This window comes from Pan paniscus, chromosome X (genome assembly GCF_029289425.2).
Source record: "Pan paniscus chromosome X, NHGRI_mPanPan1-v2.0_pri, whole genome shotgun sequence".
Lineage (NCBI taxonomy): Eukaryota > Metazoa > Chordata > Mammalia > Primates > Hominidae > Pan > Pan paniscus.
In genome coordinates, this window is record NC_073272.2 from 32,578,507 (window position 1) to 32,722,685 (window position 144,179).

General features: G+C 40.5%; 1 protein-coding gene across 8 annotated transcripts; it reads right to left on the reverse strand.

The window, feature by feature from the left end:
• Nucleotides 1–51,157: 51,157 nt before the first annotated feature.
• On the reverse strand, nt 51,158–112,497 carry TAB3 (TGF-beta activated kinase 1 (MAP3K7) binding protein 3). 8 transcript variants are annotated; one of them, XM_003817704.4, is made up of 11 exons: nt 112,298–112,487; nt 95,172–95,274; nt 91,154–91,238; nt 90,804–90,907; nt 83,206–83,397; nt 77,817–79,263; nt 76,479–76,639; nt 70,254–70,347; nt 66,661–66,744; nt 57,753–57,854; nt 51,158–55,290 (listed from the first exon to the last, which is right to left on the reverse strand). In XM_003817704.4, exons 5-11 carry the CDS (start codon nt 83,305–83,307, stop codon nt 55,142–55,144), a joined length of 2,139 nt encoding a protein of 712 aa, XP_003817752.1. In that variant the 5' UTR covers nt 83,308–83,397; nt 90,804–90,907; nt 91,154–91,238; nt 95,172–95,274; nt 112,298–112,487; the 3' UTR covers nt 51,158–55,141. The 8 variants fall into 8 exon arrangements, 5 of the variants coding, with proteins under 5 accessions (XP_003817752.1, XP_008969197.1, XP_008969198.1 ...); XM_008970949.4 differs by lacking the exon at nt 66,661–66,744 and having other exon boundaries at nt 112,298–112,488; XM_008970950.4 differs by lacking the exon at nt 57,753–57,854 and having other exon boundaries at nt 112,298–112,488.
• Between the last annotated feature and the right edge of the window lie 31,682 nt (nt 112,498–144,179).

The window sequence follows — 144,179 nt, forward strand, 5'->3', positions numbered from 1 at the left end:
TTACCTGTTACTTATTATTATTGAGATCATGTGATTTTTGTTCTTTATTAATATGGTATATTACTGATATGGTTTGGATTTGTGTCCTCTTGCAAATCTCATGTTCAATTGCAGCCTCATTGTTGGAGGTGGGGCCTGGTGATTGGATCATGGGTGTGGTTTCCCATGAATGGTTTAGCACCATCCCCTCAGTGGTATTCTTGTGATAGTGAGTGAGTGAGTGATTTATCATGACATCTGGTTGTTTAAAAGTGTATAGCACTTCCCCCATCTCTCTCTTGGTCTTGCTCCTGCCATGTAAGATGAATAAAAACTCCCTGAGGCCTCCCCAGCAGCAGATGCTGGCATTATGCTTTCTGAACAGCCTGTGGAACCATGAGCCAATTAAACCTTTCTTCTTGATAAATTACCCAGTCTCAGGTATTTATTTATAGCAGTGCAAGAATGGACTAATACAATTACATTGCTTTTTTTTTCCCTAGATGTTAAGTCAGTGTTGTATTCTTAGAACAAAACCTACTTGGTCATGGTATATAATCACTCTTATATATGTCTGGATTCAATTTGCTAGTGTTTTGTTGATGGCTTTTGCATAAATATCTGTAAAGGATATTATGATGGTTAATTTTATGTGTCAGCTTGATTGGGTAAGGGATGCCTGGATAGTTAGTGAAACATAATTTTTTGATGTGTCTGTGAGGGTGTTTCTGGAAGAGATAAGCATTTAAATTGGTAGATTGGATAAAGAAGATCCATCCTCACCCATGTGGGTGGACATCATCCAGCCCATCAAGGGCCTGAATAGAACAATAAAGTGGAGGAAGGGAGAATTCACTCTTTGTAGGAAGTTTCTAAATTATTAATTTAATCACCTGTCTCAGGTTTATTAAGATTTTCTATTTCTTTGAGTCAGTTTCAGGAGTTTGTGTTTCTCTAGAAATTTTTCCATTTTATCTGAGTTATCTAATGTGTTGGCATATAGTTGTTCCTAATATTTTCTTAAAGTCACTATTATTTCTGTAATATCAGTAGTGATGTCCTCTCTTTCATTCCTGAGTTGAGTAATTTGTTTCTTCTTTTATTTTCTGTTCAGTCTAGCTAAAGGTTTTCAATTTTGCTGATCTTCTCAACCAATCTTTCATTGACTTTTTTCTATTTTTCTATTCTCTATTTTAATTGTGCTCTAGTCTTATTTCTTCTGTTTGCTTTGCATTTAGTTCACTATTTTTGTAGTGTCTTAAGATGGAAGATTAGGTTGATTTGAGATATTTTTATGTTATAGGCATTTATAGCTATAAATTTCCCTCTAAGCCATGCTTTAGCTATATCCCATAAGTTCCGGTATTTTTTGTCTTTTAATGTGCTGTGTTTGAGTTATCTGTCGAATTTTTAGGTGGAGCAGTCTAAGTAGGAAGTTCAAAATGTACCTAAAATTTGGAAGTTCAAGAATAGACATAAATGAAGATAGGAGTCATTATCATTCTAGTGATATTGATAGCAACAGGAGGCAGCCAAATGCCTAAGCAGACAGGGGTAGGTACCTGGTGAAACCCCACCTCTAAGCTGAAGATAGTTTAAAGCCTGAAAGCCAAGCTACAAGTTAAATCTTCGGACTGGATTGCAAACTTGTGTTCCTGTTTGTCATGCTTTCTTCTGATTGATCCACACCCTTCACCTATTTTACATGTACCTACCCTTTCCTAATTGGTTTTCTACACTGTTGTGCCCATGTTTGAGTGGTGTCTTTGCTTTAACCTTTTTTGCATAGTCACAAACCAGTCGGCACACACTCCCCATCCTGTGCCTATAAAGACCCCAGACTCAGTTGGTAGAGAAGGAGACAGCCTGACTTTGGGGAAGATGACCTGCTCTTCCCATTCCCTCTCCAGCTCCCCTCTCTGCTGAGAGTCGTTTTCATCGCTCAATACAATTCTCCACCTTCACCATCCTTCAACTGTCCATGTGACCTCATTCTACTTGGACATCAGACAAGAGCTTGGGACCCACCAAGTGTGGGTATGCAGAAAGGCTGTCACACTGGCCCTTTGCCCTCGCTGGCAGAGGGAAGCAGCCCCATGTGATGAGGCAAGGGGCTAACTGAGCTGCTAACACACCACCATCGGTGGATGGTGGAATTACAGGAGCACTGTAACAGCTCATCTGGGGCCTCAGGGTCACGGACGCCCTCAACTGGGCACCGCCATGTTCCCCTTCAGGCAGTACGCCTTATGTGGCTGAGGACCCTGCATTGAGCTTGCTTCTGTGTCGGCGCCCAGAGTAGCCGGCTGCATCCCATACTGGCTCGCTTGTGCCTGGTCTGGCCACAGGCCCCACATGGAACTTGTTCCTGTGTTGGCACCCGGGGCAGCTGGCTGGATCCCACACTCGCTCATATGCTCCCTCCCACAAGCGGTCGAGCGCAGTGGGCCAAGTAGAGGGGGCACCCCCGAGTCCAGGGAAAGGGCCGAGAAAACTCCTGCATCAGTATCTGAGGGCAGTGGTTGGGTGACTAAGGAAAGGACACGAGGTGAAAAAAAAAGTTTCAAGAATGAAATGCCATGTCAACAACATGAATATGGTGAGCAGGGGAGGAGGTATCCAAGGAGGAGGCTGGAAAGTCATCAAGGGTAGAGGAAACCTAAAAGGTCCTGAGATCTTAAAGCCCAAGGTGAGAGAGAACAACAAGAAGCAGTTAATATCACAAAGTCAAGTGAGATAAAGCCTGAAACCATGACATTCTCAAGTTAAAAACCACTTTCAGCAGGCAATTTGGCAGAGTCCAATCTATAGCAGAGGAATCAGCAGCAGTAGAGAGAGTATAAAGCTAGGGTAAAATAATAAATGTGTCTGCAAAACAGATTTGGGAGATAACAAAGTAGAATTAGTGTTTGGGGACTTTCAAAGTACATTTTTAACAAATTAAACTCATTTGTGCACATGGTTTAGATGACACAGAAGGACTGCTATTAAAAAGTAACCATCTTCTACATAGAGGTAAATACTGACAGACTCTCTCCCTTAACCTAACTGTAGTCAGGTTCCTCTAAACTCTTCTCAACCAGGCCCGATTTTTGGGCTTCTATATTCATTTCTGCTTATTCCAGTTTTAGCAAGAATCTTATTGGGTCAGTTTAGTGAAAATCCCCCACCATTGATATCTGACCAAATTTCTCATTCCCCACCCTGGATACCTTATCACCTTGGCCTGGCTTCAGCAATGATCCTATCAAGTAGGTTTAGCCAGAGTGCTCCTTATCCTTGATGTTTTCTCTTAGTAAATTTCCATCAACTCACCCCACCCTGCTCCTTGGCTATACATTCCAATTTTTCCTTGTATTTGGAGTTGAGCCAGATCTCTCTCCTCTATCACTGTGGTCCTGAATAAAGACTGCCTTACTGTCTTTCACAATTGTCATGAATACTTTTTTCTTTAACAACATTGATCATTGTTTCCCTGCCAAATGTTGTATCTCTAAATATGCTCATACAAATTCTTGCTTTATCAACTTTAGATAATACAGCTGGGGCTCAGAAAGTGATACCCCAAGGTCTGGCACTTTGACATGTTCAGAGGCCTTAGAAGCTGCCTCAGAATCCGGATACCACTATTGGTCCTCCCCCTCGAGGGCAGGGGTACACCATCTGGAAATTTAAATGACCAACAAAGTTTCTTCTTAAAAGAAACAATTACCTTCCATCCTCTCCCTGACATCTCATTATCTCAGGAAAAAAGACAACTGCACCTGGGAGAACTTTTTCACAAGATAATGCCTGCCTCTTGGGCTCATTCAGTTTCTAAAGAGAATCATTTACAAGTTAATTTTTATCTCCTAGGTCCATTCATTCTCTGTACAATCATTTGCTGCCCCTCAAAAGAATTGTCTGCCTTCCCCATGATGCCTCTCCCCCATGAGAAAGGATATATAAGCTTCTGGACCTCATTAGGTTATTGGGTAATTATTCTCCTGGGATTCTTCTATAATATACACATTAAAATAAAATTTTGTATACCTTTTCTCCTATTAATCTGCCTTTTGTCAGTTGATTTTTCAACAAACTTTCAGAGGGCGAAGGGGAAGTTTTCCTTTGCCCTACAATACCTAGTGGCTTTCTGCTTTCTTTTTTTTCCCCATCAAGTTCTGGGGTACATGTGCATGATGTACAGATTTGTTACATAGGTAAACATGCGCCATGGTTGTTTGCTGCACAGATCAACCCATCACCTAGGTATTAAGCCCAGTACCCAATAGCTATTCTTTCTGATGCTCTTCCTTCCCCGACTCCCCATCCCCTGCAGGCCCCAGTGTGTGTTGTTCCCCACCATGTGTCCATGAATCAACCCAAATGTCCATCAGTGATTTCCATCAATGACTGGCTTTCTGCTTTCATAGAGGATTTGACTCATTCACACCTATGCCTAGCTCCTCTTTTCCTCCCAATATCATCATTACCCTGTTCTATTTTTGGTTGCCTTTGAAACTTTGAATAATGTACTTAAAGTTCAATTTCTTATCTCAAATATGTCTGGGGTCCTTTGTCTCAATGTTATGAGGTTGGGACATCAACACAAGTATTCTGTATTTCTGTGGTCACCATTCCCAACTCCCTGCTTCTGTCATGTGTACTTTCACATTGACCAGATTTATAGCATTTATACTCTATCCTTTAACCACAATTTAGTCATTCTGGTTTTGTCTTCAGGTTGATTCTAAAAGCTAAACGTCAGTAGTATTCCTATTGCTATGACTTGGCTTAGTACCAAATTGAGTATTAATGTGTTATTTCCTAGAGTATCAAAGAAGATAGAACACTTCCCTTCTGGAGCTTTCTGTCCACCTGTTGCAATCTGAACTGATTGCCTCTGTACAGCTGTCATTCAGAGGCTGCTTTTCATTGCTCTCCTAAAATGTACCATCTATTTCCTAAAGTGACCATTTCTCCTCTTCCTCATCCTCCTTACCCTTGGTTACCCCCTCATGTTGCCATAGCCTATCTTCCAGAAATTTATCCAAAAGAATATAGAAAAGGTAAACTGCTGAGTACTTGCTTTGTCTAAAAACTCTTTATTCTGTCCTCATACTTGACTGAAATGTCCTTAAATGTCCTACATAATTTTGAAACCGCCTTTGCAAAAAATCTGTTTTTTTTTTTTTTGTTTTTTGTTGTTGTTGTTGTTTTTTTTTTTGAGATGGAGTCTCACTCTGTCACCCAGGCTGGAGTGCAGTGGCGTGATCTGGCTCAGTGCAAGCTCCACCTTCCGGGTTCACGCCATTCTCCTGCCTCAGCCTCCCAAGTAGCTGGGACTACAGGCGCCTGCCACTGTGCCCAGCTAATTTTTTGTATTTTTAGTAGAGACAGGGTTTCCTCATGGTCTCAATCTCCTGACTTCGTGATCCGCCTGCCTCGGCCTCCCAAAGTGCTGGGATTACAGGTGTGAGCCACCGCGCCCGGCCCACAAAAATCTTAACTGAGGAAATTATGGCAGTGAAAGAGATCAGACCTAACCGACCCCATCTTGTTTCTAACCTGGGAAGAAATTTAGCTTATACTTTAAACTCTGAAACCAAATTGATAATAGCCCTATCCTGAAAAAAACCCTTCTTTCCTGGGCTGCAAAGAGTCTGAACCTCCCCACATTGCTCCTGGGAATAACATTACTGTTGCAAAATCTAAGATCAGTGCTTGAGATATTTTGCAGACTCTGTATTCTGATGCAGCACCCAGACTGATAATCTGGCTCAACCAGTCCTGCAATCCCATCCAGGAACAGAAGTCAGCAAGAAGAACTCACTTCAGTCCTCTATTATTTCATCTCCAACCCGACCAATCAACACTCCCGACTTCCTGAGCACATACCCGCCAAATTATCCTTAAAAACTGATCCGCGAATGCTCCAGGAGACTGATTTGAGTAATAATAAAACTCCCATCTCCTGCATATCTGGCTCTGCATGAATAACTCTTTCGCCATTGCAATTCACTGGTCTTAATAAATTGGCTATGTCTAGGCAGTGGGCAAGGTGAACACATTGGGTGGTTACAATTTCAGTTTGAAAATCACTTTTACTTAATACATAGGATGAAAATACACTATTAATGTTGAGAATTCCAATACCTGGCAGGTTGTTATTCCTATTTATTTTCTTGAGATGGAGTTTCACTCTTGTCGCCCAGTCCTGAGTGCAGTGGTGGCGATCCCGGCTCACTGCAACCTCCGCCTCCCAGGTTCAAGCGATTCTCCTGCCTCAGCCTCCCAGGTAGCTGGGATTACAGGCATGCGCCACCATGCCTGGCTAATTTTATATTTTTAGTAGAGATGGGGTTTCACCATGTTGGTCAGGCTGGTCTAGAACTCCTGACCTCAAGTGATCTGCCCTCCTTGGCCTCCCAAAGTGGGATTATAGGCGTGAGCCACTGCGCCTAGCCTATTCCTTTTTAGATAACATGTCTATTCTTACTGGAAGCTTTTAGGGTCCTTTCTTTCTTAAGTTCACTGTGAGGTATGTGTATTCTTTGCTATTTATCTTTAATATCACATAGTATACCCTAGTATGTTCCTTAATCTCTAGGAATTTTCTTGTGTCGCCTCTTTAGTAAGTTTCTGTTTTTCTCTATTTTCTTTCCAGAATTCAGTGTTTGGAGATTTAACTTCTTGGGTTGAACCTCTATAGCTCTTCATTTTTCTCCTATTTTTCGTGTCCTTGTGTTTTGCTATACGTTTGGGAGATTTCCTCAACTTCCAAGTTTCTATAGCTGTTTACTGTTTTAGTAGTTATATTTTTAAATTCTAAGAGCTTTTTTCTATAATCCAATTACTTCTGTTATGGTGTCATGTTCTAGCTTACTAAATGCAATTTCTCCTCATTTTTTAAAAGAAATAATTAGATTTTTTTTCATTTTTTATTCTTTTGAGACAGGGTCTCAATCTATTGCCCAGGCTAGAGTGATCATGACTCACTGCAGCCTCGACCTCCTGAGCTCAAGTGATCCTCCCACCTCAGCCTCCCAAGTAGCTGGAACCACAGGCACTCTACCCCTCCCAGCTAATTTTTAAATTTTTTTAGAAATGGGGTCTCACCATGTTGCCCAGGCTGGTTTCAAACCCCTGGGCTCAAGCAAACCTCCCTCCTCGGCTTCCCAAAGTGCTGGGATTACAAGCGTGAGCCACAACACCTGGCCTAGATTTCTTAAGTTCACCTCTGATCCCTGAGTTATTTTTATTTTCTCTTGAGTTAATTGAGTGTTTCTCTTAATTGCTTTTAAGTTGCAGGCTTTACTCAATGTCTGGTGATCTTGATTATTGGTTATTTTAAAAGGCTGACTGGGGCACAGGGCTTACCATCTGGCAGAGTGAGTTGGCAGAAAGCTGCCAATATTCTCAGTTTGTTCCATTTCTTTAGAGAAATAGCCTGATTTGTTGTTTTTGTTTTGCTGAATGATTAAACACATGGTTTCACAAGCAGTTTTTTGAGCTGGAGTTTGAAACAGAATGCAGGGATTTGGTGGTTTTCCATCTCACTTCTCTCTCTTGTTCTCCATAGGACCTACAGACTCTGAACCTAAGACCTCTTCAGGACCTTGCAGTAACATTGGCTGCCTCCTCAGCTGTAAGTTCTTTCCTGCATGTTCTAGGTTCCAGAATCCTCCTATCTGCATTCATCAGTCCACTCTTGCTGCCTAATCTGACATGATCTCTTGTCCCTCACTGGCCCCCATTCTGTTCTATTCAAAGTTGTGGGTTTGCACCTTTTTAATTTTTTTATTATTTTAATGAGATCTTGATGGGGAGAAGATAAATATGTATGCTCATTCTACAACTTTGAATGCAAATTCCGGAGGATTTTTTTGGGGGAAGAATTTTTGTATAGATACAATTTCAAACTTCCAAGATCATTTTTGCTTCATTTGTTTTATACACACACACACACACACACACACACACACACACACACACACACACACACGTATGTGTACATGTTTTTCTAAAAATTTGAAAGTTCATTAAAGACATCCATGACCTAGCATTAAAGACTTTATCCTTAAATGCTTAAAGTTTATATTTGCTAAGAATCAGACATTCTCTTACGTAAGACAGTAGAATTTTCTTTTCTTTTTTTGAGACAGGGTCTCTCTCTGTCATGGGACTAAAGTACAGGTGGTGTGATCACAGCTCACTGCAGCCTCGACCTCCTGGGATCAAGTGATTCTCCCACCTCAGCCTTCCGAGTAGCTGGGACTATAGGTGCATGCCACCATGACCGACTCATTGTTTGCATTTTTTGTAGAGATGGAGTTTCGCCATGTTGCCCGGGCTCAAGCGGTCTGCCTACCTCAGCCTCCCAAAGTGTGGGACTACAGGTGTGAGCCACCATGCCCAGCCAAGACAGTACAATTTTCAAGATCACAAAAATTATTTGATATACTATTATCTAACTCATGGTCCGTCCATATTCAGATTTTATTTTCATAATTTGTTTTAGGAAATCTTCCTGGTGTAGAAGCAAATTCAGAATTTCACACATTACATTTAGTTGCCATGTCTCTAAGACAGAAGAGTTCTGCGTCTCTTTGTCTTTCATAACACTAACATTTTTGGCCATTGTTTGTAGAAAGTCCATTGATTTTGGGTTTTTCTAATATGATTCAATTCAGTTGTGCATTTTTGCTAAGAATATTGCAAGCAATGTTGTTTCCGACTCAGGGCGTCCTATCAGGAGCCAGGGGCTGTTAGTTGGTCACATTACTGGTGATGTTAACTTTGATTACTTGTTAAAGTTGGTGTTTGCTGGGTTTCTCCAATATGAAGTTACAGTTTTTTTCCTTTGGAAAAAATAAGCTATTTGTGAAGAGATCGAGGGATTTAAGGACAGGAAAGTTTTGAGCATACTTGAGGAAAAAGGAGCCGGTGGAGAAACAGTTAGAGAAGATAATGGAAAACATGGGATCCTGGGAGTGAGAAAGAAGTGGTGCCATTGTAAGAGTGAATCACTTACATGAAACAGTAGTAATCCCAAGAACAGGCATGCATCAATCTATTCATCAAAGACTGTAGATCTGATTCACAGATGATTCACATTACTTTATTTCAGTGCCTTTGAAATCTAGTGTTCCTTCCAAAGCTGATCATGAGGGTGTCAGTGGGGAGACCTAGACAGAGGAGGAACAGGGGAGGTAGGACAATTTTCCTACTATGTTTTTGTGTAGCATTTGGATGATGAATCTTTTGGTTCCATGACCTAGTATAAACTATAAACTGAAAGTTTTCCTGATTATTCTGAAAAGTACTTGAGAATTTCTTCTCTTCACAAGTTCAGTTTGGCCAATACAATCAATATTAATGATTCAGAGATATCAAATCTTATATCTCTTGCATTATCAATATTTCCTTTGAGCCCAGCAACTATTTTTCCCATTTTTTAAACTTTTTATCTTTACACTTTTTAACTGAATTTTTTATTTGAGACAATTATAGTTGTAAGGAATGATAGATCCTGTATAGCCTTTACCTTGTTTCTTCCCAATGAAACCATCTTGCAAAATTATAGTACAATGATGAAACAGGAGAGTTCCCTGATCCCCCTTGCAGGACATGCAGCAGGGGTGTGGCTCACCTGTTTGGTAGCTGTCGCTGCTCCTCAAACCCCTTGCAGGAGAGGAGAGCATGCAGACGGGCAGGTGCAGAGGACAGGGTGAGCGCTTTGGGCTCCAGCCCCATGGTTGTGTCTAGGGGTAGGTGCCTGCAAGCCCAGTGTTACAATACTCTCTTAGCCTTGCCATCTGCAGACAGCTTTTAAGTGTTAACCAGCTCGATGGACCGTCTGCCTTTTCGCAAGGGCAGAGGGCCAGTGTGACAGCTTTCTGTACCCCGAGCTCTTGCCCAGCATCCCAGAAGAATCGGGTCACACACAGTATTGAAGGATGAATGTGAGGTTTTATTGAGTGGTGGAGGTGGCTCTCAGTGGGATGGATGGGAGCTGAAATGGGGGGATGGAGTGAGAAGATGATCTTCCCCTGCAGTTGGGCCATCCAGTGGCCGAAATCGTCTCTGACCACCCCCAGCCAAACTCCTCTCAGTGTTCAAATGTTCCTCCTCTTCCTCTTTCTCTGCCATGTCATTCCACCGTTCATCTGCTTGTCTCATCTCCTGGCCTCTTCTGGAGCCTGGGGTTTGGGGTTTATATGGGTACAGCATAGGAGGCATGACAGGCAAAAAGGCAACATTTTGGGACAAAAACAGGAATGCCTGTTCTCACTTAGGGCCTCGGATATCCAGGCTTGAGGGTGGGGCCTTTGCTAGGGAACCACCCTCTTCTATCTAGTGTTTCCCTGTCTCCTGTCCATATCAATATGAAAATTGTATCATATTGCTACAGTCAAGCTTTAGAACATTTCCATCACCTCAGGGATCCTTCATGTTGCCCTTTTATAACCATACCAATTTTCCTCCCACCCTCACCTCTCCTTAACTCCTGTGAGCACAGTTATTCAAAATGTATTAATATAAATGTCATGAAGTAATGTTTTTACATGTGAACTGGTTAGTGAGTCCAATTCTGCCTAATAAAGTCATGTAAATGGTAAACATCAATGAACTTCTCCAGCAAAGGCTAGTGGGGCTTACCGTTTTTTTAACTTTTTATTTTGGAAAAATTCTAGATTTACACAAAAGTTTACAGAGAGTTCCCATATATCTTTCACTCAACTTCCCTTAATAGTAATATCTTTATATATACCATGACAATTTCTCAAAACTAAGCCATGACTATTGGTATATTTATGAGATTAGAGACTTTGTTTGGATTACACCAGTTTTTCCACTAAAGTTCTTTTTCTGTTCTAGGATCCAATTCAAGATACCACAGCATATTTAATTGTGGCATTATTTTAATTACTCATGTATTGCATAATGACATTTTGATCAATGATGGAATGCATATACAATGGTGGTCCCATGAGATTACAGTATCATATTTTTACTACACCATGCCTTGCCTTATGCCTTGCTGGGCCTTGCCTTGTGCCTCACCTAGCCTTGCCAAGCCTTTCCTTCCCTTGCCTTGCCATGCCTTGCATTGTGCCTTGCCTTGCCTTTTGCCTTGCCTTGCCTTGACTTGTGCCTTGCCTTGTGCTGCCTTGCCTTGTGCCTTGCACCTTGCCTTACTTTGTGCCTTGTCTTGCGCCTTGCCTTACTTTTGCCTTGTGCCTGGCCTTGCCTTACTTTGCCTTGCCATGCCTTGTGCCTTGCCTTGCCTTGCCTTGTTTTGCCTTGTGCCTTGGCTTGTGTTGCTTGGTGCCTTGCCTTATGCCTTGCCTTGCCTTGTGCCTTGCCTTGCTTTGCCTTGCCATGCCTGGTGCCTTGCCTTATGCCTTGCCTTGCCTTGTGCCTTGCCTTGCTTTGCCATGCCTCGTGCCTTGCCATGCCTCGTGCCTTGCCATGCCTCGTGCCTTGCCTTGCCTTGCCTTGTGCCTTGCCTTGCGCCTTGCCTTGTGTTTTGCCTTGCTTTGTGCTTTGCCTTGCCTTGCTTTGCCTTGCCTTGTGCCTTGCCTTGTCTCGCCTTGACTTGTGCCTTACATTGTCTTGCCTTGTGCCTTGCCTTGCCTTGCCTTGTGCCTTGCCTTGCGCCTTGCCTTGCCTTGCTCTGTGCCTTGCCTTGTCTTGTGCCTTGCCTTGCTTTGTGCCTTGTGCCTTGCCTTGCCTTGCCTTGCCATGCCTTGTGCCTTGCCTTGCTTTGCCTTGTCATGCTTTGTGCCTTGCTTTGCCTTGTGACTTGCGTTGCCTTGCCTTGTGCCTTCCCTTGCCTTGACTTGTGTGTCGATTTGCCTTGCCTTGTTACTTGACTTCCCTTGGGTTGTGCCTTGCCTTGTGCCTTGCGTTGCCTTGCCTTGCATTGTGCCTTGCTTGTGCCTTCCCTTGCCTTGCCTTGTGCCTTGCTTTTTCTTGGCTTGTGTCTTGCCTTGCCTTATGCCTTGCCTTGCCATGCCATGTCTTGCCTTGCCTTTTCTTGCCTTTCCTTACCTTGCCTTGTGCCTTACGTTGCCTTGGCTTGCTTGTGCCTTAACTTGCCTTATGCCTTGCCTTGCCTTGTTCCTTGCCTTGTTCTGTGCCTTACCTTGCCTTGCCTTATGCCTTGCTTTGGCTTGCCTTGACTTGGGCCTTGCCTTGCTGTGCCTCACTTTCTGCCTTGCCTTGCTTTTTGCTTTGCCTTGCCATTCCCTTGTGCCTTGCCTTGACTTGCTTTGCACCTTGCCTTGCCTTTTGCCTTCATTTGCCATGCTTTGTGCCTTGCCTTGCCTTGCTGGTCCCTTGACTTGCCTTGTGCCTTGCTTTCTCTTTGCTTGCCTTTTGCTTGCCTTGCCTTGCCTTGCCTTCTGCCATGCCTTGGCCTTCCTTTGCCTCGCTTACCCTTGCCTTGCCTTGCCTTGTGACTCGCTTTGCCTTGCCTTGTGCCTTGCCTTCGCTTGTAACTTGCCTTATACCTTGCCTTGCGATGCCTTGTCTTGCTTTCCCTTGCCTTGCCTTGTGCCTTGGCTTTCCTTGCCTTGCATTTTACATTGCTTTGCTTTACCTTGTGCCTTGCCTTGTGCCTTGCCTTGCCTTTGTGCCATGCCTTGCCTTCTGCCTTGCCTTCTGCCTTGCCTTGCCTTGCCTTTTGCCTTGCCTTGTGCCTTGCCTTGCCTTCTGCCTTGCGTTTCTTTGCCTTGCCATGCCTTTTGCCTTGCCTTGTCTTGTGCCTTGCCTTGCATTGCATTGGCTTGCCTTGCATTGCATTGGCTTGCCTTGACTTGACTTGTGCATTGATTTGCCTTGCCTTGTTACTTGCCTTCCCTTGACTTGTGCCTTGCTTGTGCCTTGATTTGCCTTGCCTTGTGCCTTGCATTGTGTTGCCTTGTGCCTTGATTTGCCTTGCCTTGCCTTGGCTAGTGCCTTGCCTTGCCTTGCAAATTGCCTTGCCTTGCCTTGCCTCCTAAATTGCCTTCCCTTACCTTGTAAATTGCCTTACCTTATAAATTGCCTTTCCTTGTAAATTGCCTTGCCTTGTAACTTGCCTTCCCTTGTGCGTTGCCTTGCCATGCCTTGTCTTTCCTTGCCTTGTGCCTTGCCTTGCCTTGCTTGTGCCTCGCCTTGCTTTGTGCCTTGCTTTGCCTTGCCTTGTGCCTTGTTTGGTTTGCCTTGACTAGGGCCTTGCCTTGTTGTGCCTTGCTTTCTGCTTTGCTTTGACTTGCCTTGCCTTGTACCTTGCCTTGCCTTGCCTTGCTTTACTTTTTGCTTTGCCCCACTATTCCCTTGTGCCTTGCCTTGACTTGCCTTGCACCTTGCCTTGCCTTGCCTTGCCTTTTGCCTTCACTTCCCTTGCTTTGTGCCTTGCCTTGCCTTGCTTTGCCTGGTGCCTTGACTTGCCTTGTGCCTTGCCTTCCCTTCGCTTGCCTTGTGCCTTGCCTTCCCTTCGCTTTGCCTTGTGCCTTGCCTTGCTTTGTGCCTTGCCTTGCCTTGTGCCTTGCCTTGCCTTGCCTTGCCTTGCCTTGTGCCTTGCCTTGCCTTGGCCTTGCCTTGCCTGGCTTTGCCTTGCCTTGCCTTGTGCCTTGCCTTGCCTTGCCTTGTGCCTTTCCTTGTGCCTTGATTTTCCTTGCCTTGTTCCTTGCCTTGCCTTGATTTGTGCCTTGTCGTGCCTTGCCTTGTGCCTTGGCTTGCCTTGTGTTTGCATTGCCTTGTCTTGCTTTGTCCCTTGCCTTGCGCCTTGCCTTACCTTGCCTTGTGCCTTGGCTTGCCTTGTGTCTTGCCTTGCCTTGTGCCTTGGCTTGCCTTGTGTTTGCATTGCCTTGTCTTGCTTTGTCCCTTGCCTTACCTTGTGCCTTGCCTTACCTTGCCTTGTGCCTTGCCTTGCCTTGTGCCTTGCCTTGCCTTGTGCCTTGCCTTGTGCCTTGCCTTGCTTGTGCCTTGCCTTGCATTGCTTTCCCTTGCTTTGTGCCTTGCCTTACCTTGCCTTGTGCCTTGCCTTGCCTTGTGGCTTGCTTTGCATTGCTTTCCCTTGCCTTGTGCCTTGCATTGACTTGCATTGTGCCTTGCCTTGCCTTGACTTGTGCATTGATTTGCTTTGTCTTATTACTTGCCTTCCTTTGGCTTGTTTCTTGCCTTGTGCCTTGCCTTGCTTTGTGCCTTGTGCCTTGGTTTGCCTTGCCTTGTGCCTTGCCTTGTCTTCCCTTGCCTTGCGCCTTGCACTGCCTTGCCTTGTGGCTTGCCCTATGCCTTCCCTTGCCTTGCTTTTTGCCTTGCCTTGGCTTGGCTTGTGCCTTGCCCTGCCTTGCCTAGCCTTGTAAACAGCCTTGCCTTGTAAATTGCCTTGCCTTATGCCTTGCCTTGCCACGCCTTGTCTTGCCTTGTGCCTTGCCTTGCCTTGTCCCTTGCCTTGCTTTGTTCCTTGCCTTGTTCTGTGCCTTATCTTACCTTGCCTTGTGCCTTGCTTTGGCTTGCCTTGTCTTGGGACTTGCCTGGCTGTGCCTTGCTTTCTGACTTGCCTTGCCTTGCCTTGCCTTGCATTTTGCTTTGCCTTGCCATTCTCCTGTGCCTTGCCTTGCCTTTTGCCTTCGCTTGCCTTGCTTTGTTCCTTGCTTTTTCTTGCACTGCCCGGTGCCTTGACTTGCCTTGTGCCTTGCCTTCCCTTTGCTTGCCTTTTGCTTGCCTTGCCTTGTGCCTTGCCTTTCCTTGGCCTTGCCTGGTCTTGCTTTGCCTTGCCTTGCCTTGCACCTTGCCTTGTGCCTTGGCTTGCCTTGCCTTACCTTGCACCTTGCCTTGTGCCTTGGCTTGCCTTGCCTTACCTTGCACCTTGCCTTGTGCCTTGGCTTGCCTTGCCTTACCTTGCACCTTGCCTTGTGCCTTGGCTTGCCTTGCCTTACCTTGCCTTGCGCTTTGCATTGCCTTACCTTTCGCCTTGCCTTGTGCCTTGTGTTGCCTTGCTTGTGCCTTGTGTTGCCTTGCTTGTGCCTTGTGTTGCCTTGCGTGTGCCTTGCCTTGCCTTGTGCCTTGCCTTGTGCCTTGCATTGCCTTTCTCCTTGCCTTGCGTTGACTTGTGCATTGATGTGCCTTGCCTTCCTTTGGCTTGTGCCTTGCCTTGCCTTGTGCCTTGCCTTGCCTTGCCTCCCTTGTGACTTGCTTGTGCCTTGGTTTGCCTTGCCTTGCATTGCCTTGCCTTGTGCCTTCCCTTGCCTTGCCTTGTGCCTTGATTTGCCTTGGCTTGTGCCCTGTCTTGTCTTGTGCCTTGCCTTGCCTTATAAATTGCCTTGCATTGTGCCTTGCCTTGCCATGGCATGACTTTCCATGCCTTGCCTTGTGCCTTGGCTTGCCTTCCCTTGCGCCTTGGCTTGCCTTCCCTTGCGCCTTGCCTTGCCTTGCCTTGTGCCTTGACTTGCCTTGCCTTGTGCCTTGTGTTGTTCTGTGCCTTACCTTGCCTTGCTGCTTGCCTTGCTTTGCCTTGCCTTGACTAGGGCCTTGCCTTGCCTATTGCCTTGACTTGCCTAGCTTTGTGCCTTGCCTTGCCTGGTGCCTTGACTTGCCTTGTGCCTTGCCTTCCCATCGCTTGCCTTTTGCTTGCCTTGCCTTGCCTTGCCTTGTGCCTTCCCTTGCCTTGCCTTGTGCCTTGATTTGCCTTGCCTCGGCTTGTGCCTTGCCTTGCTTTGCCTTGTACTTGCCTTGCCTTGTGCCTTGCCTTGTCTTGCTTATGCCATGCCTTGCTTATGCCTTGCCTTGCGCCTTGCCTTGCGCCCTCCCTTGCCTTGCGCCCTCCCTTGCCTTGTGCCTTGCGTTTTTCTGTGCCTTACCTTGCCTTGCCTCCTGCCTTGCTTTGGCTTGCCATGACTAGGGCCTTGCCTTGTGCCTTGCCTTGCCTTGCGTCCTCCCTTGCCTTGTGCCTTGCATTGTTCTATGCGTTACCTTGCCTTGCCTCCTGCCTTGCTTTGGCTTGCCATGACTAGGGCCTTGCCTTGTTGTGCCTTGCTTTCTGCCTTGCCTTGACTTGCCTTGCTCTTTGCTTTGCCTTGCCATTCCTTTGTGCCTTGTCTTGACTTGCCTTATGCCTTGCCTTTTGCCTTCACTTGCCTTGCTTTGTGCCTCTCCTTGCCTGGTGCCTTGCCTTGCTCTGCCTTGCCTTGCTTTGCCTTGTGCCTTGCCTTGCATTGCTTTGCCTTGCCTTTTGCCTTGCCTTTCCTTGACTTGTGTGTCAATTTGCCTTGCCTTGTTACTTGCCTTCCCTTGGCTTGTGCCTTGCCTTGCCTTTTGCCTTGCCTTTCCTTGCCTTGAATTGCGTGTCGATTTGCCTTGCCTTGTTACTTGTCTTCCCTTGGCTTGTGCCTTGCCTTGTGCCTTGCCTTACCTTGCCTTGTGCCTTGCCTTGCCTTGTGTTTTTTCTTGCCTTGTTCCATGCTTTACCTTGCCTTGCCTCACCTCGTGCCTTGCTTTGGCTTGCCTTGACTTGGACCTTGCCTTGCTGTGCCTTACTTTCTGCCTAGCCTAGCCTAGCCTTGCTTTTTGCTTTGCCTTGCCATTCCCTTGTGCTTTGCCTTGACTTGCCTTGCACCTTGCCTTGCCTTGCCTTGCCTTTTGCCTTCACTTGTTTTGCTTTGTGCATTGCATTGCCTTGCCTTGCCTTGCCTGGTCTCTTGACTTGCCTTGTGCCTTGCCTTCCCTTTGCTTGCCTTTTGCTTGCCTTGCCTTGCCTTGTGCCTGGCCTTGGCCTTGCCTTGCTTGGCTTTGCCTTGCCTTGTGCCTTGCCTTTTGCCTTGCCTTCTGCCTTGTGCCTTGCACCTTGTCTTGCCTTGCTTGTGCCTTACCTTGCCTTGTGTTTACCTTGCGTTGTCTTGCCTTGGCCTTGTCTTGCCTAGCTGTGCCTTGCCTTGTGCCTTGTTTTGCCTTGTGCCTTGCCTTGTGCCTTGCCTTGTGCCTTGTTTTGCCTTGTGCCTTGCCTTGCTTTGGCCTTGCCTTGTCTGGCTTTGCCTTGATTTGTGCCTTGACTTGTCATGCCTTGCCTTGTACCTTGCCTTGTGCTTTCCCTTGCTTTGCCTTGTGCCTTGATTTGCCTTGCGTTGTGCCTTGCCTTGCCATCCCTTGTGCCTTGCCTTGCTTTGCCTTGCCTTGTAACTTGCCTTGCCTTGCCTTATACCTTGCCTTGCTTTGCCTTGCCATGCTTTCTGCCTTGCCTTGTCTCGTGCCTTGACTTGTATTGCTTATCCTTGGCTTATGCCTTGCATTGCCTTGCCTTGTGACTTACCTTGCCTTGCCCTGTGTGTTGATTTGCCTTGCCTTGTAACTTGCCTTGCCTTGGCCTGTGCCTTGCCTTGCCTTGTAACTTGCCTTGCCTTGCCATGCCTTGCCTTGCCATTCCTTGTCTTTCCTTGTGTTTCCTTGCCTTGTGCCTTGCCTTGTTTTGTGCTTCGCCTTGCCTTGCTTGTGCCTTGACTTGCCTTGCCTTGCCTTGCCTTGTGCCTTGTCTTGACTTCTTCTGTGCCTTACGTTGCCTTACCTTGTGCCTCATTTGGCTTGCCTTGCCTTGGGCTCTGCCTTTCTGTGTCTTGCTCTTTGCTTTGTTTTGACGTGCCTTGCCTTGTGCCTTGCCTTGCCTTGCTCTTTGCTTTGCCTTGCCATTCCCTTGTGCCATGACTTGCCTTTTGCCTTCACTTGCCTTGCTTTGTGCCTTGCTTTGCCTTGTGCCTTGCCTTGCCTTGTGCCTTGCCTTGCCTTGTGCCGTGCCTTGCCTTGTGCTGTGTCTTGCCTTGCTTTCTGCCTTGCCTTGCCTTCTGCCTTTTTTTGCTTTTCCTTGCTTTTCGTTGCCATGCCTTGTGCCTTGCCTTGCCTTGCTTTGCCTTGCCTTGTGCCTTGCCTTGCCTTGACTTGTGCGTTGATTTACTTTGCCTTGTTACTTGCCTTCCCTTGGCTTGTGGCTTGTCTTGCCTTGCCTTGTGCCTTGCTTGTGCCTTGGTCTCCCTTACCTTGTGCCTTATCGTGTCTTGCCTTGCCTTGCCTTGTATCTTGCATTGCCTTGCCTTATGCCTTACCTTGTGCCTTCCCTTCCCTTGCCTTGCCTTGTGCCTTCCCTTGCCTTGCCTTGTAACTTGCCTTGCCTTGCCTTGCCTTGTAACTTGCCTTGCCTTGTGCCTTGCCTTGCCTTATTCCTTGTCTTGCCATGCCTCGCCTTGCTTTGCCTTTTGCCTTGCCTTGCCTTGCATTGTGCCTTGCCTTGCCTTGCCTTGTGCCTTGCCTTGCCTTGCCTTGTTCTGTGCCTTACCTTGCCTTGCCTCGTGCCTTGCTTTGGCTTGCCTTGACTTGGGTCTTGCCTTGCCTTGCCTTGATTTTGGCTTTGCCTTGCCATTTCCTTGCAGCTTGCCCGGACTTGCCTTGTCCCTTGTCCCTTGCCTTGCCTTTTGCCTTCACTTGCCTTGCTTTGTGCTTTGCTTTGCCTGGTGCCTTGACTTGCCTTGTGCCTTGCCTTCCCTTCACTTGCCTTTTGCTTGCGTTGCCTTGTGCCTTGCCTTGCCTTGGCCTTGCCTTGCCTGGCTTTGCCTTGCCTGGCTTTGCCTTGCCTTGTGGCTTGCCTTGCCTTGCCTTGCTCCTTGCCTTGTCTTGCCTTGCCTTGTGCCTTGCCGTGTGCTTTCCCTTGCTTTGCCTTGCCATGTGCCTTGCGTTACCTTTGCTTGTGCCTTGCCTTGCCTTCTGCCTTGCCTTGCCATGCTTTGTCTTGCCTTTTCTAGTCTGGCCTTGTGCCTTGCCTTGCCTTGCTTTGTAGCTTTCCTTGTGCCTTGGCTTGCCTTGTGCTTTGCATTACCTTGCCTTACCCTGTGCCTTGCCTTTTGCCTTGCCTTGCCTTGCCTTGTGTTGCTTTGTGCCTGCCTTGCCTTACCTTGTGCCTTCCCTTGCCTTGCTTTATGCTTTGCCTTGCCTTTTGCCTTGCTTTGTGCCTTGGCTTGCCTTCTGCCTTGCCTTGCGCCTTGCCTTGCTTTGCCTTGTCATGCCTTGTGCCTTGCCTTCCCTTCTGCCTTGTCTTGCATTGCTTTGCCTTGCCTTGTGCTTTGCCTTGTGCCTTGCCTTGCCTTGCCTTGACTTGCACGTTGATTTTCCTTACCTTGTTACTTGGCTTGTGCCTTGCCTTCCCTTGTGCCTTGCCTTGCCATGTTCCTTGGTTTGCTTTGCCTTGTGCCTTGCCTTGGCCTTGTTTTGCTTGGCTTTTCTTTGCCTTGTGCCTTGCCTTGCCTTGCCTTGCACCTTGCCTGTGGCTTGCATTGCCTTGCCTTTTGCCTTGCTTTGCCTTGTTTTGTGCCTTGATTTGCCTTGCCTTGCCTTGGCTTGTGCCTTGCCTTGTAACTTGCCTTGTGCCTTCCCTTGTTATGTGTTGTCTCTCCTTTCCTTTCCTGGCCTTGTTTTGCCTTGTGCCTTGCCTTGCCTTGCTTGTGCCTTGCCTTGTGCCTTGTCTTGCCTTGCCTTGTGCCTTGTGCCTTGTGTCTTGCCATGCCTTGTCCTGCCTTCCCTTGACTTACCTTGCCTTGCTTTGCCTTGCACTTTGCATTGCCTTGCCTTGCCTTGCCTTGTGCCTTGCCTTGCCTTGCCTTGCTTCCTGCCTTGCTTTGTCTTGTGCCTTACCTTGCTTTGTGCCTTGCCTTTCCTTCTGCCTTGCCTTGTGCCTTGCCTTGCTGTGCCTCGCTTTCTGCGTTGCCTTGACTTGCCTTGCCTTGTGCCTTGCCTTGCCTTGCTTTTTGCTTTGCCTTGCCATTCCCTTGTGCTTTGCCTTGACTTGCACCTTGCCTTGCCTTTTGCCTTCACTTGCCTTGCTTTGTGCCTTGCCTTGCCTTGTGTTGCCTGGTGCCTTAACTTGCTTTGTGCCTTGCCTTCCCTTCCCTTCATTTGTCTTTTGCTTGCCTTGTCTTTCCTTTTGCCTAGCCTTGCCTTGCCTGGCTTTGCCTAGCCTTTTGACTTGCCTTGACTTGACTTGTGTCTTGCCTTGTCTTGCCTTGCGCCACGCATTGCCTTGCATTATGCCTTGCCTTGCTTCCTGTCTTGCTTTGCCTTGTGCTTTACCTTGCTTTGTGCCTTGCCTTTTCTTGTGCCTTACCTTGCTTCCTGCCTTGCTTTGCCTTGTGCCTTACCTTGCTTTGTGCCTCGCCTTTCCTTCTGCCTTGCCTTGTGCCTTGCCTTGCTGTGCCTCACTTTCTGCCTTGCCTTGACTTGTGCCTTGCCTTGCCTTGCTTTTTGCTTTGCCTTGCCATTCCCTTGTGCCTTGACTTGACTAGACTTGCACCTTGCCTTGCCTTGCCTTGTGCCTTGCCTTGCCTTTTGCCTTCGCTTGGCTTGCCTTGCCTTGCCTTGCGTTGCCTGGTGCCTTAACTTGCCTTGTGCCTTGCTTTCCCTTCACTTGTCTTTTGCTTGCCTTGCCTTTCCTTGTGCCTAGCCTTGCCTTGGCCTTGCCTTGCCTGGCTTTGCCTTGCCTTGACTTGTGCCTTGCCTTGTCTCGCCTTGCCTTATGCCTTGCGTTGCCTTGCCTTGTGCCTTGCCTTCTGCTTTTCCTTGCCTTGCCCTGTGCCTTCATTTGCCTTGCCTTGTTCTTTGCCTTGGCTTGTGCCTTGCCTTGCCTTATGCCTTGCCTTGTTTTCTGTCTTGGTTTGCCTTGTGCCTTGCCTTGCCTTGCTTTGCCTTGTGTCTTGCCTTGTTTTGCCTTGTGCCTTGCCTTGCCTTGCCTTGCCTTACCTTGCTTGTGCATTGCCTTGCCTTGCTTGTGCGTTGCCTTGCCTTGCCTTTCTTGTGCCTTGCCTTGCCTTGTTCCTTGTCTTGTTCTGTGCCTTACCTTGCTGTGCCTTTTGCCTTGCTTTGGCTTGCCTTGATTTGGGCCTTGCCTTGGTATGCCTTGCTTTCTGCCTTGTCTTGACTTACCTTGCCTTGTGCCTTGCCTTGCCTTGTCTGTGCTTTGCCTTGCCTTGCCTTGCCTTGCCTTCCTTTGTGCCTAGCCTTGCCTTGCCTTGTGCCTTGCCTTGCCTAGCCTTGCCTTGCTCCTTATGTTGCCTTGCATGGAGCCTCACCTTGCCTTGCCTTGTGCCTTACCGTGTTCCTTGCCTTGCCTTGCCTCGGCTTGTCCTTGCCTTGCCTTGCCTTGCCTTGGCTTGTTCCTTGTCTTGACTTGCCTTCTGAATTGTAATGCCTTGTGCCTTGCCTTGCCTTGTGCTTTGCCTTACCTTGCTTTGTGCCTTACCTTGCCTTGCCTTGCCTTGTCCCTTCCCTTGCCTTGTGCTATGCGTTGCCTTTCCTGGCCTTGGCTTGTGCTTTGCCTTGTCTTGTAGTGCTTTGCCTTGTCTTGCCTTGCCTCGTGCCTTGCCTCGTCTGTGCTTGTTTCTTGCCTTGCCTTGCCTTCTGAATTGTGATGCCTTCCTTTGTGCCTTGCCTTGCCTTGCCTTGTACCTTTTCTTGCCTTGCATTGCCTCCTGCCTTGCCTTGTCTTGTTTCTTGCCTTGCCTTGCTCTCTTGCCTTGACTTGCCTTGCCTTGTTTTTCCTTGCTTTGTATATTGCTTTGCATTGGCTTTGCCTTGCCTTTTGCCTCACCTTGCCTTTTGCATTGCCTTGCCTCCCCTTGCCTTGCCCTGCCTCGCCTTGCCTTGCATTTCCTTGCCTTGTGTCTGGTGCCTTGTTTGCCTGGCTTTGTGCCTTGCCTTCCCTTGTGTCTTGCCTTCCCTGGTGTCTTGCCTTGACTTGCCTTGTTTTGCTCTGCCTGGCTTTGTCTTGCCTTGCCTTGTGCCTTGTTTTGCCTTGCTTTGTGCCTTGTTTTGCCTTGCTTTGTGCCTTGTTTTGCCTTGTGCCTTGCCTTGTGCCTTGCCTTGGCCTGACTTTCCTTGTGCCCTGCCTTGACTTGCCTTGCTTTGCCTTGCCATGTTCTGTGCTTGGCCTTGCCCTTTGCCTTGCTTTCCCTTGCCTTGCCGTGCCTTGCACCTTGCCATTCCTTGCAATGCCTTGTCTTAACTTGACCTGCCTTGTGCCTTACCTTGTGCCTTGTCTTGCTGTCCCTTTTTTTTTTTTTTTTTTTTGAGGCAGAGTCTCGCTCTGTCGCCCAGGCTGGAGTGCAGTGGCATGATCTTGGCTCTCTTTAAGCTCCGCCTGCCGGGTTCATACCATTCTCCTGCCTCAGCCTCCCAAGTAGCTGGGACTACAGGTGCCCACCACCACGCCCGGCTAATTTTTTTGCATTTTTTAGTAGAGATGGGGTTTCACTATGTTAGCCAGGATGGCCATGCCTTTTTAGTGTCTTGCCTTTCTTGCCTTGCTTTCTCTTGCCTTATGCCTTGAATTGACTTGCCTTGCCTTGCCTTATGCCTAGCCTTTTCTTGCCCTGTGACTTGCCTTGGCTTGTCTTGCATTGTGCCTTGCTGTGCCTTGCCATGGCTTATGTCTAGACCTGCCTTGCCTTGTGCCTTTCCTTGCCTTGTGTCTTCCCTTGCCTTGCCTTGTGTCTTCCCTTGCCTTGCGCCTTGCCTTGCGCCTTGCCTTGCCATGCCTTGTGCCTTGTTTTGCCTTGTGCCTTGTCTTCTGCCTTGCCTTACCTTGCCTTTTGCCTTCCTTGCAATGCCTTCTGCCTTGTCTTGCCTTGAGTGTTGCCTTGCCTTTCCTTGCCGTTCCTTGCCTTGTGCCTTCCCTAGACTTTCTTTGTGCTTTGACTTGTACCTTGTTTTTCATTGCCATGCCTTGAGCCTTCCCTAGACTTTCTTTGTGCCTTGACTTTTACCTTGTTTTTCATTGCCATGCCTTGCCATACCTTGCCTTGTGCCTTGCCATGACTTGCCTTGTGCCTTGCCATGACTTGTCTTGCCTTTGCTTTGCATTGCCTTGCCTTTGCTTTGCATTGCCTTGCCTTGTGCCTTGCCTTGCCTTTCTTTGTGCCCATTCTTGCCTTGCCTTCCGCCTTGCCTTGTGTTTTGCCTTGCCTTGTGCCTTGCCTTGCTTGTGCCTTACCTTGCTTTGTGCCTAACCTTGCCTTCCCTTTTCTAGTGTCTTGCCTTGTGCCTTGCCTTGTCTCATCTTGCCTTGCCATGCCTCATCTTGCCTTGCCTTGTTCCTTGCCTTGCCTCGTTCCTTGCCTTGCCTTGCATTGCCTTGCTTGGGCGTTGCCTTGCTTTGCCTTTTGCCTTGCCTTTCATTGCCTTATTTTGTGCTTTGCCTTGCCTTGCCTTGCCTTTTGTCTTGTCTTACCTTGCCTTGTGCCTTGCCTGGACTTGCCTTTTGCCTTGCCTTGCCTTGTGCCTTGCCTTGCCTTGGTCTTACCTTGCCTTGCCTTGCCTTGCCTTGTGCCTTGTCTTGCTTTGCCTTGTGCCTTGCCTTGCTTTGACTTGCCTCGTGCCTTACCTTTCCTTTCCTTGCCTTGTTTGTGCCTTGCCTTGCCTTTTGTGTTTGCCTTGCCTTGTCTTGTGCCTTGCCTTGCTTTGTTTTGCCTTTTGCCTTGCCTTGACTTGCCTTGTGCCTTGACTTGCCCTGCCTTGGTTTGTGCTTTTCCTTGCCTTGCCTTGTGCCTTACCTTGCCTTGCAGCTTGCCTCGCCTTGCCTTGTGCCTTGCCTCGCCTTGCCTTGTGCCTTTCCATGCCTTGCCTTGTTTCCCTCCTTGCTTTGCCTTTTGTTTTGCCTTGCCTTATACCTTGCCTAGCCTTCTGCCTCGCCTTGTCTTGTTTGCCTTCCTTGCCTTGCCTTTTCTTATGCCTTTCCTACATTTGCCTTGTGCCTTGGCTTGACTTGCCTTCCCTTCCCTTGTGCCTTGCCTTACCTTGCCTCGCCTTGTGCCTTTTCATACCTTGCCTTGTCTTTCCTTGTGCCTTGCCTTGCCTTGTGCCTAGCCTTGCCTTACCTTGCATTGTGTTGTTCCTTGCGTTGCCTTGTCTTGAGCCTTGCCTTGCCCTGCCTTGCCCGGCCTTGGCTTGTGCCTTGCCTTGGCTTGTGCCTTGCCTTGGCTTGTGCCATGCCTTGCCTTGTGCCTTGCCTTGCTTTGGTTTGTTCCTTGATTTGACTTGCCTTCTGAATTATAATGCTTTGCCTCGTGCCTTGCCTTGCCTTGCTTTATGCCTTGCCTTGCTTTGTGCCTTGCCTTGCCATGTTCCTTGCCTTTCCTTGTCTTGAGCCTTGCTTTGCCTGGCCTTGGCTTGTGCCTTGCCTTGCCTTATGCATTGCCTTGTCTTGGCTTGTGCCTTGCCTTTACTTGCCTTCTGAATTATCATGACTTGCCTTGTGCCTTGTCTTGCATTGCATTGCTTCCTGCCTTGCCTTGCCTTGCATTGCCTTATGTCTTGCCTTGCCTTGCCTTCTGTATTGCCTTGAGTTGGCTTTGCCTTGCCTTGTGCCTTGCCTTGCCTTTTGCCTTGCCTTTCCATGCCTTACCTTGCCTCACCTTGTGTTTTGCCCTACATTGCCTTGTGCCTTGCTTTGTGCCCAGGCTTGCCTTGCCTTTTGCCTTGCCTTGCCTTATGTTTTGCTTTGCCTTGCCTTGTGTTTTGCCTTGCCTTGCCTTGTGCCTTGCCTTGCGTTGCCTTGCTTGGGCATTGCCTTGCTTTGCCTTTTGCCTTGCTTTTCATTCCCTTATTTTGTGCTTTGCCTTGCCTTGCCTTTTGTCTTGTCTTGCCTTGCCTTGTGCCTTGCCTTGACTTGCATTGTGCCTTGCTTTGTGTTGCCTTGCATTGTGCCTTGCCTTGAATTGCCTTGTGCCTTTTCTGACCTTGCCTTGTGCCTTTCCTTGCCTTGTGCCTTGCCTCGCCTTGACTTATGCCTTGGCTTGCCTTGCCTTGCATTCGCTTGTAATTTGCATTTCCTTCCCTTATGCTTTCCTGGCCTTACCTTGTGCCTTGCCTTGCTTTGCCATGCCTTACTCCTTGCCTTGGCTTGTGCCTTGCCGTGCCTTATGCCTTGCCTTGCCTTGTGATTTGCCTTGTGCCTTCCTTGCCTTGCCTTCTGCCTGGCCTTGCCTTGCCTTGTGCCTTCCCTTGTTTTGCCTTGTGCCTTTCCTCACTTTGCCTTGTGCCTTTTGTTTCCCGGCCTTCCACCTTGCCAAGCCTTACCTTGAATTATGCTTTGCCTTGCCTTGCCTTGTGCCTTTCCTTGCTATGACCTTGCCTTACCTGGCCTTGCCTTGCCTCGTGCCTTGCCTTGTCTTGGCTTGCCTTGTGCCTTGCCTTGCCTTGTGCCTTGCCTTGCCTTGCCTTGCCTTGTCTTGTGCCTTGACTTGTCTTGCCTACCCTTGTGACTTCCTTGCCTTGCCTTGTGCCTTGCCTTGTGTTGCCTTGCCTGTGTCTTGACTTGTGTTGGCCTTGCCTTGCCTGACTTTGCCTTGCCTTGTGCCTTCCCTTGCATTGCCTTGTTTTGTGCCTTTCCTTGCCTTGCCTTATGCCTTGGCTTGCCTTGTCTGGCCTTGCCTCTTGACTTGGTTTGCCTTGCCTAGTGCCTTGCCTTGCCTTGCCTTGTACTTTGCCTTGCCTTGCCTTGCCTTGTGACTAGCCTGACCTTGCTTTGTACTTTACCTTGCCTTGTCTTGCCTTGTGACTTGCCTGGCCTTGCTTGTGCCTTGCCATGTGTTGCCTTGCCTTATGCCTGACCTTGCCTTGTGCCTTGCCTTGCCTTTTCTTGCCTTGTGTCTTGCCTTGTGCCTTGCCTTGCCTTGAATTGCCTTGTGTTTTGCCTTGCCTTTTCTTGTCTTGTGCCTTGTCTTACCTTCCCTCATGACTTTTTTGCCTTGCCTTGCCTTCCCTCATGACTTTTTTGCCTTGCCTTGTGCCTTCCCTGCGATACCTTGCTTTGTGTCATCCTTGTGTTCACTTTGCCTCACTTTGCCTTGCTTTGTGTTTTGCCTTTCCTCGACTTTCCTTTTGCCTTTCCTGGCCTTGACTTGTGCCTTGCCTTTCCATGCCTTGTGCCTTGCCTTGCTTTCGCTTGTGCCTTGCCTTGCTTTTGCTTGTGCCTTGCCTTGACTTGCTTTGTGCCTTCTTATGACTTGCCTTGTGCCTTGCCTTGCCTTGCCCTGCCTTGCGCCTTGCCTTGTGCCTTACCTAGCTTTGCCTTGTGCCTTACCTAGCCTTGCCTTGTGCCTTACCTAGCCATGCCTTGTGCCTTGCCTTGCCTTGCTTTGTTCTTGGCCTTGTCTTGCCATGTGTCCTGCCTTGGCTTGATTTTTGCCCTGCCTTGCCTTGCCTTGCCTTTCCTTGTGCCTAGCCTTGCCTTGCCTTCTGTTTTGCCATGCCTTTTTTGCCTTGCCTTGTGCCTTGACATGCCTTGCCTTGTGTCTTACTTGCCTTGCTTTGAGCCTAGCCTTGCCTTGCCTTGCCTTGTGTCTTACTTGCCTTGCTTTGAGCCTAGCCTTGCCTTGCCTTGTGTGTTTCCTTCCCTTGGCTTGCCTTTCGTTTTGCCTTGCCTTGCCTTACCTTGTGCCTTGACATGCCTTGCCTTTTCTTGCCTTTCATTTTGCCTTGCTTTGCATTGCCTTGTGCCTTGCCTTGCCTTCCATTGCCTTGTGCCTCTCCTTGCCTTGGCCTTGCATTGCCTGGCTTTGCCTTGCCTTGTGCCTTGCCTTGCCTATTTCCTTTTTTTGCTTTGCCTTGCCTTGCCTTGTGCTTTGACTTGCTTTGCCTTGTGTATTGCGTTGCATTGCTTTGCCTTGTGGCTTGCCTTGACTTCGGCCTTGCCTTGCCTTGCATTGTCTTGCCTTGTGCCTTGTCTTGCCTTGTCTTGCACGTTTCCTGGAGTTACCCTGCCTTGTGCCTTACATTGCCTTGCCTTGTGCCTTGCCTTTCCTTGCCTTACCTTGTGTCTTGCCTTTGTTTGTCTTGTGCCTTGGCTTGCTTTTTCTTGCCTTGTGCCTTGCCTTGCTTGTGCCTTTTCTTAGGTCGCATTGCCTTGTGCTTTGGCTTGCCTTGCCTTGTCACTTTCCTTGCCTTTTTTTGCTTGTACTTTGCATTGCCTTGCCTTGCACCTTGCCTTGTGTTGCCTTGCATTGTGACTTGCCTTGCCTTGTGCCTTGCTTTGCCTTGCTTTGTGCCTTGCCTCGTCTTGTACTTTGCCTTGCCTTCCCTTGAGTTTTGCCTTGGCTTGCCTTTCCTTGTGCCTTGCCTTGACTTCCCTTGCTTCATTTTGTCATGTGCCTTGCCTTGTTTTTCCCCTTGCCTCACCCTGCCTGGACTTACCTTTATTGCCTTGCCTTGTTCCTTGTTTTGCCTTGTTCCTTGCCTTGCTTTTTACCTTGTCTTCCCTTGTACCTTGCCTTGCCTTGTGATGTCTTGCCTTGTGCCTTGTCTTGCCTTACCTTTCCCTGAGCCTTGCCGTTCTTGCCTTGCCTTGCATTTTACTTTTCATTGCCTTGCCTTGTGGTTAGCCTTTCCTAGCCTTGTAACTTGCCTTGTCTTGCCTTGCATTGTGTTTTGCCTTGCCTTGCCTTGTGCCTTTCCTTGTCTTGTGCCTTTCCTTGCCTTGTGCCTTGACTTGTCTTGTGCCTTTCCTTGCCTTGTGCCTTGCCTTGCCTTGCCTTGCCTTGCCTGGTGCCTCGCCTTGTGCCTTTCCTTGCCTTGTGCCTTTCCTTGCCTTGTGCCTTGCCTTGCCCTGTGCCTTGCCTTGCCATGTGCTTTGCCTTGCGTTGCCTTGTGCCTAGGCTTTCCTTACCTTGTGACTTGCCTTGCCTTATGTTGCACTGTGCCTTGCCTTGCCTTGCCTTCTGCCTTCTCCCTTGCCTTGACTTGCCTTACCTTGTGCCTTGCCTTGTACCTTGCCTTTTTTTGCCTTGTACCTTGCCTTTCCTTGCCTTGTGCCTTGCCTTGCTGTGCCTTGCCTTGTGCCTTGCATTGACTTGCCATGCCTTGTGTCTTGCCTTGCCTTGTGCCTTGCCTTTCTTTTCCTTGTGCCTTATCTTGCCTTGCTTTGTGCCTTGCTTATCTTTCCTCGTGCCTTCCCTTGACTTGCTTGTGCCTTGCCTTCCCTTGCCTTGCCTTGTGCCTCGTCTTGTGTCTTTCCTTGCCTTGTCTTGTGCCTCGTCTTGTGTCTTTCCTTGCCTTGTCTTGTGCCTTGCCTTGCCTTGCGCCTTGTATTGACTCAGCTTGTGCCTTGCTTTGCCTTACCGTTTGTTTTACCTTTCCTTTCCCTGCCTTCTACCTTGCCTTGCCTTGTGCCTTGCCTTGCTTTGTACCTTCCCTTTCCCTGCCTTCTACCTTGCTTTGCCTTGTGCCTTGCCTCGCCTTGCCTTGCCTTGCTTTGTACCTGGCTCTGCCTTGCCTTGTTTTGTCTTGCACCTTGCCTGACTTGCCTTGTGCCTTGGCTTTGTGTTGCCTTGCCTTATCTTGCCTTGGCTTGCCTTGTGCCCTTGAATCTCCTTGCCTTGCCTGGAATTGCCTTGTTTGGAGCCTTGCCTTATGCCTTGCCTTGCCTTGTGTCATGCCTTGTTTTTTGCCTTGCCGTGCCTTCTGCCTTGCCTTGCCTTGCCTTGCCTTGTGCCTTGGCTTGCCTTGCCTTGTCCCTTGCCTTGCATTGCTTTGCCTTGTGCCTTGCCTTGATCTGCCTTGTGCCTTGCCTTGCCTTGCCTCGCCTTGCCTTCCCTTGTGCCTCACCTTGCCTTGCTTTGATTTGCCTAGTGTTTTGTCATGCCTTGCCTTGTGCCTTGCCTTACCATGTGCCTTGCCTTGCCATGTGCCTTGCCTTGCCTTGCCTTGCCATGTGCCTTGCCTTGCCTTGCCATGTGCCTTGCCTTGCCATGTGCCTTGTGTTGCCTTGCACCTTGCCTTGTGTTGCCTTGCCATGTGTTTTGCCTTGCTTTGTTTTGTTCCTTGATTTGCCTGGCCTGCCTTCTGCCTTGACTTGCATTGCCTTGGCCTTGCCTTGCATTGACTTTCCTTCTGCCTTGCCTTTCCTTGCCTTGCCTACCTTGTCCCATTCCTTGCCTTGCCTTGTGCCTTGCCGTCTCTTGCCTTGCTTTGTGCCTTGCCTTGCCTTGCCTTGCCTTGGTGTTTGCCTTGCCTTGCCTTGCCCTGTGTCTTGCCTTACCTTGCCTGGTGTCTTGCCTTGCATTGCCTTGCCTTGTGCTTTGCCTTGCCTTGCCTTGTGTCATGGTTTGCTTGGCCTCGCCTTGTTTTGTACTTTGCCTTGCATTGCCTTTGGACTTGCCTTGCCTTGCCTTTTCTTGTGCTTTGCCTTCTGCCTTGCCTTGCCTTTCCTTGTGCCTTGCATTGCCTTGCCTAGTTTTTCTTTATGCCTTGCCTTGCATTGTGCCTTGCCTTGCCTTGCCTAACCTTGCATTGTGCCTCGCGTTGGGACGTGCCTTGCATTGTTTTCCCTTGCCTAACCTTGCATTGTTTTCCCTTGCCTAACCTTGCATTGTGCCTCGTGTTGGGACGTGCCTTGCATTGCCTTCCCTTGTGCTTTGCCTTGCCTTGCCTTGCCCGGTCTTGCCTTGCCTTGCCTTGCCTTGCCTTGCCTTGCCTTGCCTGGTCTTGCCTTGCCTTGCCTTGTGCCTTGCCTTGTGCCTTGCCTTGCCTTGCCGTGCCTTGTGCCTTGTGCCTTGCATTGCCTTACCTAGCCTTCCTTTGTCCCTTGCCTTGCCTTGTACCTTGCCTTGACTTGCCTTGCCGTGTACCTTGCCTTGCCTAGGCTTCCATTGTGCTTTGCCTTGCCTTGCATTGTGCCTTGCCTTGCCTTGCATTCTGCCTTGCCTTGCCTTCTGCCTTGTCTTGTCATTGCCTTGCCTTGCCTTGCCTTGTCCCTTGGCTTGCCTTGATATCCCTTGTCTCGCCTTGACTTGTGCCTTGCATTGCATTGCCTTGCTTTGTGCCTTGCCTTTGCCTCGTGCCTTGCCTTGCCTCGCCTCGTGCCTTGCCTTGCCTCGCCTCGTGCCTTGCCTTGCCTCGCCTCGTGCCTTGCCTTGCCTTATGCCTTACCTCGCCTCGTGTCTTGCCCTGCCTTGCCTTGCCTCATGCCTTGCCCTGCCTTGCCTTGCCTTGTGCCTTGCATTGCCTGGTTCTGCCTTTGCCCTTGCCCTTGCCTTTGCCCTTGCTCTAGCCTTTGCCCTTACCCTTGCCTTTGCCTTTGCCTTGCCCTTGCCTTGCATCTCATTCTGTCACCCAGGCTGGAGTGCCTGGGTGGTGTCATCATGGCTCACTGCGGCTGAGCCTCTGGAACCCAAGCAATTCCCCCACCTCAGCCTCTTAAGTAGCCGGGGCTACAGTTGCGTGCCACCACACCTACTGAATTTTAAAATTTTTTGTAGAGACAAGGTCCCACTATGTTTCCAAGGCTAGTCTCAAACTCCTAGACTCAAGTGATTCTTGTGCCTTGGCCACCCAAAGTTCTGAGAGTACATGTGTAAGCCACCGCATTTGGCTTCCCTGTTGTTAATTAATTCATGACTGCTAAGAATTTATCTGGTGCTGCTTAGAGAAAAAAAATTGTGGAACAATTCTATTTTTTATCTAAGATGCTTGCGTGTTGAGATGCCGTCCACATTTAGCCATTTAATACATAATATTGGTTTAACATTTTATCGAGGAAAGCCTGCCCTAGCACCAATAGAAAAAAATCAAACAACAAATGGATGGGCTTTTAGATCTTTCAAAACTGTTTATGGGCCAGGTGCGGTGGCTCAGGCCTATAATCCCAGCACTTTGGGAGGCTGAGGCAGGAGGATTGCTTGAGCCAGGAGTTCCAGACCAGCCTGGGCAACATAGCGAGATCTGTCTCTGCAAAAATAAAAAATTAACAACAGAAAACACTAGCTGGCCATGGTGGTGTGCACCTATAATTCTACCTGCTTGGGAGGCTGAGGTGGGAGGATTGTTTGAGCCCAGGAGTTTGAGGCTACAGTGAGCTATGATTGCACAGCTGCATTCCAGCCTGGGCAACAGAGCCAGACCCAGACCCTGTCTCAAAAAAAAAAAATGCTTAGGGAATAGTGCTCATATTGTTTTATCATTATTTGCTTGAGAGAGAATTAAAACTGGGATATTTTTGAAGAGAAATGTTGAAGGTTCACAAAAACAAGTACTATTATTCTTCAATTTATTACTACTTTCTGGGTGGTAGAAAAATAGTCTGATAAATATTTCAGAAATTTTCCTTCAAACTTATTCATTATTCATTTAATTCAACATTCTTTCAGTAGATATTTATTGAATGCTTAGAATATGCCAAGCACTGTTTTAAACTCTTGGGACTCATCAGTGCAGGGTGGACATCCTGATTGTAAAAGGCTCTCAGCCTCCCCTCACACACCGCAGCAACTGTCTTTTAATTACTCTAGATTTTATTGTTCCTTTTGCCTCTGCATAAAGATCCATGTGACACCGAAATGGTAAACATCTACTGTCCCTAATGAGACTCCAATATCCAAGACTAAATCCTCCTTTTTAAAAAAGCAGAGCGTTTTCCTTTAGCTGCTGTGAGAAGGATTTTATAGCTCACCCTGGTGTTTTTGGTAGGAAGAGAGCACTTTCTAGAATGATTATGACTTGGAACGCATCTTCCTTATACTCTATGATTTTTTTTTCCTGAATCCCACCATCAAATATTCTCTGAGCTACGGCAATCTTAGTTAAAATTTTTCCTCTTCACCAAAAAACACAAACTGTATATCAAGTTCAAAGTGAGCAAAACTGATTGGTGATAAAGCAATGGTTACCCTTTCTGGAGAACTAACTCAGATGGGTAACAAAAGAGCCTTCTGAGATGCCTGAAATATCCCATATCTTGATCTGGTTGAGTATATGGGTGTCTATATATGTAAAAATTTTCACGCTGTACATTGAAGATGTGTGTACTTTTATATATCAGTAACTTAAATAAGAAAATAGATTCTTATCCTCTCTCATTAAAATAACTCATCTGTTGCACTCTCTCCAGTTTTTCCATTTAATTTTTTCATTTTAATTTACATGTTTATTTTCAAATATCTCTTGAATATTAAACTCTTTAGTTTTGCAGCATAAATTATTAGTAATTAAAGTCCCTGGCATGAGAAAATGGTAGGGATTCTGGTCTAAGTTGTAATTATGTGGAGAATAAAATAACAGAAACTCACATATAGATCACAAACAGAAGCCATACTCTTATGTTCCATAAACTAGAACTCAGAGGTTTCTAGTACTAAAAGGAAGATATGGAAAATGAATCCTGAAGGACAATTAAGGGCTATACTAGACCAAGTATTTCTGGGAATTCTCAAGATCCTTTACCTGGGTCCACAGTTCTGGTGGATAAAGGGCTACCATGGCCAGATAAGCTGGGATCCCACTGCTGAACCTCTCTGTCCCCCAAGCTGAAGTTCGCAGCTGTGCCTTCATGTCCATCTACGATGATTTCAAAGTTTCTTCACCATTTACACACACCCCTTTAAAAATAAGAGAGCACTAGGCACTCCCTCCGTCTTTCTCAGTAGTATTAATAGAGTGATCCTAGAATGGGGTACTTGGGCCTGGGAAGACTGCAGAATGGGGTTCCTGCATGCAGGCTTCGCCCTGAGGGCATAGCACACTTCCTTAGTGGCCCGGGCCAGGGCTGCTCTGGCACTGTTGGACAACCTGTGTTGTCCTCATACTGGGGTCAGAACCATCACTGCGTCTCAATCCTCCACTGAGACTGGCTGGCTGTATTAAGCTTCTCTTTCCTTTGTGACAAAATATCTCAGTGGCACTACCATTCATTCATGAAATATGACTATTGTCAGCTCCCCATCCCCACCCCCAACAATCTTCTTGACTTATTGACCCAAGTATACCAGACATTCTTTCAATCGAGTCTTTTTTTTTCTTTTCTTTTGAGACAAGGTCTGGCTCTGTCACCCAGGCTGGAATGCAGTGGCACAATCTCGGTTCACTGCAACGTCTGCCTCCTGGGCTCAAGCCATCCTCTCATCTCAGCCTCCCACGTAGCTGAGACCACAGGTGTATACCACCATGCCCGGCTAAATTTTGTAGACATAGGGTTTCGCTATGTTGCCCAGGCTGGTCTCAAATTCGTGAGCTCAAGTTATCTACCTGCCTCGTCCTCCCAAACTGCTGGGATTACAGGTGTGAGCCACTGCACCCAGCCTCAATCAAGTCTTTATGAAGCTCCCATTATTTGCCAGGCAGTATGTACGACTGTATATGTGTATAGAAAAAAACCTCATTTGGAGACATTAGTTTTTCTTTTGTCTTAAATTGCTCCTCAGCAGTGTGTAAAACAAGGGCTAGCATTAGGTAGAAAGATGTGGCTTAAATCTACTTACCAGAATATTCAAGTCCCAGCTCCATGTCAGCAAAAAAAAATGCTCAACCACTTTTTTTTTTTTTTGAGATGGAGTCTCGCTCTTGTTGCCCAGGCTAGAGTGCATTGGTGCAATCTCGGCTCACTGCAACCTCAGCCTCCTGGGTTCAAGCTCAGCCACTTAATTTTTATGAGAGATAAACCTAGAATGTGCCAAGTGGAAAGCCTATCCGTTGACCAAAGGTAATGTGTTTATACTAGTCCAAATAACTGGTTATGAAAAAGCCAGAGTTCTAAAGTTAAGATGGAAAAGTGAGCCTGTGTATGTGAATATGTTTTTTTTTTTTTTTTTTTGAGACAGAGTCTCGCTGTCGCCCAGGCTGGAGTGCATTGGCGCGATCTCGGCTCACTGCAAGCTCCGCCTCTCGAGTTCACGCCATTCTCCTGCCTCAGCCTCCCGAGTAGCTGGGACTACAGGCGCCCGCCACCTCGCCCGGCTAATTTTTTGTATTTTTAGTAGAGACGGGGTTTCACTGTGTTAGCCAGGATGGTCTCGATCTCCTGACCTCGTGATCCGCCTGCCTCGGCCTCCCAGAGTGCTGGGATTACAGGTGTGAGCCACCGCGCCCGGCCGTGAATTTTTTTTCATTTGATCTCTTGTGTCAAAAGCACAAACAGCACAAAAGCTATCAAAATTTAAAGGGTTAATGATGTAAGAGTACTTTAAGCCAAGTATATTTTGATGACCATGTGACTCAACCAAATCTACGACTCACTTTCAATGCAGATACACTTAAAAATCTCAAAAAGAGCCCCACTTTAGCGAAGTCAAATTTTCATGACAATTGCTTCACATCCATAGGCTGTCAGGTATTTCACCAAAGTAGATGGTGTATGGCTGGTCATGGTGGCTCATGCCTGTAATCCCAGCACTTTGGAAGGCCGAGGCAGAGGGATCTTTTGAGCCCAGGAGTTTGAGACCAGCCTGGGCAACATGGCGAAACCCTGTCTCTACCTAAAATACAAAAAATTAGTTAGGTCTGGTGGTGTGTGCCTGTGGTCCCAGCTACTCGGGAGGCTGAGATGGGAGGATCCCTTGAGCCCGGAGGCGGAGGTTTCAGTGAGCCGAGATTGCACCACTGCACTCCAGCCTGGGCGACACAGTGAGACCACCCTATCATAAATAAATAAATAAATAAATAAATAAATAAATAAATAAATAAGTAGGTGGTGTTATCAGGAGGTCAAAATCCTAGTCCTCAGACATTTTAAAGTAAAAACTTTTGCTACTCTAGTCCAGTGGTTCTAATTCCTGGCTGGAGATCAGAATTATTAGGGAGTTTTTAAAACATTGATTCCTGGGTCCCAACAGCTATTAACTTCTGAGTTAGGTGGCCTAGGGTGAGGTCTGAACAAGATCTAGTCATGTAAAGCGTGACTGTACCTTAGATTGGGGAATAAAAATCTGCAGCTCACATTGGCTTAAAGATAATACAGGACATAAAACAACAATCCATCCATCAACTGAAATTGTATAACTCTAGCAATTTTAGGGGGCCCAATCATCAGGCAAACATCCTTCAAGATCAAACTAAAGACAAAGGGCACCTGCTCAAAATGGGTATAAAATCTCAAGTTTCTGTGGCAGAGATAGGCATCTTCCATTCCATTGCTGGAGATATGTGGGGCTCCCTCAGAGAAGACTTAGAGACCAGAAATGAAATCAGTATGTCCTTTTGTTAGAATACCCATTTGTAAGAGTTGCGTAGAGCTCAGGAGCATAAAAAAGCACTACAGGGTGGGCCCAGTGGCTCACACCTGTAATTTCAGCCCCTTGGGAGGCCGAGGCAGGCAGATCACTTGAGCTCAGGAGTTCAAAACCAGCCTGGGCAACATAGTGAGACCTTGTCCTTACAAAAAATTTAAAAATTAGCTGAATGGGGTAGCATGCGCCTGTAGTCCCAGCTACTCAGGAGGCTGAGGTGCCTGACTTCATAGTTATGAAACTCACCTGCTGCCAAAACCTGCCTCATCCTTCTTTTGTAAACAATCATAATCATTTTTAGTGTGGTTTTAAAACCATGGACTTCTTCCATAGTTTAAAATTCTAAACCTATGTTTTTGGTGAAACAGCTCAAAAGACCCTAAAAATCTGACACATTTTAATTAGTATTTCATTACTTCCTTCTGAATCATAAGAGTTTTTCAAAACTGTGGCATTAAAACCGGGGTATGGTGGCTTCTGCCTATAATCCCAGCTACTCAGGAGGCTGGGGTAGGAAGATTGCTTGAGCCCAGGAAGTTGAAGTTGCAGTGAGCTGAGATGGCAGCACTGTACTCCAGCCTGAAGGACAGAGTGAGACCCCATCTCTTAAAAGAAAAAACTAAAAACAAAGTGATGGAGTTCAAGTTTATGGTTAAACTTCACCAGCATGGCCAACATGGTGAAACCCCGTCTCTACTAAAAATACAAAAATTAGCTGGGCATGGTAGCAGGCGCCTGTAATCCCAGCTACTTGTGAGGCTGAGGAACAAGAATCTCTTGAACCTGGGAGGCAGAGGTTGTAATGAGCTGAGACCACACCACTGTACTACAGCCTGTACAACAGAGTAAGATTCCATCTCAAAAAAAAAAAAAATCTGCCCTGTTAACAAATGTTAAGTATATAATACAGCATTGTTAGCACTATGCTCTATAGACCTCCAAAACTTAGTTTGCATAACTGAAACTTTGTACCCTTTAACCATCACTTCCCCGTTTCCTTGTTCCCCTAGCCCCTGGCAACTGCTATTCTACTCTGTGCTCTATGAGTTGACTCTTAGATTCTGCATGTAAATGAAATCATATAGTATTTGTCTTTCTGTGCCTGGCTTATTTCTCTTAATCTAATACCCTCCAGGTTCATCTATATTGTTGCAAATGGCAGGATTTCCTTTGTTTTTAAAGTAGAATAATATTCTGTTGCATGTACATGCCATAATTTCTTTGTAACATTAGAAAGCTACATTTCTTTTTTTTTTTTTTTTTTTTTTTTGAGACAGAGTCTCGCTCTTTCACCCAGGCTGGAGTGCAGTGGCGTGATCTCTGCTCACTGCAAGCTCCGCCTCCCGGGTTCACGCCATTCTCCTGCCTCAGCCTCCCAAGTAGCTGGGATTACAGGTGCCCGCCACCACGCCCGGCTAATTTTTTGTATTTTCAGTAGAGACGGGGTTTCACCGTGTTAGCCAGGATGGTCTCAATCTCCTGACCTCGTGATCCGCCTGCCTCGGCCTCCCAAAGTGCTGGGATTACAGACGTGAGCCACCGCGCCCGGCCAGAAAGCTACATTTCTTAATAGCATTTGCTATATGTGTGTCTATACACACAGTTTTACATCTTCAATATACATTGCTTCATTCATTTGAGCTCCCTGGGAGAGGGTATGTAGAAGAATTAATTTCCAATTGGGGAAGTGAGGCATTGTCTATAAGAATTTTTATCAGGGCACACGTAATTCTGGGAAAAGTGGAAGTCTTAGCAGACAGGGTCCATCTGCCTTGTGCTCTATGTTTCTCTAAGAATGAGCAAAGATTCATATTCCTAACAGCACAAATACATGCAAACTTGAACTCCATCGTTTTATTTTTAGTTTTTTTTTTTTTTAGAGATGGGGTCTCACTCTGTCGCTCAGGCTGGAGTGCAGTGGTGCAATCTCAGCTCACTGCAGGTTCAACCTCCTGGGCTCAAGCAATCCTCCCACCTCAGCCTCCCGCGTAGCTGGGATTCTAGGCAGAAGCCACCACACCCAGGTTTTAATGCCATAGTTTTTAAAAACTCCTATGATTTAGAAAGGAGTAATGAAAGAGTTACTTTTGATATGATGTTGAGGAAATCTCTATAATTGGGTTTAGAAATCAAAGTGGAAATTAGATTATGATTCCATTGTATTAACATAAGTTTCACTTAGGTCTAATTTAGATTGTTGAGAGTCAGCATTACAGAGCGTGTATATATATATATAAAGGTTTGTAGCAGCAACATTGTGAAAACTAGAAGGCCTAGTCTGGATGCAACATTCAACATACCACTTTTGAGAACAGGGTTAATGGTTTGGGCTAAGATAACTTGATGTCCTTACAAACTTTTGATATTTAAACTTTCCTTTTAAAATAATTGTAGATTCACAGAATGTAGCAAACATAGTACATAGAGTCCCATGAACCCTTCTCCCAGTGGTAACATCTTTTATGACTTTAGCATAACACCATGATACTTGATATTAAAAATGGTTTCAGTTCATTCGAGGTTTGTAGCAAAGGAAACAAACAGGCCAAGTAATTTCATCTGAGATGTAATTTTATCTAGCCTCCACTGTGGAAGATTGCATAGAAAAAGAATAGTGGTATGCTCTTTTGAGATAAATAACCCTTAGTCATGTAAAAGGTGGTAATTCGTGTATGCAAGAGAACTATTCATTAGTTAGAATATGGTTTAAGGCTCATCTGCCTGACATTTAACAAAGCGCATAATGGTTAGCTGATCAATCTGGAGTCCCCACAACTTCATATATCCTCAATTTTAATTGAAAGTCTTCTATATTCAGTTGCCTATAATTAATGTGACAATGCTTAAGTCACATAATATATTCAATTCTATAAAATAAATTGCACTATTCTAAGAGACTATGTGGCAGTTTAAAATCTAATGAGACTCTCACGCATTAATATTTCAATATAAATAATCGTTAGATTCACTATTTGATATCTGCTTAATTGAAATGCATATGAATATTTTGACAAAGCAGCTTATCCGTATGCATGGATTTAAAAGAGCTAAGATTTCCAGCATCTTTTTTTTTTGATCACTTTATTAAGGTATGATTGACATCTAAAAAGCTACACATATTTAATCTTGATGAGTTTGGGGATAAATATATACCTGTGAAAGCATCACTGTCAAGGTCATCAATATATCCAAAAGTTTCTTCGTGTGTGTGTGTGTGTGTGTGTGTGTGTGTGTGTATGTATGTATGTATGTTTTATGAGATGCCGCGTAGGCCGGAGTGCAGTGGCGCAAACCATAGTTCACTGCAACCTCAAACTCCCTGGGCTCAAGCAATTCTCCCGCCTCACTCTTCCGAGTCCCTGGGACTACAGGCACACACTACCACACCTAGCTAGTTAAAATTTTTTTTTGTAGAGACAGGATCTTATTATGTTGCCCAGGCTGGTCTTGAACTTCTAGCCTCAAGCTATTCTCCTGCCTCAGCCTCCCAAAGTGCTGGGATTACAGGTGTGAGCCACCATTTCTGGTTGTTTGTTTTGTGGTAAGAACAAAACATAAGATCTGTCTTACAGATCACTTGAAGTCAGGAGTTTGAGACCAGCCTGGCCAAGATGGTGAAACCCCCTCTCTACTAAAAATACAAAAATTAGCTGGGCATGGTGGCAGGCGCCTGTAATCGCAGCTACTTGGGAGGCTGAGGCATGAGCATCTCCTGAACGTGGGAGGCAGAGGTTGTAATGAGCTGAGATGGTGCCACTGTACTCCAGCCTGCGGGACACAGTGAGACTCCATCTCAAAAAGAAAAAAAATAAAAAACTGCCGTTAACAAATGTTAAATATGCAATACAGTAGCACTATGCTCTATAGATTTCCGAAACTTGGTTTTGTATAAGTGAAACTTTGTACCCTTTAACCATCACTTCCTTATTTCCTTGTTCCCCTAGCCCCTGGCAACTACTGATCTACTCTCTGTTTCTATGAGCTTGACTCTTTTAGATTCCACATATAAATGAAATCATATAGTATTTGTCTTTCTGTATCTGGCTTATTTCTCTTAACGTAATACCCTCCAGGTCCATCTACACTGTTGCAAAGAGCAGGGTTTTTGTTTTTGTTTTTGTTTTTTCTTTTTTTCTTGAGACAGAGTTTCACTCTTGTCACCCAGGCTAGAGCAATATGGCAGGATCTCGGCTCGCTGCAACCTCCGCCTCCCAGGTTCAAGTTATCCTCCTGCCTCAGCCTCCTGAGTAGCTGGGATTACAGGCGCCCACCACCATGCCTATTTTTTGTATTTTTAGTAGAGACAGGGTTTCACCATGTTGGCCAGGCAGGTCTCAAAGTCCTGACCTCAGGTGATCCTCCCACCTTGGCCTCCCAAAGTGCTGGGATTACAGGCATGAGCCACTGCGCCTGGCCCCAGATGTGGATATGCTGGTTTCCAATAGTAAACATGAATTGCTTTCAGGATTCACATTTAGGTACAAAGAAAAAATATTTACCTTCTGAATGGGCACAATGAATGAAACATTATATTAACTCCTCCATTTGTGTTAAGCTCATTTTTTAAAAACACCCATATTTCTGCAAGGATAAGCATACACATATGCTACATCTTTTTATGCCATATGAATTCCTATGATGGTGTTTTATTTTTGTTTTAGGGTATAGCCTGGACTATTAATGGTTAAGGATTCTATCTATGAAATCCTTGTTCCACCTACCACCTACTTGCTTTGTCATCTTCTACAAATTGCTTTATTTTTCTCAAATTCAGGCACCTCATTTTAAAAATGTAAATGATAATAGCACTCCGCCTCATTGAGTTGTTGTGAAAATTAAATGAGTTATTACAGTCAAGGCACAAAGAACAGTGCCTAGCATGTTCTAACTGCTAAAAAGCTGTTAGCTATTATTATCATTATGCTATAATTACTATTTTAAAACTATCATTATTACAAAACATATGATGCAAACTGACAGAATTGATGGGCGAAATAGACAGTTACGCAATAATAGTTGGAAGCTTCAGTACAGCACTTTAAATCTTGGATAAAACATCTAGACAAAAGACCAATAAAGAAATAGAGGCCTGAAACATTAAACCATCTAAGCCTAACAGACATATATAGAACATTCCATTCAACAACAGCAGAAGGCACATTCTTATCCATTGCACGTGGAACATTCTTCAGGCTAGACCATATATCAGGCTTTACAAGTCTCAGTAGATTTAAAAAGAGTGAAATCATACAAAGTATCTTCTCTGACCATAATAGAATAAAATTAGAAACCAATAAAATAAGGAAAACTGGAAAATTCCCAAATATGTGGAAATCAAACAACAAGAACCACCAATGGGTCAAAAAAGAAATCAAAAGAAAAATTAGAAAATACTTAGAGATGAATGAAAAGTAAATCACAACATATCAAAACTTATGGGATGCAGTGAAGGCACCCTCAGAGGGAAATTTATAGCTGTAAATGCCACTACTTGGCCTGGTGTAGTTGCTCATGCCTGTAATCCCAGCACTTTGGGAGGCCAAGGTGGGTGGATCACTTGAGGTCAGGAGTTCAAGACCAGCCTGGCCAACATGATGAAACCCCGTCTCTACTAAAAATACAAAACTTAGCCAGATGTGGTGGTGCATGTCTGTAATCCCAGCTGCTCAAGAGGCAGAGGCATGAGAATCGCTTGAACCCAGGAGGCAGAGGTTGCAGTGAGAGCCAACATGGTGCCACTGCACTCTAGCCCAGGAGACAGTGAGATTCTGTCTCAAGAAACAATAACAAAAACAACAACAACAACAACAAAACAAAAAACAAAAGAAAACCACATAAGAAAATCTTAATAGCCTAACTTTACACCTTGAAGAACTAGAAAAAATAGTGAATTAAACCAAAAGCTGGCAGAAGGAAGGAAATAATAATGGTTAGAGCAGAGATAACTAAAATAGAGTTTAGAAAAACAAGAGAGAGACAATGAAAACAAAAGTTGGTTCTTTGATAAGGAAAAGAAAATGGACAAACCTTAAGCTAGACTGACAACGAAAAGAGATAATATCTAAAATCAGAAATGGAGACATTATTACTAATATTACAGAAATAAAAAAGATTGTGAGAGAATACTATGGACAATTGCACACCAAGAAATTAGATAACCTAAATGAAATGGACAAATTCCTAGAAACACACAGGTTACCTAAGGGACTCAAGAAGAAATGTAATTTCTTAGACTTACAACAGATTGAATGAATAATCAAAAACCTTCCAAAAAGGAAACATCCAGGACTACATGGCTTTAGTGGTCAATTCTACCAAACATTTAAAGACGAATTAACACCAACTCTTCTCAAATTCTTCCAAAAAATAGAAGTGAAGGGAACACTTCCTGTCTTATTCTGTTAGGCTAGCATTACCTTGATACCAAGCCAGACAAAGACATCACGAGGAAATTACCAGTATCCTTACGAATATAGATGCAAGAATCCTCAACAAAATACTAGCAAATTGAGTCCAAGAGTATATTTAAAATATTGTACACCATGACCAAGTGGGATTTATCCCAGGAATGTAAGGGTGGTTCGACATAAGAAAAGTCAACAATGTAATACATCACATTAACAGAACAAAAGAAAAAAATCATCTCAATTGATGCAGAAATAACATTTGAGAAAATCTAATACCCTTTCGTGATTTAAAAAAAAAACTCAAAACTATGCATAGAAGGAAACTTCCTCAACATGGTAAAGGGCATTAATAAAAATTTCATAGCTAACATCATATCCAAATCTCATGCTTAGTTGTAATCCCCAATGTTGTGGGTGGGTTTTGGGGGTGGTGGGAGATAATTTGATCATGGGGGCAGATTTCCCCCTTGGTACTTTGGTACTGTTGTCATTATAGTGAGTGAGTGTGTTATCGTGAGATGTGGTTGTTTACAAGTTATGTAGCACCACCTCCCCCTCTCTCTAACTCCTGTTCCAGCCATGTGAAGTGCTGGCTTTCCCCTTTGCCTTCCACCATGAGTAAAAGCTTCCTGAGGCATCCCCAGAAACGGATGCTGCCATGCCTGTACAGCCTACCAAACTGTGAGCCAATTAAACATCTTTTCTTTATGAATTACCCAGTCTCAGGTATTTCTCTTTTTTTTTTCTTTTCCTAAGTTGGGGGACTTATTCACTAGAATCTCTCTCTCTCTCTCTCTCTCTCTCTCTCTCTCTCTCTGTGTGTGTGTGTGTGTGTGTATGTTTTAAATTTTTATTTCAATAGGTTTTGGGGGAACAGGTAGTATTTAGTTACATAGATAAGTTCTTTAGTGGTGATTTCTGAGATTTTGGTGCACCCATCACGTGAGCAGTGTACACTGTACCCAGTGTGTAGTCACCCCTCACAGCCTTTCCCCTGAGTCCCCAAAGTCCATTGTTTCATTCTTATGCGTTTGCATCCTCATAGCTTAGCTCCCACTTATGAGTGAGAACATACGGAGTTTGGTTTTCCATTCCTGAGTTACTTCATTTAGGATAATGGTCTCTCCAATTCCATCCAGGTTGCTGTGAATACCATTATTTTGTTCCTTTTTTTTGGCTGAGTAGTATTCCATGGTGTGTGTGTGTGTGTGTGTGTGTGTGTGTGTGTGTGTGTGTGTGTATCACAGTTTCTTTATCCACTCATTGATTGATGGGCATTTGGGCTGGTTCCATATTTTTGCAATTGCAAATTGTGCTGCTATAAACATGCGTGTGCAAGTATCTTTTTCATATAATGACTTCTTTTCCTCTAGGTAGATACCCGCTAGTTGGATTGCTGAGTCAAATGGTAGATCTATTTTTAGTTCTTTAAGGAATCTACACATTGTTTTCCATCGTGGTTATACTAGTTGAAACTCCCACCGGCAGTGTAAAAGTGTTCCCTTTTCACCACATCCACGCTTACATCTATTATTTGATTTTTAAAATTATGGTCACTCTTGCAGGAGTAGAGTGGTATTGCATTGTGGTTTTGATTTGCATTTCCCTGTTAGTGATGTTGAGCATTTTTTCATGTTTGTTGGCCATTTGCTTGTCTTCTTTTGAGAACTGTCTATTCATGTCCTTATCCCACTTTTTGATGTGATTGTTTTTTTCTTGCTGTTTTGTTTCAGTTCCTTGTAGGTTCTGGATATTAGTCCTTTGTTGGGTGCATAGTTTGTGAAGATTTTCTCCCACTATGTGGGTTGTCTGTTTACTCTGCTGATTATTTCTTCTGCTGTGCAGAAGCTTTTTAGTTTAAGTCTCATCTATTTTTCTTTGTTTTGTTGCATTTGCTTTTGGGTTCTTGGTCATGAAATCTTTGCCTAGGCCAATGTATAGAAGGGTTTTTCTGATGTTATCTTCTAGAATTTTTATGGTTTCAGGTCTTAGATTTAAGTATTTGATCCATCTTGGGTTGATTTTTGTATAAGGTAAGAGATGATGATCCAGTTTCATGCTACTACATGTGACTTGCCAGTTATCCCAGCACCATTTGTTGAATAGCATGTCCTTTCTCAGGTATTTCTTTATAGCAGTGTGAGAACGGGCTAACACTAGGCCAGTTGAACAAAGAGCCCAGAAATAAATCCTCATATTTACAGTCAATTGCTTTTTGACAAAGGTGCCAAGGACATATGGGGAAAGGGCAGTTTCTTCAATAAATGGTGGCGGGAAAACTGAATGTCCACATACAGAAGAATGAAATTAGCTCATTATCTCACTCTATATAAAAATCAACTCAATGAATTAAAGATTTAAACATAAAATCTGAAAATGTGAAACTACCAGAAGAAAATAAAGGGAAAAAGCTCCATGACATTGGTCTGGGCAATGATTTGTTTTGAATATCTTCCCCCAAACACAGGCAACAGAATTGAAAATAGACCAAGGGATTATATCTAATTAAAAACCTTCTGCATAGCCCAGGAGACAATCAGAATGAAGAGATAACCTATGGATGGGAGAAAATATTTTCAAACCATACATCTGATCAGGGGTTAATATTCAAAATACATAAGGAATTCAGGCAACTCAATAGCAAGAAAACAACCCAATTAAAAATGGGCAAAGGAACTGAATAGACCTTTCTTTCTCTTTTTTTTTTCTTTTGAGACAGAGTCTCACTCTGTTGCCCAGGCTGGAGTTGGAGTGCAGTGGCGTGATCTCAGCTCACTGCAACCTCTACCTCCCAGGTTCAAGCGATTCTCCTGCCTCAGCCTCCCAAGTATTTGGGATTACATGCATGTGCCACCACACCCGGCTGATTTTTGTAGTTTTTAGTAGAGACAGGGTTTTGCCATGTTGTCCAGGCTGGTCTCAAGCTCCTGGGCTCAAGTGATCCACCTGCCTCGGCCTCCCAAAGTGCTGGGATTACAGGCATGAGCCACCGCACTCGTCCTCAAAAAGATGAAAGATAAATGTTGGTAAAGATGTGAAGAAAAGGGAACCCTTGTACACCATTTGTGGAAATGTAAATTGGTACAGCCACTATGGAAAACAGCATGAAGGTTCCTTAAAGAATCAAATATAGAACTACCTTGTGATCCAGCAATACTACTATTGGTTATATCTGAAAATATTAAATCAGTATGTCAAAGAGATATCTGCACTCCCATGTTAATTGCAGCACTATTTACAGTAGCCAAGATATGGAATCAACCTAAGTCTCCATCAATGGATAAATGAATAAAGAAAATGTGCTATATATACACAATGGAATACTATTTAACCTTAAAAAATAAGGAAATCCTGTCATTTGTGACGTGGATGAACCTGGAGGATATTATGTTAGGTGAAATAAGCCAGGCACAGAAAGACAAATACCACATAATCTCCCTCATATGTAGAAGCTAAAAAGGCAAATTCACAGAAGCAAAGAGAAGAACGTTGGTTACCAGAAGCTGGGGAGTGGGAAGATTGGGGAGATGTTGGTCAAAGGATGCAAAATTTCAGTTAGGAGAAATAAGTTCAAGAGATGTATTGCGCCACCTGGTGACCATAGTTAACAATATATTGTATTCTTGGCCAGGCCCAGTGGCTCATGGCTGTAATCCCAGCACTTTGGGAGGCAGAGGTGGGAGGATCACTTGAGGCCAAGAGTTCAAGACCAGCCTGGTCAGCATAGTGAGACCCCCCCCCCCAGTCTCAAAACAAAACAAAGCAATATATTGTGTTCTTGAAAAATGCTGGGAGAGTGGATGTAAAGTGTTCTCACCATAAAAATGGTAACTATATGAGGTAATGCATATGTTAATTAGCTCAATTTAGCCATTCCACAATGTATACATATTTCCAGGCATCATGTACATAAGACAATTTTTATCAATTTAATAATAAACTAAGGGAAATAGGATGTGGTATGAGGTGCTTTTACTTCAGTGAATGAAATTTTTACAAGAGATATTTATGTCTACTAACAGATATTTTAGTCATTTCATACTCCTCATAAAGTCAGTATAAGTTGTTGTAAAAAAAAAAAATCATCTCTAGTTCCCAGCTAGTCACAAGAAGGATCTGTTGTAAAAGCCTGATTATTGATAACAGGTCCTTAGTCCCAAGAGGGAGAGTCAGTGTTAAAGCCATTTCAGAAACTTTCAAATCCATAGTTTCTGATCAGGACTTTTCTGTATGGAATCTCATTCACTCCAAGCATGATATGATCCTCTGTACTGAAGTCTAGAGTTTTGTCTGTTCCAGAATGAACTTTTGTTTTGTTTTTTACATTTTTTAATATCTTTGTAAGAATTTTTGCATCATCAATGGTCTGTCTTATTGATGGGATTCAAAGTGTTTGACTTCTGAAGAAATAGAAGTTTTCCCACAAATGCTTTGTATAGTTTTTCACCTGTTTGTTTCAAGTATGCTTGAAAAGAGGATTAGGGGCAGTAAATACCATCTTCTGGGTGTGACACACGTAAGGCTTCCTTTAATATGCATGCAAATCTGACAGGTCAGTTTGCTGCTGGATTAGGCAAATCTCTGTCCACTCCTCTTTCTTAGACATATGGCTTCTCTCCACTAGGTGTCTGTATTAGTCTGTTTTCACACTGCTATGAAGAACTACCTCAGACTGGGTAATTTATGAAGGAAAGGGGTTTAATTGACTCACAGTTCCACAGGCTTAACAGGAAGCATGGCTGGGAGGCCTCAGGAAACTTACAATCATGGAGGAAGGCAAAGGGAAAGCAAGCACCTTCTTGGTGGCAGGAGAGAGAAGAGAGTAAATGGGGAAGTGCTACACACTTTTGAAACTCACATCAGATCTCTAAGAACTCACTATCATGAGAACAGCAAGGGGGAAATCTGCCCTCATGATCTAATCACCTCCCACCAGGCCCCTCCTTCAACACATGGGGATTACAGTTTGACATGAGATTTGGATGGGGATATAGAGCCAAACCACATCAGTGTGCTCGCGTGAGTATTGAGACTGCTAGAAGTTGCAAATTGTAAATCACATATATCACATTTACAGGTTTTTTTCCCTTACCGTGATACATGTGACTATGGGTGATTACCCGGCATGTTTGAGCTAAGCCTTTATCACATAATTCACATTTGTAAGGCTCCTCACCCATATGAGTTCTTACATGAGTTTTCAGCTGGTTACAATGGGTACATACTTTTCCACAGACGTGGCCGATACAGAGTTTGACTCCTGTATGTATACTCACATGCATTTTTAAGCTGCTGGCTTCTAAGAACACTTTCTCACACATGTTACACATCAGCTTCGCCTTGGAATACTTCTGATCCAACTCTTTCCCCAGAGCTCTCCGGCTCATAAGGATTCTTGACACTGGCCATATTAGACAGAGTATTCTCTCAGACTATAGCTGGGCTACAAATTTTGACATTTCCATTTCACTGTTAGAGTTTGCATAGAGACATCTTGTGTTGGAAACGTTATTTCCCACAAGTGACGTCGACTACAGTTCTGAATTATTTCTTTGTGCAACATCTTCTATTATGAGTGTGGACAATTCATTTACATCTAGAAATAATTCAACATTTGCACAGTATAAAACATTACTGGGATATGGCACTATTTTCTCCTGTTCTTTGGGAGCTGAAAATCTTTTTAGTTTGAGATAATGTCTTTGCCACAGGCTCTTGTTGAGGAGTCACCTGAACTAAATCTGACATTGTTTTTTATTCCATTTTTTAATTATTTACAAGAGCTTTTTCTTTTAATTTTCAGGTGGCTTGATTTTAGTTATTTTTAGATTTGATGCCTTACCGTCAGAAAAGTGTGGCCTGTTTAATTCTGTTTTAGAAATTGAGGTTTTCTCGATTTTTTGGGGGGTAAATGTTTGGACATTTGAAAGAACAGTTGGTTATTGGGAGGTATAAAGTTTTATTATAGTAGATTTAACCAAACTGATAATATTCACTATTTGTCTATTTTGCATGTGAAAATCAGACAGTTGTGTTCCTTTATTTGACCTTCATAGGTAAGATTTTTTCAGTCGTCCTGTCCCGTGTTTCTTATATCTTCGTTGCTTCTCTCCTATCTGCTGTGTTTGTTTTTTCTGGTATTCCTTATTGCATCTCCTGAGTCTAGATTCACATTTATTTCTTCTATATGTCAGCTCTTCATCTCAATATCCCTTTCCTCTGAATTCTACAATCTCTGTTGACTCAGTTCTCTGAACTTCACTACCTGTATTTGTATTTTAGAGTTTTAGTAAAAATTAGTTTTCCTTTGAAGGAAACCTTTTTTGATCTGATTGTTCCTTTTTGAGAGATACAACATTGTTATAAATTTTGTTTGGAATTCAATTTAGAAATTAAGGTTTTCTCTTTCCCTTCTGTAGAATGAGATTCTTTTTTCAGAATGCTACATCTTCATGTACATTTGATTTTTAAACAATTTTAAATACCATGTGGGTCACATTGTTTAAATCTTTTAATATCTTAAGCAAAAATTGTTCTACTTCTGTAGTCTTATTTTTCTTGGTTGGAAATTACTAAAAATATTAGAAAGATCGGGAAGTTCAGTGCTTTGCTAAGCATTTCTTTTCAGCCAGTCAGTAACAGGCATCAATGGGTGCTGTTTTAAATATTTATTGTGGGGTTGAAAACTGCTCCCTGGAATTCTCAGCTGGGCCAAGCAAGCTTTTCCTCTGTGTTCATTGTGGCAGCTTGAAGTTACTTGGTGCCTTATGCCGCTTAACTAGGTGGCCAAACCACTCCCATTAAATGCTTTCTGTAGTGAACTGTGGTGCCAAGTGAGCCAGAAGGCAAGTGCTGTCATCTACATGCTTCCTGTCCAGCACATATATCCCTTCCCATTTGCCCACGGCTCAGAGTTTGGGGGTCTTCATGGGTTCTTTTGAGGAGTCCCATAGACTTCGTTTGCAGGTTGACTTTCACTGATGGCTGGAATTGTGTGCTGGCTGACACTGGTTGCTACTGCCCTCCATACATCCCCATCTGCTTCCTGTAATTTCTGACCCTGAGAGCCTATTCTCCAGTCCTTAAAAATGTTTTTGTTAGTTACACCAGTGGAATTTGGGAAGAGAAACTCAAATCGTAATCTTAAAATCAGAGTCTTCCTGCCACATGTGACCATTTGATTCACTGTCAAAGTGTATAGAGAATGCAAGCTATTTCCATATGCTAACCCAATTTTCTCCTCCCCCAACCCCAAATACCTTCCATAAATCTTTTTTTTGAATCTTGCACACCCAAATCAGACCAAATGATTTGAAAGAAAACAGAATTGGGGGATAGCATTTAGAAATCGCTGTAAATGTTAGCAGTTCTTGATCAAGGGAATGGAATTACCTGAAAACTACCTCAGTCCCCAGGAATAAATGCACAAATAAGTCAAAAGAAAACAAATTAATATAGAATGTAGTAACTGGCATTTTGTTCCCACCACAGTGCAAAACTCTAGAAAGCTAGGCGGCACCACTTTTCTTGCACGATATATTATCACTGTGATGTCATGAAAGGGTGGTCAAAAGCACACCCGCCAATGTTCAAGAGGCAGGACAAGTGAGATGGTTTGACTGCTCTAAGAATAAGGAACTTGCAAAACAAAATCTCACTCACATATTCTATTAATATCTTTGAAATCTCCATCATAAAACATTACCTGGTGAACATTCTAGAAAAAAGGTCAAGAGGACAAAGTCAAGTCAGGAAGTCTTTGGAGGAATGCAGGTGGGAGACACACTGTGCATCTCCTACACAACAGTCCTCCAGTCTTCTGTGTGGAAAACTGAGCTGGGTAATACCTGAAATCATTATACTGATAGTGGGATTAAAGACTAATTATGGGCCAGGTGCGGTGACTTATAATCCCAGCACTTTGGGAGGCTGAGGTGAGCAGATGGCTTGAGCTCATGAGTTCGAGACCAGCCTGGGCAATATGGCAAACCCCTCTGTCTACTAAAAATACAAAAGTTAACCGGGCATGGTGCCGCACGTGTGTAATCCCAGCTACTTGGGAGGCTGAGGTGGGAGGATCATTTGAGCTTTGGAGTTTGAGGCTGCAGTGAGCCAAGATCGTGCCACTCACTGCACTCTAGCCTAGGTGACAGAGTAAAACCCTGTCTCAAAAAAAAAAAAAAAAAATTTCAGGTATGTCTCTGAAAATGAGCACCACAGTGAACCATTGTTGTGGTAACCAAACAGATTTTAAAAGGGACAACCCAGGATGTGGGAAACAAGGGGAAGGGAAAAAAATACTGCACATACTATTTAAAAAGTTGTCTTAAAAATTATCTTTGACATTCTATGCATAATTGAACTATAAGATATGGTGGAGGATAACTCAATAGTAGATGAGGGAATTCCCCTATAAAAATATTCCAAGACTGGGCAACATAGCAAGGCCCCATCTCTACAAAAAAAATAAGCTGGGCATGGTGGTGTGTGCCTGTGGTCCCAGCTACTGAGGAGGCTGAGGCAGGAGGATCACTTGAGCCCAGGAGTTGGAGGCTGCAGTGAGCTGTGATCATGCCACTGCACTCCAGCCTGGGTGACACAGTGAGATCTTGTCTCAAAAAATCAGTTAATACATGACTGGGTTTCTGATAGAGACTATGAGAATGCATATAAAGACTTAAGAGACATAATCAATTTCATGTACTCTATTTAGACCCTAATTTGGATAAGCTTGTTAAAAAATCCATGAAACTATTAGAGAAACTTGCCACTGGATATTCAATGTTTAAATTATTGATTTTGATAAGTGTACTTTGCTTATGTTGAAAGTTTATTTACCAGTGAATTGATATGTCTGGGATTTGTTTCCACATAATCTAGGGGGAGGTGGGATGAAAATACGGATGAAAATACAGATGAAATAAGAATGCTTATACATAGATAATTTTGGAAGCTGGGTAATAAATGGGGGATCATTATATCTCTACTTGCATATGCTTGCAATTTTTCATGTATTAAAACAATGTAGTGGAAACGACTTTTTTTTTTTTTTTTGAGACAGTTTCGCTCTGTTGCTCAGGCTGAAGTGCAGTGGCACAACCATGGCTTACTGTGACCTTGACCTCCTGGGCTCAAGGAATCCTCCCACCTCAGCCTTCCGAGTAGCTGGGACTACAGGCCTACGCCACCATGACCAGCTAATTTGTGTATTTTTGAACAGACGAGAGTCTCACTATGTTGCCCAGACTGGTCTTGAACTCTGGGCTTAAGCCTTCCTCCCACCTCGACCTCCCAAAGTGTTGGGATTACAAGCATAAGCCACCGTGCCCAGCCTGGAAATGATTTTGAATTTAAATGTGCTTAATCACTGAAAATGTTACCTACTATAATTCATTTGTGGTAATTTCTGTGTAAAAGCTGTAAAGGTTTACTACAGACCCTAACAAAGTATCAGAACATTATTTGCCTCTGAAATGACAAAGATTTTTTAAAAAAGAAAACTATGTATTCTTTTGTAAATAACATTCTAAAGTGGGATGAAAAGAAGTTCCTAACATATTCCAACAACTTTTATGTAAAACCTGCTTATGTATAATTTTACTAAATTTTCCAATTGGAGTAATGTGCACTTAATACCCCAAATCTAACATTACGTGTTCTAATAAAGGAAGACAAATGTGATGATTACGTTTGAGACAGCATATTTCAGTCCAGAAATATGAGTGCTGACACTAGAACTAATTTGATATTGTAAATTTCTACGCAGAAAAGATGCAGAATGTAGTGTTTGCTTTTAGTTTATTTATTTTGCAGGAATCTTTGACTTTCCGAATATGTACTGTTTGGAGGTACGATACATGCAGAGCCTTTTAAAATGCCTTTGTACAATTTCATCTCAAAATGATTTCATTCACAGCATACACAGAAATCTAAAAGAGACATGGTATTTACAAGATTTAATAAGTTTTTGCTGCTTTAATGAAGAAACTGATCAATTCTTTTACAGTAGGGAAAGAAACATGGACATTGGGTATCATAAATAATTCAGAATTGTTCAGTCTCAAAGTAACTTTTCATGGCTTTAGAATTAAAATTGAGTCATCATTCTATTAATCTCTGAATGCCCAAGCCATGCAGAATCTACTTGTATTAAATATTTGGGGATGCAAATAATACAGGAAAAAAAGTCTGGTGAATGTGAAAACGTCATCAGAATTAACTTTTACAATAGGCAAATACTGTTAATTCTTTCGAAAAGATACAGTAGTGGTGCAACACAGACAGTGCCCGATTTATTCTGATTTTTAAAAGTAACATTTCAGTTGTCATTTTTCTTTCTCTACAGATAGATATACAGACACACACGGTAACATGGACTCATTCAAGGTCTAACAATGGTACAATATTAAAATAATTCAATTTTTAACTATAAAGGGACATCTTCACATTCCAGGATACATCATTGATATTTTTAGAGGACAATTCTTCTATGCCTTATATTCTTTTTGTTTATACTGTCAGAAATACATTACAATTACCTCTTAAAAGACTATATAAAATTGAATTGCCACAGAAGGTTGGATATGAACCCTAGACAACTGTGACAAAGCAATGACAAAATTTAAGGAAACATTGATTTATTTGCATAATTAAAAAGTACTAAAATTGAGACCAGCTCCTTAAAAATTAAACTGCTTATCACACTTCCCATTTCTTCCAGGGAAATAAACAAATTAGCAACACTTTCCCCACCATCATTATTAATTTGCTCTAAAACTACATTTTTACAATGCATTTCTTTGTTTCTTTAAAGCCCCCTGCCTCTACTCTCTTCCAAACAAAGTCAATATCAATTCAAAACATTTTACAATGCTTAAAAAGTTTCTGGCTCCTCTATTACCATTTTAAACTTTTAAAAACTACTCCAAAATTTAAGGGGCAATGTACTTTAACAAAATGGCAAACGTGCTTTCTAAAATCCCAGTTTACAAAATAGCGAAATAATGTAAAATGTATAGTCAGGCCTATATGTTACCAGATACATCAAACTAGTCATTTTAAAGAAACCTCTTACAAGAAACAAGAAGTGCACCAGCTGATCCAGCTGGCACCTCAGCAGCCAGGCATCATCCGATTTATATCCTACCACTTCCATGCCAATTGTCTGTACATACCAACTGACTACAAGATCCTTTTGAAAAGGCATCTTGAAAGTTGGGTGAATTCTTGTTCAAACTGGTCATAGGCAAAAAGCAGTCTACATATGGGACACAGTTAAACATACCAGATTTATCAGTGTCAAGTCATTTTGCCTATTTTAAAACTGAATACAGCCTATGTTGGCATATGAAACTTGTGCACAATTAAAAATTAACATGTACAAAACTTCCTTAAAATCAATCTGATACCGCATACCCCACCCTTTACACCTATCCAATAGACTGTTTTCTCTCTTTTCCTGGCAGGTGAAAACAATGATTGACTAGATATATCACCAAAGGATTGAAACCATGCATCTACTGTATAACAGCTTATTAACCTTGATGTATTTTCATGCAATAGTTTTAAAGTCATCTACATGGTTTTATAAAGCATCAGACTGTTTTCAGACATGCTACTTTCATTCTCAACTGACAACTGCCAAGTTAATTGCCTCCACTTCAGCATATCACTATGAATACTGGTAAACCTTTTAGCTAGGACACCAAGCAGTATATATATATATTTTCCCCTAAATTGTAACTTAAAACCAAGTGGGGTTGACCATCACTAAAGAGATATGAAACCATACAAAGGCAAAGGCATATTACAGAACAGTAGGACGGCTAGACTGTTATTGGAGACAGAGACCAGTGTTACAAAAACCTTTGAAGAACGTTGTTTTGGGGACCATGCTTTTAAGCCCATCTGCTTGCTCACCGTTATTTTCACAGTTTTGCCACAGTTGTTGTGTGAGAGATGTTTTTATCAGTGTTAATTACCATGCTTCCTTTGGGAGACTAGTGGATATATTTTGGGGAATTTTTCACATATGAAAAAAAGTTTTCAAAGCTGTAGGCAGAGTGTGAAATGATTCTGATGGAAAACTATGATGAGTTATTACGCCTTTGGTTTCATTATGCTATTAAGAGCAGCTTGTTTTTCCAGGTCTGCCAGAGATTACTGCTAAATTAGAAGTGGGGGGGGGGTGTAGGGGGGGTTGGGGGAGAAACCTGATGGGAGCGTCTATGGATATTCCTAAGACGATATCCTCAGGTAAAATCCTTTAGGATGGGAGAACCTACTAACTAACTTTATTGCTGTTTATACTCACCAAAATGAGGGGAAGATTCCAAAACTCCAATTCTGAGCTAAGAAGGAACTCCAACAATGGCAGAGACCTTAATGAAATGTGCTATTAAGTTTCCAGCGATGCACCCTAGTGAGTCACATGACTTTATATCTCTTATCCGCACCCTGAAGTTCTATTTCATAAATAAGGAGTGCTTTAAAATGACCTGAACTGCCTGTAGAAACTCAATTGACCTCTAGATACAGTTATGTTAAATTTTAAAAGTTGTTTCAAAGTCCTCTATATTCACCTTTCTCTTAATAATTTTTGACAATCCCTCCTTTCCTAAATAATGCAGTGTGCAACTTTGTCGTTGGCCAACTGTAATTCCCCTCACACTGGTTTATTAACATATGCAAGTAAGTTTTTATTGAACAGTTAATATTGATTTCAGCTAAATTAGGATTATGGCACAAAGTTTTATCTGTGCTGTAAACATCATGAATTTATCACAAAATTGGAAGGAAAAAAAAAAAGGCCCTATGGACTGCAAAAGTTTAAGAACCACAGCTGAGCTCAAGATTTCCAAATGGATTTTGGAATGGACTTGCATTTGGCATACATTCACTGTGCTACTGGCAAAGCGCAGTTTTACGAGAATATCATTTATAAAATCATACTTTGTAAGGACTTGTTATTTTGAAAACCAATGGCCTTAATAAAAACATGCAGTAACTTAAAAAATGCATCTCTTATGTGGCATAAGTAGGTCTTAGTTACCAGTGTTGATAGAGCTCGATGAATCACACTGTACAAGCCAAAGGCATCTTACCACCTCTGATTGTACTTTTAAACAAAGGCATGATATGCCTAGTTCCTGACTGCTACAAATCACATTTTAAAACATTTTGTTTGTGTGCATGTATGTGTGTTGGAAATTACCCCTGAAAAAAGCAGCAATTACAAATACCCTTAATTAATTTGCCCCCCCCCCCAAATATTCTAGGTGCTTTTTCCTGTTGTCCTCTTTAGTAGGAAGCAACGGGAAGAAGCACGGGGAGCCTTGGTTTTCCAGAGAGCGGTGACCAGGTAAGTCTGCTCTGGGAATTCACAGTTTGCATAAACTGTAACATTTCATACTATGATTCAAAGTACTACTTTAAAAAATAAGGGCCACTCAGCAGTAACTTTAACAATTGGGATTCCACCACAGAAGAGCTCTTGACTTCTGTGTGTACATTCTTTCACAGAGTGAATCCTTTCCCAGTTTCAAGTATCCCTTTCTATCTCTCACTCTGTAGTGAGTTAAGAAAGGAGAAAAAAAGACCTCCCCATTTTTCCTTTCGTGAGCACAACGACGACCACAAAGCCATTCCTCCTCCCCGCTGTGCAATCGAAAATGAAAAGGCTGGGTGGATGAATAGAGTCCCGAGGTTTCCTTTTCTTCTGGTAGTGCTCAAAGTTTCACTTTCAACCTGGCGCAGACTTTTCTGAATTCAGGTGTACCGTGGCATCTCGCACTGCTCACAGCGATTTAGTGCTGGGTGGTTAAGAAAGGTGCAGCTATCACAATTCCATGGAGCCCCTTCGTAGTCTTCATCTCGAGGTTGTGTCCGAGGACTTTGTGTGGAGCCAGTTCGATGCTCTGAGGGAGGTTAGGATTAAGGGGGAGGGGGAAGGTAAATAGATTAACCTTTTTCCAAGTATAATCCAAACTGAAAAGAAAAATACCACAAAAATCAAGGGAGGTAATTGCCTACTTTAATATGTAAGCCAATTAGTAAATATATCTACTGGAAATGCATAGTTGAACAGAAAGTTGATCTTTTACTTTGTTCTAATTACTTTTTTTCTGCTATAAGAAGATGGATATATGTCCAGAATAGATTGCCTTCCTAGGTCATTACCTGTAAATAGCGGAGAGTTATGCTTTATTCCAGCCAAATGAAAAAAAAGAGAAATGTTTTATAGCATGTTAAATTCTGTCGCCTCTGTAAGTTTTCCCTGACTTCAGCCCACCTTGACTTTTCCTCTCTATAGTATAATACTATCCACACTATATTAAACATCTGACTAAATGTGTGCCTTCTTCCATGACAACTTAAGCTCTACAATATGCATATGTTTTATATTAATGGTTCATAAATAGCAGTGGCAGTTCATACCAAAGTTTTCCTCAGAATAGTGAAAAGAGAAAGATTCTACAGTTCATTTTTCATAAAGCTAAATTCATTCAGTATAAAAGACTTTTATTCTCATATTCTTTCCTACATTTTTGGCATTAAAAATCCTTCATATATCAGTTTTTAAAAATGCCCATACCTGGCAACCTTATGTTGGTCCCCAGGATTTGAAAAAGATATCCAAACTTACATTCCTCTTAGGTCCTCATTCCCTCTGGCTTTGTGCTCAAAAAAGCTCTTTGCATCTAGAGTTAACCTGTAATTTCTGTCTTTTAGGTCCCTATTGAGACTGAGGTCAATAAACAGGAGACTAAAGATCTCCAGATGGAATTCACCCTGGAATCTGGGGTAACTGGAAATGAGATTAAGATCTGAGGTAAGCAACACCTTTTTAAATAGGTAACAAAAGAAACAGATCTAGGGAAGCTTTGTCAGTTACTATTTTGGGCTAGGCATATCTTCCACTGGAAATGAACAAGCTGACTTCTAGTTTATCAATTTGCCTTATATGACAAATGTTATAACATTCCCCAAGAGGTAAGGAGAACTGAATTTTAGACCCTGAACCTTACCCCAAGGTATGATAATGCTCAGCCTCAAACAGGAAGGTGATCTTAGCCTTAGGATATAACAGAAAATTACTGGGTTCTTCAGCTGCTTCCTATGACTATAAATAGGAGATGGGTTTGTTTCTCTTGCTTGAACTATTGCTTTTTAACTGCCATTATCACCCACCTTGTGTCTTTTGGCTCATGACTCCAAAACATGTAGATTTAATACAGTTTTCTTTTTTGTATCATATGGAGGAATAAAGCCTTCGGTTGGAGGAAAAATGTTTACTATGCCATTTTCTTTCTTTCTTTTTTTTTTTTTTTTGAGACGGAGTCTTGCTCTGTTGCCCAGGCTGGAGTGCAGTGGCGTGATCTCGGCTCACTGCAAGCTCCGCCTCCTGGGTTCACGCCATTCTCCTGCCTCAGCCTCCTGTGTAGCTGGGACTACAGGTGCCCGCCACCGCACCCGGCTAATTTTTTGTGTTTTTAGTAGAGACAGGGTTTCACCGTGTTAGCCAGGATGGTTCGATCTCCTGACCTCGTGATCCGCCTGCCTTGGCCTCCCAAAGTGCTGGGATTACAGGTGTGAGCCACTGCGCCCGGCCTACTATGCCATTTTCAGAAAAGGACCTCTTTTGTCTTTACCTTTTAAAAGAACAATATGCCCAAAAACGTAACACTTAAAAAAAAATTCGTATCTTACTGTTGCTGGTTTTTAATAGACATGCTCTAAAAACTTAATGTTGCTGTAAGTGTAAAATATACATCACATTTCAAAGACTTAGTATAAAAAGGATGTAAAACATCTCACTGATAATTTTATATTGATTTCATATTGAAATAATATTTTGTATATACTGAATTATATAAAAATATATTAAAATTTGGCCAGGCACGGTGGCTCACGCCTGTAATCCCAGCACTTTGGGAGGCCGAGGCGGGTGGATCACGAGGTCAGGAGATCGAGACCATCCTGGCTAACACGGTGAAACCCCTAAAAACACAAAAAATTAGCCGGGCGTGGTGGCAGGCACCTGTAGTCCCAGCTACTTGGGAGGCTGAGGCAGGAGAATGGTGTGAACCCAGGAGGTGGAGCTTGCAGTAAGCCAGGATAGCACCACTGCACTCCAGCCTGGCCTAAAGAGCAAGACTCCGTCTCAAAAAAAAAAAAAAATTAATTAATTTCATCTTTGATACTAGAAAATTTTAAATTGTATATGTGGCTTGCATTATATTTCTACTGGACAGCACAGCCTTAGAAACTCGGTAATGTTTTTAAAGCAAAAAATAAAGGTATGGTTTTACTTATAATTCTACATGGATTAACGTGTCTTTGGACATTCTGCACAAACTCTGGACACACAAGTACAAACCATCTGCAGCTGCTGCCTGGGTGTCATGGATGTCTGCCTGTACTTTGGAGGTCACGCTAATTCTTCGGGCTTTTCTCTCAATTGTGCAGGGGTCTGAGGAGTCTGCATAAAAATAAACAATGCCAGAAAGAAGTGATCCAGTCTTTCAACTGCAAGAGTGAACAGGCTCACAAGATCTTTCAAGCAACCCACACAGCTGAGTGCATTTACCCTACCTATTACTTCATGTTACCTTTAGCAAGGGCAGGCACCATATTTAATACTGCTTTTACAACCTATACAGAGCAGTGGTTCTTACAACTTTTTCCATCTTCTCCAGTTACATCTTCTCCCATTACTTAGAACAAATGCCCTATTTCACTGTTTTCTACTTTTTAATGGATTAGGGGTACAAACTCAGTGATAGCAAATAAATGTCAATGTGAAAGCAAAATTTGGGATATTTTACTTTAGCAATTATCTGATTAAGCAATAATTATTTAAAAATTATTTTAAAATTATGGGCACTATCCATACAGTAAGGCTATTATAATGATGAAATGTGATGAAAATGACAGGATTTTTTTTTGTTTTGTTTTTGTTTTTTTGAGACAGGGTCTTGTTCTGCTGTCCAGGCTGGAGTACAGTGGCACAATAATGGCTCACTGCAGCCTTGATCTCCTGGGCTCAAGTGATCCTCCTGCCTCAGCCTCCCAAGTATCCAAGACTACAGGTGCATGCCACTACCACGCCCAGCTAATTTTTTAAATTTTATTTTTTGTAGAGACAGGGTCTCTTGCTATGTTGCCCAGGCTGGTCTCAAACTCCTGGCCTCAAGTGATCCTCCCACCTCAGCCTCCCAAAGTGTTGGTATTACAGGCAGGAGCCACTGTGTCTGGTGGATTTTTAAAAAATAGCAGTACTTGAAAAATCAGAACCAACTCGATATAATAGTATATACTGACAACCACGTGCTCCCAAATCATTTCCTGAATTCCAATTACCTATGTGTGCAGAAGCCCAGCAGACACTTTGCAACAAAGACAAGAACTGTAGGCATCCTAATATCTTGCTAGAAAATTGTTTCTATAAATTTATAGTTTATTAGTAAGCAACCCTTTGGATTAAAAATGAAAAATGGCAGCCTTTATATTATTTGCCCTTAGGAACCAAAGAAAGATCTTGCATTTTCTAATGAATTCTGAGCCCACAGTACAACTCATCTTTGGAAATCACTGCTCCAGAATCCAAAGCATGGTGCTCAGGTACTTAAATACTCCATTGTCTGAGTAAACAAAAGCAGAGTGAATGTCTCCTTAAGGCTCCAAAGAATAAGGTAAAGTTCTGTTTCTTAGATTTGCAAAGTACTTCTATCGAGTCACATACCTTATCTCACTAACTCTTACAACCTTTGGAGTATTTGGCTGGATTGTCCCTCTATGGTGCTCAGATTGAGTTTGAACAAGGTCAGGTGGCCAAGATGACCAGGACCAGTGCTCAGATCGTGGGACACCAAGGTCAGTGTGCTTGCTTGCTTACTGATGAAGGTTGGGGAAGCTTTCTAAGCCCACTGAAGAGCACACATACACACTGTATTGTTTAACTACAAAGTCCAATCTACCACTGTTATGAGTTACTAATAAGGGTTGGGAGACATTCTAAGCCCGCTGAAGAGCACGTACACACTGTATTGCTTAACTACAAAGTCCAATCCAAAAAGGCTTGTTTCTCTGTCTCTTTCTCTCTCTTTCCTTCTGTCTCCCTCACATTCTTTAATTATCACACTTACAATTCAGATAAACTATATTAATTACACTTGGATTTCTGGTACATATCTGTAATAACTCCAAGACATTTATTTATTCGAACCAATAAACCTATTCTACCAGTAATTTGTGTTTTACTGGTTTATCTTTTTTCTTTTTGTATTTGAGTGGCCTGCAATAGCAGGCCAATCTGTGCTAAACTATATGTACTTTTAGAAAACGCCGATTTAGTTTCAAATACAAAATGAGAATCTGCAAGTGCTTAATGGAAAACAAACTTGATTTTATGGAGAAAACTGAATAGCTTTTATAAATTTGTGATGAAAGGCTTACCAAAAAATTATAGAATTTAATCAAGTTCTACTGTTTCTAAGTTTTAACAGAAGAAGATAAAAAACGGGTTAAAGACAATTTGGCATATAATAGAACCATTTATACTTTCACCAATAATATATATTATTATAGAATTACAACTACTAAATTTCTAAAATAGAAATTCATTTATAGTGAAGATGACTGAGATGGCTTCCTAGTCTATTTTTTATTAGAAGTGTACATATGTAGAATATTAAACTGCTTGGGGTAGGAGTCATGTTTTCCCTGTGTAACATCAAGCATCTATCTACATAATTGAGCTACGCATTGAGCATTCAATACATATTTAAGAAATTTTAACCGAAATCCCATTATAACTAACTCTAAGGGACTATCAGTTTTTGCAAATTGTGTTTGAGTTAAATGAGTCATAGAAAAGAGTCTTTCAGACCAGGAACAGTGACTTATGCCTGTAATCGCAGCACTTTGGGAGGCTGAGGCAGCAGGATCGCTTCAGCCCAGGAGTTTGAGACCAGCCCGGGCAACATGGCGAAACCCTGTCTCCACAAAAAATACAAAAATTAGCCGGGCGTGGTGGTGTGCGTCTGTAGTCCCAGCTACTCAGGTGGCTGAGGCAGGAGGATGGCTTGAGCCTGGGAGGTCGAGGCTGCAATGAGCTATGATCATGCCACTGCACTCCAGCCTGGGCGACAGAGCGGGACCCTGTCTCAAAACAAAAACAAACAAACAAAGTCTTTTTAGTGTAAAGGTACTTGTAGAGCACTAGATGAAGCTTGATATTAATGGGACCACATCATGGAATATTAATGCAAGCCTTATTCAATGCCCAGCCAAGGAGGATACCAAACAGGAACCTCCCACCTCGAATACATGGTGTTGGTCCCAAAGACAGAAGGCAAAATGACATCTTTTTTTTTTTTTTTTTTTGGAGACAGCATCTTGCTCTGTCACCCACGTTGGAGTGCAGTGGTGTGATCTCGGCTCACTGCAACCTCCACGTCCCAGGTTCAAGTGATTCTTCTGCCGCAGCCTCCCAAGTAGCTAGGATTACAGGTGCACGCCACCATGCCCAGCTAATTTTGGTATCTTTAGTAGACACGGAGTTTCACCCTGTTGGACAGGCTGGTCTCAAACTCCAACCTCAAGTGATCCTCCCTCCCTCCCAGGCCTCCCAAAGTGCTGAGATTATAAGCATGAGCCACAAGGCTGGCCTCAGAATGACATATTAACATGAACATCACCATTGCTAGAAAACCACAATCTGACTATACAGGATCCTGGCAGCAGATCCATCTCATTACCCCAGGAAAATTTCTTGATATTTCTTTTTTCATGGTCTTTCATATATATATTCCTTTGTCAAGTGTCTGTTCAAGTGTTTTACCCTTTTTTATTGAGTTGTCTTTTTATTACTGTGTTGTAGAAATTCTTTGGATACCATCCTTCATCAGATACATATTTTACAAATATTTTCTCCTGGTCTGTGGTTTGCCTTTTCATTTTCTTAATAGTGTCACTTGATGAGCAGAAGTGTAAAACTTTAATGAAGACTAATTTATCAATTGTTTTTCTTTTTATTGCTTCCTGTGACCTGTCCAAAAACTTTTATACCTAAATTGCAAAGATATTCTGTTCTGGAAGCTTTATAGTTTAACTTTTATACTTAGGTGTATGAGCTATCTCAAATTTTTGTGTATGATGTGAGGTAGAGATCAGACTGTGTGTTTCTTCCACATGGATATCCAGTTCTTCCAGCTCTGCCTGTTGAAAAAAATGTTCCTTTGTCTATTGGTTGCTTTGGTGCTTTTGTCAAATATCAAATGACAGTGTGACTGGTATAAACCTGGGCTCCCTATTCTGTTCCAGTGATCTATTTGTTTATTCCTATACCAATATCACACTGTGGTTATTGTAGCTTTATAGTAAGTCCTGAAGTTGGTTAGTCTAAGACTTTTTTTTTCTTTTTGGAGACAGCCTGTCACCCAGGCTGGAGTATAGTGCTGCAATCACGGCTCACTGCAGCCTCAACCTCCTGGGCTCCAGCAATCCTACCGCCTCAGCCACCAGAATAGCTGGGACTATAGGTGAGGCTGCAATGAGCTATTTTTAAATTAGCTCTACACTAACACACTTTTCATACACTTTTAATTACACCATGTCTGGCTAATTTTTAAATTTTTTTTTGTAGATGAGGTCTATGTTGCCCAGGCTAGTCTCGAACTCCTGAGCTCAAGTGATCCTCCTGCCTTGGTCTCCCAAAATGCTAGGTTTACAGGTGTGAGCCATTGCACCGAGCCAGTGTAAGACTTCTGGATGCTCTTTTTCAAGATTGTTTTGGATGTTCTAGGACTTTCTGTATTTCCATATGAATTTTATAATCAGTTTGTTAATTAAAAATGCACTACCACCTAATGGGGTTATAATTGGTATTACACTGTATCTGTATATCAACCTTGTAAGAACAGGTATCTCAAAAATATTGATTCAGTCAGTTAATGAACATGGTATATCACTCCATTTACTTACGTCTTCTTAAATATCTTTTGACAATGTTTTATAGTTTTCAATGTATACATCTCTGGATAAATTTATTCCTAAGTGTTACATGGTTTTTGATGGTATTGTAAATGAAATTCTCTTGAATTTTATTTTCCAAGTGTTTACTGATATTGTAAAAACATGTTTATATATTGACTTTGCATCCTGAGGCCTTGTTAAATTCACTTATTAGTTCTAATAGTTGTTTTCCAGTATCCTTAGGATTTTAAAAATAATTATGTCATCTGTAGTATATATAGTTTTATTTCTTCTTTTCCAATATTTATGCTTTTTTTTTTTCTCTTACTGCATGGGCTAGGAACTCCAGGTACAACGTTGAATAAAGGTGGTGAGAATAGACATCCTTGCCTTGTTCCCAATGTTGGTAAGTTCAGAATTGCATTATTCAGTAATAATGGCAGCTAAAGGTTTTTGAAAGATGCCCTTTATGAGACTGAAAGAGTTCTTTTCTATTCTTAATTTGTTAAAAGTTTTTGTCTGTCAGGAATGGCTGTTGAATTTTGTCAAATGTTTTTCCTGTATCTGGTGAAACGATCACATGCTTTTCCTCCCTTTGTTTAATATGGTAAATTACACTGGTTGGTTTTTTAATGCCTATACCAAGATTATATTCCTAAGCTAAACTCAACTTGGTCATAATGTATTATCTTTTTTTATATAGTGACTATAAGTCAATGAGATAGAAAACAGAATTATGGATTTTTTGTTTCTATGTTCATGAAGTTTATTGATCTGAAATTTTGTTTTCTTTTTGTGAGGGGCAGATACATAATGTCTTTACCAGGTTTTAGAATCAGAGTTCTGCTAGCGCCATAAAAAAAGATGGGGTACAACACCAACAGTGAACCCTAATGTAAACTATGGACTCTGAGTGATTATGAGGTCTCAATATAAGTTCATCAATTGTTACAAACGTACCACTCTGGTGTAGGATGCTGATAATGGGGCAGGAGGTATATGGAAAATCTCTGCAACTTCCTCTCAGTAACATGAAAAGGAAATGAAAAAACAAAAAAGAAATACGGGAAGCATTCCCTCCTGTATTTTCTCAAAGAGTTTAAGATTGGTATTTTTACTTTCTTAAATATTTGGTGGAATTTACCCACCAGTGAATCTATCTGGATCTGGAGTTTTCTTTGTGGGGGAAAATTTTGATAGCGGATTCAGTTTCTTTATACATATATATATTATATACATATATATATTAAAAAAACACACACTTACTAATATTTACTGTTTTGTCTTGTTTTCAGTTTGGGTACATTATATTGTTCAGGAAATTTGTCCACTTTATCTAAGGTGTCAAGCTTACTGCATAAAGATGTCCATCACTTTCCCTTATTATCATTATCATTGTAATAGATAACCCATCTTTCACTTTTGATTGTGGTAATTTGTGTTCTCTTTTTTTTTTACAGATCAGTCTACCTTGAAGTTTATTGATTTTGTTTATCTTTTCAAAGATCAAACTTGCTTTGTTAACTTTTTCTGTTTTCTATCTCATTGACTTTCTTCTACTTTGTTTTTACTTTGTTCTTGTCTTGTTTCTTAAGGTAGAATTTTAGATATTCCTGTCTTACATGAGCATTTAAAGCTATAAATTTCCTTCTAAGCACTGCTTTAATTATTGCATGGGAAAGAATTTTGCCTTGCCCAAACAGAGGTCTGGCTTTGTCCCTGGCTCAAAACCTTGAAATTTCCTGAGTAACGGCAGTGTCTTTGTTATTTATGGTGGGTCCCTCAGACCGCATGATATGGTTTGTCTGTGTTCCCACCCAAATCTCATCTTGAATTCCCACATATTGTGGGAGGGGCCTGGTGGGAGGTAATTGAATCATGGGGGCAGGTCTTGTGATAGTAAGTCTCACGAGATCTGATGGTTATTATAAGGGAGAGTTTTCCTGCACAAGCTCTCTTTAAGATGTGACCTGCTCCTCCTTGCCTTCTGTGATGATTGTGAGGCCCGCCCAGTCTTGGGTATGTCTTTATCAGCAGCGTGAAAACAGACTAATAATACACCACACCTATAGGGAGTTTATGCTGAGGGATGGCTCATGATGCACGTGTTTTCCACCATTTCTAATCAACTTGGTCCTGTTTCCAGGGTAAAAACTTTCCAATGCACTCCCTTAGACAGGGCAATTCCTCTAAGACAGCTCTTTGAATCAATGAACTAAAGTTTGTCTGGCGATACTTCTTTAGTAGACGTTCAGGCAAAATCGAGTTTAAAGACTGATTTTATGAACCCAAAAGACTAAATTGATCAATGCTAACTATACACCTCAGTGACTTTCGGCAAGAAACTGCATATAATGCTGCCAAAGTGCCAAATCTGGCACTTGGCAGTCATCCACTAAGATGATTCTTTGTGCCATTTTTAGAAATCAATAGACTATTTTTTGGCCAGGTGCGGTAGCTCATGCCTGTAATCCCAGCACTTTGGGAGGCTGAGTCACTTGAGGTCAAGAGTTCAAGACCAGCCTCGCCACCATGGTGAAACGCCGTCTCTACTAAAAATACAAAAATTAGCCGGGCATGGTGGTGGGTAATCCCAGCTACTTGGGAGGCTGAGACAGGAGAATCACTTGAACCCGGGAGGTGGAGGTTGCAGTGAGCTGAGATAGTGCCACTGCATTCCAGCCTGGGTGACAGAGAGAGTCTCCATCTCAAAAAAAAAAAAAAAAAAAGAAATCAATAGGCTGTTTTTAAATGTAGATCAGATGAAACATCGATGGTAATATTAAACAATAAAAAGAAGAACAGATACTATGTTGCAACTTATAAATAAAAAAAAACACTCTGTAATGAGCTTAATATACGTAGAAAACTATTCAACCAAAATTTAAGTAATTAGGTCAGGTAGTATTATTTAGATAGAATTTATACATTCTTTTAATTAAGTCTGATGAGATGTTAAATGTTATACTCTCTGGTAATTTTTTTCAAAAATAAGGCATTCTCCACTATTCTATGTGTCTTCATGATCAATCTACCTTGAGTTGCTTAAGGCAAAAAGGATTAAAATATTAAGAATGAGGCAGAAAGTTAATCTACATTCAATGACTACTTATTTATGAATGAATGAATAAATGACAGGGTCTCTGTCGCCTAGGCTGGAGTACAGTGGCGCGATCTCGGCTCACTGCAACCTCCACCTCCTGGGTTCAAGTGATTCTCATGCCTTAGCCACCTGAGTAGCTGGGATTACAGGCGCGCGCCATCAGGCCTGGCTAATTTTTGTATTTTTAGTAGAGACGGGGTTTTGCCATGTTGGCCAGGCTAGTCTCGAACTCCTGGCCTCATGTGATCCATCCGTCTCGGCCTCCCAAAGTGCTGGGATTGCAGGCATGAGCCACTGCGTCTGGCTTAAATGACTGCACGTGTAAATTCAATTAAAATTAATTTTTTAAGATACAGAAATGCCAATTAAACATTTGCTACATAAAAATAAGAACATGTTTGATATCTTTAATTTTAAATCATTTTTATGTAACAACTATCCAAAAATGATTCCTTCAAACCTTGGTTATATAGGATTTCTTTTGTTCTTGATGGGAAAATACCTAGTCGCTACTAATTGCTATGCTCCCCTTTTGAGTACACAAGTATTCTTTTGTTGTCTGAAAAATAATCTTAAGTCTATTGCAAATCTAACTTTCTATTCTCACATTAGACCTTTAAAATCCTCATTATTTTATGAGAATTATCTTTTAGGGTTATAGTTTTTACAATGCTAAGTAAATTTATAATGTTAACTATGTAATATAGTGTTTCAGCTTCTGTTTGTAAAAATTATATAGTCCATCAAATTACCTCTGACAGTAATTCTAAGAGTTACTAATTTCAGTACTTTTTAAAAACTAAAGTTTGGGGACATTTCATTATTGCCACATTATAACACCAATATGGTAAATTTGTTGAGACCAGTGAGCAACATGGTGAGATCCCATCTCTACAAAAAATAAAAAAAAATTAGCCGGGCATGGTGGTGTGTGCCTACCATGCCACACACCAGCTACTTGGGAGGCTGAGGCAGAAAGATCGCTGGAGCCCAGAAGGTCGAGGCTGCAATGAGCCATGATCACACCACTGCACTCTAGCTGGGGCAGCAGAATGAGACCCTGTCTCAAAAAAATAAAAATAATAAAAATATGGTAACTTTATGCTGAACAACTTAACCTCTAGTGGAAATTTCTTCAGATAAATGTGAAATCCCAAATTATTTTGATATTTATTTCTATCGTATTTGTGACATTTTTCATACTCACCTTTTTTAGATGGCTTGGGTGGTACAACTGGGCCAGGTTCTATGTTGTCATAAAAATTATTCATGGCTTTTGGATCAAAGTTTCCTATAAAGAAAGTAAATTCATCAGGCATTTAAGAACTCTTTTTTCCTGTTATTTGATTTTTTTTAAAGAAAATATGTAAATAAAACACATAAGAAGGGAAAAAATGTTTTCCAGGATTTCAAAATTCATTACATAATTCTATCCTCCCAATGAAATTGTGTTTTCATCGCTATGAGAAAAGACCCAAGAAAACCACTACACAGATGTATGTCTACAATGTATTACACTTAAAGGAATATTTTTCTAATTGTAAGGCTAGTCTCCTTAGGCAGGATTAGGCATGTGGGGCATTTGGGGAGATAAATGAAGAAGAGAAATGAAAGGATGGTTGAACTGTTTTCTCTTTCTGCTTGTTTTGATTTTTAATGAACAAACTGTGAGAAAGAACACTTAAATAATGAAAGCTTACTTTCATATTTTTCATAATTTACCTTAAAAATTCATTATAAATTGAACTACAGAAAAAGCCAAATATAAACATTTACAAGGATTAATCAAGTTATATTTTGAGACTACTAAGCAACCTCAATAAATGTGAAATAACATCAGCAGTTTATGTATTCTTATTTTCAAGAAAAGGAGAATCTTATACTAAGTGTTAAATGTTTCCTACAGATTTATCAATGATAAAAGGTGCCAATTTCAGAATAGATAGAACAATACCTGAGAATTTTGTCTTGCCACAAAATTTTCACCTGTCTGTCTGTCTTCAAATGTTCATTCCCTGGTCTAGTGCCTGTATTTCAGCCACATCTCCTGCTGTGTCTCCTCCAAGGTTGGTTTTGGGTCCTGCCTTCACTTCTGTGAACCTATCACTGTGCTCTGCTTGTTCTAAACGATTACGGTTAACTGTAGCCATACTTATTTATAGAAGATGCTGTATGGTACTAATACTGATAGTTTAAATATATTAAATCTCTTCATTTCCAGATCTACTTTTTTTTTTCCCAACAAGTTTTCCTTACCAAAAATCACAAAAAAGCTGGTTTTCATCAAATCATGCACTGATTTGCATCTATTCTAAATGCTTATTCCCCTGCCTCCCCCCGTCACCACCGAAAAAGGTTCAGATTCCTTCCCTAGCTTAAAAGTTTAGATTGGAAACTCAGTATAAAAAGTTTTCTGCAGTGTGGAAGAGTAGAATTTAGTATAAAATGGATACATTTAGATTCGTTATGAAAAGAGATTTAGAAATGCCTAAGTATCCCAAAGAGCTCATTGTCCAATGCAGACAAAAAACACAGCTCTTTGCTTATAAAACCTTAATAGTGGTTTCCCTTGCAGGCCCTTTCACAAATGTTTTATCCACTTGAATATGCTGTTTTAAGATAATTTTCTGAAAATAATTGCTGTGATAGCTCATAAAAGCCACCGTGCTATTTGATGTATTAATTAATTGAATCTTTTTATGCTTTAAGAAGCTGCATATGTATTTCTTTAATTACTTGTTACAGCTCATGTTCTGATTTCTAGATCACAAAAGGCTTACTATAAGTATCCTAACCAAATGTTTTACTGTTTGTTTTGCTCCAAAGACCACACAAGTAAAAAAAATTGATGCAATCTTCTAAAATATAGTAGCAATAGTTTATGTAACCCCTACATCATGCATAGTAATTCTTTGATTGCTTCAAGTTAGTGGGCTATAGAGTGACTAGGCTTCTGAAAATAACTTTAAGGGTACCTGACTAGATTGCTCAATTCTCACATTCAAATTTGCTTCTGTCTGTTGTTCAGATAATGCCGTGTCTTTTGGGTTCACCTGCCACTAATCTTTAATCTCTCGCTCTTCGTTTTTTAGACCGAGTCTCTTTCTGTTGCCTAGGCTAGAGTGCAGTGGTGCGATCACGGCTCACTGCAGCCTTGACCTCCTGGGCTCAGGTGATCCTCCTGCCTTAGCCTCCCACGTAGCTGGGATCACAGGCACACACCACCACACCTAGCTAATTTTAAAAAAATTATTTGTAGGGATGGGGTCTCCCTATGTTGCCCAGGCTGGTCTCTAACTCTTAGGCTCAAGTGATCCTCTCACCTTGGCCTCCCAAACTGCTGGGAATACAGGCATGAGCCATTGTGCCCAGCCTACTGATTGTTTAATCTTGCCTAAAAATGGCAGTGAGATATTTTATTATATACTCTTAAGACACTGTAGAAAGTCTTAGCTGCCATAATCAAGAAAAGTTAAGTGTGGGGGATGGGGGGCAGGAAAGCTGATTAATACACAGAATTAAGAAAAATTACACGTCAACTTTAACGTAACAAAACACTTGTATATAGCTATATTTTAAAGTTAGTTAGATAAAGACCTAATTTTTACGTGTCTGTTGGCTGGGGTTCCATATTGTATTTCTTACATAAACCACACCCATGATGACCTACAGCAGAGGTTGGCAAACCTTTTCTGTCAAGGGCCAGATAATATTTTAGACTTTGTGGACCTGTGATAGAGTCTCTGTTGCAAGTAGTCAACTGTGCTGTTGAAGCACAAAGGCAACCATAGGCAATATGTAAACAAATGGGCATGGCTATCGCTCCACTAAAACTTTTATTCACAGAAACAGGCAACAGGCCCTAGTTTGCTGAACCCTCATCTATAATTTTGATTGCTTTAGAATGGAGCAAGAAAGATATTAAGAACACTTATAATGCAATTTGAGTACAGAATCCTTTTAGACTTTTTTCAGTTGTTTTCACCCATATCTAATTCACAATCCCTATTTTTTGAGTGATTTGCCTTTGGCTTTCATAGAAAGAGCAGCTTTCTCCTTCATGTCAGTTTATGAAACATTAAATTGCAGAAATACAATAACTGGCATAAACAGGTTTGGGGACAGAATCAACTCTTGGTAAGCAGACAATTCAACCGATGGGAGCAATATTCATGGGCCTACCAGAATGCAGCCTACTAGTCAAAAGTATGCAGCAGCTGTGGACATCAGTCAGTATATTTTCCACAGAAAATGAAGACCATCTCTAATCTGGTGAGTTGGGTAAATGAAAGTTTAAGAGAGCTTCTGCTGTAGTATACTTCTGTAAAAAAATCCAAAAAACTAAAACTATGATTATAGTTGAATGTTTTCACATAACATAACATGAAAAATAACATATATAGAGTTTATTTTAAAACTGAGAAATCTGATACTCTGATTTGGGATCCCTTTTTACAGATATTTTAGATGTCTATCACATAATATGAACTCTACTAAGTTTTAGAATTAAAACCCATCAATTTATAAAATATTCACAGTAAATGACAAAAAGAGGATAAATGCAAAGTAACAACATAGAACAGTCTAAATGATAAGAACTTGATGAAACTGCCGAAGTAAAACTATTTTTTCATCCCCAAATCTGATCCATGACCATGGGACAGGGGGATCTCTTTACCAGGATTGTAATCTTACGGATAAAAACTGTCTCTTAAATCTACAAAACCAAAGTTATTGCTATTTAAGCAGCTTAAAATACCACACTATTACTTATGGTTTACCAAATAATCAAGTCTATACCTCTAGATTGAAGGAGGTCAACTTCTTTCAGTGTACAGTCAACATTTATCTGGAGTTGTCTGTTCATGCTTCTCAATCTTGTCATTTCCTCAGGCTAGTAAGAAAGGACCCAAAATAGCAATTGTGGGAAAGTCATTATCAAGCCCAACATTTAAGAACTGCGTTTCATGTTAATTGTAATGATTGGGTATTACCAAGAATACGGCCTTAGTCCATAAGAGGGCATGTTTAAGAAGTCCTATGTATATGTTTTTAAAGGAATAGTTGGGTAAAATGGGGACATCAAAATGGCCACATATAAACAAAATCTGCATATAAAGTGGCGAGCTGCAGTAGTGGACTGTGTTCTACCATACAAGATACTACCATTTTAATCATAGAGCACTGAGAATATTTTGTGTCTATGTTTTCATGGTAAGGGAAACTGTAAGAATCAACCTTTTAAACGAGTCATGTCCATGATCTTAGTCTTGTCCAGCCTGGTAAAAATTACAACAGTACGGTGTTTACCAGAATTCTCTCATTCCTTCTTCTTAACAATCCTTTAAGGTAGGTACTAATATTGTGCCCAGTTTATAGATGAGGAAACTGAGGCACAGAGCGGTTATATAATTTTCTTAAAGTTATAAAGCTAGTAATTGGTAGAGCCAGGATTTATATAAAAGACTCCTATATAAATTCATATATAAATATTTTTGTCATATTTTTTCTAGATTGAAGGAGGCAGTTACTCTAGCACATGAAAACTTCAGAAACAAATGAATTCCATTTGTTCCCCAACTTTGTTTTCTTCTGCCTCTACCTCTTCAGGCCAGCCCACTCCTTAGGCCTTTCAGGGGCACATATGAGGCACTGAAATGTGAAGAGAGTCCTAATCTTCCATTCAGTAAAGCTTTTTGGAAGCCTTTACTTCCCATGTCATCCTTAATTTCTTTATTTTTATATATATGTATATATATAAATATACATATATATGTATAGTAAAAAAGTCAAAGTTTAGAATCTAGAGGCTGAAATACTGAAGCTTTCAGCACGGCCCAGGTATTAAATACTAGGGTGATTTTAACTATAACATATAAAGTGAAAAATTAAATATCTGCTACTATAGGAAGACAGAACAAAATCCTATTCTGTTAAAAACATGTACTTTGCTAAACGCTAAATATGTTAATATGCCAGTGAAAGAAAAATGAGCAGAAAGGATATCTTAATTCATATGGTGTTAGGAGGTATTATCAGAGTAACTGAGAATGCCCATTAAATAAGCAGGTATCAAAGTTTAAAATAAGTGATAAAAGGCAGAATAGCTACAATTCCACAGAATGCTAGAGGAACAAAAAAAGTCGTTTAGAAATATTTATTATGGACTGCCTTTTCTAATTCCTATGGGCTAAAACTATGTGACATTAATGTGTAAAATGCTTTGCGCCTTGCCTATCAAGCAATATTCAAATAGTTTAAAATATATACTTGAACATTTAAATTAAAGATAATGTAAGGGCTCCAAACAGTGATGCTATCTTCCTAGGAACACATGGAAGAACCTGTCGGGAAAGTCAAGCACCTGAAAAGGATTATCTATTCCATAGGTTTTAGGGAGTTGGGGGCAAGAGAGATGTTTCAGCCACAGTGGCCCAAAACAGTGAAGCAGCCACCACACAGTTGCTCGTAACGAAAACATACTTTCATCAGGCCGGGTGCAGTGGCTCACTCCTGTAATCCCAGCACTTTGGGAGGCCAAGGCAGGTGGATCACTTGAGGTCAGGAGTTTGAGATCAGCCTGGCCAACATGGCAAAACCGTCTCTATCAAAATACAAAAATTAGCTGGGCGTGGTGGTGCATGCCTGTAGTCCCAGCTACTCGAGAGGCTGAGGCACGAGAATTGCTTGAACTGGGGAGGTGGAGGTTGCAGTGAGCCCAGATTGCACCACTGCACTCCAGCCTGAGCAACAGAGTGAGACTCTGTCTCAGAAACAACACACATACTCTCATCAACAGGCTCATTTCCAAAGATAGTAGAACCACTCGATCTTACTAAGGGTTTATCAGTAAGATTCCTATGTCCTTTTTCATATGGCTTCTGATTAAACTGAGGGGGAAAAAAAGCAGTTTCTGAGAAATTACTGCCATTTGTCAAAAGTAGTTTTCGTGCAGGAGGAATTTCAAAATTGGGTATGTATAATTCAAAGTTGTCTGTAAGATAACAGGATGTTTGTAGCCAACATTTCAAAATAAAAAATGGTAAGCTTTTTTTCCAAAGCTGGCATAGACCAGCGTCAAAGACCACTGATGTTCTTTGGTGGCTGGGACTCAGTTATGCCTCTGGGACTCAAAGCTGTGGGATAGTCCAAAAATGTAATTAGAACAGGAAGAATGGGGGGGGGAATAACTTGAGGGAGGGGGTAATTGGCAGCTTTCTGCATATTAAAATCTTATCCTTCAAGGTAAAACTTAAATTTCCCCCTCCTCCTTGAAACTGTTCCATCTATAAACTCCATAGGTAAAAAGCTAACATTTCTATCTCAAAACTCTGAAAGTACTTATATTGTTACCATTTAGCTGGTCAACACTTCTGATTTACTGCCTTATATTTTCTCTCACACACAAATACATATAGACTCACAGATATACCTATCTCATTTCACATACAGATCTAAGAGATGACATCTTTGTCAGCATTTAATATAATGCTTTGCAAATAACAGATTAAGGGAAATGACACCATCATGCATCTTATATCTTGCACTTCTGCTCTCCTTAGAAAAAGATTATTTCACTGTTATTCTAAGTTTCTACAACCTCCCTCCCCCACATAGCTGGTCACAAATGTGCACTGCAGTATCATTAGGCAAGCAGCTTTCTAATCAATTTTGTATATACTGCCTGATAAGCAGTTTGTTTGAAAACCTGAAGGTAGCGATGTGTGCTTTAGTAGCAAAAATGTCAATTCTCCACTGGGTATTCCTATACACAAGTGGGACAATGATAAGGCTAGCCATCTACTGTTCACATACTTCATGCCAGGCTTATTACATACACTGTCTCTTTATCTTGACAATTATTATAATGTACTTGCTATAATTCTCTTTTACAGCTAGGGAAAATCAGATGCAGAGAAATCAGATATAGCCAGTGAGCGCCTGAGCAATTCTGACTCCCAAGCCTATGTGGGCTCTCTTTCCACTATATCATGGTTCCTCAAATGAGCCTTGATGAGCAAAATGGGAAATCTGACTAAATGATTTATTTCTTGATTAATTTCCTACATAAGTATAATCTTATATATGTTCAAGTTCAAAGGAAGTCAAAGTATAAAATGCTTCAGATTTATGTGTCTAAACCTCAAGCAAAGTTGTCTAGTATTTTGCAACCAACACATATTTTATAAGAACACTTACTATTTGTTGGGCATTGTGTAAACTGCTTCACATATATTACCTCATATAATCCTAAGAAAAATCCCATAAGATGAGTACTATACCACACATTTTATAGATAAGAAAACAAGCATAGAGAAAGTTACTTGTCCAAGGATACATGAGTGACAAATAGAAGTAGGATTCAAACTGGCACCTGACTTGAGAGCCTACTCACGGTCTCAACCACCACGTACTGTCCCTCTGCTGTGTACTACAATTGTCCTCCATTTTACACTAGGCTTGGCAATGGAAACACATGGGAAACACTTAAATGTCTTATCTCTCAGATGTTAGCACCCACATGAACTACCAATTTCTCAATCTGGGGGATGGCTACATGGGGGTTCATTATACTATTTTATGTATCTTTGAAATTATAATAAAAGTTAAAACTAAATTACAGCCCAGGGCAGCAGTTTCACCAACTTCTCTTTTTCCTTTCTCAAGAAGATAGATCGGGGGCCAGGTGCGGTGGCTCATGCCTGGAATCCCAGCACTTTGGGAGGCCGAGGCGGGCAGATCACAAGGTCAGGAGTTCGAGACTAGCCTGGCCAACATGGTGAAACCCCGTCTCTACTAAAGATACAAAAAATTAGCCAGGCGTGGTGGCACACTCCTGTAATCGCAGCTACTCGGGAGGCTGAGGCAGGAGACTCGCTTGAACCTGGGAGGCGGAGGTTGCCGTGAGCCGAGATCACGCCATTGCACTCCAGCCTGGGTGACAGGGTGAGACTCTCCGTCTCAAAAAAAAAAAAAAAAAAAGAAAGAAAAAAGATACATCAATAAGAGCTCTGATACAAAATCTGGGGCTTTTTTCTTTTTTTTTTTAGTACTAACCTATGCTACATTAGACAGTTCTCCACTTCCAATGAAAAACAAAAAAAACCCAATATTTTATTTAGCAGGGATTATCACACAGCAAGTAGTTGCTAAATAAAATGTATATGATTAAAGAAAATTACTATGCTAAGAAAATTTGTTTATGCTTTACAGGTACCTAAAGGTTTCCAAAGTACCCAACTACCACGGGTGGATTCCCATATGGGTTATGTCCTTCAATATCTTCCGCAATCAGAGGATTCAATTAAGATTTCAAATGGAGAAAATGAGGCAGAAATTTGATTTATATTAACATCACCTTTCCATTAAAGATAACTTTGTTATTTTCCAGTGCTTTAAGTAGTTAAAATCTTCCTCTTCACTTCTAATATTGACTATACACGATATTACAAAAAAGTCACTAAATTAGTGAATATGCCAATTTCTCAAGACTCTCTCTCTCAAAAACTCCCACTTGTTCCCTGTTACCAGCAGAATAAAGTTCAAGCACCTTGACCTAGCATTCAAGGTCAAAGCCCCAGTTAACCTCTGTTAACTCTTCAGAAATCTCATGCTTATGCCAGGGAATTGTAGTTACTGTCTCCTAAAAGTCACTCTCCATCTTGACTTCAAGGCTTCATTACCTTATTGTTCTTTTCTCTTCTAAAATGCCTTCCCCTTTTCTCTCTGCCTATTGTTTAAGGCAATGGTTCCTCACTCCTTTTTTCCTCCAATGTAATAATCTTATGAAAATCTGATGAAAGCTATAGACCCACTTCCCATATTAAACACACTTATGAAACTCTGCATATAATTTCAGAGAATTCACAGATCCCCTTTGAAGCCAAGAACCTCAAGTAGAAACTTCTCTATGAGGGAGTGGCTGCAGACATGCTGACTGCAAGAGGCCTGACATATGCCCACTTCTCTAAACCTGTAAACTCAGAGATTGCCCTAAGCTTAGAGAGGGTAGGAAAATGAGGAAAGGCTTCATGGAAAAAGTAGAGGTTAAGTTGAGCCTTGAAGAACAGAACAGACAAGATTTACACGTGCAGAGGTTTTTAGAAGGGCATTCCAGCAGGAGGATTAATGTAAGAGCAGAGAAGTGCAATGAATCTGCACAGAAACGAGTTGATGTATAAATTCCCTCATTACCCGTGAACATATACAGCACTTACCACACTGTATTATAATTATCTGTTGATGTATCTATTTTTCCCACTGGTAGGTATGTACTAAGCATCTAGCATAGTACCACATTGCATAAACTATATGCACAAAACTGCTAAATGTTGAAAGGTGAAATGATAGGTTGGATCATCGCTTGTGAAGTCACAAGATTTTAAACATGCTTCAAAATTCTCAGTTGTTTGGGATCGTTAGAACTCATATATATTAACCAACATGTTAAAACTATATTATCTGAATCTTTTCATTAGAGCAGTTACCTTTAAGACTGCTATCAATCAATACTGTTATCTCAGTTTCTACAATTATTTATACTTAACAAAACTGCTCTGCCTTAAAATATTCTACAGTTAACACTTCTCCAAAATTCATATTGATCTAACTCATCTGAATTAATGTACTTACAAAAATAATTAATTTTAAATGTTTAAAAAATATATATATCATATGCTTAGAAGAATAAATGAATACACAAAGAATAATTCATCAAATTTTTGGTCAGGGTGCACTTTTCATTTCTATTTTGACAGCAATTTACAAATAAATGAGATGCTATACCTTGATTATAATCGTCAGTGTTTGAAAATACTGATGAGCCTATGGAATCTGCATACATGAATTATTTTGATGAGAACTACTAAAGGCAAAAGTCCTTCATCTGTTGTTTTTTAAAAAAGCAACAATAACAACAACAACAAAAAACCGGAACTCTGCCAGGAATAAAACCTAAAGAAAAATAAATGACCTGACAGCCAATATCCCGACCCTCCTATTAACACATCCTAACAGATCACTTACCGTAGGGATCGCAGTGGTGCAGCTGACTCTTCTGAGCCGTCTCTGCATCAGGTCATGCTCCATACCGTTAACTTCAGACTTCAACCGCTCTAGCTCCTCTTTCTCAAGTTTCAGTTGCTTTGCTAACCTCTCCATCCTTGCTCGTTGATGTAACAGCAAGGCTACAGCATTATAGATAATGTCATTGCAGAGAACAACATTGAACAAGCGACTGGAAAATTTCGATATGCACTGCTAATGTATAAAAGACTCATTCAACTTGGGGGTTGGCATTTACTCTCATGTCTTTCTAATGCTATGCTGCCTCCACATCTGCTTCAATTTAGCCCTCTGAATGCAACCAAAGTGACATCACCTGAACATCCCTCTTGTTCTATTGTCCTAAGATTCTCTTTATACTTATGTGTGTTTTGAACAGGCTGACTACCAGGCATACTGAATAATTACTTCCCTTCTTATATACTGAAAGAAAACTAAATTCTCCGGTTATCTTGAAACAATCTGAATAGACTTTTTAAAAACTCTGTATCTAATTTAGGTCTACTATTAGCTAATCCAATAATCTACTATTAGCTAATCCAGTAATTCCACTTTTATATATTATTACTTTTTAGCGAATCCAATAATTCCACTTCTTATATATTATTTATATGTAAATATCATTATGCCCTCTGGGCCATCCTCTTTAGAAAAGATTCAAATTCTTTCATTTGATGAACTTTAGTCCATTCTCCATGAATCTCTTTTTTCCTACTCTGTAGTTTGTACTTTTGACAATTTCCATGTCACTTGTATTTTTCGCTCTATGAATATTCTTTCTAAACTAAGCCTTATTAGGCCTACATTTTCATGTTTTAAAACAAAGTCTATAGATGACTCTGAAGCACTAACTTTATTCTTTTTGTTTGTTTGTTTTGGACACAGTCTCCCTCTGTTGCCCAGGCTGGAGTGCAGTGGCGTGATCTCAGCTCACTGCAACCTCTGCCTCCTGGATTCAAGCGATTCTCCTGCCTCAACCTCCCGAGTAGCTGGGATTACAGGCATGCACCACCACACCCAGCTAATTTTTGTATTTTTAGCAGAGGTGGGGTTTCTCCATGTTGGCCAGGCTGGTCTCAAACTCCTGACCTCAGGTGATCCACCCGCCTCAGCCTCCCAAAGTGCTGGGATTACAGGCATGAGCCACCGCACCCGGCCACTAACTTTATTCTTAATAGCAATGCTACTGCCCAACATTTAATACTAAACATTTAATTAAAACTAAACAGCTAATATATTTGAATGGGAGACTGCTGCCTCACCACAGAAATTAAATTTCATAAAAGGGTTAAAATTTACCTTGTGTGTAGGCATAGTCATCTGATCCAGAACTAGAACTTCTCTGATATTTATGGCTTCCCTTTTCTCCCCCAGAGCCTGGTATCACTGAAATGGGCTGAATAGGTTCTGGTGCTGCAGAGCGCTCTTCTTGGTCCACTAAATTTAAAAGATTTTCAGTCGTTGCTCGGCCTACGGTAATTTTAAAAACTGTAGTTGGGTTTGGTATCACTCGAGGAGATGGTGATGGAGTACAAGAAGGTCCAGTTGGCTGTGTATATGTAATATACACAGGATTAACACTAAATGGAGGTTTTGGTTGACTAGATATCCCTCTTGAAGGAGAACTTGAAGGTGGCGTGGTGGCTGTGTACAGTGAGTGTTGATTCCGTGGAGATGGTTGATTACTGATGGGTGAAGGACTCCTATTAATTGCTGTCCCAGGTCTTTGAGAAGGTTCAACTGTAATTTCTATCTTCTTCATGGAACCTTTGGATAAACTAGATGCTGTGTATGGAAGATAGGCTACTGAATGGCTTCCCTGTTTCTGATAGCTGGGAGGTCCTTGTTGATATGGATGGGGTGGAGTAGTTGAAGGACTAGGTGGCATAAAGATGTGGCCCAACTGGGAAGGTTGCACTTGATGCTGTGGAGAGCTGAAGGGTGAAGGACATTGAGAAGGAGGTGGTGAATGGTAAGCAGACTGAGGGATCTGCTGCTGTTTGGGAGAATACTGAGAAGGTTGATAGTTCTGTTGGTGTGGATAAACAGGTAAAGGACGCTGGCTATAGTGAGGCACTGGGCCCTGTGGTGAGGACTGCCACGGCGTACTCTGAGGAGTTTGTCTTCCTGATGAACTCTGAGATGTCTGTCTAATATAAATAGAACCAGGAGACCCATAGAGATTGCTTGGAATTTGTGGAAGAATTTGTAAAGCTCTTGGTACAGTCTGTCCAGAAGGGAGGTTCTGGGATACTGTAACAGTAATTGGATTTGTACTATACCGAGGTATGTGCATGTATGAAGGAGGTGGCGGTGGTGGTGAAGGCCCTTGCATAGCAGACGGATTCATTCCTGTTTGCATGGAAGATGGCTGTTGAGGTGGTTGTGAAGGAGGAGTAGCTGCACTTCTGTTCTGTTCATTCATAAAAAATGGATTGTAGTTGGGAGTAGCAGCAACAACAGCTGGAGCTGAGTGTGGTTCTTGAACTAAACATATCAGCTGTTTACCTGCTGCATGCTGAGGATCAATATGTCCATCACTTGAGCTATGTACCAGTGTTCGACCACCATTAAGTTGGGCTCCATCTCCTGGGTGATAGCTACTAGGAGAATGGATACCCAGGTTAATATGTAAAAGGCGATTTCTATTCATCCTATTGTCATCTGGACTATGGTATTCCATATATAAGTATTTGCTACTCTCCTGGGAAAGGGCTCGGCAACAGGCTTCAAGATTGTTGTTATTCTAGGGGAGAAAAATGGTAAAAGTAACATTGGCAACATTAACAAATTCTAATAGTGGAAGTCAGGCTTTGCCAGAGAGTTATGCAAATACTACTGTCACAGAATAAATAGAGAGCAGTATTTTAACCACAAAAAACTTCATGGTCATCTATCCTGAAAAGGAGACCCAAACGATTCATATTATTTTACAAACATTTAGCTCACATTACTAGTACTACCACTACTGCTACTGCTACAGAAATGTAAAGTACCTACTAATGAACACTGTGACTCAACCCCAAGTTTTCTGACTCCAAATCCAGGACTCATTTTATACTTGTTGCATCTCAACAAATTAAAATGTTGGGCTTATCTCGGATTCACCACAATTGCTGCAATATAAGTATAAGTAATATCCATTATTAATATTTAAATTGATAAAAAACATAAAAATAACCATGCTTTAGTTTTTAAAAGGCACTAAAACCACAAAAGGAGAAAAAGAATTACAATAAAATTCCTCAAGAGTTAAAACAATAAAAATTCTAAAGCAGCCCTCATTTTTCTTTTACCTAAATTTATCCTTGAATAACTTCAACTGTCTGAACCATTATGTAAGATTTAAGCAAAACGAATCAGTATAAAAAAAGTCCATAACTTGAACTATGGGTCCATGACTTTGCCCGAGTTAGGGTAATTTAATTAAAAACCTGGTGTCGACTGCCTTAATTAAATTCATTCATACTCTCACGGTCTCAAAAGTTTTTACCCGCTGAAAGGTGTCTTGGAATACTTTCAAAATCACTGAAAGATCTGAATTGTTTAATTCTACATTCACAAAGAAGGTAATAGCAAACTGACACTTTTGAAGTTCCAACTGACAGTAATCAGACTAATAAAAGGTTCCCTCTTTGTAAAATGTTAATTTATCATAAAGCAGTTTTCTATGGAAATACAGAATTCCAAACTATTTTACTAGTGTAAAGCACATATTATCCACTACTTTTGAAGTAATCCATAAAAGTTTCCCAATTATTGTGACCTTCTCTGTAGTTCATAAATATACACACAGATATGTACATGCATAGATATTACTATATATTTATTTTAGGAAAAGTACATTTTATATAAAAATGAAAGGAAATAATTCATTTCTGCTGAGAACCAAATGAAGTTAAACCTAAAACAGGACCCATAATGTTGTAATTTTAGAGTTGGGAGAACTCCTATTAGAGTTCATCTGCTCCAATTCAACGCACATTTACAGATGAGGAAAAAGATGCCTGGGAAGTTACATGGCTTGACAATAGGCACTTAACTAGTTAACAGAAAAGCCAATTCTAGGTTCTTATTCTCCTGAGTCCCAGTGCTCTTTCCACATGGTAATTTCAAGGGAAAGGATGTCTGGCCAAAAGGACATTATTAAACTGGAGCTTTAGGAAGTTTAAAAAAAAGTCAAGCAAATCTTTACAAAATGAATTCTTAGAAATTTAATGAATTGGCTGTATTAAAACTCTATAGATCATTTTAACCTTTTCTTTATATAAAGTTTTTGATACTAAAATTCAAATACTTTAAAAAATGAGATCATGCGTGTAAAACATTAACATTCTACCCAGATGATAGTAACAAATGGTAATTATAATCAATATAGAAAATTTAAAATTCAAATACTTCAAAAAATACTTTGAGTGACGGAAAGATGTATTAATTGAAGAAAATCATTACAACTCAAAGATTTGAATTATTTTTACCTTGCTTGAAAATCGTATTGAGCAAGGAAGGGAAGATATTAAAAACAAATTTGGAGCCAAAGGATTCAAACTGATTGCCAACTAGAATGTGTCACTGACAGACATCTGAAGGAAAAAAATATGGAAGGTGAAATAAAGTATTCTTTTTTTTTTTTTATAGACCTATGGACTAGGGGAAAACAAAAACTAGAGAGTTTCGTTTGAAACATAAGGTAGTCATGGATACTTTACCATCTGATATTTTTATTAATAACCCTGAAATTCCATGTTCTCTACACTGAGTTAGCCTACTTAGTATTGTCACAAAAAGGACCCAAATTCAAAATGATATAAAGTTGGAATTGTCAGCATATCTATAGTGACAAGTTGAGTAAATTTTCCTATGAAGAAAAATTTAAAAACCACAAAACCAAGATATTAAAGTATTATTTTTATAGAAGTACTGTACAAAGAAAACTACCAGAATAGATTCTAATGTCACATTTGACTGTTAAATGTCTTTAAAGAAAAATAAGGATAAAAAATGTATCAAACAGTAAACATGAAGAAGAAATCAAAATCATTTCAGAGGTAAGAATTTTTAAGACATATAATGAACACTTTTGAAAGGAATGAGGCAAAAAAGCATCATATTCCTAAAAAGTGATCCTAAATTGAGGATGATACACCCCAGAGTGAGGCTCTAAGGCTTGCACATTAAATGCAAACTGCTGAGCTTCGTACATTTTAATGTGAATAAAGCAGTTTTCCAGAGCCAGTAGGTGGTAAATCTCCATACCAATATATTTTATTAATCCCAAAGGAAGAAAAAAGTGAAAGACTTAGGACACTGTAATTATCAACAAATGTTCACTGAGCTGAATTTGAAGTTCTATTTCTTCAGTTTAGTTAAATGGTAATGAAAAATGCAGGTAATAAAGGGCTAAGTGAAATAAAACAAGGTCAGGGCTAGGTTGGGCCCTAAGATAGGTGAGGAAGGTGATTGCTAGGAAGTGGTTTAAACTAAAAGCTTCATCCTTATTTGGTTTCACTCCGGTGGGAAGTGTCTTTGCTCTACCAGAAACCAAAATGGGGCTAAAGTAAAGAGCTGAGATTCAGGCTGGGAATGTGTGTGAGAAAAAGCAAAGGCAAGCTGTAACACAAAAACCATAAGCCCAAAGCTCTAGACTAGTAAAGGGCTTGCAAACAAAGGAAGCACCTCTGTTACCATCATTGTTCTCTGAGTCTCTATTTATAATTAACCACACCTGTATATAGGTTTAGGTTATATCCTGAGCTGCTCACACTGCCATAAGGTAGAGTTTGAACATGAGTACTGACTGTGTGTGAGGAAGACCAGTGAGCATGGTAGAAGTACTGCTGCCCAAAGTTAAGCAAATAGGTAAGTGCCATAACCCAAAACACTAAGATCCTGTGAAGGATTATATAAAACACAACAAGGGGACAGTGGGACAGGGAGATGGGGTACAGGGAAAGTGGTAGGCCAACTTCTCTGTTTGTTGTCCCCTGAGTGGGAAAGACACATTCTATCTTCGAGATGAGATTTAATTCAATGTAAGACACACAGCAAAACAAAGGTAAGGTGAGTGAAAATGGGCTTACATTTAAAATTAGATATCGGTAAGGATTTAGCATTAGAAAAACAGGGAGTGGATTATCTAAAGACTTTTAAAAAAAGACTCAAAAGTGTGTAGTCTAAGAAGTTAAAATGAAACATTTGAGATTCAAAATTCAACTCTAAGGACTTAGGGACTGATAGTACAACCCAAAAACTTCAAAAAGTGAAACATAAGGAGAATCTGTTTTTCTTGTTGCTACATGCTTTTATTTTCTTCTCCAATCTGTGGTTCTCAATGGTGGGAGATTTTGCCTCCCATGAGACATCTGGCAATGTCTAAAGACATTTTCAGTTGTCACAACTGCGGGGATGCTATTGTTATTTACTGGGTAGAGGCCTCGGATGCCTAGAACGTTTAGTAATTCTACAATGCACAAGGCCGACTCCCACAACAGAGAATTATCCAGGCTAGACTGTCAACAGTGCCAAGGTTGAGGGAAATCCTGCTCCAAATGTTCCCCCCAACCACACACACACACACACACACACACACACACAAGAAAACATACCTGGGTTCTAATTACATCACACATCACCAGCTCTAATAGGAAAAACTAGAACTTAATATCACTATCACTGGTAGGTAACTTACCTGTAACATGCACTGAGACACCACGCCCTCTGGAATTTCAGGGAAACGTTGTCGAAGATCATGGAGAACCTGAATATCAAGCTGTGGGCTGCTTTGCGCCATGCCAGAGCAAATGGTGGCCAAGTTTCTCTTAGGAAATGGATGTTAACCGGCTTTCCAAAAGTAATGATCTTCTAGCACCACAGTCATTTTCTATTTAAAAAAAAAAAAAAGTATGGTTAAGTCTAGTTACATATTTTACTTTATTCCTATTGATCCTATACATCTCAGTAGTGGTGGCATCTCCTCTAAGGAGGCTTCCACTGACACTCCTTCTTAGTCCTGCTGCCTTGCCTCTCCCCTCCACAATGCTGCCAAAGCAGGCTGTGCTTACCCTCACAGAAACACTAAACACGCTATACTGAAACCATCTATGCACCTAAAGGTCTCACCTATTTTAAAAAAAAACGAAAAACAAAAACCTGAAGCCCCACCTGGAATATAGCTCATTATTAAAGACAGTGAGGAAGTACTCAAGAAGTGATGGGAACATATAAGGACCTGGAAGTCAACTTGAAGAGGTGCACTCACTGGCCACATTTGCAACAATTTGAATACCAAAATAATAAAAGACAGTAACGAGTTATAAACCTGTAGAAAAGAGGGAGCCGTGTGTCCGTATCAATGAAGATAGCTAAATACATACCTACAAAAATAGGGGAGAAGGGAAGTCCCTGCTTACAGTAAAATCCAATTGGTAAACATGCAGGAGTGCTGGAGCTGGAAAAATCATCATTTTGCAGCCATCATAGTATAGACTACTTCAAGCAAGTATCATCAATGGATGCTAAATCTAGGGGAAAATCTGGATGAAGAGTAGGAAATACACACAGTTTGAAAAGTGTGTACCCAAAGCTTATTAGTTGCAAAGGGGAAAAATTTAATTATACAGTGGACAAATTGAACAACATCTTGACTGGGTGATCAAAATGATGAACATCACCAATGAGGGCCAGATGGACTGCACAGGCCTCCAGATGTGACACCATGAGAAAAACACATCATTTTATAGTATTACAGTCAGAAATGCATAACCTGAAACTAATCATGAGGAAATAGAACATTTCTCATTTTGGGCTTTTCTATTAAAAAGCGAAGGGGAAAGGAAATGTCATTTTAAGACAAAGGTTTGAAAAATGTCCCAGGTTAAAAAAGAGAGAGCCATGACAACTAAATCTTTTACCTGATCCTGATCCTATACTAAAAGGGAAAACTGTTATAAAATAAATGAGTGGATCCACTGACCAAAGTGAAATGTTGATGGTAGATTAGAAGTATTCTATCAATGTTAAATGTATTGAATTTCCTGTTTTCTGAATTGATAACTGTGCTGTGGTTACATAAGAGAATATTCCTATTTTTCGGTATTAGACAATGAAGCATTCAGTGGTAAAGGGCATGCAACTTACTCTCAAATAGTTCAGAAAAAAATATATGTACATGTGTACATACCAACATGTGTACATGCACACATGCATGTGTGCACAGACAACTATAAAGCAAATAGGAAAATGTTAATAGGTAAATTTAGGTAAAGGGTATGCGGTGTTTTCTCCTATTTTTAGTCAGTTTAAAATTATTTCCAAATAAAAAGTAAAAACGACAACAAAAACCAGCTAACGAAACAAAAGCCTGTAGCTCTACTCAAGGTCTGTGCCTTGTTCACCACTGTATTTACAGAGCCCAACTACTCAAGTATCTGTTAAATGATGAATCAATTTCACTATACTAAACCAGTCTACCTAATAAGATAGATTTGGATAAAACACTATTCATATTCAAAGAAAAATATATAGACAAGCCTTTTAGATGACTCTTGTCCCCCCATCTCCTGCCATCCCCCCACCCAGCAAATGTCAGGGGAGTGGAGTCACCTATAGAGGGCAATTTGTGAACACTTAGGGAAAAAAATTGGTTTACGCTTCTAAATCAATGGGTATATTTTTCCAGTTTGTCCCTTTTGAAAACTCCAAATCTGAAATACTAAGAGATGCTACCAGATTAACAATCCAGGATTTAATTTAAAATGTAAATTATTTCAAAGTCCTTAGTGTTAATTTAACTTTTTTCTGAATGGGGTTTGAATTATCTATCTTCCATTTTCACAGTAAAGCAATTTATAATTTCCACTGGCCAAAGGAGTCCTAGCTAGATGTATAATCCTACCAAGTCACTGAAGCTCTAAGGCAGCATGGTCCAGTAAAAATATGTGAGTCATATGTATAATTTTAAATGTTCTAGTGGCCAACTTAAAAAGAAACAGGTGAAATTAATTGTAACATTTAACCCATGTCAAAAGTATTGTTTTAAATGTAATCTACATAAAATCAGTTATTTTATATATATTTTTCAAATGATATCTTTGAAATCCAGTGTATATTTTATACTTACAGCACATCTTAATTCACACTGGTCCCATTTCCAGTGCTCAGTAGCCACCTGTAGTTAGTGGCTACTTTACTGGACAGTGCAGCTCTAAGGCTTTAGGATCTTCATTTAAATAATAGGCAACTACCTACAACTCTTAGATTCCTTAATTCAACATCTCCTTTGAGGGTATACAATCGAGTAGGCACATGGCCTAGCACAGGCTAGCTGTTCAATAAATATTTATTAGGAGAAATGGGGAGAAAAAAGGAATTCACTGAATTTAATGGTAGGGATGACCTTAACTAATCAAATCGGCTTGTATTTACAGAAATAACAGTTTTCCTAACAGGAAGTGATCCCAGTATTTTAGGTGCTAAACCACATTCAGAACACTTCATGGCTATTTAATCAAATCTTCAATAAAGAGCTTCTGAAGCAGCCAAAGGCCTAACTCCAGCTTTCCCAATGGCTCCCAAAAACGGTTTTATTCATTTTCCAACCTTAATTACAAGCCTTTAAAATACAAGGGCAATACCATTGTCTTTTTTATGAGCTAGAAGAAAAGGCAAGAAGAATCAAAACAAGGACAGACAGGCTTCAGGTGTCAAAAGCATAGGCTCCATATACTTCAGAGATCTTGAGAGCGGCCAGCTCTCACCTAGCTTTGTCAGAGCCTTCAGAAACCTCAGATGCTACTGAATCCAAGGTTACCATTATTTTTATCACTATAATTAGCTACCATTTACTGGTAGCTAATAATATGCCCTCAAAGGTAGTTATGATTATCTCCATTTTACAAATAAGAAAATGAACTCAAAGAATGAACATATGGCAGAATCATGACTCAAATCCACGCCTGCCCGCTCCAAAGTCTGTGTTCTTTCCACTGTGTCACTAGTAGGTATCAGAGACATTTCTAATGATGAGTGCCTTTCTTTGACTGGCTAAGGAGCAAACCCTCATTAAGTTTATCATTCACATAGGGAGCTAAAGGTGTGTGGTGAGGTGGAAGACTGAGAGGGAAGGAAAAAATAATTCTTGTACAAATAAGTTAGCTGTTTAAACACACAAGAAGAAAATACCTTTTTAAAAAATGGTTATAAATACTTTCCTTTGAAGAAACATGTTAAAGCATCTTTCAAATGGAAGCCAACAGCTTACAAAAATGGCTACCATCTGAAAAGATGATTAATAGTAGACTGACTTTTCACAACAAATAGGAATCTAAACTGGTAAACACATATCCTTCTTAAGGGATTATGTATGTAATCTTAATAGTGGTTAGCACTCTGCCCTGTACAAACATTCACTCACATCAGCGCTAACTGACATGAATAATCATTTAGTATTTCACAGTAATATATAACACTCTCAAACTTACTTTTTTGATAACTGTATCATGTTAAAATACTTTAAAAAAGCAATTTCCATTTTGTTCACTGGGAGGCTTTCTGTTTACAAACAGAAAATATTCCAGCCAATAAATTAAGTCAATGATACAGTTTGGATGTTTGTCCCCTCCAAATCTCATGTTGAAATGTGATTCCCAATGTTGGAGTTGGGGCCTGATGGGAGGTGACTGGATGATAGGGGCAGATCCCTTGTAAATGGTTAAGCACCATCCTAGGTGAGTCCTTGTTCCATTCACTCAAGATCTGATTGTTTAAAACTCTAGGACCTCTCCCTCACCCGCCTTGCTCCCGCTTTTGCCATATTACATGCCTGCTCTTGCTTCACCATCTGCCATGATTGTAAGCTTCCTGAGGCTCTCACCAGAAGCTGGGCAGATATTGGTGCCATGCTTATGCAGCCTGTAGAATCCTGAGCCAATTAAACCTCTTTTCTTTATAAATTACCCTGCCTCAGGTGTTTCTTTACAGTGACATAAGAATGGCCTAGTATAGTCAGTTTCCTTTAAAAACACAAAGTTTTACAGTAAAGTATTATGCTGTACTTTTGTATTTAATCCAATAGAAACAAAATGAAAACACTGTCATATAATGTCATATTATAGATGTGGCTACCATGCAGATCAAAGCATATAATCTATTCTTGTCCAAATATATCAATGTAGGCAACAACTACTAAGCAAAATACACATTGAGTTTGTTTCTTAACATTATAATGGGCTATTTTTTATACAATAAGTGCTGAATGATGATTTGTCACTTTAAAACCAGACAGAGGACTCAAGCAGTATCTAAGCTGTACAGGCTAGGCTCAGGCATGACCAAACTCCTGGGACACCCTTGAAACACCCCCACTAAAGTCCAGATGGCCACAGCTGTGGATTGTGGAGCTGTGTAGGCGGTAACCCTAGATCAAGAAAGAAGAAATACTAAAGACATAAACCCTATGATCATCACACAGTTCAGGGGCCACATGAACCAAGAGATTCTGCAGAGTTTTAAGCCTTTATTGCATGTCAGCTTTGTGAGGATTCTTTTCTTAAAGGCAAGACAGACTATGGGGCCCAGATGCTATGCTTAGCAGTGGAATCAGAGGCTTCCTTCAGTGGTGCAGCCACCTCCCTAATTCAAGACTGCTGGTAACACAAGGCACAGTGGTTTCTGTTCCTGAAAAAGCAATTGCTAGGATGTCTCCCAACAGAATTGCTCCTCCCAATCAGAGAGGAAGCTCCCCCAGAGCTCTGCTCTAATGCCACAATTCCCCACACTCTAGAAAATGATGTCGACATCTAGTGCTTTGTTTCCACAGTTTTTCCTGAGCTCAGCAAATAAACAGGGTGGTGCCATTATGGCCCAGAGTGTTTTACCTCTGTCAGAATTTTAGGTCACTTCCTGAAACAGTTATATCAGAGGTTGCAAACCAATGGTCTGTGGAATGAATTCAGCCCACAGATCTGCCTGGTTTGGCCGTCACAGTGTGTGTGTGTGTTTTTTTTTTTTTTTAAAGTTGAGCTACATTTAAAACTGGGAGACATCACATAAAAATGTACATATCTAGCTTTTCTCTGAAAAATCACGTGATCTAGCAACTGCAGGCAACAACTGGCTGAAACTAAGGTACCACTCCCCTTTTAGGAAGGACAGTTTGCCTAGTTCCTATACTCCGGAGCTGATTCCAAACACTGCAGCCTGGCCCTGCTTCACTCATCTAGATACCTGCTGGGTTTGTGACACCTGAAATGTGTTCTGCAGAAAGGTTTAAAGATACAATGGTAAGTATCAGTGTACTCTAGTGTGTCTCAACAGCATACTATTGATGCAATAATTTGGAGCACAAGAATTCCTCGTCATGCAAGACTATCCCAGGCCCCGCCCATAAAATCTCAGTAGCACCCCCTAGTGGCCTCTAGAGAGGCAATACTTTCTTGGGCTGACAGCCACTGCTAGCATATTAAGGTAATGAGGTGAGTGAGCATTTCCCAGGTTTGAAGAAAAGTTAGCCTTGTCTTGAGAGAACTTTTAGGATTGCAAAATAAAAGAATCATTAATTTTTCTGGTTGGTCTGGTCCAGTAATAATTGTTGAACAAAACACAGTATGTATATGAGTATAAAGCTTTCAAACTTTCATCTATTTTTTTGCTGCTTCGGAGGTTTTGATTTTAGATCATATTTACTGAGCCGTATCTGTGTATCAAGTACTGTGCTAAGTGCTTTACCTCATTTAATCCCTAAAATACTTCCATGAGAGAGGTAATATTATCATCCACGTTTTACAAATAAGGAAACTTGAAGTTCAGAGAGGGCAAATAAATTGCCTGTGGTTACACAGTCAACCAGTAGCAAAGCTAGGATACAAATTTAAGGTTATGCTCTTAACCATTATTATTCTGTACTACTGGCTGCCTGGTAAGACTCTGATGATGTCATAACTCTTAACAACAGTTTAAAGCAAACCTTGCTTTTAAAACAGAAGAGTTTTTGTACTACAGTGTGAATTCTTCAAGTTAAACAGTAACAAAAAGTGGCTGATATTGAGGCATAACAAATGGTCTTTTACTGGCAGAGATAAGAGTTCCATTTCAGGATTTTTCATGCATGTATGTAAAGGTGCTACCAAATAACAAGGGAGAGAGGAATACGATAGTTATTATTTCCCCTAAATAAGCCTTCTAAATAATTTATGAAACAGTCATCCTATAGGATTTTTATTACAGTAGAGACCATTTTGAAATAGTCACATATTCACTGCATCTATCTCATATTCTGTAAGTCTCAAGAGATATACTATGAGACTGAAATAATATTAAAATAATCCTCAAAAACATTTTCAATTTAAATATGGCCTCCAGAAACGATAGATTCATATTTAATTTAAACTTAACACCCCCCACAAAGAATATGTTAGCTGCCACATTAAAATTATACATAAAAATATTTATAAATATGCATAAATATATAGACTATATACATGGAAATTTCAGCTGAGAGGACATAGAGGCAACAATACCCCAGTAGCAATGAGCACACCCAGCACCCAGTTCTTGATTTCTAATTGCATTCTCTCTTTAATAAAGGGAACCAAGGCCCTGTGGAGAAATGGATGATTCTAAAACTGGGGCAGGGAATATATAGGATGAGCCTGGAGCATCTTGTAGTACCAGAAAGTAAGGAAGTACTAAAAAATCAAAATCCCATGATGATGAGGGCATGTCGAAATGACACAGGAGCCAACTGAAGGAGCTCCCAATGGTCAAAGCTGGAAAAATTTGAACACCAAAATAAATAAAGTAGTATTATATTATGATCCAACGTATAAAATAAATAGCCATGAGCCCATACTGAGATAAAGAAATGACTGAATAAATGAATGAATGATAAATGAGGGGTGGGGGGAGCCTCCCATGCAGAAAATCCCAAACAATTTACATAGATAATTCACCTCAAGGAGGTGGAGCATAACCTTCCACCTCTTAAGTGTGGAATGCACATGGTGACTGCTTTCCAAAGAGCACAATACAGGAAAGGGGTGTTTAAAAAAAAAAAAAAAAAAAAAAAAGATTACAGTGAAGAAACCTGACAAACACGTTCTCAGCCAGGTGATCAAGGTCAACATCAACAGTGACAAGTCACGTTGATAGTATGGACTGTTTGTATGATGTGATGAGAATGTGAGAATGGCACTTTACCTTTGTGGTCTTCCTCCTTAAAACCCATAACCCCATTCTACCCATGAGAAAACCATCTGACACATCCCAATTGAGTGATAGTCTACAAAATACCTGATCAGTACTCCTCAAAAACAAAAGTCTGAGAAACTGTCACAGCCAAGAGGAGTCTAAGGAGACATAACAACCAACTGTGATGGGGTTTCCTGGATGGAATCCTGAAAGAGGAAAAAAAACATGTTCAGTAAAAGTTAAGGAAATCAGAATATAGACTTCAGTTAATAATAATGTTTCAATATTGGTTCACTAATTGTAACAAACGTACCATGCTAATGTAAGCTGTTAATAATAGGGGAAACTGACTGCAGGGTATATGGGGACTCCCTGTACCATCTTCTCAATTTTTCTGTAAAACTAAAACTGTTTTAAAAAATAGAGTTATTTAAAATTAGAAAAAAAAATACCTCAAGATGGTTTATCAACCCTGGCACAGAAATTTTATTCACATCTCCAGCTCTGAAAGCAACTTCTTTTCAGTAGTCTAGAAATCTGAGAAAACGAAAAGATGGTTATCTTTTTGCTAACTTCCCAACTCAATATGGAAAATAACAAAAAACTAGTAGACTTCTGGTGCCTCAAAGTAACAGCAGACAGGATGCTAGACCACACTTTCAGGGCAGGTTGGCTCTTTCCCAAGTATCCTTACAAACTGAATCTTCTTTTCTTTTAGGTCAGAAATATCTTCTACAGCAACTAAATTCTACATTATCCCACAGAAGAGAGCAGAAGTTCAAAAAGAAAAACAAGTCCACTGCTTATTTTCTTAAGTCAACACCTGGTTCTGACTTAGCATCCTGAGCCTCCATTCTATTTAGAAAAGAGAGGATTAAGCCCAGGCCTATGAAGCATGCATATAATTTTTTTTTTTTTTGAGACAGGCTAGAGTATAGTGGCAAACTCACGGCCCACTGCAGCCTCAACCTCCCAGGCTCAAGTGATCCTCCCATCTCAGCTGCCCAAGTAGCTGGGACTATAGGTGTGCACCACCATACCTGGCTAATTTTTTTATTTTTCATAGAGACGGCGTTTCACCATATTGCCCAAGCTGGTCTCAAACTCCTGGGCTCAAGTGATCCACCCACCTGGGCCTCCCAAAGTGTTGGGATTACAGGTGTGAGCCACCACACCTGGCCTATATGATTTTTAATTGCATAGCACAAAGTGTGTATAACTTTTTGAAAAATGCTACCTCTATTATAAACCCTGTTTTCTGTTTAGTTCTGTTTAGTGAAAAGCTATATATATATATATATATATATATATATATATATATATATATAGCTTTTATATATAGCTTTTATATATATATATAGCTTATATATATATAGAGAGAGAGAGAGAGAGAGAGAGAGCGTGGGGGGGAGAGACAGAGAGAGAGAGAGAATAGTAACCTTATTCACTTATTTTGACAGATGAGCACTCTCTCTCCCCATTTAGAGATTATCCGCATTCTCAGTAAACCTAGTAATTCAATGTTAATATTATCATTTTAGGGCATATATTGGCTTTTATCAGAGCTATCATACATACAAGTTTCTAATTGATCTCCTGAGTCAACTTCATTTTACAACCACAGTAGAGCTAAAATAACATACCCTGTGTTTATATCATACATTTAATTTTGCAGTTTACCAAACTTTCTTATTTTTTAATTTCTCAGTTACTTTGATTATCCAAAAAAAAAAAAAAAACTAACTTCAAGTATGAGCAAGAAGCACTGTGCACTGACATAAATGCTGTTTCTACCATGTGTAATACTTTTTTCTACTTTCTGATACAACAATGCGAAATCCACCCCACACTTTTTTTTTTTTTTGAGATGGAGTTTTGCTCTGTCACCCAGGCTGGAGTGCAATGGCACGATCTCAGCTTACTGCAACCTCCGCCTCCTGGGTTCAAGCGATTCTCCTGCCTCAGCCTCCCGAGTGGCTGGGATTACAGGCACCCTCCATCATGCCTGGCTAATTTTTGTATTTTTGTAGAGATGGGGTTTCACCATTTTGGCCAGGCTGGTCTTAAACTCCTGACCTCAGGAGATCTGCCCACCTTGGCCTCCCAAAGTGCTGCGATTACAGGTGTGAGCCACTGCGCCCAGCCTTTTGTTTGTTTTTTGCCATCCCACATTTATGTTAACCCCCTCCTAAATGCCTACAAAGTTTTCTCCCTTTCATAAATGCCTATAAAAGTCACTGTGTGTTGATTATCACTTTCAGCACTTAGTATATTAACTTTTTATTCTCCTCTAGGATTTTTCACTATAAATCTTGAGAACAAGAATCAAACATGCTCTTTTGGCTACAGTGCCTTGTACACACTAAATATTCAATATAAATGACAAAACATAGGCCTTGAAAATAACTGGAAATCTAATTTGCTCTGGTCAAGGTGTTTTAAGGTCTTGGTTGCATCAATTCCTAAATGACGTTATTTTAAAAGAAAGATAGAACAACCTATTGGTGACATATGCCAGAAGCAGATCATCTGCACATTTTATTACTTAAAGAGATTACTTAGAACAGTGTTTTTCAAATGGTGGGTTTTGACTTATTAATGTATTGTATAACAAATGTACTACGTGATGACTATAAGGGGAAAAGAAAAAGAAATAACAGAAAATATCGAAGTGTTTCACATACAGTAATGGCAAATACTAATTCAAAAAACTTGTTTCAGGTATGTGCGTATGTACTAGATCACGATTAAAATGTATTTCTTACTGTGGGTTTGAGAAATAGTGACTTCAAATATGGTGATATATTTTAAGTTATACAAGGAAAAATATTACTACTTTCCCTGTTACCTTCTTCTAAATAGATGGAAGCTTGCTGATTAAGAAGCAAAATGGAAGTACTGGAGAAACCCTCTGGATATGACAGTTGAAATGACTTAACTCTTCACGTTATGAATTTCTGTGTGATTTCTCTCAAGTGCAGCCTAGATGTGTTCATGTAGCATCCTCACATACCTATAGGAGGCTCCTGCCTCCTAATATATTTAAAAGATTTTTTTTAAAAATGAATAATCAGTCTCATTAACCCTGAAATCCAAGATCACAACTATGGGAATTTCCTAGTGGAAGAGTTTGAAAGATTAACAGAAATGCTATTTATAATCATTAACTAAACAATTTCTAACCCATTGCCCATTCATTTAATAAAATCTAAGCTTGGCGATACAGAAGACCCATGTCCTTGTAGTGAGAGAAACACTGGCAGTTATAATAGAGTGGGGTTGAGTTCTATAATAAGTAGTCAGAAAAAGAAACAAGGTAGAACAAAGAGAAGGAGAGCTGAGGAAAGCTTCAGGGAAGAGATGACATTTAAGCTGGATTACAAAAAATAGGTTTTTTGTTTAAAATAAAAACAATAGAATTATAAAGCTGGAAGAAACTCCACATCATCTAACCCAGTAGTTCCCAACCAGGGGTGACTTTTCCCTGCAAGGGACATTTGGCAACGTCTGAAGATATTTTTGGTTGTCATACTAAGGAAAGGTGCCACTGACATCTGACAGGCAGAGTCCAGAGATGCTGCTTAAACATCCTACACTGCACAGGACAGCCCCTGACAACAGAAAATTATCCAGCCCAAGATGCCAATAGTGCCAAATCTGCAAAACCCTGAACTCAACCCAAATACAAACATTTCACACAAGAAGATAACTGAAGGCTGGAGGGATTTTAAAACTTGTTAAAAGCCAAGATTATTAAACGGGTGTCACAACATCTTGCCTAAGTATTTAATTCACAGCACATACCCATGCTGGATACTAGGAAACAGATGTTATAAAAAGTGAAAACATTTTCATAAGGTAGAAAGATAAACTATGTAGAAATCACGGCTGATATTGTTATGTAGTCTTTCCTGATACAGATCTACCAATGGTTCAAAGCAAGAATTATGGTTACAATACCACTAACAAAATTTGTTCATAATACTGTATTTACCATCTGCTTAATTCAGTTATTTAACATGGATTTGAGAATAAGAAAAATTACAAAAACTAGGAAGTTGGAAGATTCGTATATCCCACACACATCTAGTTATTTCTTGGGGGCAGATCTTTCAATCTCCACCAGCTCCAATGCTGGGGATCTGGCACCTGAGTAGGATTAGCCCCTTTTATTCAAAATAAACTGCTAAATTACCCTTCTATTTTCTGGTGAGGTTTCTAATAGCAAATGAATTGTCCAAAGAACTTGTAACTCCCACTAGCAGTAGTAGTAGTACTAGTACTAGTAGTAGCAGTAGCAGCTGCTGCTCTTAGGGCCTAAATCTAAACACATGAAATCACTTGGACATCTTTTATTTTGTCATCCTTGCTCTTAAATGCACAAAGGACACGGAATATAAATGGAGGGGAGGGTGTAAACATGTTAACAGTAATATAGATTCATTTTCAAAAAAGAAATATACTCCTTACCTCCAATTTTTCAACTGGTGAAAATTCAACTAAGATAATTCGTCCAGTTTGACACAACACAATCCACGGTCAAAAACTTGAAGAAAAGGCTGAAGACAGTGTCCTGAAAAATAAAAGGCTAATGAGGTAAGATTCAAACTGTGAAAGCTTTAAATACAACAGTATGAGCAAGTGATATAGTGTATGAATAAAAGGTCATGAAAAAGCAGGCCATTTTACTACATGAAATTTCAGTGAATGAAACTTATGTTTAATTGATACTAAGAGAAAGTTTTCCTGACTGCCTGAGCCAGCCTGCTCCTCTCTCATCACCTCGAGTGCCTAAGGTAGAGCTTTACAACAGCAGAGGGGACAAATGAAGCTTTCCTGAGATTTTAGCTTCAGAAAAAGCTAGCAAGAGGAGCTTTAGCTGCATCCCTGGAAAACCATCAGGAGTCCCTGCAGCTTCCCAAGATGTACTAGTCATTAAAATTTAATGAATTTGATTGCAAAACTGTGCTGAGGCCCTTTTAGGGCCATAGGTCTTTAAAATTTAAAGGACTCCGTGGTGAGTCTGATTTAGTCTCTGGTAAAGTAGAGGAACTTCTTAAAATTCCCATACCCCAAGTAAGCACCACACCCGCACTGCAAGCCCACAATAATGAAGAGAGTATACAATCTTTTCTTCTGTTTTTTTGTTTGTTTTTCCCTGCCACCCTACCTTTTCTCAATAGGATTAGAACTGTTCGCTCAGGATTGGAAGACCTTCCCCATGACCCAACCCACAAAAATTACTAATCTAACATTCAGGAATAGCTTTAACTTCTTCAAGAATCACTTTATCATAAGCCTTAGTAAAATAATAGAGTTATACATTTAACAATTCAATAAATGACTACATATTTCAGGTTAACCAAATAGCTCTTGTGAATGAGAAAGCAGTTTGTCCATATATAAATATTTCAGCTAATAATAGCAGAAGTGACCAAATTGAACAATCACAATTTTGCAACCTTTAATTACATAACTAATTCATGCACCAGTAATCAATGGATGCTAACAGCATTAAGTAAAAGGTTGGGCTTCACAAAGGGATCAAGCTGTCACCACTTGAACCCTCTGATGAATCTTCACAACACTTAAGGTGAAATGACCAGATGATATGTGCCTCCAGATGTGATGTAATATGAAGTGACCACAAGCACTCTTGCCCACCCCTCCAAGAAAATATATTATGAACCTAATTAAGCATATAGATCTAATTTCCGGTCCATATGAAGTAAGAGGATAAAGAAACAAGTTAAACAATACCTCACCAGAATGGCATAGTCTGAGGATGAAAAAAAGCAGACAGGATTGTTATACATTATAAGAGAATTAAGAGACTTAAGGAGTATAACCAAATACAATGAGTAGATCCTGTTGCAAACAAACCAACTATCAAAAAACGAATTTTTTTTAGACAATTAGGGAAATTTAAGGATGGACTAAGTACAGGTGACCCTTGAACAGCACAGGTTTGAATTATGTGGGTCTACTTATATGTGGATTTTTTTCAATAAAATAAAAAGTTACATCAAGTGTGCCTGCCTCTCCTTCCACCTCCTCCCCTTTTCCTGCCTCTGCCATGCCTGAGACAGCAAGACCAACCCCACCTCTTCCTCCACCTCCTCAGCCTCTTCAACATGAAGATGACAACGATGAAGACCTTTATGATGATCTACTTCCACTTAATGAGTAGTAAATATATTTTTCTATGATTTTAACATTTTCTTTTCTCTAGCTTACTTTATTGTAAGAATACAGTAATATATGTAACATACAAAATATGTGTTAATTGTTTATATTATTGATAAGGCTTCTGTTCAACAGTAGGCTATTAGTAGTTAAGTTCTGGGGGAGTCAAAAGTGGCACATTGGCTGGGCACAGTAGCTCACGCCTATAATCCTAGTACTTTGGGAAGGCAAGGCGGGAGGATCCCTTGATCCCAGGAGTTCTGGCCTAGGCAACATGAGGAGACCCTATCTCCACAAAACAATATAAAAAGGTAGGTGTGGTGGTGCATGCTCATGGTCCCAGCTACTCAGGAAGCTGAGGTGGAAGGATCACTTGAGCCCAGGGGATTGAGGCTGCAGTGAACCATGATCATGCCACTGCACTCTAGCCTGGGGGACAGAGTGAGACCCTGTCTCAAAACAACAATAACAACAACAACAACAACAACAACAACAAAAGTTCAGGTGGATTTTTGACTCTGCAGGCAGTCAGCACTCCTAACTTCGGCTTTGTTCATGGGTCAACTGTATTATATGTGCTATTAAGAACTGTACTGTATGTGCTGTATAAGATAATAACATTGTAGCTATGTAAGAAAATGTGTTGTTTTAGAGATGTTAAATTATTGGGGAGTGAAATTATGTCTTGGCTATGCCTTAATTCTTGGAAAAAAGAGGAGTAAGGAGATGAAACTAGTATGGTAAAACGTATGTAACTGTAGCATCAGAGGTTCATTGGACCTTTCATTTGTGTACATTTAGAAATGTTCAAATAAAACGTTCAAATGTCAAGTACCTACAAATAAACAAGGGTATTTGACATTCACAGGCCTAACGTAAAATAATTGTTGAAGGCTATCATTACAAGTGAGTAGCAAGGATGTTGCTGGATGCTGAAAACAATGATTTGAAAATGAGATATGAGGGCGGTTCAGAAGCAGAATCACTAGAAGTATAGGAGCATTGACTCTATTGCTGGAAAAGAAGTACAAGGCAGATAAGCTTTTTGCCCTTCTTAAGATTCAGAAGGATAAGGCAAACAAGACTGGCTAGGATTTCATCAAGAGTGACTGGAGAAGCAACAAAGGAAGCCCTGAGTGCCAAGAAAGACGGTAAATGAACTGGAAAGCAAAGACGCATCTCTTTTAGAACTGGAAAAATTGAGACATGTCTAAAAAGAGAGAAAGGGACTGTATGTGTAGGGATGAGAAAGGACTAGTGACACAGCAAGCTTTCTAACAGGGCAGAGAGGTTGGCAAATTCCAGAGCTGGTGGTACCATGTTCTAGAAATGGGGTGGAAGGCGGTGAGGATGAGATATGAAGGAGTAATCTCCCAATTGTCTCAATCTTCAGGACATGAGTCATGGGGTCAGGATATTATATGACTTACAGAAAGAAGAAAGCATAATATGATAAAACTGGGAAGTCAGTGAGCATCTGCAGGCAAGAGTTACCTGGCCATTATAGCTGAAACACAATGTTGTAATACTAACAGACAAAGAACATATGCCATTCACCAGGTGTGGGACGACAGACGAGTTACTTAACCTCTTAGGCCCAGTTTCCTAATCCTTTGCTTAATATCACACCTATCATATACTTACCTCACAAGGCTGCTGTGGGTTATTAATTTACATAGAAGGAAAAAAGTTTGTAAAGCACAATGTTCATTGATTAGGTTGTTTGAGGGTTCTCATATGGCAGAAATCTAGGAATCTCAGCAGAACTGCCTTTTTTTTTTTCCTATTTCACAAGGACAGATATATATTATACCTACATATAAGTATGCTAAGACAGAAGCTGTGATTGCAAAAGTGTAACTAGGAAAGTATTCTCTTCCATGAGAGGAAAAAATTTTAGTTGATATTATGCATCCTAATTTCAATAGCAATTAAGAGGGATTTCATCTTTTGAGTCATTCCAGACGTAGCTGAAATTTAAATAAACCTGTCCATTGTCAAGGTCTAGCAATTGACCAAGGTTGAAGAGACTTAAAATATTGCTGAGTGTTCAGGAAACAATTTACTTATATTTACGCACATACAATGTAACCTTTCAATTAAAAATGTATATAATTATACAAGTGAGTACAGCTATATAAAACAAAGCTTAAACAGAACTAGGGCTGAGTCTGAAGTCTTAGAGAAAATGACAGTCTTTGCCACTTCTAAGAAAATCCTGCCCATAAAGAGCGAACAAAGCACCTCCCTATCTGAAGGCAAGGAATAGGGTTGGTCAAAATATAAGAAATGCCTTTCTTAAAAGTGTCAAAGAGCCAAAACAGAAGGACAAAAGGGAAAATCCTCTTCACCCACTTTCGGGTTGGGACCCTGAAGGGCTGCAACTTAGAAATAAGGGTGAACCGCAATGAATCAGTTCACACACTGAATGTGATGTGGCCTTGAGTCATCTGGTTGGCCCAGGAAGGTCTCTAAAGCTGAGATTTGATTAAGCAACTCTGGATTTTCTGGATTCCCTTAAGCAGATGTACACACACACACACATACACTCCTTTCTGAAAAACTATCATCCTTGGTTTCAAATGATTTTTCAAATAATTTTTCAAATACAATGCCCAGCATGCAATTAAAGACAATCAGGCACACGAGGAAACATGATAAGATGACCAGAACAGACTCAGAAGGACTCCAAGTATTGGAATTATCAGACATGGATTTTAAATTATGCTTGCTATGTTCAAGGAGATGAAAGCCAAACTTAAAAATCTCAGCAATGACCTAGAAATCATAAAATGTGACACAGCAGAATTTGGGTGTTTTTGAGACCGGGTCTCGCTCTGTCACCCAGGCTGGAATGCGGTGGCGTGATCACGGCTCACTGCAGCCTTGACCTCTGGGGCTCAGGTGATCTTCCCACCTCAGTCTCCTGAGTAGCTGAGACTATAGGCATGCACCAGCATGCCCAGCTATTTTCTGTATTTTTTTTTTGTAGAGATGGGGTTTTGCCATGTTGTCCGGGCTACACAGCAGATTTTTAAAAGAAGCAAAGAATAATTTTATTACTGAGAAATGCAAAAACCGAAACTAAGAATTCAATAAACAGGTCTAACAGCCAATAGACACCGTTGAGACAGTGAACCAAAAGATAGGTCGGGGAAAAATAAAACGCTCAGAATGAAGAGAGGGTAAGAAACATGGAAGATACAGTGAGAAAGGTCTAATATCCAAGAGTTCATCAGAATCCCAGAAGGAAAAGAGACAGAATGGGGCAGAGGCAATATTTGAATAAATGTTCCAAAAATGATGAAACCTGTCAAACCACATGTGTAACAATCTCACTGAATTCCCACCAGACAAAGGAAAGTTTTAAAGCATCCTGATGGAGGGGCAGCAGGGGCAGAGGTGGGGAGATTACTTTCAAAGAAGCAACAGTTAGATTGATAGCTTAATTTTCAACAACAAAAATGGCAGCTAAAAGACTGTGTATCTCCAAGAAGCATGAAGAAAACAACTGCCAACCTAGTATTCCATTGAGGAGAAAATATCCTTCAAGAAAAAAATTAAAATACAGGCTCAGACAAATAAAAACAGAGTTCATCTCCAGCAAACCCTCACTAAGAATGAAGCAAAAGAAAACTGCCTCAAGATGGAAGGTCACAGATAGAGAAAGGAATGAAGACCCATGAAGTTCAAATAAGCACGTGAAATCTAAAGGAATATTGACTGTATAAAATAATGTCTTGTAAGGTTTAAAATACATACAGAAAATTAAATTACAGGACAACAATATGTATGTCACAAGGTAGGTAAATGGAACTAAGGTGCTTTAATATTCTTGCTTCAACTAGGAGGAAGGTAGAAGTATCAGTTAACACTAGACTTTGATAAGTGAAGAATACATGCTATAAATGCTAGGGTAATCACAAAAAGAATAAAAATGAATAAGTGATGTCTGAAGTAATAAAGGAAAAACGATATAAAAATAGTCAAATAAAAGAAAAAGACAAGGGGAAAAAGAAATACAGAGCTAGTAGAATAAAAATGCAATGCTGTACTTAACCCCAAAATGTCAATAATTATATTAAGTATAAATGAATCAAATGTTTCAAAAAAGAATGATTATCAGATTGGGTTAAAAAAAATCTACAAATATATGTTGCTTTCAAGAGCCCCATCTAAAACATAAGAATACAGAAAGGTTAAAAGTAAAAGGATAAACATATATCATGCAAACATTAGCTAAAATAAAGATGGTATTGCTCTATTAAAGATGGTATTGCTGTATTAATTTCAGACAAAATAGAATCAAAGAAAAAGGATCACTAGAGTTAAAAAGAGTCCCTTCATAGTCATAAAATGCTTAATTCACCAGAACAATATAACGAACTAAATTTGTATGCACTTGATAACATGGACTCAAATTATATATAAAGCAAAGGTTGACAAAACTTCTCGGAGAATTAGACATGCATTAGTATCTCAGGGGCAAATATTAAGACATCTCTTGGCTGGGTGTGGTGGCTCATGCCTGTAATCCCAGCACTTTGGGAGGCCGAGGCAGGTGAATCACTTGAGGTCAGGAGTTCGAGACCAGTCTGGTCAACATGGTGAAACCCCGTCTCTACTAAAAATACAAAAATTACAAAAATTAGCCAGGTGTGGTGGCACGTGCCTGTAGCCCCAGTTACATGGGAGGCTGAGGCAGGAGAATTGCTTGAATCTGGGAGGCAGGGGTTGCAATGAGCTGAGATCGCACCACTGCACACTCCAGCCTGGGCAACAGGGCAAGACTCCATCTCAAAAAAAAAAAAAAAAGAAAGAAAGAAAGAAAGATATCTCTCTCAGTAGTTAAAAGAATAAGCAGACCAAAAAAGTTGGTAGGGACAGAGATACGATACAATTACCAAACTTGATCAATGGACATATATAGAATGCTGTATCCAGTAACTGCAGAATATATGCTTTTCAAGTGCTTACATATTTGCAAAAACTGACCACATGCTAAGCCATAAAGTAAGTCTCAGGGCATTTTAAAAGATTGAAATCACTCAAAGTTCTCTAAGGAAAATGTGTTAAAGCCAGAAACAAAATACAAAAAATACACAGTTAGAAAATTCTCATATTACTGGAAATTAAGAAATATACTTTTAAAAAACCCATGGATCAAAAAAGAAATTAAAGTGGGAATTTTAAAATATTGTGAAATAATGAAAATATTACATCTCAAAAATGATGGGATGCAGGTAAAGCAATACTTGAAAATGAAATGTATAGCTTTAAATATGTATGTCAGGAAGGAAACAAGGGTATAAACACCTACCTACCCATCTCAAGAAGTTAGAAAGAAAAAGAGCAAAATAATTCCTAAAAAGGTATATAAAATATACTGAATATAAAAGCAGCTATTAACAAAATAGAAACACTTGAAGAATACTATTAGTATTTTTAAAACTGCATCTGTAATTAAAAGCTTTCCCACAAAGAAAATTCTAGGCCTAAATGGCTTCACTGCTAAAATCTATCGTGCATTTAAAGAAAAAATAAAACCAAACTTAACCTAAACTCTTCCAGAGAATCAAAAAGCAGGTATCTTCCTTAGCTCATTTTACAAGGCTACTAAAGCCTGACAAGGACAGTACAAGAAAAACAAAATTTCAGGCCAATCCCACTCACGAACAAAGATCTAAAATTCCAAAGTAAAATTAGAGGAAAATGTGATGTTGACCATGCTAGGTTTATTTCTGGAATGCAGTTTATTTAGCATTAGGAAATCAATCAATATAATTTGACTTGAGGAATATCCTATGGTTATATTAACAATAGGAAAAACATTTGATAAAATCCAGTATCTATTCATGATGTAAGCTCCTAACAAACTAAGGAGAGAATGAAACTTCCTTAATCTGATGATAGCTAGAAAAAAATTAAAGTAAACATCATATTTAATGGAGAAATGTTCAAAGTTTTCCTTTCAAGAAAGGAAAAAAGACAATAGCGCCACTATTACTACTTCTATTCTGCATTATAATCGAAATACTAGCCAGTACAGTAAGATAAGAAACAAAAGTATAACATTTCGAAAGGAAGAAACAAGACTTTATTTGCAGATAAGAAGACTGAATACATAGTAAAAGATCAAATACATACTCTAAAGATATATGACTAAAAGTTTAGCAAAATTATTAGATACAAGGTCAATATAAAGATATAAACAAACAAAATAATGGCTATAAACATTTACAATATCAAAAAATATCAAATATCTACAAATAAAACTCTCAAAAGTTGTGAACAATCTTCCGGAGAAAATCACAACCATTACTGAAAGAAATTAAAGACCTAAATAAATGGAGTAGTGTATCATGTTCATGAATTAGAAAATGATAAAGATGTCAATTCTTCCCAAATTGCTCTCTAGATGCCATGCAGTTCCAATCAGAGTAGCAACAGGTTTTGTGGGTGTGTGTGGAAAATGACAAGATGATATTAAAATCAAAGAAATGTGCAAAGGGCCAAGAATAGCGAAGATGCTTTCGAAGGACAATGTGGAAGAACTTGTTCTACTAGATATCAAGTTTTATGATAAAACTATAATAAACAAGACAATGTGGCATCAGTACAAGTAGAGACAAACAGACCAAAGGAACAGAACAGAAAGCACAGAAACAGAACCACAGATATATGGACATTTGATTCCTGACAATAGCAGGGAAATGGTGTGCTGGGAAAATTAGCTATCCATATAGGAAAAGACGGTATTATCCCCTACCTCACACAAAATACAAAAATCAATTTCAGGTATATGCTAGATCTATATGTGAAAGCCAAAACAATAAAGCTTCTAGAAGATGAGAGAATACCTTGGAGGTAATCTTATGAGAATACCATGAAATAGAAAAAGCATGCCACACAGTGAGAGAAGATATTTACAACCAGCAAGGGCTCATTTCCAGCATATAGTAAAAAACTCCTACAAATTGGCAAGTCAAAAAGACAAGGAAGTACATGACACATTTTTGAAGGAATTCCTCCCAAAATAGTCATGAAAGCACAAACCTGTTACCTGGAAGATTTAGTTAAAAATATTAACATTCTCCCTGAGATTTAGAGAATATTAAGTTTTAACTACATATTAACATTAAAAAAAATTTAACTGCTCATATTTCAATAAACCAGTTCTCCCATTCCTTATCCAATCTAAACTGTAAAATAATTACTCTTGAAAAGTCCTGCTGAAGAAATCTTTGCCTACTCCAAGGTCACAAAGACATTCTCCACAAACTGAGATCTACGTACATATCCCTCAACAATAATATATAATGATCTATTCATACAGTGGAATAGTATACAGTAATGAGAATGAACAGTCTACAACTACATACGATATAAATACATCTCAAATTCACGATGTTGCATAAAAGAAGTCAGAGACAAAAGAGTCCATTTAGATAAAGTACAAAAGTAGGCAAAATTAATCTGTGGTGTTAGAAGTTAGGACAATATGCAGGGATGGGGGTGGAGGGGGGTAAGGTAGTAAGAATTTCTTGATCTGGGTGCTAGTACACAAGTGTGCTCAGTTGGTGAAAATTCACTGAGTTGTTCACTACCGTACTTTCTGTGTACTTTCTGCATATTAAACTTCAGTAAGAGGTTTTTTGTTTTTTTTTTTAAGTGTAAAGGAGTACATTTTTCAAAATTGTTTAGGGAATATGAGAAAAAAGTTTGAAGGTCACTGCTTCAGGGTAAAGCACAAAAATCAGATAACAAAATTTTAAAAAGCAATATACTAATTACCAAAAATATACAAGAGGTGTCAAACCAACTAGTGACTCTCAAACTTACAGTAATATTGGTTTGAAACTATTTGAACCCAATTGATAAACTGACTTATATCTAGACTTAGTGACTAGTGTTGATTCATAAAGATTTCAGATAAGCAACTTGATCTTGTAGGTTTTTGTTAAACAAGAGGGTTTTTACATCTTAGAAGTTAACTAACAACTAGATTTACACATCTAGTCAAACTCCCTAATTTTACAAATGAAGAAACCGAGGTCTTTTGAAGTTGGGTGATTTCTTCAAGGTCATAAGAAGCTCTGAATATGTCTAAACAATTCAAGTTATTTAATTAAGTTCACCTCCTCCCAATTTTCTGTAACTTCTAGGGGATTTCCACCTACCAAGAGAGTTTGTTTACTGGCAGTGTCTCTCAATACACACTACAGTCAACTGAAACATTTTTATCCAAACAACTCAAAATTAATTTCTTTGCCATCCATGACTAATAGCCAAATGCTATTTCTGTGGCATAAAAGATAAGACTTTCTAAAAGTAAAGTTCATGATGTGCAGCCTAACAGATAACTTGCTGTTTACACTAAATGATGACTTTGACATCAAACTGAAGGCATGTGTGTAAAGTTAGAGTAACAATGGCACCTGTTACATATGGTATCCCTGAAAAAAACAAAAAGACTCGATTGTTGCCACAAATCGAAACCAAGGATTTTCTAAAAGCGCATATAAACAAATGTTCTAAGTTACTGAAATTAAACTAACTTAATTTATTAAATCAATCATAACTATGATGAGTACTAAAAAATTAAATTCTCCAATTCATTTCAATTAGCTTCTATATCCAAGAAGTATGCTTAACACTTTTTTAATAGGAAGAATGACTTGTCATTTTGAAATCAAATCCATCAAAAGTGAATAGTGCATAAAATAACTCATTTAGTCCCATGAAAACACAGTTTTAAATTATAAAAATGCTTTAGCCTACACTCCATCACCATAGTGTTCTTTCCACAGTAATAGGACTCTCTCCTTTTATTTCAACCTATAAAGTTCAGTGCCAAGATAAATCCCTGGACTTGCCATCCCTAGAGGAAACACCTAGCCTTCGAGTATGTGCAGAAAACTTAAAACTAAAACAGAAAATGGCTTTACAACCACAGAAATCTATTCACTAAAGAACTGGAGGGCTCCATGATATAAAAACAAATAATTAAAAATGACTTAACAACTCAGTGCAACATGGTATCCTGGAACAGCAAAAGGACATTAGTGAGATTCTGGTAAAATCGAGTAAAATCTACAGTCTCACTAACAATAATGTACCAATGTTAATGTCTTCGTTTAGACAAATGTACCAGGGTTATATATACTTGGATGAAGAGTATATAGGAATTCTGTACAATCTTTGCAACTTCATTGTAAGTCTAAAATTATTCCAAAATAAAAAGCTTATTTAAAAAGAAATGACTTAGCAAAAACTACTAAAAGTTGAGAAATTTGTACCTCAATTCTGACTCAATTAAATGCCCATAGTCAATATCTTTCTTCAAATGATGATCTCCATCAACACAAGGCCTAAATGGGGAAATGGAGTGGGTTCACAGAAGAATGCTATTTCTCCAACATTAAAAAATAAAATAAACCCCCCTAAACCCCTTAAAAAATACTTCAGGCAGGAATGAAGAGTCTGAAACCATTCCTCAGTAGAAAGGAAAGAGAAGAATCCTATTTAGTGCAAAAGATGTGGGCAGTGGACAGCCAAGCAGACAAAAGTATTCTAGAGATCCTAGACCAGTCAAGCTGAATAATTAAAAAATACATAACACTTCTTATGCACTCACTTATGGGTCAGATGCTATTTTAAGCACTACACACGTATTAACACATTAATCCTCTCAAGAACCCCATAAGGGAGGCACTACTTTTACCTACATTTTACAGATGGGAAGTTCTGTAAGTAATAGAACAGAGATTTGAAGATAAGCACTCTGAGTGGACAGTCCATGCGCTTAACCACTATACTATACAGCCTTTTAAGGAGCCAAGCCAGAAAAAAGCTACTGCCTTCTAGAGACCAGTCTCCACTACTTACCCTCGGCCTCTACCAGAGGAGAGAGTTCTCTTCCCAAGGCTTGACGGTCCTTGCTAGGACTGCAAAGGAAGATAGCCCTACTGCCGTATCTGCAAGATTGTGTTCATAATCTTTCAGTACTTGATGTACTCAGTGCATGTTCCTGCTGAGACACTGTTACACATAAAAGTTAGTTTTTATAATACTATCAGTATTCAAATTCAGATATGTTGGGCCGGCTTGGGAATCTGAACACTATTATGTGACATTTTTCTGTGGGAAAATGGTGCTGCTTAAAAAAAAGTCTTACCAATGGATCATTTAGAAATTGAGGCTCCCCCTGCACAGACTCTAGCCTTTAGATACCAAGATAACTGTATTTTAATAAAGACATTGCAATTACTCAAATAATCTAGTTTTGCTCAAACATCAAAAAGGCATAGTTCTTTATAGCTAACAAAAGGAATGGTGTTACTGAAAAAAATAAGCTTAATATTCTATGAATTTCCTGCACTATGGCCAATTGTGGATATATCCAGCAGTTAACATACTGCTCTCTCCCTGAACCTCTCAAATAAACTCTGCATTAAAAAATTGCTACCTGGTAAACAAATATATCTTTCATGCCCACACCCCAGAACAGAAGGCGTATCATCTTCGAAAGTAGCTAAAGTAATAACAATAATAGTAGTAATGATGACGACAACGTAATAATAAGAACTAACTCTTTTTGAGTATTCACCATTGCTAGGCATGTTTTAAATATGATACATCCTCTGGCTCATTTAATCCTTATATGAGGTAGGTACCACATTATCCCTTCAAAAATGAGGGAACAGGTCAGAGATTAAGTAATTTGCCCACGAACACAGAGCTAGTTAGTGTCAGATCTGAACATCTGGGCATTTTACCCCGAGATCATATTTTTAACCTCTGCACTCGCTGTGTAATTAAATAACTTGGTAAACTCTTAAAATGAACACAGCGTGCTTACTGAAAGTCATTTTTCAAACGAAAGAGTGGTTTGGAAACCAAAAAAAAAAAAAACCATCTTGCCTTTTATTAGGAGTATTTCCTTCAACCAATATAAGACTGAACACATTTATGGAAAACAAATTTAAAATGTACTTAGCTTTGTTTTTATTACCTTCATATCCCTCACTTAATTGTCTGAACATCACAAACAGTGGTAACAGTATGTAACCTCAACACGCTAACACTTTATTTTAAAATCTTGAAGTAAAACAAACACACTGTCCCATGTTTACACGAAATAAATGAGGGTAAAATAACTGCAAGAGGTCCAATACCTTTGAAAAGTTTCAAATCATCAGTAATTCATGGTGGGAACAAGATATTCCTTTTATGAAAAACCAAAACTATGCTCTTTCAACAAAACTGCAAGATCTGTCCGCTTTAATGACAATATTAGGCTGAGATGGACTAACTTAAATTTTATTTCCAAACATGTGCCTAAATTTAGAAATTCTTCATTGACAATCTAAAAAGCCTATCAGTTTATCTCCCACAAGAGCCATCTGATCCACATAAATCTAATTCTGGACAGCTAAAGGTGTACTATTAATACCTACCATTTCAGTGAATAATTAACAAAAAGCAGGCAACCCTCAACAATTTCTGGAGCACAAGCTGATTTTTAAAATCATCTATTTGAAACTCAGACTTTGCCTTTCCAGGAGACAATGATCAATATGCTAGGTTTCCAAGCCCGCTCACAAAAGCCTAAATGTCCAAAAGGTTACAGAAGTATAACAAAACACAGAACCTGTGTGGGCAATGTTTCTACAGGAAAATCAATTTAGCATTCCAACTTAGGATAACAGCAACTACTCCTGACCCATTTAGCCCTGGAGGTAGAAAAAGGAAATCTTCCCTCCCATAACTGGAAGTCTGAGCTTCCCTAGGACCACAGACCTCGGCTTCCACTATGAAGGAGGGCAAAAAGGCAGAGCTGGGGTGGGAGGAGATCCAGGGATGAGGAAGGCAAGACCAACTGGGAAAGAAGGATGGAGCGGGGGATGGCAGCTGAAAGGAGTGAGGAAACAGTGCGAAGATGGCGGCCTGCTGAAGAGGATGAGTGTACAGTGCCTGTTCCTGCAGCACGTGGGCTTTTACCAACTTTCCTCCTTGGTGTTTAAGGAGAGGGAAGAAGAGGAGAAACATTGGAGGGTCTTGACAGTGCCTCCCTCACTCTGGCTATTCTCATCCTCCTTTTCAAGAAAGAACAGGGTGGGTTAAGAGATCTTATCCGCATCCCTCTTGACCTCCTAGAGCACGGGATGGTGGAGAAGGGACTTGGAGGAGTTTTGGTGCCTTCCTTGTTAGCATCCACCCTATCAAAGACTTCAGTGTCAATGGAAAACTAACGGTGCCAGGTAAATGGTAGGAACAGCATCAGAAGGAGAGGATGGAAAGTAGAGAAATTTGAAGCAGGGAGGGAAGTAGGATGTTAGAGTTGGACAAATAGAACTGTCCATGAATTAAACTATAATAAATGTTCTTATTTAGGATTAATTCAGTTTGATAGTTCCAAATATTTCATCAAGTCCATTTCACTTTTAGAGAAATAAATATTTGTGGCCATGGTAATAATTTGAGGTTTACTATATAGAAGGTATGAAAATAAACTTATAAGTAGATATGAGGCAATTTCCTGGTGTTTTATCTTTATACGGTGGCAATATAAATCATTTCAGAAAGGCTTTATTTACTTGGTAAGCATTCAGTTACATTATCATTTGTTGATTTTTTTTTTGCCCTAATAAATAGCCCAAATACCATGAGTAATTACTTTCACAAGTAAGGAAGTATATTTTATTTAACGCTTTCTTGGGAGTATAACTATATTTAAAAACTTATTCAGACCACAGATTGCCCATCAAGATGCCAAGGGATTACTTAAAACAGTCTCTAAAGCTACATAATACACACACATGCTGATGTGTACTGAGGAACACAAGACTCCTTTTTCTGTTTCCGTGAAGACAGGACTACTTAACTGAAGGCCCCCAAACAATGTACTTCTTAAAAGATGAAGCAGCAAACCCCAAATTTCAAAACTTTTCTAGAACTTTCAGCCAGAGATAATTAACTAGGCAGCTAAACCTGACCAAGTGACTTGGTGGAGGATGACTACCAGACATTTAGTATCTTTTTCTCTTTTTTTCTGATTTCTGTGGCTGTTCCACTTCAACTCTATTCAGATGTGGAGCCCTTCTCTTGAGCAGGCTCTGCAGCACATAAGAAATGCAACAGCAAAGACCAGTGGGAGATAAAAGTGACCACTGGCAAGATGTTCCTGCTGTTTCATCAACACCTCAGATACTGCCTGGGAACCTGTTAAGGTCTTTCATTCCCTTGCCCCATAGCAGATTATGGTGGATCCCAGAAGAGCTGCCGTCTTTTCTGCAAATCATGAATAGGGTCCAAAACCTTTGTATCAAATTATTAAAGAGAAGAAAAACAGGGTCAGCTGTCAAGTACTCCACTTGCTGGAGAAGGCAGGGATGTGTATGTGTACCTCCAAGCTGATAAAGCAAATTCAAACCCCTATAGATAGTTGCCATGTAATAATGTAATTTGAAATACTATTCAGGACTAGAATAAACAAAATATTTGTTCTTTGAAGTATCTTGGGCATGCTGACACAAGAGGCAAAGTAACTGAAAATATCTGAATTTCAGATAGGTCACTACCAGCTATCAGGAATCTCTTTACAGATCGGCAGACTTCTAGCTCAAATGTTACCTCTGGCTAGAAAATGGACGCATCTGAAAAGAAAAAAAAACCTTGAGATTATCTGGAGCCAAGGACACTGAAAGCTTTCAAGATTACCAACAGAACTGAAAGGTTTCTTTGTAACACAAATTTCCATTTTCATAAAATTTGTATCAGTCAGCACAAAAACTTACGCAGAGTATGGTGAAAGAACACACACTCTAGAATCAGACCTACATGAGTTTGAGTTCTAGCTCTGCAATTTACCAGCTATATAATCTCCTCAGCGAAGTCACCAAAGAATATTGGAGGTTAGTATTGTTCTGTGCAATCGGCATAACATTATCTTTAGCACAGGGTAGCTGTGAGGATCTCCAGTGCCTGAATATAATCGACGTTAGCTCTGTTTGCTCCAACAAACTGTACACAATGTGGTATCTATAACTGAGGGGAAGACTCCATCAAATAAACATATGGATGAAAATTCAGGGTGATTGAATGCAGATTATGTTCTTTCAGATGTGAAGATGAAAATCACATATTTAATATTTACCTTCACTGAAGTCTTTCCCTTGATTAAGCCAGTTGTAAGCAAGTGGGGGCGGGGGCTGTCCCTACGGTTGTAAAGATTCATATCACACACTGACTAAAAAGCATGTATATGTATGTGCCTGTATTCTTCCGGTGTTCATAAAACACACCATCACAAAACTTACCATGGGTGATGAGGCCCTTTATAATTTAACACTGTGCAAAATTAAACTCTCATCTCAAAAAACCCTTTCTTCTTCCACGTGTTCTTGTATACTACTGCAAATCATTGCTAAAGCAAAGAAAAAAGTAAATTCTCTTATCCTTTCAAAATGAAAAAGTGCGCAAAGAAAGCTCAGTTTGCCAAACTGTTCCCTTTTCTCATTCATTCTTGTTCTTTTAGAAACCAGAAGTAAATATACTGTATGCCAAAATGACTGCCTGATTGACAAACGTCACTGAAGAAACACATCGAACTGACAAGCCCGGTCTGGATCAAAGGTGGCAAGTTTTCTTAAATAATTTAAATAAGTTACATTTCAGTAGAAACAGAAGGATTTACACTTTAACACATTAACAAACTTTGGATCTTTTTATGCAGCTTACTTTATGCCTCACCTGTCCCTCACCCTTCAAATCCTGCTTTTACGCACTTTATGAGCTGGCACACGGTAGTAAACTACAGAACTCCAACTGGGAATAACTCTAATCTGTTGTTGGACCTCAGAGGACTGCTTGTGCGATCTTTAAAGGAAAGCAATGTTTTCTCCTTACTCAACACCTACCAACAGTCATCTGTAAACCTCCTCTCCAACAATTCTTACTATACTGCTACTAACCTTCACATCTCTCAACACCCTCAACGGCCCCCACGCTGGTGCTGCTAGTCCTCATCCTCAAACACCTTCCTGGGGGCTTAAAGCCGGTCCACAGAGGCTCACTCTCCGCAGTGCCTAGGGTCCGGCGAGGAAGGGCATCGTCCCCTCCGTTTGGGGGACCAAGGCCAATCAAGTCGACACCCCACCCCAGCCACTCCCTCTCCCCTCGGCCTCTCGGGGCGTCTGGGGCGGGCGCGGACGCGCCAGGCCCTGCGCAAACCTCCGGCAGCCCCGCAGTTCCCGCTGTCAGCCGCAGTCCCGGGCCGGGGTGAGTCCCCGGGACGCCGCAGTTGCGCACACGCCCACCGTCTCAGGCACAGGGTCACTGGGACGATCCCGGGGGCGCCCCCGACGTCCCTGCTCGGGCAGGTGCCGGGCCTCCCCGCGGACACTCACCAGGCGGCTGCTGCTCTCTGGCCGCCGCCGCCGCCGCCTCGCCCTCACGCCCGTCGCCTACTCCCGCGGGGGGTCCGGGCCGGCGCCGCTTCCCCGCCCGAACCCCCAGGGTACGCGCCGTGCGGGGCCGGGATCCGGTGTGAGCCGCCGCCGCCGCCGCCGCCCCCTTTCCTCCCTCCTCCCTCAGTGCGTCCCTCCCACCGAGGCCCGCCTCGTATTTCCTAGATCCGGTCTGAGCGAGAGCTTGGCAAGCAAGCTCTGGCTTCAGGGCTTCCGTCGGGCGCCGTCGCTCGCCAGGCACAAAGATGGCGCCGCCGGGTACTGCCCAGGGCGATCTCGCGAGGCTTCCCCCACAGGAACAGGAGGGCGGGGGCCCAAAGGAAAGGTGATAAGTTAGGGAAGCCTGAGCAAACGCTTCCCATATCGGAAATGGGCAGTACCAGTTACCGAAGAAGTTACTGCGCCTGCGTGCGCGGGTAATGACGCATGCCCGGAACGGCCCCTAAAGTAGGACCTAGTTCTCCAGGTTTTACCTGTTTCCACTAGTGGAGCGGGGCGGGGTAATGAAACCCAGTCAAGAAACCCAGTCAAGAAACCCAGTAAAGGGCTTGGCAGGACCAGGCACCAAGTGAGAGGCGTCCCTTAAGGCTTGGTCATCCCTCAGGAGCCCGAATGGCCAACACACTTTTTGCGTCCCCGGGAGTCTTCTAACCCTTTGCTTGTCCTTATGGGTTTTGTCACCGAGTATTCTGTGCAAAGCCTCAGCTGCACCTTCTTCATCCTGTTATGGGTTCACATTATTAATCAAGAGCTTCTTGCTGTGTGCTTGCAGATGGCCTCACAGCTGGCAGCCACAGTCCTCCTGTTTCCCACATCACCATCTAACTTTCTCTTTCATTTTTAGTGCTACATGAGCCATCTGATACTAATAATTCTTTTTCCTATTTTATTTTTTCTTGCTCATTCATTCAAACGTGTGTTGTTCAGTTTCCTATGTGCCAGCTACTGAGGAAATGCTGTGATCTCAGGGAGCTATTGGTCTGGGATGGAGATGAATGAGAAAAAACAATGATGACCCTTTAGCACAGTAAGTTCTATGATAGAAATGAGTACAGAGAGGAGTGACAGATATGGGGGGAGGATATAAAATACATCAAAGAGGAAATTCTTTTGTTTTTTTTTTTTTTTTTGAGACCGAGTCTCACTCTATTGCCTAGGCTGGAGTGCAGTGGTGTGATCTCGGCTCACTCCAACCTCAGCCTCCCAGGTTCAAGTGATTCTCGTGCCTCAGCCTCCCGAGTAGCTGGGACTACAGGTGTGTGCCACCATGCCCGGCTGATTAGTTTTGGTAGAGACAGGGTTTCTCCTGTTGACCAGGCTGGTCTTGAACTCCTGACCTCAGGTGATCTGCCCGCCTCGGCCTCCCAAAGTGCTGGGATTACAGGTGGTGAGCCACCGTGCCCAGCCAAAGAGAAAATTCTTGAGCGGTGTCTGACAGGCATAGGATTTAGTCCAGTGAATCACTCAGGGTGATAGCAGGAAACAAACCACCCCAATTATTTCAACCAAGAGAATTTAGTATCAAGAATTGATTATTAGGCAACTGATAAGGTCAGAGAGAACTCTTAATGTATCACAGAGGTAGCAACTGCAGGAAGCAGCTACTATGCCTAGAGCTAGGAGGAGGAAGGGAAGAGGTTGGGATTATTACAACTTAGACGTTTAGAGGAATTGCCTTGTGGAGGTAAAACTCAGACCTCTGAGAAAGGAGCAGCATCTGCTGGTGCTCGTGTCTCTGAGTGGGGCTCAAGACGTTGTCTCTGCAAGTGTGGCGAAACTGCAAAGGATCCAACTGCTGCTATGGGAAGGAAGTTCTCCTGTCCCTCTGGGAGCTTCCAATCTCCCTCTAGCCTGGGGATGAGAATGTGACACCTGGACTGGAGCTGAACTTGACCCACATCCTGAAGTAGAGCAGCTCCAGTGTCAAGAGCCACTCATTTTGGAAGCTGGATGTGGTCAGAAAGGGGGTCATTCACTCCTATCACACACCCCACATACTGGGGCCCATCGTGCTGAAACATTTGTAGAAAACCTGCTTCAAGTTCAGGTTTCGGACCAAGCAGAGCAGCCCCAGCCAACTCACAAACCCATGAGTGAGAAATAAATGCTTATTGTAGCATGGCACTGAGACTTTTGCTTATTACGTGGCAAAAGTGGACTAATACGGCAGCTCTGTTCCACAAAGTGAGCCACGGTTTAGTCTCCCTATGTCTTCTTGCTCCACCATTCCTAGACTGTCGTCCTAGTCTACATGGTCCAGAATGGCTCAGCACGACATCATATTTCAGTCATCAAGGGTGTGAAAGCCTACCCATTTCCTTTAAGGGCATGACCCAGAAGTTGTTACCATCAACTTGTGTTCACAACCCATTGGCCAGAACTTAATCACATTATTGCATCTACCTGCAAGGGAGACTGTGAAATGTGGTCTTATTCTAAGCAGTCCTGTAACTAGCTAAACATTCCATGACTTTGGAAAAAACATTGAGGGGACAACCAGAAGCCCCATAAAATTATCAAAACCCAGACCTTATTTGAAGTTATATCTTGTCCTCTCTCCCAGTTGGATCCTACCACCGATGAGGAGCTTGGAGTCAAGGAAGCAGGTGTAACCCTTCTCTTTCCGTCCCTTAGGCTTCTACTTCTCCTACCCTATCTTGCTAACCATAGCTGTATCTCCTCCAGGGATGAAGAGGATAGAAATGGAGGTGGCAAGGTGTTGCTTTACTGATCCTTTCATAAGATGGCTTTGTCCTCTCTGGACATGGCAAATGCCAAAAATTGGTTCTTTGTTGATTTCTTCTGTGAGTTCTTCTTAGGGTCCCACCGGGGAGATTCAGGAGTACCTCTCAGGACACAAATGAAGCTCTTTCTTCCATCTAGCCTCTCTCTCCTCAGCCCTTTGTCTCTCTTACTTTTCAATGCTGCTGTAAGTCCTCTATTGGTTGTCAATGCCTTCTATGTGACTGGCATCCGAATGCTGGCTCTCATAGGGTGAGTATGATTGTTCAGGACCCCCTTCACTGCACATTTCTTAAATATGGACTCAATCCTTTTAAACTTCTCCTCAGCCCCTGTCTCTTGTGGAATACCTATAGTTTCTTACTGCCAGTATCGCTTCACCAACTGGCAAGCCCTTTGGCAGGCACAAGCAAATGGCTCAAGTTATTTTGCCTTCTGAGACACTCGCCTGATCCATGAGAAGTTCACAAGTCCTTGCCATGCTGAACAACAGACATGCTGCCTTGTCATTGCTGCTCCAGCAAGTTTTCTGCCTTCAGAATTCTGACAAGAGGCAGTCTCAGTGTCTATACTGACATGGGCCTCCAAACTCCAGGGATACATAGCAGGCTCTCTCTAAAACTTTCTCTCCAGGTTGGACCTACAGATAGCTTCAGTTCAGTAACCAAGCATCTGGAGGGTGATATATCTTGAAGACATTCTTAATCAGCTCTCATAGGCCACCTCACTCTCATTTTTCTCATTGGCTTCCCCTTTTTCAATGGGAGAGAAAATGTACAACACCCCCTTGAAGGTAATAACTAATAAACCTCTCCCTTGTAGTCTTCTCTTATTTAGGCTGGAGGAAGTGTTTGAGTGAGGCCATAGAACCGGTTTTGTCACCTCTTGGTGAGTCCTGTAGAGAAGTGCCTAGGAGCTCTCTTTGGAATGTGATAGTACTTAGTATGCATTCTTTTCACCTGTATCATCAGACACATCTTATGTACCATTTCAGATATTTTTAGCCTCACCTGTTGTATCAATATTCCATTGTCCTGTAACAAACCACTTCAAAACATAGTCTAAAATAATAATCATGTTATTTTCTCATTATGCTGTGGGTCAGCAAATTGGGGTGGGCTCAGCCAGGCAGTTTTTCTTCTGGTCTCACATGGGGTCACTCATGGTAGAAAGAATAGAGGCTATTCATGGGACCAACGACATTCTGTGTCACCCCCAACTCCACAAGGTATGGTCTAAAAGCTAAAAAGTGAGCTGGGCCTTTCATGGACCATTTCATGAGGCTGTCTGCTTCTACAGGATAAGGTATATGATACCAGCAGTTCTTACTGTCATGTGCAACTCCTTTGCAGTAAAATGGGTCCATTGGTTTAAGGCAATACTTTGTGGGATACCATGTTACTAGATGACCATTTGCAAACTCCTGAATGGTGGTGCTCATGCAGAAACTGCGGATAGGTAAGCCAAACTCATATTCGGAGTATGAATCAGTTCTGGCAAGAATGAACTGCATGCCCCACACCCTGTGTGGAAGGGATCCAAAGTAATCAATCTGCCAAAGTGTCTGGTCTCCTTGAGAAATGGTGCTGTACTGTGGGCTCAGTGTTGATCTCTGCTGCTGGTAGGTCGGGCCAGTAATAGCTAATTGAGCCTTGGTAAGAGGGAGCCCTTGCTGGGCCTGAAGGGTAACACTGGGTTCTGTTGAGAGGATCCCTTGCCCCTTTGCTTTCCCTTCTTATAGTGCAAGTCTAAGAGAAGCCTTGTCAGTGATGGACTACTCAGGCTGCTTGATGCCAGGCAATCTGAAGTTGTGGTGCCAACTGTTTATAGGCATTGTCTGGGACCTTGGGGTTAATTAGATATTACAATTCTTCTATGAGGGGGAGAAGTCCTGTGGGAAGCTGAAATTGGATGCAGCTTTTCCCTTTGGTAAAAGGGCAGATCCCTGGTTCCAGTTAGCTTTTTGCCTGTAACCCAACATGAGTTCTCAGGATCACATTTAGACAAATCTGCTCTTTGTACTAAAATACCCTATTTAAATTATGTTAATGTTCTGTGTAGACCCCTTGATTTTTACTTTGTGATTTAGTGATTCTCAATGAAAAAGGGGTTTCTCATAATCTAATTTTTTTCTGTATATTCTACCCCCTACTCTGCTTCCCACCTAATCTTCATTTAGTACTTGTCCCTGTACTGGCCAGTACCTTAAATAACAGGTGTCAGAATGCCTTCTGAGCTTGCTAGAAGAATTAAGAGCAACCTACTCTAATTTTCCCTATCATAAGCACAAGAAACAACTGAATTGAGCCCTCTTATACCAAGACACTGAAAGAGGGAACATAAAATTATTAATTAGTTCTATATCATAACTATAGTGGGGACTCTGTCTAAAGAACAGCACCAACCCAAAGGTAGTGAACTGAGGGTTAAAGGGAGAGACAGAAGAACTAGGTTTGGAGGATATCATTTGTACTCCTGCATCATGCAGTACTTAAAACCAGCCCTATCTTCTAGACTATTTAGTTACATGATCTCTTTTCCTTTTGCATAAGCCTGTTTGAGATACGTTTTCTGTCACTTGCAAAGAAAAGATTCTAAATGAATATATCATGAATGAATGAGCATAAGAAATGAATGGTTTGAATACTCAAGATCATGACTGAGTATAGGGAAGGTGATATGGTTTGGCTCTGTGTCCCCACCCAAATCTCATCTTGAATTGTACTCCTATAATTCCCACGTGTTGTGGGAGGGACCCCGTAGGAGATCACTGAATCATGGGGGTGGTTTCCCCCATACTGTATTCCTGATAGTGAGTAAGTCTTACGAGATCTGATGGTGTGATAAGGGGAAACCGTTTTGCTTGGCTCTCATTCTCTCTCTTGCCGCCACCATGTGAGACGTGCCTTTTACCTTCCACCATGATTGTGAGGCCTCCCCAGCCATGTGGACCGGTAAGTCCAATAAACCTCTTTCTTTTGTAAATTGCTCAGTCTTGGGTATCTCTTTATTAGCAGCATGGAAATTGACTAATACAGAAGGCAAAGTGACCAAAAATATTTATATTGTTTCACTAAAATGAATCCAATTTTTGCCTAGTGCTTAGGGCTCAACATGTAATAAATACTCAAGACATAAGTGCTCAATAAGCATGTGTTAAATTAATTGTAATTCTACAAAAGGAAACACACCTGGAGAACCTAAGGTGACACAGTGAGTGGACAGGGGCAGGATTTAAACCCCTCTCCACCAAAAGTAAGTGATTTATGAATCAATACTGCTTACAAAATATTGTAGCTGAGAGTGTTCTTTGCTTTTAGGAAGACTATAGACTACCCTTCAATAAACATAAAAAATGGCTTGTTTTAGTAGCTTTTTTTCCTGATGGTCTTGAGGTTTTCCTGAACCACAGAGTTTCCTTTCCATAGTAAACATGTAATAGTACAAAGAGACATTTGACAGATGAAAATTGAGGTTAAGAGAATTGCCCAAGGTAATAGGTAACTGGTTCAGCCAAGATGGGAATTCAGCCCTTCCCTTCCCAAATGCAATGAGCTCTCTGCCAGGAACACCAGAAACAGTAAGTGTCATTTATTCATAGCCTTAGGGATTAATTCATCGTTCAACATACATTTATTGAGCCACATTCTGAGGATACCGAGATGAATAAGACAAAGTCCATGGCTTCAAGGTATTTGCAGCCTATTAGAAAGAATGTCACATAAACAAATAAGCATAATGGAATGCAGCAAATGAAGCCATAGCTCATGCCTTTGGTGTTCTAGAAGCTATGGGTCTGGAGGAAGTGTTTGGGAGAGTGGGGATTGGGAAAAGTTATGGGTGGGAGAGAGTTAGTTGTCTTCAGTTGTCCTGAAAGAGGTCATGTGTAAACTCATAATAAAAATGAGTAAGTATATGTCCAGTTATTATAAATAAAATAATTAAATTCAAAATTAAGGTTTATTATTATTTCCATCTTGCCTAGGATAAATTATATAAAGAATTTTTTAACGTTTTTTTTTTTTTTTTTTTTGAGACGGAGTCTTGCTCTGTCTCCCAGGCTGGAGTGTAATGGCTCGATCTTAGCTCATTGCAACCTCTGCCTCCCGGGTTCAAGCGATTCTCCTGCTTCTGCCTCCTGAGTAGCTGGGATTACAGGCGTTAGCCACCACACCTGGCTAATTTTTGTGTTTTTAGTTGAGACGGGGTTTCACCACGTTGGTCAGGCTGGTCTCGAACTCCTGACCTCAGGTGATCCACCCTCCTCGGCCTCCCAAAGTGCTGAGATTACAGGCGTGAGCCACCACGCCCAGCTAATGTCTCCTTTTGCTACTTAAAAAGATGATTTGCTTACTCCCACATCTCATGCTCTCAATCAGAGAGTGATGACACCATAAGAACTCTTTCTAACTTCTTTTTCTACAATCTTCTGACTCACTGTTGTGAGCTCAGAGATGTGAAAGAGAACAGTTGGGAGATGCTAAATCATGGCGCATGAGAGTGAGTCCTCTTGATATTCCTTAGACAAGGAATAGTCTTGGAGTAGCCGATAAAGTGCATGCATAGATCTTTCAAACCCAGATGGGTTAAAAACCAGTTTCAGGCTGGGCATGGTGGCTCACACCTATAATTCCAACCCTTTGGGAGGCTGAGATGGGAGGATCACTTGGGTCCAGGAGTTCAAGACCAGCCTGGGCAACACAGCAAGACCTTGTCTCTACAAAAAATTAAAAACTTAGCCAGGCATGGTAGCACTTACCTGTGGTCCCAGCTATTTGGGTGGCTGGGATGGAAGGATTGCTTGAGGTTGGGAGATTGAGGCCATAGTGAGTCATGGTCATGCCACTATACTCCAGCCTGGGTGACAGAGCAAGACCCTGTCTCAAAATGAAATTCCAAAAAATGAAAAAAACCCGCTAGTTTCAAACCCATATTATGGTTCATGTGTGTAATGTCCAAAAGACATGCTGAAGAATAATAGTTGACAATACTTAATTTGGCATATTTGGTTAGAAAATTGTAAATAAAGCATATTGACATAGTCAAAAGTCAGTGGATAATTATTTAAAATATTACACTTGCCTGTAATTCTATTATTATAAAACAGTGACTTTCCTTTTTACTCATTCATTCATTCAACAAATATATAAGGAGGCTCTATGATGTTATGTCTTATGCGAGAAGCCAGGGTCATAGCAGTGAACAAAGATCTGTGGTTATAGTTTTCCATTTAAAGGGATGGATACACAAACAAGTACAATAAAGTGTAGTAAGGGTAGGTATGAGGAGCACCTAGTAGAGATACCTAATTTGGACTGAGGGACTCATGAAAGGCTTCATGGAGAAAATGACATCTAAATTGAAGGAAGTGACAGTATCATTTACTTTTACAAATGCAGTAATACTTGTATCAGTTAGTAGGCTAATAGAACCCCAAAGAAATCCTCAAAATTTAGTGACTTAAAGAACACAATTATTTCTCCCTAACATAACAGTCTAGGTCAGGTGTTCTTCACATGGTGATCTAGGGACCCAGGGTCCTCTTGCTTTGTGCCTCTATAACTTCTATAGCCTTGTTACCTACGAGATTGAGGTTGGATTGCCACAAACGGACATCAGCTAGTAGATGACCAAAAATGTGTAAAGGAGGCACCTGGCCAGGGAGTATCACACATCCCTTCTACTCATATCTCATTGACTAGAATTTAATCATATGACTACATCTAACTTTATATACCTAGGAAGCAGGTTAGAATGGATTTTGGTGAACAGTTACCAGAATTCACCATGATGGTATATGTAAAATCTTTTTGTAGATTCTTACTTTACTTTTCTTCATATCAAACATTTTCCATGTTTCTTCATAGTCTTCATTAATGTAGTAGGTTTTATTATTCTTCAATAAATTTGCCCCCTTCTCCTCTGGGTTCATCTCTATAGAACCTCTTCTGGGGGAGGGGCCTCCCTGAAGGAATAGTATCTGTCCCATTGATAGCAGGCTTGGTCATATGACTTTCTTTGGTCAGTGGAATTTGTCCAGAAATGAAATATTCCACTTCTGAACATAAGCTTGAAGAGCTGTTATTCTGTTCTACTTTTTGTCCACTGCCATGAGACCAACATGGGGACTGGTCTTTCCAACTGGGTCCTAGGATGAAGCAGAGCTATAGCTAACCTGCAAAGGGTAGGTATTGTGAGTGAGAAATAAATCTGTGATAAATCACTGAGATTTGGGAATCATCTGTTACCGCAGCATAATCTAGCAAAAGCTTACTGAATTAATAATTATAATGTCTACATTGTTCCATTGCGGTATGCACACCAATTTTTTAAGCCATTTAAAAAATATTGGATATTTAAGTAGTTTCCAATTTTCTGCTATTATATGTCATGCTAAAATTGACATCTTTATGCAAATATTATATTTCTTTTATATTATCTTCCAAAGACACATTTTTCAGATTAAAAAATTGAGTCAACATATATGACTATCATTATTGCTCTTGTTTCTAAGAGGGTTATATTGTCTGTGTATTAAGACAGGGTACAGCAATAAACACAGAAACTACTCTAATATTTATGTGGAGGAGGTGGTTTTACCAGATCCCAGAATCCAGGGCAATTTAAAGGGAACCTGAACCATGGCTATGTCTGCCTGGTCAGAATTGTCCAGTAGTAGCTGGGACCATCAAGGGAGGTTTGGTTTGGCAAAAGCTGAATCCATGGAAGAGATGATTTAAGAATCAGAAAAAGAGGGAGAAAAATACCGCAAACTCTTCCCTCTTGCTCTCCAATCTCTCCAATCTTGTGCCTGTACCACTGCTATAGTTTGAATATTTGTGTCCCCTTCAAAATTCATGTTGGGACTTAAACCCCAATATGGTAGTATTAAGAAGTGGGGTTTTTAGGAGGTGATTAAGTCATGAAGACAGACCCCTCATGAATGGGATTATCAACTTTATGAAAGGGCTGTAGTGAACTACCTAGCTTTTGCTTATCTATCTCTTCTGCCATGTGAGTGGGGAACGTTTGTCCTTTTTGCCCTTCTGCTCTTCTGCCATGTGAGGACGTAGCAGAAAGGCCCTCACCAGGCACCAAATAGCAGCTCTTTGATCTTGCACTTTCCAGCCACACATAGAACAAACTCATCCGTCACCAACGAAGAAAACTCCAAAATACAAGCCTGTTACTACATACATCTCAAAGTCCAGGATCTCTGAATGATGTGCTGATGTGCAATCCTCTATATCAGGCTCAGATGTGTCTCCTTGTGATCCTGTGATTTATAAAAAGTAAGACAAGTTATGTGCCCCATCCACAACATAATGGTGGACTAGGAACAAGGTAATAAGAACAGAAACACTGATGTTGGAAAGGGAAAAGGGGAACCACTCAGCAGTCATTATTAGTTCATGGTAATTATTAAGTCCTACTGGCTTGGAAATGCAAAAGCTCCTTGTCCTAACATTGGATTGAATTTCTTAGTTAGCCCATCTGACAGCTCTTAGCTCTGCTCTCTTAAGAAAACTCCTTGTCCATTGTCCTTTATGGACCTCGTCTCTGCTCTCTGGAAGGTTCATTTTCATTGATTATTATGGCCACATTTGCAGTGGGCGGTTCTTGGGGATTGCTCAGCTTTCACAGCCTGTTTCCTACTGAGAAGTTTGGGGGGTCCTAACACTACATGAGGGCTCTAATCATGATAGTTAGATTAGAGCCTTTTGCAAACCAGCCTTTTGGTTTCTGTGGCTTTTGGATTCCCTCTACTACTTAATAGGATTCTGGTCTATTTGCTACTTGCCAATTACATATAGAAATAACCATAGTCTAAGATCTCTTCCAAGTAAATTCTTTTGCTGTCACTGTTCTCTGTGCTGATTCATCTTCCTCTCATTGAACTTAATAGTTGCTTCCTTAGGTTCTTCTTAATAGGTTTGTAAGAGAAGTTGACATACTTAACATGATCTCTACCTCTGCTCTGGTTCTCATTTACTGGTCAAAAGGAAGATGTGTGAGGAGCCACAATATTATTTCCTGCCAAGTCTTCCTTTTCTGCAGCCTCTTTAAGCTGCTTTACTGTGAAGTTGCAGAAAGCAGATGGCTTTTTCAATTGCGTAGGACTCTGAAATTGCAGGCCACGGGCAAAGAACATACTCTTGACAGAGCTATGTTCCCTCCATTTTTTGTTGCTTTCTGTCTGACTCTCACCAGGGTCCATCACTCTATAGGATGTTGTTAAAAGTACTAAGATGCAGCATACATTCCCCCAACATTTGGAATCTTTCTTATCATTTACCCCAATGCCATTGCTTGCTATGCTCATGAGTTGTCTTCCAAGATCTTGCTGACCTTTGTTAATACTGTGCCTAGCTAAAATTTCTGTTTCCATGGAAGAAAGAGAAAATGGATATTGGGGAAGAACTAGCATGCTCACACAAATGCCTATTGATTTGGACAGGTTCTTAATTCCATTCCATAAAGTGAGTCAGCAACTTGCAGAAGGCATGGGGCCAATGAAATAGAAAGCTGGCACCCTCAGATTGCCATACAGTACAGTATGAAAGGACTCACTGTAAAAAGGAAACCCAGACAGCCTCCTCCTCACCAAAACAAAAAATTGTGGCTAAATTTTTGCTAGTTTTGATATGACTGGTATAGATGCCTAAAGATTATCTCATAACTAGCAAAAACCTGACTTTCTGGTTCATGTCAAAAACTAAATAAAAAAGAAATTAATTTTGAAAGTCTAACAAAACAGCTACCGGCTGATTTTAAAAGCTATAAAGGTGAGAAAAGCCATGCACTATTATAATTTTTTCAATATGGTTGTCGGATTGCTGAAGTTACTTCTGAAATTCTTTTGTTTCCTTTTAGAAATATTCAATGTTGATTTGGAGCTTGTAACATATTCTAAATACCTCACGATATTTCTTTCTTTCTTACATTATAAAATAAGCCTTTAAAGAGAATAAAAAATTATCGATTGTCACAGAGATTTTTCCGTCTCTTCTCAGCATGTTCATATTATTTATTATGTCATTTTCTTGACGTTCATTTCATCTGATAAATGCACTCCAGATTCCTTCATTTCTAGCACTAAAAATACCTTCATTAGTTTGCACTGTCAAAATACAAATTAAATATCAATTTTATTTAAAAATGGGAGTAATGGCTATTCTAAGAAGTTCTGGGACAAAGCCAATAGACTTTGAGAAATGCATATTGCTATAGTTTTTTATACCAATAGAAATATAAGAAATTTTGCCTATTTGTTCACTGCTACATACCTGGTGCCCAGAATAGTACTTGGTGCACACTCAATAAATGTTTATTGAATTAATAAATTGAAATCAATGAATTTCCTTTTAATAATTCTAAAATACACTGGAAATATTTAACTAAAGTAGTCAAAAGAGAATTAGGTCTTTTGAAGTCTAAAGAGGAGACAGCATGATGTGATTATATCGTGATGGCCCTCCAAAACTCCAAGTGGACATCTCGGCCCAGGTAACATAGACTGGATCGCTAATGGCATTGAGCACTGTTTCTGCCTAGACTGGAAACTAGCCTAAGGGGCCTTTCCTGTGTGTCCTTTCTCCTGAGCCCAAACTTAATTTCTGCTCAAGTGTCTAAGGGGTACAAGTAGGAGTAGAGGTCTTTTTCTTAGCTGAATAAGGAGTGAGGAAAAGAAGAAATATGGCCCATTTGTCATCGCCAGTCACAGAAAGAGGTCATGAGTAAGATTCTGAGCAGGCTGGGCATGGTGGCTCACACCTCTAATCCCAGCACTTTGGGAGGCTAAGGCAGGCGGATTACTTGAGGTCAGGAGTTCGAGACCAGCCTGGCCAACATGGTAAAACCCCGTCTCTACTAAATACAAAAATTAGCGGGGTGAGGCTGAGGCACGAGGATTGCTTGAACCTGGGAGGCAGAGGTATCAGTGAGCCGAGATCACGTCACTGCACTCCAGCCTGGTTGACAGAGCAAGACCCTGTCTCTAAATAAATAAGTAAATAAATAAAGATTCTGAGCAAAAAAACCTCCAAAAAGGGAATTCAGAGGGAGAGGAATCCCAATGGCTTATATACAGAAACATTTAACTTCCTAGTTTATCATGCAAGCTGAGATAATTGATTTGAGATCTTTGCTTTTTTCTCAAAGAGGTGTTCAGTGCCGTAACTTTTCTTCCAGGCACTGCTTTAGGTACATCGCACAAATTTTGATTTGTCATATTTTTGTTTTTATATAATTAAAAATTCTAATTTCTCCTTTGATGCATAAGTTATTTAAAGTTGTGTTATTTGAGGATTTTCCAGAGATCTTTCTGTTACTGTTTTCTAATTTAATTTCACTGTGGTTGTAGAACACATCGCAAAATTTGGATCCTTTTAAATTCATTGAGACTTGCTTTGTGGCCCAGAATATGGTCTATCTTGCTAAATATTCCATGTGTATTTGAAAAGAATGTGTATTCTGCTCTTGGTACACAGAATGTTTTATAAATGTTAATTAGGTCACTTTAGTTCATAGTATTATTCAAGTTTCCTACATACTTGCTGATTTTCTGTTTACTTGTTTTTTCTATTTACTCTGGATTGATTATTGAGAGGGTTGTTTCAATCTCCAACTGTAAATGTGGAATTATGTATTCCACCTTTCAGTTCTATCAGTTTTTGTTTCATGTATTTTGAAGCTCTGTTATTAAGTTTATAAATACTTAGTATTACTATGTACTCCTCATGAATTGACCCCTTTATCATTATGGAATGACCATCTTTATCCCTTATATTCTTTGCTCTGAAATCTACTTTCATGTTAATATAGCCACTCCAGCTTTATTTTTACTAGTGTTAGTGTGGTATATATTTTCCCATGCTTTTATTTTTAACCTTATTTACATCTTTAAATTCAAAGTGGATTTCTTGTAAGCAGCATATTTGGGTCTTGCTTTTTCATCCAATCTGATGATCTCAAAAATTATTAGAAGTTCTTTTCATATTTAGTTTGTATTACAAACTTTTAAAAGTTTTTTAATATGTGTGTATGTATACATTGTATCTGTGTATGTATATGCAGATGTATATATTTTATAAATAAAGGTATGCATATATGTTGGAAAGTGTCATCAAAAATCTTTTTATTCACAGGGTAAACAGTAAACAAAGCATGGAGACCACAGCTTTAGGGGGAATGTGAACAAGTGACCAGCACTTATTTCAGGTGAAGAAAAATAAGGACTGAGGGGTGAGACAGAGTCTGGACATCACACACCTCCAGTTGAGTAGCATCCCTCTATCATATATGTGAATGGTATTCACTGGAATTGTGTTAAGCTATGGCTTTTGCTAGAGGATCCATTTCGAGGAAAGAATAACAGAGCCATGTGTGAAAGAGGCTTTGAAGGGTCTGTTCCCAAGTGGACTCAAGGCCAAGCAAGCTGTCCCAACATACATCATTGGTCATGAGTCCAGAAGGATTGTCCAGTGGAGGGAGATATGTATTTTGGGGAAAGGACTGGAGGGAAGAGGGCAAGACAGAAAAGTTCCAGAAGCTGCATAGGGGGTCCTTCTAGTCTATAGCTAAATCTAAGTTATGCATGTTCATTGTTTAAATACATAGTGTGACCAAAAGCTGGAAAGGCAAAAGGTTAAATTACCATCTCTGAAAAGGAGATATTTTATAAAAGCTAATGCTTACAAAACATACTGTTAAAATAGTTCCTTGGATAACAAGTATATTCTGCTGAAGAATATTGGTAATAATAGTTCTAAGGACTAAATGTGTATGTGAACTGTCTAAAGATTACCTCACTCAACATCAGATTTCTTGAATTTATTTTTTGAACTTCCAAAAGCAATCTAAAGCCTGCTATTTTCCAAGTGGTGGACTGAAGGTGTGAATTTCCCTCAGCCCTTGTAGGGAAGCACTTTGGAATTCATTTCCCTGACATGAGATTGCTTTCCCCAAAGCAATTTTGGAGGGAACATTAAGTGCTATAGAACTAGAATTGGAGAAATGGGCCCCACAAAATGTTTTTAATCAGAGTAGGAGCACATTTAATCACTGTGTAATAGAAGACTTTAAAGTAACAACACTTTGTTTAAGAGACTTATTGACTGGGGAGTTAATTTAAACTGGTCGTCTTCTTCTCCTCTTTGGCTTTCCATTTTGGAACTGTTTGGCCAAGATTGAGCTTAATATTTTATTTCTATTTGGTAGTTATTCTACAGCCCACCATTGCCACTCCCTTTAGCATCTTCATCCTTTGAACTATAAATGGAAATTCTCATGTTTTGGTATTTGTTTTTGCAAGTTATACTTGTCTCTGACAATTCCCTTTTCATTTGAGAAAAGCCAGAGTGGCACTGTGTATTTTCAGTCATATTCCCCCTGGTATCAAATGTCACAGCTGGGTTGCAAGATGGTTTATTTGTATTATCATAGCATTTCCTTTAGATCTCAAGAGGCCTCTATCTCTAAAATCACTTGTCTACAGGAACTTCAGGGAGAATTATTTGACCTTTTAGAAAGTAAACTTTCCAACTGAGTATCTCCCTCTGGATCTAGGTTCAGATGGTTGTGCATGCGCATGTGTGCGTGTGTGGCTTGAGCTTTTAGGTTAATATAGATTCTGACTTTTCAAAGTGATATAGTGTGTCTTTGATTTCCCAAATAGAAAGAGCTTTTGTTGATTGTGATAATGAGTACACTATAAATATTGTGGCAGGATAATATATTGAGATCATAATGTATGTTCTTTCTTCTTGTTTTTTCCTCCTTCATTCCAGAAAGTTAGTAATTCTTTTTGTGCACCTTCCCAGAGGAGGGTTTGTATTTTATTTGTAGGCAGAAATAGGGTAACTAGCTATCCCAGTTTGCTCAGGACTTGTAGGGGGGGTTTGAGAGGGGAACAGTTCCTAGCACATGAGACTTTCAGTACTGAAGCCAGGAAAATCCCAGGCAAGCCAGGACAAGTTGGTCGCCCTAAGCAGAAGTCATGTACGAGATCCTTCCCATCTGGATTTTTTTCTAAACCCTGAGCTCGTTGAAGAGAGGTGCCCTTAAAGGTAAGTGGGGAGAGGAATACCATGTTTATGTAAATTTCTTATTGAAATATAACGTACAAATTAAAAATGCACACATCATAAGTGTGCAGTTCTACAAATTTTCACCAAGTAAACACACATGTAAGTAATATCCAGATCAAGAAAGAGAATATTTTCAGGATCCCTGAAGCCCCCTTGTGTATTCTTTTAGTCACCACCCCCTTGAATAACCATTATCCTTACTTAAAACATTTTAGATTAGTTTTGCCTGGTTTTAAAATTTATTTCAATGGAAACATACAGTTTATAATCTCATTTCCAGTTTCTTTCATTCAACATTATGTTTGTGAGATTCATCCATGTTGTTGTATGTTATCTAGTTTGGTCAATTCTTATTGTTATATATATCCCATTATATGACCATATCACTCTCTTAATCCTTTTCTGCTACTATAATAGATTACCACAGACTGGATAATTTATAAAGAAAACAAGTCTATTTGGCTCACAGTTCTGGAGGCTGGAAGTCCAAGATTAAGGGGCTGTTTCTGGTGAGGGCCTTCTTGCTGTGTCATATCATGGCAGAAGGGCAAACAAGCATGTGAAACAGAGAAAGGAAATCAGACCAAACTTGCTTTTGTAACAAATGCAGTCTCATGATAACTAGCACACTCCCATGATAATAGCAGTAATCCATTCATGAAAGTATAAACCCAAAATAAAATTCTAAGCTCTACAATTGACCACCTCCCACCTCCTTGGCCAAGAGCATTCCAAAGTAAACCTGAAAATCTAATTCAGGCCACGATGGGAAGTGAGGGTCAGGCATATTATACCCTCCTCCCTTTGGAATTGAGGCACAACTGACCAGCACTAACATTAAAACAGAGATCTTAAGACTGACCAAACAGACTGTAGCAATAAGATACATCACATGACAGATAGCAGGATCTGAAAGAAATCAAAGTATTTTACCCTGAAATATATTTCTCTGACATATTTAAAAATGGTTCTGCAAAGCTGTCTGTTGTGGGGGAAATCTACATTCTGTAGAGAGTCCCCTTCCCTTTCCAGGTCTTTCCTGACCCAGGAGAGATTAAGTGAGAGTCTGGCACCTCTTTAAGTCCGATAAGAAACATTTACCATCTACTCTCTCTGAAGCCTGCTACCTGGAGGTTTCATCTGCATAATAAGAACCTTGGTCTCCACAACCCCTTACCACAACCCTGACATTCCTTTTTATTGATTCCAGGCCTTTAGGTGAACTCAACCAATTGCCAATCAGAAAATCTTGGAATCTGCTTATGACCTAGAACCCCCTCCCCCCCCCACCCCACCTCCCCTTCAAGTTATCTCACCTTTCTAGACAAAACCAATGTACGCTATACATGCATTGATTAACTCCTATCTCCCTAAAATGTATAAAATCAAGCTGTAACCCCACCATCTTGGGCACATGTTCTCAGACCTCCTGAGGCTGTGTCATGGGCGTGCCCTTAACCTTCTAAATTGATTGAAACTTGTCTCAGATACTTTATGGTTTACAAAGGCAGAGCCCTCATGGCCTAATCACCTCTTAAAAGTCCCACCTGTGTTATAATAGCAATTACATTTCAATCTGTGTTTTGGAGGGGACATTCAAACCATAGCAACCACAATTTACTTATCTATTCTATTTTTGATGAACATTGTTTCCACTTTGGGACCATTATAAATAGTACTACTGTGGATATATTAAAATCAGGAAAAGATGCACAGGGCAGAGTGTGGAAGGATTCCCAAGGATTCCAAACATGAAGCTCCCATTGTTCTCAGGATGCATTACTCTCATGACAGCAATGTATAACGATACCCACAAAGGATTGCCAACAATATTCTGTGCAAACTGTCAACCCAGGAAGCTCACTTCAGCTTTTATATCCAGAGTTTTTACTGGGGCTTCATTGTGTAGGCTGATTGAGTTGTGGTTGAATTCAATCTCCAGCTCCCACCCCCATCACATAATTAACCTTTCTGAGTCATCTCCTTAGCATGAGCTATTGGGTGTGGTCCAAGTGGCTGACCATGGATAACAACAGTCCCATTACTCCAAAAATTCCAAGGCTTTAGAGGTTACCTTCAAGAGCCAGGACAAAGGCCAGAACACTCTTTGAGCAAGGCCAAATTCCTTACTACACAGGACCCTTTCCCCTTTTTCTATAAGACTCTTGGATTCTGATATAACAATGAGAGAGGAGCTAGTCTGATAATGATTGGGATCATCTGCCCAGTGGGAACGGAGACCCAAAACAGAATTTAAGGTGATTTATAGAAAATAAAGCAATACCATATTTCCTATACATGTGATATAGCAGAATAGTATTTTGCAGTATAAACCAATGTGTTTTTCATTATTGGTAATTACTTTTTACCCCCAAAGCCCTCCCCTTATTAAAATGAACAGAAAGAAAAGAGAATCATTTACTTTTACGCTACAAAATAGGCTTTTGAAGCTCTCTGTGGAACTTAGATTTATGAAAGAAAAGATTTTGGGGCTGCAGGAGCCTGAGTAGTTTGAGTATCAAAACCTAAGGTCCTGAAGGCTTCAGGGTAGACACAGAAAGATCTGGAAAAAGACCAGATCAATAATAGCTGCTTAAAGCTATATAAAGTATTCCCAGGACTAGCAGAGAGGAGACTCAGAGGGAAAAAAGAACCCTATACATGTGTTCCTAAGAAGGGGATCAATTACCTGCATGCACTCTCTCTACCCCCACCTAGGTTCTCTAAATAAACGTGGGCACTAGGAAGGGGTTTTTCTATCCTTTGTCAAAGAGTAGAAGTAGAATACACACAAGTAGCGTACCCACCCTGGGCCATTGGCAAAAATAGAGCTACCTGCAAGAAATTGGACCCCTGAATATGATCTCTGCCTGGGAGTGGGTACAAATTTGTAATACCTTGGACATGTATATATACGTGTGTGTATATATATACACGTATATATATACACACACGTATATATACATACATATATACATATACACATATGTATATATGTGTGTGTGTGTATATATATATATAGTGTGTGTGTGTGTAGAGAGAGAGAGAGACGGAGTTTTATCATGTTACCCAGGCTGTTCTCAAATTCCTGGGCTCAAGCAGTCCTCCCACCTCAGCCTTATCTAGCCTTTCAATGAGGTAGGAGTAAAAGGGACTTTAACATCTTGCCAGGCAACAATAATTACTGTGAGTTAAAGCAGTGTAAACTCTCAGCATGTCACCCTGCCCACAATGAAAACAATTTTTCACATTATGCAGAGTCCATTCAGGCCTCCCAAAGCAAAAGAGCCCTCAAAGAAGAATTTTAGCCTCTGTTTCAAGCACTTAGGCTTTGTTTCAAGGTTTCAACAATCTCTGGAATAATTTTTTAGGCAGATTTCATGGTCAATCTACCTGAGCTGTTCCTTTCACCAGAAGTCTTTGCAAGAGGAAAACTCTTCCCCAAAACATGGTCCAAGATGGAGGCATAGCCTTAACATAAGGAGAGATACAGCATAAGATTTCTCTCCCAATTCCAGAGAAAATTAATCTCAGGGAGCACGGCTCTTTTCCTATTCCCATATATATTGGCATGCTCATCTTGAAAGGTAATCTACTATAGGAAAAGACCAAGGACTTTGAAGTCAAACATTATAGCGCCAAAGAGTGATTTTCAAAAGTTAAAAACATGACTCTCATACAAATTTAAAATGGAAATATGTCAGAGATTTTATTCATGAATGAGGGAATCAATAAGATGTTAAGTTAACCAAAATGCTCTTCAGTGGAAATTAACTTCCATGAGAGTCCTCTGTGTGTCCTGGGTTGAGGAGGTGTTATAATTGGATGGCTTAACATTTGTCTTTGCTCTGGCCTTGCAAATTTCATAAATTCAACATCAGTTTTAAGTAAATTTCTCAGCAAAGGATACTCACAGTCCAAGGTATTAGAAATTTGTACCTACTCCCAGGGGTGGTTCAAAGAGCATTTGGACTACTGGCATATTTATAGTCACAGGGAAAGCCACTTTGAAATAAATGTACTAAGTTAGAGACAAAACTTGTTAATATCCAAACAGCAATGAAACCATTCCTTTGGGGTTATATTTTCTACTGGACATAAAAATTAACATATAACTACAGAGTCTGAGCCCTTAATTAATAGTAAATGGCAAAGTTGCCCACAGATACATCTCCCTTGATAATTAAATAATGCTTGGGTAATCCTGTCAATACCCCAGGGTGACATTAAAACATCATATAATCCAATTTCCTCCCTTATTTCACAAGTTTTAAATATGTATCTTAAATATCTAACTACGCAATATACTAGCTTTTGAACAATTTCTCTGAGACTCAATTTCTTCATCTATAAAATCGAGATAATAATATCTGCCTTGCCTGATTCTCTTTTCTTACTCTCCAACTAATGGGAGACTAAGTAGAGATAACCCCTGGGTAGACATAAGATGGAGTTGGGTAACTTTTACGCTCATGACTAGGAGTAGAAACCTTTGGGTCCTAGGGTCAGGCACCAGAGCCTAGGTCACCATATCTGGGGGTGGGAAACCTTGAAAGAAAACAAAGTAAAAAGGAGCAGCAAATCTAAACAGGAGTCAAAAGGAGAAGAAATCCAGAGATAAAGCCAAGAACATGTGTCAGCCAAAGTCACACACAAGTTTGGAATTCAAAAAATAAAATGCTAAGAGAAAGGAGACAAAAATGAAATGTGAACCTGAGTCACAGAATGTGGCAGCTTTTGTACTATTCAGTGTTGCCTATGGTGTGGGCTGGCCTATCCTTGAAGATTAAGGTTATCCTTGGACAATGAATAGTGTAAAGGTTAAAGATAATTTATGCCAGCCTCCTTGTTTCATCTCTAAAAATAGCAGATGTTTAATAAATGGTAGTGATTATACTTTTTATCTGCTTTTCTCTCAGTGGAGCTTGTAAGTGAAGCAGTTATCTTTAAAAAGAAACTATGAGAATAAAAGTCTCTGTGACTTGTTTAGTATAGAAGAGATTCATATTACTGATGAAAATGAGGTGGAAATCTGTTGTTTTTGCCTGCTGTGGCAAACAAGGTGTGCCATTTGCATCTTCTTTAAAGAAAAAAACTTGTTAATCAGCTGCAGAGTGCAGTTAGCTGATAGCCCCCAACTGCAGTGTCTTCAGGATCTGCCTCAGCACATAATTGTGAGGCCCTGCTCTTCCTGGGCAAGCATAATGTGGCCACAATGACGTGGCCATTTCTGCCGAACATAGTTCTTCATCAACAGGCAATCTTTTTTCAGAGCTCCCCACTGGGTTGGCTGAGCCTTTGTCAGATCTGCATTGCCGTCTGAGGCTTTCTCTGCCTATTTCTACTTCCTCTCTCATTTTTTTTTTGATAGATGTCAGATTTGCATCACCATCTTAAGGCTTTGTATGTTTATCCTGCTTTCTACTTCTTTTTTTCTGCTAAACCCCTCAATAAACTTTTTGCACTCCTCATTCCATCTTACCATTTACTTCCCAGAGGACCTGAACGGATGCAGTCGGTACTGGAAGTGGTCTGAGAAATCAGGAGAAACAATGGGGAATGGTGACTGAGTCACTCGCCACCTGATTGGCAATGAGGAACCCATGCTGGGAGGTATGATGGACCCTGGCCTAATCTTGCAGTCTAATTGCTATAACTTCCACTGGTAGTGATTTGAGAAAAAAATTCTGATGGAGGGAAATGCTCTGGCTGGTGCAAGGATTTGAAAATTCCATGGTAGGGGGAGGTAGGGGTGGAGGTGTGTAGTCATAATACATATAAGAATAGTGGAATTGCCTGGTTGCTATTAAGATTCAATGACACCCTACAGAGAGATAATGAAATACTGAGGGAACTTAGTAAACAATTGAAAAACAGGTGTGAAGGCCAGAAGTTCTCTTTGGTAGTTTACAAATAGGCCCTTACCTCCAGAAGTGGGATAGCAGAAAAAGCTGAGGACAGAACTCAATAATTAATAGTTATATTCATTGACCTTCAGAAATGATTGAGTGTTCAGCTGAGGGAGTTTATTAAACAAAAGTTGGAGCCCTGTTTGGGGCAAACTTGGACTCTGGTACATGGGATGAGGACATGTGGGTGGATGCTCTTGATGATTTTGACTCCCCAGTCTCTTTAAATCCTGAGAACCTTCACAGGGGCCCACCTCTCCCTATTACAAGCTAGCATGCTCCCTCTTACCCTCCAGCGTAGAAAGATACACCAGCACTATCTTCTTCCTGGCAAGGCTATAGAGGCTGCTCTCAGGATCTGTCTCCACTGTATCTCCTGATTGCCATGGCAATAACTAGGATTATGTTATGTCTCCGTTGGAAAAGTGCTGGGTCTGATAAGGGAGGAAAGAGAATTTACCCCAAAGGAGCTGCAAGACCTGTCAAGCATGCACTGACAAGAGCTGTGGAAATACTTACCAATCAGCTGGATTTTGAGGGTAATTGATCAATGGGGCTGAAAACTATGACTGGATAAGGGAGGGTTTATTGACCTGATGGTACTTTCTTGGGACATGCAGGCAAGGACCTTGGGCGTGGGGTAAAGTCACTGCTGGGTGGCTCCAGAGAAAGTGGCAGCCTAAACTGAGCAAAATTGAAGTGTCTAAATTGCTATAACAAACTGTAGAGCAAGGAATAAAGAGTCTGAGATAAGTGGGCATACAGGAATGCAAATATTATGCAAGGCCAAAAGGTCCACCAGTGGATTATGCCCAGAGGACACAGTACTTGCCAAGGCCATCAGAAATGTGCTGGTGAGATGGTCATCCATCAGCACCATTAAGACATTTAGTGGTGGCTTCTGCTGCATGCAGGCCTGGGTTAAATCAGCGAGTCTGTCACAAAACTTGGTTTGTTGATAGCAATAGGGATGATGGGACTCAAAAGCAATAGAGGCCAGGTGGTGGTGGCATTAATCACCAGAAGCCACGGGGGTGCAATTATCATTATGACCAGAAAGATTGAAATGACTGCCAAAGGGCCTTAACTAGCAGAGAATTGTGAAGAGGGTTAAAAACTACAGCTCCCTAAGGGCAAAACCAATGGGCATACAACCAGGATGCTGGTTAATCAAAAGGATGCAAAAATGTACGCATAGAAGGCTTAGAGTGTCCATTCAATAGAAAGTCCTGACACATTGCCCATTTCCTGGGTCTGAGCCAGATTTTAGGACCAAAACCCATTGACTAAAGAGATGATCAGGGAACCAGGTCTCCAGGTCCCCAGGAGGAAGGACGCTGAAACACTATGACAGTGTAGAGTGTGACAATTCCACCAGTCCTTTCCCAAAGGGACTGTTATTAACTTAGATGACTGCTACATTGGGGAAAGGGAAATATGCAGACAATTTGAGGACTATTGGACAGAGGATCTTAGTTGACATTGAGGTCTAGACACACTAAGCATCATCATGGCCCCCTGTTAGAGTGGAGGCATATGGGAGCCAAAGTCTAGCTTACTGATTTTGTGGACTCACCTGGTGGTTATTTTCCTAGTCTCTGTATAATTGGGATGGATATACGTGGCAATTGATTTAACCCCCACATTGGGTACTTGGCCTGTGTAGGGCCAACAGCTATCATAGTAGAGAAGGCCAAGTGGATGAAACATACCTCTTTCTCTATCACTTACCCTAACCCCCAAGCAGCCAAGGTAGTAACTCAAAAATAATATCACATCCTTGGGGGTTGCAAGAATTAGTGCTGCCCTTAAGAATCTAAAAAGATCTCATGAATTATTTTATTTGCTAGTGTGGCCTCTGCAGAAACTGAATGGATCCTGGGGCATGATCACAGATTGTTCCAAGCAATAAGCCCATCCACAGCTGCCAGACTGAACATGGTATCCGTGTTAGAACAGATTAATGTGGCTTCAGGTAAATGATAGGCAGCCATTGATTTGGCATGTGTTTTCTTTTCTATCCCAGTCAGGAAAGAGGATCAGAAACAGTTCTCATTTATCTGGAATGGACAAGCTATGCAGTCACAGTTTTGCCACAAGGCTTTCTTAACTTGTCTGTCCTTTGTCATAACATAGACCAAAGAGATCTGGGCAGTCCCACAGAATATCACATTGACCCATTATATTGATGACATTATGCTGGTTGAGAAAAGTGAGGAAGAGGTGGCCAGCTGGAATCTTATACTTCAGTAAAATTTTTAAGGGTCCAGTGCTTGGGCACACTGAGACATCCTCTGTAAAGTAAACTAATTGTTGCATCTTATATCCCTCCCACAAAAAAGGAATCATAACACCTGGTAATCTCTTTGGGTTCTGGAGACAATACCTTCCATCCCTAGGAATAGCATTTTAGGCATGTACTGGGTGACACAAAACACTACCAACTCTGAGTGAATCTAGAGCCTGAAAGGGCTATGTAGCAAGTCCAGGCTATAGTGCAATCAGCCCTACAGATCCAGTAGACCCGATGGCATTGGAGGTGTTGGTGGTGGAAAAAGATATAGTATGGAATTTATACCAAGACAGATATGATCCCCAAGACTATGAGGTGGATGCAATAACCAGATAGGACTTTGGATTTATCTTTCTTAGAGAGGGTGTGTGTGTGTGTGTGTGTGTGTGTGTGTGTGTGTGTGTGTGTATTTGAAGATTATACAGTCATGTGTCACTTAACAATGTGGACATATTCTTATAAATGTGTTGTAAGGTAATTAGTGTACTTACACAAACCCAGATGGTACAGTCTACTACACACCTAGGTTATATGGTATAGCCTATTGCTCACAGGCTACACACCTCCATGGCATGTGACTGTACTGAATACCGTAGTCAGTTATAACACAATGGTAAGTGTTTGTGTATCTAAACATATCTAAACACAGAAAAGGTATAGTAGAAATACAGTATAAAAGATAAAAAATAGTACACCTATATAGGACACTTACCATGAATGGAGCTAGCAGGACTGGAGTTGCTCTGAGTGAGACAGTGAGTGAGTGGTGAGGAAATGTGAAGGTTTTGGACATCACTGTACACAACTACAGACTTTATAAACACTGCACACTTACGCTACACTAAATTTATAAAACATTTTTTACTTTATAAACTTAATTTTTAAAAACTTTTTGACTCTTTTGTAAAACACTTAGCTTAAAATACACATTGTATAGTTCTGCAAAAATATTTTCTTCCTTTATACCCTTATTCTACAAGCTATTTCTATTTTAAATTTTTTTATTTTTTACTTCTTAAACTTTTTTGTTAAAGACCAAGACAGAGCACATACGTTAGCCTAGGCCTACACAGGGTCAGGATAATTAATATCCCTCTCTTCCACCTTCACATCTTGTCCCACCGGAAATTCTTCAGAGGCAATTAACATGCAGGGAGCTGTCATCCCCTATATTTACAATGCCTTCTTCTGTACTACCTCCTGAAGGACTTGCCTGAGGCTGTTTTACAGTTAACTATTTTTTTCACAAGTAGAAAGAGTACACTGCAAAATAACAATAAAAAGTATAGTATAGTAAACACATAACCCAGTTACATAGTCATTTATTATCATTATCAAGTGTTACGTATTGTGCGTCATTGTATGTGCTATGCTTTTATAAGACCGGTACGCAGTAGGTTTGCTTACAGCAGCGTCACCACAAACACGTGAGCAATGTGTTATGAAAGCTAAGAAGTCACCAGGTGATAGGAATTTCTCAGCTCCATTATAATCTGATGGGACTACTGTAGTATATATGGCTCATCATTGACGAAAATGCCACATGACTGCACATTGATATCTACTCTCTACTTCCTGTTTACTAATAGAACCTACAACAAATTTCAGGGAGGCACATGGATGTCTGAAATAAAGACTAAATTTCTCAGCCTCATTTGCAGTTAGGTGAACTTTTGACTAAGTTCTGGTCAACAGACTACAAGTTTAAGTGCCATTGTAAAGGGGAGAGTAAATGCCTTCAATTCTTCTGCTGCCTGGAAAGTGGATGTGAAGACTGAAGCCGAAGCAACTGTCTTGAACCATAAATGTGGTAGCGTGTTTTAAGGATGGTCAAACAGCAAATTACACAGAGCACAGGTCCCTGATAATGGTCTCCCTGCCAGCTCAAGATTGCTTAGGACTCCACTTACGTGAAAGAGAAATAAACTTCAATTGGTTTTAAGCTAATGTTACTTTGGGGTTTTGTCACTCACAGCCAATCCTAATCATGATATAGGATTATTTGCCCAAAATAATTGTGGTGTTTTAGAGTAATTGATCTTAAGAAGTATTTACTGTATTTCTGATAATTAGATAACAGAACTGCCTATTGATATTGCTACCAGTTCATGTCAATAAAAAAAATACTGATCTTTCTATTCTACAATGGGACTTAAAGTGAGACGGTATGATTCTAAGTTATCTAAAAGGTTTGCAAATAGTCAAGACACAAAGCAAGGGAAGGGAGGTAGAATGCAGTCTTATATTACATCACTTTAAACCATTGATTGTCTGACATCCAGACCTTTAAGAGAATATATTTGTGTTGTTTTAAGCCAAAAAAAAAAAAAAATCCCATCATTGATTGGCCGGGGGCAGTGGCTCATGCCTGTAGTCTCACCTACTTGGGAGGCTGAGATAGGAGGATCCTTTGAACTCAGGAGTTCAGGGCCAGGCTGGACAACAAAGCCGGAGACTGTATCTAAAATTAAAAATTTTTTTTTTGATTTATCTGTTAGGGGGCCATTAGGACAGACCCCAAGTCTCACAATAGTGCTGAGGCTATGGGTCTAGTAAGTATGAATAATCAGTGGTCCATATTGAGATCACAGAATTGTTATTCTTATCTGTCAGTGAATGGTTAAGGAGCAGTCAATTCAATTAGACCTGCAATTGACTCATATTTCTTAATAGATTATTGGCAAAAATTATAAATGAGTATATCAGTGGCCGCTCATGCCCATGTGAAATATTGTCTGCACAATCTGACACATACAGTTTTTCAAGTAGGAGCAAACACTGAATTTAAATTCAGTGATCAGCAGACCAATAGGCCTGTAATTTGGGCTACAGACCAATAGGTCTGCAGTTTGGGAATTAGAGAAATGTCCATAAAAATAATGATACTACGTGAAAGCCTGATCAGGAATGCAATTTAAGAGGCTTAATAAAATTATAAGCCGTTGCTTTGGATTATGAAAGGTGAGTAAAGGAAACTTTCTGGGTGTCAGCTGAAATCTGAGCACGTTGCTTCAATCTCATTCACCAGATTCAAAATATGGATTCACAGTGTCCTCTAAACTATGTTCATTAGTGCCTACAGAGGCCTAACTTGGGTCAGTTGTGCAATGTAACAAGGACAGGTTTTACATATGCATTTTTTTTAACTTAAAGTATTTTAAAACTTATTACTTTAGTTAAGCATTTCTTATGCAATAAGTTTGTAATAAGAGTTACCTTTAATAACCTCCTCCAAGGTGACCTCTTCTGTATGTCTTTTCACATGACACCACATTATCCTAGTTAAGGTTATGTTTTGTTTTGTTTTGTTGCATCCCAACGATGCTTGTCAAACCAGAAACTGGAAGGGCAAGGCCCACATTTACCAACACCTGAAACACGATTTTAATGGTCTGTTGTTAGAAATGAAAGGGGAAGCTCCTCTCTTTGGGTATTCAGGGCAATTTCAGGAAAGAGCAGGAAATTGCCAATGAAATTTCATAAAGAAAACCCTTGCTCTTGATTATTTTTCCCAGCCTTTTAATATCCCCATCCAATTAGGGTAAATAGACTTTACGACAAGTTAACAGTTGAAGTGAAGTAAAACTGTACACTTTCTACAGAGTACAAAATACCTATAATATAACGTGTAGCACTGACCTCAAGGGTATAAATAGTATTCTCCCAACATTTGTCACATTTCCTAACACTCATCAATATGCAAATTATAATTGTATATTGTTTGTTGAGAAAATTTTCATTTAAGCAAATACAGCTCTCTTAGTACAACTGCTTATGGAGAACCAGCCTTGGCTGCCCTCTGTCAATTGTGATGTTTAGGTTTTCAAAGATCCACAAATAAAGATGATTAAAACTGGTAAAGACTAAAATATGAAAAAAAACCCCACAATCTTGGACACACTTAAAACTAAAATTGAATACATTTTTTAAAAGGCCAACTTGTCAATATGTATCAAAACTTTAAAAAGCGTATGGTTTTTATCCAAGCATCTTCACTTTCAGGAATTTTTTTGGAAGAATATAATCATATAATTGAAAGGCATCCGTAAAATAATATTTATTGTAGTTTTGATTATGACAATATACTACTTGAAACAATGAAATATATGACAATACATAAGTGGTTAAAAATTATAGCATGAATGTATAATGAAATATTATGTCATTAAAATATTTTAAATATATAGTTATTAATGAAGAAGATATACTATTGAGTGAAAATATCATGTAACAAAGTACTATGAATTCTATGAGCTCAATATTGTTTAAAGCATGAACTTATACATTTGCATATATATGCATAGAACATGTCTGGAAATTTATAGTAGGAAATATTAACTGATTGCTAGGTGCTAGAAATAGTTTATAAAATATTGCAAACACACAAAGATATGAAAAATAAAATGAGAAATACTTGTGTACCTAATACTTGTCTTTATCAAATGTTAACATTTTGCCATATTTGCTAGTTATGTTTTAAGTAATAAAACATTTCAGAGATAGACAAAGCCCTCTGTATTGACCCCTCTCCAACTGATTCCTCTCTCTCCCTCCTAAAGTTCACCGCTTTCCTGAACTTGCCAAAATGTTAGATTTGCCAAAATCATATATTCAATATGTATATAATAATGCCACTCCCCACATGTATGTACATAAATGTATTATGCATATTATATGTATATAATATTTGATAGTTTTTGCATTTTAAAAGCTTTATTGAAATATCATTATAAAATACATGTCCTGCAACTTCCTTTTTTCTATTGTGTTTTTAAGATTTATATGTGCACACATATATATGAATAGCTTTGGGTAATTTAAGTATTTAAACCATATTCTACTTTTTTGACGTACCATAAATCATTTATTTATTCAACTATTGATGCCAGTGTAACGTAAATGGCAGTAATGTGTTACTTCTGATATAAAGCAGTTGAGAGCTGTTGTGTTTTTGTTTTCCCATTTTATTTGTACAAATTTATGGGGTACATATGCAATTTTGTTACATGCATAGATTGTGTAGTGGTCAAGTCAGGGTTTTTAGCATATCCATCATCCAGATAATGTACATTGTACCCATTAACCGATCTCTCATCATCCTACCGCCTCCCACTCTTCTGAGTCTCTTTTCGTCTATCTATCTTTCCACTCTCTACATCTATGTGAACACATTTTTTGCATCCACTAAACAATCTTATGAGTGAGAACATATAATATTTGTGTTTCCATGCCTGGCTTGTTTTACTTAAGATAGTGACTTCTAGTTCTATCTATGTTGCTGCAAAAGACATAATTTCATTCTTTTTATAGCTGACTAGTATTCCATTGTGTGCATATTCCTGGTGTGTGTGTCTTACCCACACACTGTCTTCCTTTGTTTTCTGGCTGGATGTAGTGATTCCAGTGGAAGACCGCAAGGATCACAAGGACTGAAAAATAGAAAGAGGCTGGGTCTTTGAAAGGTCATATGGAAGTCTTTTCTTAAGTACTCAACAGCTCTGTGAAATGAACAAGAAATATACCTTTTATTTTGTGAAGCCATTGAGATGTGAGTGTTGTCTGCTACAGCATCTAGCTTTACTTGAGTAGGAGAGTAAGAACCAAGATTTTCTTTTAGTTTTTGATGTTTTGCAGTTTTAAGCACAATATATCTGTGGATTTATATTTATTGAGCTTGGTGCTTAAGATGTACTTTAAAAAATGAAGAGAATTCTTTAATACAGGACAATTATTAATTATTAATTCTTTAATACAGGAAAAACATTATTTCTTTGAATATTACTTTTTGTTATTTCCCCTTTTTCTTCTTCTGTAACCCTATCGGATGTATTGTATAATTTCTCAATGTATTTCCCATGTCTCTCATTTTCTCTCTGATACTTTTTTTTTATTGTGGCAAAATATACATAACATAAAATTTACCCATTTAACCACTTTTAAGTCTACTATTCAGTGGCATTGAGTACATTCACAATGTTGTGCAACCATCACCACTATCCATTTCCAGAACTTTTTTATTGTCTCAATCAAAAACTCTGTACCCATCACACAATAACTTCCCATTCTTCTAGCTTTTTAAGGGTGTGTTTAGATTAGCCTTTACTCTAGGGCTAGTTTAGCTTCTCTCATAAAGAGTGATCCTCTGAGCTCTTCACTGAAGGCCTGGATGTTCAGCATGAAATTTCTTCTCTGATTAGTCAGAACTCAACCAATGCACAGTCCTGTGTGGTCTCTGGGAATTGTTCAGATTACAGCTCCAATTTATCTTTTGCCCAACATCAAGCATGTTCACTCTATGCACGTGCAGCTTAGTATTCAGCAACAGACTCAAGGGAATCTCTATGTTTATTTTTGGATTGATTTCTCTGCATATCTCCCTCCTCCCTGGTACTTTACCCTATAAATTCCAGCCATCTAAGTCTTCCTGAGCACTGATAGCCATCTCTTCAATTCATCAACATCTCCTTGCTCTGCTTGGGATTCAAGGTTTGGAAATTGCCTCTAAGCAGAAAACTGGGGTGATTGTATAACTCACCTCATTTGTTTGTTTTCCTTACGTCCTTATGGTCCTGTACTGCTTGTTGTCCAATGTCTAAAAATTGTCTCATATACTTTGAGCAGTTTGGTAATTATTTATGGTGGGAGAATATGTTAAGCCCCACTTACTCCAACATGGCTGGAAATAGAAATTTAAGTTTTCAAGGCATAAACTCAAATTTCCTCCAGAAGACCTTAAATGTAAAGAAATATACTTTTCTACTAATTCAGGTGTGGTGTCTACCTGGAGAAAATTGTGGGGGTGGGGGTTAACGGTGGCCTTCCTGAGTTATTGAGAAAGATAAGTAAATGTGGAAAATTAAATTTGGAAGTGATGAAAGAGCTTTCCTTGGTGACACTGAAACAGTTCCAGGAGCCATTAGGGAAGAGAGGGTATCTAAAATAATAGATACCATTCATATTCTGTTCCAGATCTTTTTGGCTTGCCTGGGTCACTTGAAGCTATGGACACTCCCAGCAAGCTAGCAACTTCCCACTGCAAAGTATCTGGGTATCTCTACTCTTATGCCAAGGGCTTTCTCTGGCACTGCAAAAGCTTGCTCAGCTTCCTGTAGGCGCAACTTCTGCAGAGTAGTTTATGGCCCTGGAGACAACTCTCAAGCAAGGGATGAGAAGAGTTGCTGGATAAATTCCTCAGCATCCTCAACCTCCACTGGGGCAATTTTGAGGGGCATTCCATACATATCTCAGATAATTCTCAGCAGGACTGAGCCCTAATTGCCTGCAGTGACAACCTTATTATGAACACATATTTTGTAGGCTTTTTTCTCTTTCTTTTCTCACTTTTCCCAATTCCTCACATGTGCTTCCTGGGACCACCTTCCACATAAACAACTAATATCAAAATCCTTGTCATAGGGTCTGCTTTTAGGAAAACCCAAGCTCAGACATCTATTTTGCCCAGTTTTGGTTTATGCAAATAGGTTTTTACAATGATGTATCCTCTACAAAGACTAAGTTTCTTGCCTATAATTACCAAGTTAATACCAAAAGTAAACTTAGGGGTTTAAAGATATATTTGTTTCTTACCCATTTAATGAGTTTCTTCTATTTCAATCCTAAACGAGTGACCCATTTTTTTTCCTTTTTCTGAGATGGAGTCTCACTCTGTTGCCCAGACTGGAGTACAGTGGCACAATTTCGGCTTACTGCAACCTCCGCCTCCCAGGTTCAAGTGATTCCCCTGCCTCAGCTTTCTGAGTAGCTAGGATTACAGGCGTGTGCCACCACAC

Coding starts and splice junctions, on each gene's coding strand:
- TAB3 (XM_055106294.2), bottom strand. CDS start 83,307: ATGGCGCAAAGCAGCCCACAGCTTGATATTCAGGTTCTCCATGATCTT. Junction 76,640..77,816: donor TGACTATGCCTACACACAAG/GTAAATTTTAAC, acceptor ATAATGCTGTAG/CCTTGCTGTTACATCAACGA. Junction 70,348..76,478: donor GCACCACTGCGATCCCTACG/GTAAGTGATCTG, acceptor CTTTCTTACTAG/CCTGAGGAAATGACAAGATT.